This window comes from Oncorhynchus clarkii, chromosome 12, assembly GCF_045791955.1.
Source record: "Oncorhynchus clarkii lewisi isolate Uvic-CL-2024 chromosome 12, UVic_Ocla_1.0, whole genome shotgun sequence".
Classification (NCBI taxonomy): domain Eukaryota; kingdom Metazoa; phylum Chordata; class Actinopteri; order Salmoniformes; family Salmonidae; genus Oncorhynchus; species Oncorhynchus clarkii.
Window position 1 is genome coordinate 89466983 of NC_092158.1, and position 122500 is coordinate 89589482.

Sequence of the window (122500 nt, forward strand, 5' to 3'; positions counted from 1 at the left end):
ATCAGCAGCCAGACCCAGGACCAGCCCATCAGCAGCCAGGACCAGCCCATCAGCAGCCAGCCCCAGGACCAGCCCATCAGCAGCCAGCCCCAGGACCAGCCCATCAGCAGCCAGCCCCAGGACCAGCCCATCAGCAGCCAGGACCAGCCCATCAGCAGCCAGCCCCAGGACCAGCCCAACAGCAGCCAGCCCCAGGACCAGCCCATCAGCAGCCAGGACCAGCCCAACAGCAGCCAGGATCAGCCCTATCAGCAGCCAGCAGCCAGGACCAGCCCATCAGCAGCCAGGACCAGCCCATCAGCAGCCAGGACCAGCCCAATCAGCAGCCAGCCCCAGGACCAGCCCAATCAACAGCCGGCCCCAGGACCAGCCCAATCAGCAGCCAGGACCAGCCCATCAGCAGCCAGGACCAGCCCATCAACAGCCAGCCCCTGGACCAGCCCAATCAGCAGCCAGACCCAGGACCAGCCCATCAGCAGCCAGGACCAGCCCATCAGGAGCCAGCCCCAGGACCAGCCCATCAGCAGCCAGCCCCAGGACCAGCCCATCAGCAGCCAGCCCCAGGACCAGCCCAATCAGCAGCCAGGACCAGCCCATCAGCAGCCAGGACCAGCCCATCAGCAGCCAGCCCCAGGACCAGCCCATCAGCAGCCAGCCCCAGGACCAGCCCATCAGCAGCCAGCCCCAGGACCAGCCCAATCAGCAGCCAGGACCAGCCCATCAGCAGCCAGGACCAGCCCATCAGCAGCCAGGAACAGCCCATCAGCAGCCAGCCCCAGGACCAGCCCAATCAGTTGCCAGCCCCAGAACCAGTCCATCAGCAGCCAGGACCAGCCCATCAGGAGCCAGAACCAGTCCATCAGCAGCCAGGACCAGCCCATCAGCAGCCAGGACCAGCCCATCAGCAGCAAGCGCCAGGACCAGCCTATCAGCAGCCAGGACTAGCCCATCAGCAGCCATGACCAGCCCATCAGCAGCCAGGACTAGCCCATCAGCAGCCAGGACCAGCCCAATCAGCAGCCAGGACCAGCCCAATCAGCAGCCAGGACCAGCCCAATCAGCAGCCAGGACCAGCCCAATCAGCAGCCAGGACCAACCCAATCAGCAGCCAGGACCAGCCCATCAGCAGCCAGGACCAGCCCATCAGCAGCCAGCCCCAGGACCAGCCCATCAGCAGCCAGCAGCCAGGACCAGCCCAATCAACAGCCAGGACTAGCCCATCAGCAGCCAGCAGCCAGGACCAGCCCATCAACAGCCAGGACCAGCCCATCAGCAGCCAGGACCAGCCCATCAACAGCCAGGACCAGCCCATCAGCAGCCAGGACCAGCCCATCAGCAGCCAGGACCAGCCAATCAGCAGCCAGGACCAGCCCATCAGCAGCCAGCCCCAGGACCAGCCCAATCAACAGCCAGCCCCAGGACCAGCCCAATCAGCAGCCAGGACCAGCCCATCAGCAGCCAGGACCAACCCATAAGCAGCCAGCACCAGGACTAGCCCATCAGCAGCCAGGACCAGCCCAATCAGCAGCCAGGACTAGCCCATCAGCAGCCAGCAGCCAGGCCCAGCCCATCAGCAGCCAGGACCAGCCCATCAACAGCCAGCCCCAGGACCAGCCCAATCAGCAGCCAGGACCAGCCCAATCAGCAGCCAGCCCCAGGACCAGCCCAATCAACAGCCAGCCCCAGGACCAGCCCAATCAGCAGCCAGGACCAGCCCAATCAGCAGCCAGGACCAGCCCAATCAGCAGCCAGGACCAACCCATCGGCAGCCAGGACCAGCCCATCAGCAGCCAGGACCAGCCCATCAGCAGCAAGCGCCAGGACCAGCCTATCAGCAGCCAGGACTAGCCCATCAGCAGCCAGGACTAGCCCATCAGCAGCCAGGACTAGCCCATCAGCAGCCAGGACCAGCCCATCAGCAGCAAGCGCCAGGACCAGCCCATCAGCAGCCAGGACCAGCCCATCAGCAGCCAGGACCAGCCCAATCAGCAGCCAGGACCAGCCCAATCAGCAGCCAGGACCAGCCCAATCAGCAGCCAGGACCAACCCAATCAGCAGCCAGGACCAGCCCATCAGCAGCCAGGACCAGCCCATCAGCAGCCAGCCCCATCAGCAGCCAGCCCCAGGACCAGCCCATCAGCAGCCAGGACCAGACCAATCAGCAGCCAGCCCCAGGACCAGCCCAATCAACAGCCAGCCCCAGGACCAGCCCAATCAGCAGCCAGGACCAGCCCATCAGCAACCAGGACCAGCCCATCAACAGCCAGCCCCTGGACCAGCCCAATCAGCAGCCAGACCCAGGACCAGCCCATCAGCAGCCAGGACCAGCCCATCAGCAGCCATTCCCAGGACCAGCCCATCAGCAGCCAGCCCCAGGACCAGCCCATCAGCAGCCAGCCCCAGGACCAGCCCATCAGCAGCCAGGACCAGCCCATCAGCAGCCAGGAACAGCCCATCAGCAGCCAGCCCCAGGACCAGCCCAATCAGTTGCCAGCCCCAGAACCAGTCCATCAGCAGCCAGGACAAGCCCATCAGGAGCCAGGACCAGCCCATCAGCAGCCAGGACCAGCCCATCAGTAGCCAGGACCAGCCCATCAGCAGCAAGCGCCAGGACAAGCCTATCAGCAGCCAGGACTAGCCCATCAGCAGCCATGACCAGCCCATCAGCAGCCAGGACTAGCCCATCAGCAGCCAGGACCAGCCCATCAGCAGCCAGGACCAGCCCATCAGCAGCAAGCACCAGGACCAGCCTATCAGCAGCCAGGACCAGCCCATCAGCAGCCAGGACCAGCCCAATCAGCAGCCAGGACCAGCCCAATCAGCAGCCAGGACCAGCCCAATCAGCAGCCAGGACCAACCCAATCAGCAGCCAGGACCAGCCCATCAGCAGCCAGGACCAGCCCATCAGCAGCCAGGACCAGCCCATCAGCAGCCAGCAGCCAGGACCAGCCCAATCAACAGCCAGGACTAGCCCATCAGCAGCCAGCAGCCAGGACCAGCCCATCAACAGCCAGGACCAGCCCATCAGCAGCCAGGACCAGCCCCATCAGCAGCCAGCAGCCAGGACCAGCCCATCAGCAGCCAGGACCAGCCAATCAGCAGCCAGCACCAGCCCATCAGCAGCCAGCCCCAGGACCAACCCATCAGCAGCCAGCACCAGGACTAGCCCATCAGCAGCCAGGACCAGCCCAACCAGCAGCCAGGACTAGCCCATCAGCAGCCAGCAGCCAGGACCAGCCCATCAGCAGCCAGGACCAGCCCATCAACAGCCAGCCCCAGGACCAGCCCAATCAGCAGCCAGCCCCAGGACCAGCCCATCAGCAGCCAGGACCAGCCCAATCAGCAGCCAGCCCCAGGACCAGCCCAATCAACAGCCAGCCCCAGGACCAGCCCAATCAGCAGCCAGGACCAGCCCATCAGCAGCCAGGACCAGCCCATCAACAGCCAGCCCCTGGACCAGCCCAATCAGCAGCCAGGACCAGCCCAATCAGCAGCCAGCCCCAGGACCAGCCCAATCAACAGCCAGCCCCAGGACCAGCCCAATCAGCAGCCAGGACCAGCCCATCAGCAGCCAGGACCAGCCCATCAACAGCCAGCCCCTGGACCAGCCCATCAGCAGCCAGGACCAGCCCATCAGCAGCCAGCCCCAGGACTAGCCCATCAGCAGCCAGGACCAGCCCATCAGCAGCCAGGATCAGCCCTATCAGCAGCCAGCAGCCAGGACCAGCCCATCAGCAGCCAGGACCAGCCCATCAGCAGCCAGGACCAGCCCAATCAGCAGCCAGACCCAGGACCAGCCCATCAGCAGCCAGGACCAGCCCATCAGCAGCCAGGACCAGCCCATCAGCAGCCAGCCCCAGGACCAGCCCATCAGCAGCCAGGACCAGCCCATCAGCAGCCAGGACCAGCCCATCAGCAGCCAGGATCAGCCCTATCAGCAGCCAGCAGCCAGGACCAGCCCATCAGCAGCCAGGACCAGCCCATCAGCAGCCAGGACCAGCCCAATCAGCAGCCAGCCCAGGGACCAGCCCAATCAACAGCCAGCCCCAGGACCAGCCCATCAGCAGCCAGGACCAGCCCATCAACAGCCAGCCCCAGGACCAGCCCAATCAGCAGCCAGCCCCAGGACCAGCCCATCAGCAGCCAGGACCAGCCCAATCAGCAGCCAGCCCCAGGACCAGCCCAATCAACAGCCAGCCCCAGGACCAGCCCAATCAGCAGCCAGGACCAGCCCATCAACAGCCAGCCCCTGGACCAGCCCAATCAGCAGCCAGACCCAGGACCAGCCCATCAGCAGCCAGGACCAGCCCATCAGCAGCCAGCCCCAGGACCAGCCCATCAGCAGCCAGCCCCAGGACCAGCCCATCAGCAGCCAGCCCCAGGACCAGCCCAGCCCATCAGCAGCCAGGACCAGCCCATCAGCCAGCCAGGACCAGCCCATCAGCAGCCAGCCCCAGGACCAGCCCATCAGCAGCCAGCCCCAGGGACCAGCCCAGCCCATCAGCAGCCAGGACCAGCCCATCAGCAGCCAGGACCAGCCCATCAGCAGCCAGCCCCAGAACCAGTCCATCAGTAGCCAGGACCAGCCCAATCAGCAGCCAGCCCCAGAACCAGTCCATCAGTAGCCAGGACCAGCACATCAGTAGCCAGGACCAGCCCATCAGCAGCCAGCCCCAGGACCAGCCCATCAGCAGCCAGGACCAGCCCATCAGCAGCCAGCCCCAGGACTAGCCCATCAGCCCCAGGACCAGCCCATCAGCAGCCAGCCCCAGGACCCGCCCATCAGCAGCCAGCCCCAGGACCAGCCCAATCAGCAGCCAGGACCAGCCCAATCAGCAGCCAGGACCAGCCCAATCAGCAGCCAGGACCAACCCAATCAGCAGCCAGGACCAGCCCATCAGCAGCCAGGACCAGCCCATCAGCAGCCAGGACCAGCCCATCAACAGCCAGCCCCAGGACCAGCCCAATCAGCAGCCAGCCCCAGGACCAGCCCATCAGCAGCCAGGACCAGCCCATACACAGCCAGCCCCAGGACCAGCCCAATCAACAGCCAGCCCCAGGACCAGCCCAATCAACAGCCAGTCCCAGGACCAGCCCAATCAGCAGCCAGCCCCAGGACCAGCCCATCAGCAGCCAGGACCAGCCCATCAGCAGCCAGCCCCAGGACCAGCCCATCAGCAGCCAGCCCCAGGACCAGCCCATCAGCAGCCAGCCCCAGGACCAGCCCAATCAGCAGCCAGGACCAGCCCATCAGCAGCCAGGACCAGCCCATCAGCAGCCAGGACCAGCCCAATCAGCAGCCAGCCCCAGGACCAGCCCAATCAGCAGCCAGGACCAGCCCATCAGCAGCCAGGACCAGCCCATCAACAGCCAGCCCCTGGACCAGCCCAATCAGCAGCCAGACCCAGGACCCGCCCATCAGCAGCCAGGACCAGCCCATCAGCAGCCAGCCCCAGGACCAGCCCATCAGCAGCCAGCCCCAGGACCAGCCCATCAGCAGCCAGCCCCAGGACCAGCCCAATCAGCAGCCAGGACCAGCCCATCAGCAGCCAGGACCAGCCCATCAGCAGCCAGCCCCAGGACCAGCCCAATCAGCAGCCAGCCCCAGAACCAGTCCATCAGTAGCCAGGACCAGCCCAATCAGCAGCCAGCCCCAGAACCAGACCATCAGTAGCCAGGACCAGCACATCAGTAGCCAGGACCAGCCCATCAGCAGCCAGGACCAGCCCATCAGCAGCCAGCCCCAGGACCAGCCCATCAGCAGCCAGCCCCAGGACCAGCCCATCAGCAGCCAGCCCCAGGACCAGCCCAATCAGCAGCCAGGACCAGCCCAATCAGCAGCCAGGACCAGCCCATCAGCAGCCAGGACCAGCCCATACACAGCCAGCCCCAGGACCAGCCCAATCAACAGCCAGCCCCAGGACCAGCCCAATCAACAGCCAGTCCCAGGACCAGCCCAATCAGCAGCCAGCCCCAGGACCAGCCCAATCAGCAGCCAGCCCCAGGACCAGCCCATCAGCAGCCAGGACCAGCCCATCAACAGCCAGCCCCAGGACCAGCCCAATCAACAGCCAGCCCCAGGACCAGCCCAATCAACAGCCAGCCCCAGGACCAGCCCATCAGCAGCCAGGACCAGCCCATCAGCAGCCAGCCCCAGGACCAGCCCATCAGCAGCCAGCCCCAGGACCAGCCCATCAGCAGCCAGCCCCAGGACCAGCCCATCAGCAGCCAGCCCCAGGACCAGCCCAATCAGCAGCCAGGACCAGCCCATCAGCAGCCAGCCCCAGGACCAGCCCATCAGCAGCCAGCCCCAGGACCAGCCCATCAGCAGCCAGCCCCAGGACCAGCCCAATCAGCAGCCAGGACCAGCCCAATCAGCAGCCAGGACCAGCCCAATCAGCAGCCAGGACCAACCCAATCAGCAGCCAGGACCAGCCCATCAGCAGCCAGGACCAGCCCATCAGCAGCCAGGACCAGCCCATCAACAGCCAGCCCCAGGACCAGCCCAATCAGCAGCCAGCCCCAGGACCAGCCCATCAGCAGCCAGGACCAGCCCATCAACAGCCAGCCCCAGGACCAGCCCAATCAACAGCCAGCCCCAGGACCAGCCCAATCAACAGCCAGTCCCAGGACCAGCCCAATCAGCAGCCAGCCCCAGGACCAGCCCATCAGCAGCCAGGACCAGCCCATCAGCAGCCAGCCCCAGGACCAGCCCATCAGCAGCCAGCCCCAGGACCAGCCCATCAGCAGCCAGCCCCAGGACCAGCCCAATCAGCAGCCAGGACCAGCCCATCAGCAGCCAGGACCAGCCCATCAGCAGCCAGGACCAGCCCAATCAGCAGCCAGCCCCAGGACCAGCCCAATCAGCAGCCAGGACCAGCCCATCAGCAGCCAGGACCAGCCCATCAACAGCCAGCCCCTGGAACAGCCCAATCAGCAGCCAGACCCAGGACCAGCCCATCAGCAGCCAGGACCAGCCCATCAGCAGCCAGGACCAGCCCATCAGCAGCCAGCCCCAGGACCAGCCCATCAGCAGCCAGGACCAGCCCATCAGCAGCCAGCCCCAGGACCAGCCCATCAGCAGCCAGCCCCAGGACCAGCCCAATCAGCAGCCAGGACCAGCCCATCAGCAGCCAGGACCAGCCCATCAGCAGCCAGCCCCAGGACCAGCCCAATCAGCAGCCAGCCCCAGAACCAGTCCATCAGTAGCCAGGACCAGCCCAATCAGCAGCCAACCCCAGAACCAGTCCATCAGTAGCCAGGACCAGCCCAATCAGCAGCCAGGACCAGCCCAATCAGCAGCCAGGACCAGCCCAATCAGCAGCCAGGACCAGCCCATCAGCAGCCAGGACCAGCCCATCAGCAGCCAGCCCCAGGACCAGTCCATCAGCAGCCAGGACCAGCCCATCAGCAGCCAGCCCCAGGACCAGCCCATCAGCAGCCAGCCCCAGGACCAGCCCAATCAGCAGCCAGGACCAGCCCATCAGCAGCCAGGACCAGCCCATCAGCAGCCAGCCCCAGGACCAGCCCAATCAGCAGCCAGCCCCAGAACCAGTCCATCAGTAGCCAGGACCAGCCCAATCAGCAGCCAGCCCCAGAACCAGTCCATCAGTAGCCAGGACCAGCCCAATCAGCAGCCAGGACCAGCCCAATCAGCAGCCAGGACCAGCCCAATCAGCAGCCAGGACCAGCCCAATCAGCAGCCAGGACCAGCCCATCAGCAGCCAGGACCAGCCCATCAACAGCCAGCCCCAGGACCAGCCCAATCAGCAGCCAGCCCCAGGACCAGCCCATCAGCAGCCAGGACCAGCCCATCAACAGCCAGCCCCAGGACCAGCCCAATCACCAGCCAGCCCCAGGACCAGCCCAATCAACAGCCAGTCCCAGGACCAGCCCAATCAGCAGCCAGCCCCAGGACCAGCCCATCAGCAGCCAGGACCAGCCCATCAGCAGCCAGCCCCAGGACCAGCCCATCAGCAGCCAGCCCCAGGACCAGCCCATCAGCAGCCAGCCCCAGGACCAGCCCAATCAGCAGCCAGGACCAGCCCATCAGCAGCCAGGACCAGCCCATTATCAGCCAGCCCCAGGACCAGCCCAATCAGCAGCCAGCCCCAGAACCAGCCCATCAGTAGCCAGGACCAGCACATCAGCAGCCAGCCCCAGGACCAGCCCATCAGCAGCCAGCCCCAGGACCAGCCCATCAGCAGCCAGGACCAGCCCATCAGCAGCCAGCCCCAGGACTAGCCCATCAGCCCCAGGACCAGCCCATCAGCAGCCAGCCCCAGGACCAGCACATCAGCAGCCAGGACTAGCCCATCAGCCCCAGGACCAGCCCATCAGCAGCCAGCCCCAGGACCAGCCCATCAGCAGCCAGGACCAGCCCATCAGCAGCCAGGACCAGGACCAGCCCAATCAGCAGCCAGGACCAGCCCATCAGCAGCCAGCCCCAGGACCAGCCCATCAGCAGCCAGGCCCAGGACCAGCCCAATCAGCAGCCAGCCCCAGAACCAGCCCATCAGTAGCCAGGACCAGCACATCAGCAGCCAGGACCAGCCCATCAGCAGCCAGCCCCAGGACCAGCCCATCAGCAGCCAGCCCCAGGACCAGCCCATCAGCGGCCAGGACCAGCGCATCAGCAGCCAGCCCCAGGACCAGCCCATCAGCAGCCAGGACCAGCCCATCAGCAGCCAGGACCAGGACCAGCCCAATCAGCAGCCAGGACCAGCCCATCAGCAGCCAGCCCCAGGACCAGCCCAATCAGCAGCCAGCCCCAGGACCAGCCCAATCAGCAGCCAGCCCCAGAACCAGCCCATCAGTAGCCAGGACCAGCACATCAGCAGCCAGGACCAGCCCATCAGCAGCCAGCCCCAGGACCAGCCCATCAGCAGCCAGCCCCAGGACCAGCCCATCAGCGTTCAGGACCAGCGCATCAGCAGCCAGCCCCAGGACTAGCCCATCAGCCCCAGGACCAGCCCATCAGCAGCCAGCCCCAGGACCTGCACATCAGCAGCCAGGACTAGCCCATCAGCAGCCAGGACCAGCCCATCAACAGCCAGCCCCAGGACCAGCCCAATCAACAGCCAGCCCCAGGACCAGCCCAATCAACAGCCAGTCCCAGGACCAGCCCAATCAGCAGCCAGCCCCAGGACCAGCCCATCAGCAGCCAGGACCAGCCCATCAGCAGCCAGCCCCAGGACCAGCCCATCAGCAGCCAGCCCCAGGACCAGCCCATCAGCAGCCAGCCCCAGGACCAGCCCAATCAGCAGCCAGGACCAGCCCATTATCAGCCAGCCCCAGGACCAGCCCAATCAGCAGCCAGCCCCAGAACCAGCCCATCAGTAGCCAGGACCAGCACATCAGCAGCCAGCCCCAGGACCAGCCCATCAGCAGCCAGCCCCAGGACCAGCCCATCAGCAGCCAGGACCAGCCCATCAGCAGCCAGCCCCAGGACTAGCCCATCAGCCCCAGGACCAGCCCATCAGCAGCCAGCCCCAGGACCAGCACATCAGCAGCCAGGACTAGCCCATCAGCCCCAGGACCAGCCCATCAGCAGCCAGCCCCAGGACCAGCCCATCAGCAGCCAGGACCATCCCATCAGCAGCCAGGACCAGGACCAGCCCAATCAGCAGCCAGGACCAGCCCATCAGCAGCCAGCCCCAGGACCAGCCCATCAGCAGCCAGCCCCAGGACCAGCCCAATCAGCAGCCAGCCCCAGAACCAGCCCATCAGTAGCCAGGACCAGCACATCAGCAGCCAGGACCAGCCCATCAGCAGCCAGCCCCAGGACCAGCCCATCAGCAGCCAGCCCCAGGACCAGCCCATCAGCGGCCAGGACCAGCGCATCAGCAGCCAGCCCCAGGACTAGCCCATCAGCCCCATGACCAGCCCATCAGCAGCCAGCCCCAGGACCAGCACATCAGCAGCCAGGACTAGCCCATCAGCCCCAAGACCAGCCCATCAGCAGCCAGCCCCAGGACCAGCCCATCAGCAGCCAGGACCAGCCCATCAGCAGCCAGGACCAGCCCATCAGCAGCCAGCCCCCAGGACTAGCCCATCAGCCCCAGGACCAGCCCATCAGCAGCCAGCCCCAGGACCAGCACATCAGCAGCCAGGACTAGCCCATCAGCCCCAAGACCAGCCCATCAGCAGCCAGCCCCAGGACCAGCCCATCAGCAGCCAGGACCAGCCCATCAGCAGCCAGGACCAGCCCATCAGCAGCCAGCCCCCAGGACTAGCCCATCAGCCCCAGGACCAGCCCATCAGCAGCCAGCCCCAGGACCAGCACATCAGCAGCCAGGACTAGCCCATCAGCCCCAGGACCAGCCCATCAGCAGCCAGCCCCAGGACCAGCCCATCAGCAGCCAGGACCAGCCCATCAGCAGCCAGGACCAGCCCATCAGCAGCCAGCCCCAGGACTAGCCCATCAGCCCCAGGACCAGCCCATCAGCAACCAGCCCCAGGACTAGCCCATCAGCCCCAGGACTAGCACATCAGCCCCAGGACTAGCCCATCAGCCCCAGGACCAGCCCATCAGCAACCAGCCCCAGGACTAGCCCATCAGCAGCCAGGACCAGCCCATCAGCAGCCAGGACCAGCCCATCAGCAGCCAGCCCCAGGACCAGCCCATCAGCAGCCAGGACCAGCCCATCAGCAGCCAGGACCAGCCCATCAGCAGCCAGCCCCCAGGACTAGCCCATCAGCCCCAGGACCAGCCCATCAGCAGCCAGCCCCAGGACCAGCACATCAGCAGCCAGGACTAGCCCATCAGCCCCAAGACCAGCCCATCAGCAGCCAGCCCCAGGACCAGCCCATCAGCAGCCAGGACCAGCCCATCAGCAGCCAGGACCAGCCCATCAGCAGCCAGCCCCCAGGACTAGCCCATCAGCCCCAGGACCAGCCCATCAGCAGCCAGCCCCAGGACCAGCACATCAGCAGCCAGGACTAGCCCATCAGCCCCAGGACCAGCCCATCAGCAGCCAGCCCCAGGACCAGCCCATCAGCAGCCAGGACCAGCCCATCAGCAGCCAGGACCAGCCCATCAGCAGCCAGCCCCAGGACTAGCCCATCAGCCCCAGGACCAGCCCATCAGCAACCAGCCCCAGGACTAGCCCATCAGCCCCAGGACTAGCACATCAGCCCCAGGACTAGCCCATCAGCCCCAGGACCAGCCCATCAGCAACCAGCCCCAGGACTAGCCCATCAGCAGCCAGGACCAGCCCATCAGCAGCCAGGACCAGCCCATCAGCAGCCAGCCCCAGGACCAGCCCATCAGCAGCCAGGACCAGCCCATCAGCAGCCAGGAACAGCCCATCAGCAGCCAGCCCCAGGACCAGCCCAATCAGTTGCCAGCCCCAGAACCAGTCCATCAGCAGCCAGGACCAGCCCATCAGGAGCCAGGACCAGCCCATCAGCAGCCAGGACCAGCCCATCAGCAGCCAGGACCAGCCCATCAGCAGCAAGCGCCAGGACCAGCCTATCAGCAGCCAGGACTAGCCCATCAGCAGCCATGACCAGCCCATCAGCAGCCAGGACTAGCCCATCAGCAGCCAGGACCAGCCCATCAGCAGCCAGGACCAGCCCAATCAGCAGCCAGGACCAGCCCAATCAGCAGCCAGGACCAGCCCATCAGCAGCAAGCGCCAGGACCAGCCTATCAGCAGCCAGGACCAGCCCATCAGCAGCCAGGACCAGCCCAATCAGCAGCCAGGACCAGCCCAATCAGCAGCCAGGACCAGCCCAATCAGCAGCCAGGACCAACCCAATCAGCAGCCAGGACCAGCCCATCAGCAGCCAGGACCAGCCCATCAGCAGCCAGCCCCAGGAACAGCCCATCAGCAGCCAGCAGCCAGGACCAGCCCAATCAACAGCCAGGACTAGCCCATCAGCAGCCAGCAGCCAGGACCAGCCCATCAACAGCCAGGACCAGCCCATCAGCAGCCTGGACCAGCCCCATCAGCAGCCAGCAGCCAGGACCAGCCCATCAGCAGCCAGGACCAGCCAATCAGCAGCCAGGACCAGCCCATCAGCAGCCAGCCCCAGGACCAGCCCAATCAACAGCCAGCCCCAGGACCAGCCCAATCAGCAGCCAGGACCAGCCCATCAGCAGCCAGGACCAACCCATCAGCAGCCAGCACCAGGACTAGCCCATCAGCAGCCAGGACCAGCCCAATCAGCAGCCAGGACTAGCCCATCAGCAGCCAGCAGCCAGGACCAGCCCATCAGCAGCCAGGACCAGCCCATCAACAGCCAGCCCCAGGACCAGCCCAATCAGCAGCCAGCCCCAGGACCAGCCCATCAGCAGCCAGGACCAGCCCAATCAGCAGCCAGCCCCAGGACCAGCCCAATCAACAGCCAGCCCCAGGACCAGCCCAATCAGCAGCCAGGACCAGCCCATCAGCAGCCAGGACCAGCCCATCAACAGCCAGCCCCTGGACCAGCCCAATCAGCAGCCAGGACCAGCCCAATCAGCAGCCAGCCCCAGGACCAGCCCAATCAACAGCCAGCCCCAGGACCAGCCCAATCAGCAGCCAGGACCAGCCCATCAGCAGCCAGGACCAGCCCATCAACAGCCAGCCCCTGGACCAGCCCATCAGCAGCCAGGACCAGCCCATCAGCAGCCAGCCCCAGGTCTAGCCCATCAGCAGCCAGGACCAGCCCAATCAGCAGCCAGGACTAGCCCATCAGCAGCCAACAGCCAGGACCAGCCCATCAGCAGCCAGGACCAGCCCATCAGCAGCCAGGATCAGCCCTATCAGCAGCCAGCAGCCAGGACCAGCCCATCAGCAGCCAGGACCAGCCCATCAGCAGCCAGGACCAGCCCAATCAGCAGCCAGCCCCAGGACCAGCCCATCAGCAGCCAGGACCAGCCCATCAGCAGCCAGCCCCAGGACTAGCCCATCAGCCCCAGGACCAGCCCATCAGCAGCCAGCCCCAGGACCAGCCCAACAGCAGCCAGCCCCACGACCAGCCCAATCAGCACCCAGGACCAGCCCAATCAGCAGCCAGGACCAGCCCAATCAGCAGCCAGGACCAACCCAATCAGCAGCCAGGACCAGCCCATCAGCAGCCAGGACCAGCCCATCAGCAGCCAGGACCAGCCCATCAACAGCCAGCCCCAGGACCAGCCCAATCAGGCAGCCAGCCCCAGGACCAGCCCATCAGCAGCCAGTACCAGCCCATCAACAGCCAGCCCCAGGACCAGCCCAATCAACAGCCAGCCCCAGGACCAGCCCAATCAACAGCCAGTCACAGGACCAGCCCAATCAGCAGCCAGCCCCAGCCAGCCCCAGGACCAGCCCATCAGCAGCCAGGACCAGCAGCCAGGACCAGCCCATCAGCAGCCAGACCCAGACCAGCCCCAGGACCAGCCCATCAGCAGCCAGCCCCAGGACCAGCCCATCAGCAGCCAGCCCCAGGACCAGCCCCAGCAGCCAGCCCCCAGCCCAATCAGTAGCCAGGACCACCCCATCAGCAGCCAGGACCAGCCCATCAGCAGCCAGGACCAGCCCATCAGCAGCCAGCCCCAGGACCAGCCCAATCAGCAGCCAGGACCAGCCCATCAGCAGCCAGGACCAGCCCATCAGCAGCCAGCCCCAGGACCAGCCCATCAGCAGCCAGCCCCAGGACCAGCCCATCAGCAGCCAGCCCCAGGACCAGCCCAATCAGTAGCCAGGACCAGCCCATCAGCAGCCAGGACCAGCCCATCAGCAGCCAGGACCAGCCCATCAGCAGCCAGCCCTAGGACCAGCTCAATCAGCAGCCAGCCCCAGAACCAGTCCATCAGTAGCCAGGACCAGCACATCAGTAGCCAGGACCAGCCCATCAGCAGCCAGGACCAGCCCATCAGCAGCCAGCCCCAGGACCAGCCCATCAGCAGCCAGGACCAGCCCATCAGCAGCCAGCCCCAGGACTAGCCCATCAGCCCCAGGACCAGCCCATCAGCAGCCAGCCCCAGGACCAGCCCATCAGCAGCCAGCCCCAGGACCAGCCCAATCAGCAGCCAGGACCAGCCCAATCAGCAGCCAGGACCAGCCCAATCAGCAGCCAGGACCAACCCAATCAGCAGCCAGGACCAGCCCATCAGCAGCCAGGACCAGCCCATCAGCAGCCAGGACCAGCCCATCAGCAGCCAGCCCCAGGACCAGCCCATCAGCAGCCAGCCCCAGGACCAGCCCAATCAGCAGCCAGGACCAGCCCATCAGCAGCCAGGACCAGCCCATCAGCAGCCAGGACCAGCCCAATCAGCAGCCAGCCCCAGGACCAGCCCAATCAGCAGCCAGGACCAGCCCATCAGCAGCCAGGACCAGCCCATCAACAGCCAGCCCCTGGACCAGCCCAATCAGCAGCCAGACCCAGGACCAGCCCATCAGCAGCCAGGACCAGCCCATCAGCAGCCAGCCCCAGGACCAGCCCATCAGCAGCCAGCCCCAGGACCAGCCCATCAGCAGCCAGCCCCAGGACCAGCCCATCAGCAGCCAGCCCCAGGACCAGCCCAATCAGCAGCCAGGACCAGCCCATCAGCAGTCAGGACCAGCCCATCAGCAGCCAGCCCCAGGACCAGCCCAATCAGCAGCCAGCCCCAGAACCAGTCCATCAGTAGCCAGGACCAGCCCAATCAGCAGCCAGCCCCAGAACCAGTCCATCAGTAGCCAGGACCAGCACATCAGTAGCCAGGACCAGCCCATCAGCAGCCAGGACCAGCCCATCAGCAGCCAGCCCCAGGACCAGCCCATCAGCAGCCAGCCCCAGGACCAGCCCATCAACAGCCAGCCCCAGGACCAGCCCAATCAGCAGCCAGCCCCAGGACCAGCCCATCAGCAGCCAGGACCAGCCCATCAACAGCCAGCCCCAGGACCAGCCCAATCAACAGCCAGCCCCAGGACCAGCCCAATCAACAGCCAGTCCCAGGACCAGCCCAATCAGCAGCCAGCCCCAGGACCAGCCCATCAGCAGCCAGGACCAGCCCATCAGCAGCCAGCCCCAGGACCAGCCCATCAGCAGCCAGCCCCAGGACCAGCCCATCAGCAGCCAGCCCCAGGACCAGCCCAATCAGCAGCCAGGACCAGCCCATCAGCAGCCAGGACCAGCCCATTATCAGCCAGCCCCAGGACCAGCCCAATCAGCAGCCAGCCCCAGAACCAGCCCATCAGTAGCCAGGACCAGCACATCAGCAGCCAGCCCCAGGACCAGCCCATCAGCAGCCAGCCCCAGGACCAGCCCATCAGCAGCCAGGACCAGCCCAGCAGCAGCCAGCCCCAGGACGAGCCCATCAGCCCCAGGACCAGCCCATCAGCAGCCAGCCCCAGGACCAGCACATCAGCAGCCAGGACTAGCCCATCAGCCCCAGGACCAGCCCATCAGCAGCCAGCCCCAGGACCAGCCCATCAGCAGCCAGGACCAGCCCATCAGCAGCCAGGACCAGGACCAGCCCAATCAGCAGCCAGGACCAGCCCATCAGCAGCCAGCCCCAGGACCAGCCCATCAGCAGCCAGCCCCAGGACCAGCCCAATCAGCCGCCAGCCCCAGAACCAGCCCATCAGGAGCCAGGACCAGCACATCAGCAGCCAGGACCAGCCCATCAGCAGCCAGCCCCAGGACCAGCCCATCAGCAGCCAGCCCCAGGACCAGCCCATCAGCAGCCAGCCCCAGGACCAGCACATCAGCAGCCAGGACCAGCCCATCAGCAGCCAGCCCCAGGACCAGCCCATCAGCGGCCAGGACCAGCCCATCAGCAGCCAGCCCCAGGACTAGCCCATCAGCCCCAGGACCAGCCCATCAGCAGCCAGCCCCAGGACCAGCACATCAGCAGCCAGGACTAGCCCATCAGCCCCAAGACCAGCCCATCAGCAGCCAGCCCCAGGACCAGCCCATCAGCAGCCAGGACCAGCCCATCAGCAGCCAGGACCAGCCCATCAGCAGCCAGCCCCCAGGACTAGCCCATCAGCCCCAGGACCAGCCCATCAGCAGCCAGCCCCAGGACCAGCACATCAGCAGCCAGGACTAGCCCATCAGCCCCAAGACCAGCCCATCAGCAGCCAGGACCAGCCCATCAGCAGCCAGGACCAGCCCATCAGCAGCCAGGACCAGCCCATCAGCAGCCAGCCCCCAGGACTAGCCCATCAGCCCCAGGACCAGCCCATCAGCAGCCAGGACCAGCCCATCAGCAGCCAGGACCAGCCCATCAGCAGCCAGCCCCAGGACTAGCCCATCAGCCCCAGGACCAGCCCATCAGCAACCAGCCCCAGGACTAGCCCATCAGCCCCAGGACTAGCCCATCAGCCCCAGGACTAGCCCATCAGCCCCAGGACCAGCCCATCAGCAACCAGCCCCAGGACTAGCCCATCAGCCCCTGGACTAGCCCATCGGCCCCAGGACCAGCTCATCAGCAGCCTGTAGGACATAGTCTTCTTTTGAATTGTTCATCCCAGACACCATCCAGAAAATCATTCTGAACTGCACTAATTTGAAGGGAAGGTGTGATTTTGGAGAGAGATGGAAGGAGATGGACCAAACTCATTTACATGCATACTTTGGGGTTCTTATCCTTGCTGGTGTTTTCATATCCAATGGGGAATCCACAGGATCCCTGTGGGATGCAGAAACTGGCAGAGAACTTTTCCGTGCAACAATGTCTCTGGAAAACTTCACATTATTTCCAGGATTATTCATCTCGATAACTGAGACACCAGACCAGCTTGGTGGCAGAGAGACAAGCTAGCTGCATCAGGACAGTGTGGGTCAAGTGGGTGGACCGCCTTCCCCTGTTTTACAACCCTGGGCCCAACGTTATTGTTGACAAGCAGCTTATGCCATTTAGGGGCCGCTTCCCCTTCAGGCAGTACATACTGTCTAAACCCTTCAAAATATGGAATCAAGGTCTGGGCTGCCTGTGATGCTGCTTCATCACGTGTGTGGAACTTGCAAGTGTATACAGGGAAGCCAGATGGAGGAGCCCCTGAGAAGAACCAATCAATGGATGTGGGTTGTCCTGGACGTGACACAGGGACTTTGTGGCCACAGCATCACATGCAATAACTTTTTTACTTCGCACAAGCTGGGACAGGAGCTCCTCAAGAGGAAGCTGACGATGGAAGGAACAGTACGAAAAAAAACAAGCCAGAGCTCCCACCTCAGCTGTTGAATACACGGAACAGGCCTATCAATTCCTCTAAGTTTGTGTTCACGGCCGACACGTCCCTAGTGTCATGTGCCAAAGAAAGGCAAAAAATGTGGTACTCATGAGTACGCTGCATAGGGATGGGAGAATCTGTGGCCAGGAACATCAAAAACCAGAAATCATAATGATTTACAATGCCACAACAGGAGGGTGGACAATTTAGACAAGCTGGTGACTGTCTGCAGCTGCGACAGAAGAACCCTACACTGACCTCTTGTGATATTCCTCAACATCTTGGACATCTCGGCATACAACGCATTTGTCATCTGGATGAACCCAGATTGGAACAGAGGGAATCTCCAGAGGAGACGGCTCTTTCTCGAGGAGCTGGGCAAGGCATTGGTAAGACCTCAAATCCAGAGGAGGCAACATGTCCCAAGGACCCCAGCTTCTGCAGCCATCATGAGGAGGATTCAGGAGGAGGATGCTGGTGCTCCATCTGTCAGACCCACAGAACCAACAACTCCAATACCAGAAGTAAGTGTGAGTGATGTTGTTGCAAGTGTGTGTGTCTGAATCTCCTACCTTGGCCTGCTGTAACTATATATGTGAGTGTGTGAGTGAGATGTTAGTAAAATTCCTGAACTAAGTGTTTTCATCATTCTAGATTGCAGCCGGTAGCAACAAGAAGAAGCACTGCGATGTGTGTGGACCCAAGAAGGACAGGAAGACACAGTACGCGTGCATCAAATGCAAGAAATACATTTGTAACACACACACAGTAAAACTCCAGTCCCTCAGGTGGTGTGTAGAAAGGCCTTAATTTGTGTCCAATGGGGCTCATTTATCATTTACATCAAATACTCAATCAAAGCAATAAACATCAATAGTGATGACAACCTTGTTTCAGTTATATTTTTTCAAGATAAACATGACATATTCCACCCATGTCTTGATTATAATAGATTTTTGTTTACAAAAATCCCATTTTATAAAAAAAAATGAATAGCATTTTTATTGATAAATGTGATCTGGCAGAGGTAAATGGCAAATATTAGCCATGTATGCTGTCTATATTGCTTGTAATTGATTCAAGTCAAGTATTAAGTATTTTTTACGTAAATTGTTATGGCTGTATTGTTTTAAACTGAATAATGTTGTGGATCCATCAGACCCACGAACATTGGGTGAAAAACATGAACACCACACAAGGGTTAATACCGGTGTAATGTGTGCTCTCTGTCTGGTTTTGGTCAGTACCCGTGTTTCAGCATTCGGTATGTTTTGCAGTTGACCAATGGCTTTCTTGGGTAGACCAGACAGGAGAGTATTACAGTAGTCAAGCCTGCTTGTAATAAAAGCATGGATGAGTCTCTCTGTATCAGCCTGAGATAGGAACATTGCCAAGGTGCGGCCGTTTCTAAGGTGGTAAAAAGCTATTTGGTTCCATTCCTAATGTGTAATCGAAATGGAGTTCAGAATCTAAAATGACACCTAGGTGTTCTACCTGCTGTTTTAAAGTCCAGATTCTCTCTGTGCGCTTTGGCTCCAATAATAAGTAGCTCTGTCTTCTCTTGATTTAGCCGGAGGAAGTTGTGAGCCATCCAAGTATTTAAATACTGTGTGTGTTGCTTTATCAATAAAGTAGCATAACAACGGTTGGCATGTGAAAACCGTAACAAATATTAACAGGCTACATACAGTGGGGCAAAAAAAGTATTTAGTCAGCTACCAATTGTGCAAGTTCTCCCACTTAAAAAGATGAGAGAGGCCTGTAATTTTCATCATAGGTACACTTCAACTATGACCGACAAAATGAGAAAATAAAAATCCAGAAAATCACATTGTAGGATTTTTTATGAATTTATTTGCAATAACATTCTAACGGCCATGGTGCGTTGTCAGACTGCAAAGGGACATGAAGTTGCGTGCATCAGGCCTTGTCATGGTAACCTTTGAATTCACTGCAATGTTATACTCAGGCCCCTGCGTATACCAACACCTTGTATAGTATATTTTAGAGAGTAACAGTTCAGCCAGCAGCCGAATGTGTGCGTAATGGCACGGTGTTTTATGTAGGCTACACTTCTAATGAAGTAATGTCATAGGCCTGTGTTTATAATCTTGTGAATATAGGTCACTGGAGAAGGATTGCCCTCAAGGGCTACTGCGCCCAAACCCCTGTCATGGACCTTACATAGCCACGGGGCAGGGGGTTCGGTATAGTCACGCCTGAGACAGTTATTTTACGTTCCATTAACAGGTCGAGCCTACGGAGAATATCAACACATTAACATCCCATGGCACTTATCGTAAGAGTAGGGGTGTTAACCCCGGTGTCCTGGCTAAATTCCCAATCTGACCCTCAAACCATCACGGTCACCTAGTAATCCCCAATTTACAATTGGCTCATTAATCCCCCTCCTCTCCCCTGTAACTATTCCCCAGGTCGTTGCTGTAAACGAGCGTCACGTTCTGACCTTAGTTCCTTTGTCTTGTCTTTGTTTTAGTATGGTCAGGGCTTGAGTTGGGGTGGGCAGTCTATGTTCCTTTTTCTATAATTTGGGATTCTGTGTTTGGCCTGGTATGGTTCTCAATCAGAGGTAGCTGTCAATCGTTGTCCCTGATTGAGAACCATACTTAGGTAGCCTGGTTTCACTTTTGAGTTGTGGGTGATTGTTTCCTGTGTCTGTGTGTTCCACACTGAACTGTTTCGGTTTGTTATTTTTGTATTTTGTCGTGTTCAGTTTACCACGCTACGTATTGGTCCTCCTCTTCTCCTTCATACGACGACCGTTACAATGAGAACGTGTTCTCAGTCAACTGTCCTGGTAAAATAACGGATAAATTAAAAAAATTATGATTAAATTAATTAATAACTGTGATTCAAAAAAATAGTAATTATATAGGTGATTAACAAAATATGCACATGACAGTGACACGGTTTCACATGACATGACACGGTTTCTCGTAGTTATTTATCACAGTAAATTTTGATAACTGGGTTTACTTTTATGCTGTTGAGGGGAGTTTCTTCCTCTGCAGTGCCTTAAAAACACAAACCTAAACTTCTTCTTCAGACTGGCTTTATGTTCCTCTTTAACTCTCTGTAGGAGTTCTGTAAGGACAGAGTCAGAATAAAACAGCTTCGTTATTAGAGCATAAAATGAAGAAGAAGTCTTATCCACCTTTCACTCATACGGTTGAGACTGTCTACTAATAAACCACTATAAGGTCTAGTGAGGTGCTGTGGGGTTTTCATGAGACTGTCTACTAATAAACCACTATAAGGTCTAGTGAGGTGCTGTGGGGTTTTCATGAGACTGCCCACTAATAAGCCACTAACTCTAACCTTAATTGTAACCCCAACCCTAACCCCTAAGTTTAAAATAGCCTTTGTCCTCTAAGGGAAGGGACGAGGGAAATGTCCCCACGATGGAGAATTGTACTTGTTTTATTGATTTTAGGTACCCACAAAAATAGGAGAAAACACACACACACACACACACACACACACACACACCTAAAGGTATATTTTCGGCCTGGTAATTATTCAGCGTGAAATACTAAGGAAAAACTATGACAAAAAGAGAAGAGGAAGTTCCATCAGTGTCTGTCTACATGTATTTTCTAGTGACGGTGAGAAAGAGCTCTGGCTGGACTCCTGTTTCAACATGGTAAGAATCTCTGTTACTGGACTCCTGTTTCAACATGGTAAGAGTCTCTGTTACTGGACTCCTGTTTAACATGGTAAGAGTCTCTGTTACTGGACTCCTGTTTAACATGGTAAGAGTCTCTGTTACTAGACTCCTGTTTAACATGGTAAGAGTCTCTGTTACTGGACTCCTGTTCAACATGGTAAGAGTCTCTGTTACTGGACTCCTGTTTAACATGGTAAGAATCTCTGTTACTGGACTCCTGTTTCAACATGGTAAGAGTCTGTTATTGTTACTATGTTACTATGTTACTATGTTAGTGTTACTGTAATTTAATTTAATATGTTTTCATTAATTGAATTCCCTTAATCTATTTTATGAGAATTTGTAAGATTCTTGTTTGCATAAAATAGACGGAGACCAGTCTTATCAATAAAATATAAAAGTCTTTATTCTCGGAGCGCGTTACCACGAGCAACAGTTTATATACAATAACATGACGTCATTTCATTGCTTCTAAAATGAATCTCCTCCTCCAGACCGAGACAAAGGGAACTTTAAAGGTTTATTCTGAGTTCATTCTGACCAACTAGCACATACACAGGACACACAACACAACTGAAATAACTTTTGACCCCTCAACATTATCGATCACCACTTAGCTGACAGTTCTAATTAACAGAAAACCTAGGAATGCACTCACTGTCTTATCTAAAACACACCAGAGCTCAGTTTTGTCGGTTCAACCATAGGTTAACTATCTTATCTGCTTACTTAATCCACAACTCATTCCTTTCTGCCTAGTTGGAATGGTGTTCATTAACTTTAATTACTCCTTGTCCGTGTCACACAATCCCTTCTTATGAACTCATATTGTTAATCAGATATAATAAAACAGAGTATAAGTTTACTTAGTTACAGTTCCATTTAAAATGATTTGTTCAGTCATTTAGTCATAATATTCCTAACACTAGACCCCTGTTTAACATGGTAAGAGACTCTGTTACTAGACTCCTGTTTAACATGGTAAGAGTCTCTGTTACTGGACTCCTGTTTAACATGGTAAGAGTCTCTGTTACTGGACTCCTGTTTAACATGGTAAGAGTCTCTGTTACTGGACTCCTGTTTAACATGGTAAGAGTCTCTGTTACTGGACTCCTGTTTAACATGGTAAGAGTCTCTGTTACTGGACTCCTGTTTCAACATGGTAAGAGTCTCTGTTACTGGACTCCTGTTTCAACATGGTAAGAGTCTCTGTTACTGGACACCTGTTTCAACATGGTAAGAGTCTCTGTTACTGGACTCCTGTTTCAACATGGTAAGAGTCTCTGTTACTGGACTCCTGTTTAACATGGTAAGAGTCTCTGTTACTGGACTCCTGTTTAACATGGTAAGAGTCTCTGTTACTGGACTCCTGTTTAACATGGTAAGAGTCTATGTTACTGGACTCCTGTTTAACATGGTAAGAGTCTCTGTTACTGGGCTCCTGTTTAACATGGTAAGAGTCTCTGTTACTGGACTCCTGTTTAACATGGTAAGAGTCTCTGTTACTGGACTCCTGTTTAACATGGTAAGAGTCTCTGTTACTGGACTCCTGTTTAACATGGTAAGAGTGTCTGTTACTGGACTCCTGTTTCAACATGGTAAGAGTCTCTGTTACTGGACTCCTGTTTAACATGGTAAGAGTCTCTGTTACTGGACTTCGGTTTAACATGGTAAGAGTCTCTGTTACTGGACTCCTGTTTAACATGGTAAGAGTCTCTGTTACTGGACTCCTGTTTAACATGGTAAGAGTCTCTGTTACTGGACTCCTGTTTAACATGGTAAGAGTCTCTGTTACTGGACTCCTGTTTAACATGGTAAGAGTCTCCGTTACTAGACTCCTGTTTAACATGGTAAGAGTCTCTGTTACTGGACTCCTGTTTAACATGGTAAGAGTCTCTGTTACTGGACTCCTGTTTAACATGGTAAGAGTCTCTGTTACTGGACTCCTGTTTAACATGGTAAGAGTCTCTGTTACTGGACTCCTGTTTCAACATGGTAAGAGTCTCTGTTACTGGACTCCTGTTTAACATGGTAAGAGTCTCTGTTACTGGACTTCTGTTTAACATGGTAAGAATACTTCTATATTATTTTTTTATTTGTTCAAGTTCAACTAGTTCATTGGTAGGTACTAAAATAAATACATACATTGGAAGGATTTGGTTAGAGATCTCACACAGTAGTATAAATACACACACAGTAGTATAAATACACACACAGTAGTATAAATACACACACAGTAGTATAAATACACACACAGTAGGAGGATCTGAATCACCATGAAGGGTATTTGATAGTCCCTTGTGGTGGTCTGGATGTGAAGACTCCACTATCGAGAAAAATATAGCTGTAGTATTAGAATAGAATGATTTGTTAAAACCAGGTTTAATTAGCCATTTAGTATTATGTATGTTGTACTTCTGAACAGGTGTCCCTCTTATCAGGCCTTGTGTGTCATCTCATACTTTTCATATCATAGTATTTATTCTCTTATTATTTTGCATTGAGTATACTGTACATTAAGTATGTTCTGTCATGATGTTGACTGGTTAGTATACTGTACATGAGGTATGTTCTGTCATGATGTTGACTGGTTAGTATACTGTGCATGAGGTATGTTCTGTCATGATGTTGACTGGTTAGTATACTGTACATGAAGTATGTTCTGTCATGATGATGTTGACTGGTTAGTATACTGTACATGAAGTATGTTCTGTCATGATGTTGACTGGTTAGTATACTGTACATAAAGAATGTTCTGTCATGATGTTGACTGGTTAGTATACTGTACATGAAGTATGTTCTGTCATGATGTTGACTGGTTAGTATACTGTACATGAAGTATGTTCTGTCATGATGTTGACTGGTTAGTATACTGTACATGAGGTATGTTCTGTCATGATGTTGACTGGTTAGTATACTGTACATGAAGTATGTTCTGTCATGATGATGATGTTGACTGGTTAGTATACTGTACATGAAGTATGTTCTGTCATGATGATGATGTTGACTGGTTAGTATACTGTACATGAAGTATGTTCTGTCATGATGTTGACTGGTTAGTATACTGTACATGAAGTATGTTCTGTCATGATGTTGACTGGTTAGTATACTGTACATGAAGTATGTTCTGTCATGATGTTGACTGGTTAGTATACTGTACATGAAGTATGTTCTGTCATGATGTTGACTGGTTAGTATACTGTACATGAAGTATGTTCTGTCATGATGTTGACTGGTTAGTATACTGTACATGAAGTATGTTCTGTCATGATGCTGACTGGTTAGTATACTGTACATGAAGTATGTTCTTTCATGATGTTGACTGGTTAGTATACTGTACATAAAGAATGTTCTGTCATGATGTTGACTGGTTAGTATACTGTACATGAAGTATGTTCTGTCATGATGTTGACTGGTTAGTATACTGTACATGAAGTATGTTCTGTCATGATGATGTTGACTGGTTAGTATACTGTACATGAAGTATGTTCTGTCATGATGATGTTGACTGGTTAGTATACTGTACATAAAGAATGTTCTGTCATGATGTTGACTGGTTAGTATACTGTACATGAAGTATGTTCTGTCATGATGATGTTGACTGGTTAGTATACTGTACATGAAGTATGTTCTGTCATGATGTTGACTGGTTAGTATACTGTACATGAAGTATGTTCTGTCATGATGATGTTGACTGGTTAGTATACTGTACATGAAGTATGTTCTGTCATGATGTTGACTGGTTAGTATACTGTACATGAAGTATGTTCTGTCATGATGATGATGATGTTGACTGGTTAGTATACTGTACATGAAGTATGTTCTGTCATGATGTTGACTGGTTAGTATACTGTACATGTAGTATGTTCTGTCATGATGATGATGTTGACTGGTTAGTATACTGTACATGAAGTATGTTCTGTCATGATGTTGACTGGTTAGTATACTGTACATGTAGTATGTTCTGTCATGATGATGATGTTGACTGGTTAGTATACTGTACATGAAGTATGTTCTGTCATGATGTTGACTGGTTAGTATACTGTACATGGAGCATGTTCTGTCATGATGATGATGATGTTGACTGGTTAGTATACTGTACATGTAGTATGTTCTGTCATGATGTTGACTGGTTAGTATACTGTACATGAAGTATGTTCTGTCATGATGTTGACTGGTTAGTATACTGTACATGTAGTATGTTCTGTCATGATGTTGACTGGTTAGTATACTGTACATGGAGCATGTTCTGTCATGATGATGATGATGTTGACTGGTTAGTATACTGTACATGAAGTATGTTCTGTCATGATGCTGACTGGTTAGTATACTGTACATGAAGTATGTTCTGTCATGATGCTGACTGGTTAGTATACTGTACATGAAGTATGTTCTGTCATGATGATGTTGACTGGTTAGTATACTGTACATGAAGTATGTTCTGTCATGATGCTGACTGGTTAGTATACTGTACATGAAGTATGTTCTGTCATGATGTTGACTGGTTAGTATACTGTACATGAAGTATGTTCTGTCATGATGTTGACTGGTTAGTATACTGTACATGAAGTATGTTCTGTAATGATGATGATGTTGACTGGTTAGTATACTGTACATGAAGTATGTTCTGTCATGAAGTTGACTGGTTAGTATACTGTACATGAAGTATGTTCTGTCATGATGATGATGTTGACTGGTTAGTATACTGTACATGAAGTATGTTCTGTCATGATGATGATGTTGACTGGTTAGTATACTGTACATGAAGTATGTTCTGTCATGATGTTGACTGGTTAGTATACTGTACATGAAGTATGTTCTGTCATGATGATGATGTTGACTGGTTAGTATACTGTACATGAAGTATGTTCTGTAATGATGATGATAATGATGATGCTTTTGTATCCTCTTCTTCGTCATCTTGTTTCTCTGCAGGGTGCTGGATCTCTCCAACCTGGTAACCTGGTTACCTGGTATTCCAACCTGGTAATCATCCTGCTCATGACTACAGGTAAACTGGATGAGATTAAATATTATTTTAGTTGTATTTGTTTGTTTACCTCCTGAAAAGGAATTATCTGGATTTATGACGTTGTTGAGCATATAGCAGTATACAGTCATACAGGGAAAATAGGGTGCGTAGTGTCCAGTTGACAACTAAACCTCACAGTACTTCTCTTTTGGTGTTTTTTTCTCTAACACTTGGAACTCTCCTAGAATAGATTTCAACAACACAAATGTACTTCTTACTTCTTGGAACTTCTCCTTTAGTTTGTCAGTAAAAAACACATTCACCACAAGAGGTTGACCTCTCATAGTATATAGAGTGTGACCATCTTCAGTATCAATTAATTAATGATGGAATTACGATTCAGCGTCTTGATGTGTGACCTATGTTTCAGGGTGTCTGGGTCAGGACAACGGGAGTGTGACTTACACCCCAAGGAGAGTCTGCTCCTTAGAGGGCTCTTCTGTGACCATGCCCTGCTCTTACACATTTCCCAAGGGTCACAAAGTCACAACAGCTTTCTGGTTCAAAGGTCAAGTGCCTGGTGCTGAGTCTCTGGATCTGAATTTGAACCCTGAGTACAAAGGCCGTGTGGAGTATCTAGGGGACAGTAACCAACTATGTACACTGAGAATCACAGACCTGAGAGAGAGCGATTCAGGAACCTACAGCTTCCTGTTTGGGACTGACGTCAATCCTGGGGGATGGATGGGGAATCCAGGAGTCAGGTTAAATGTCACAGGTAAGGCCACGGCATGAATTCATCCACATGAATATGGATAAAATCGTTGTCCGCCAATGTTCAACTCAGCAATTTTTGGACGAGTTGCATATGCACAAAGTCTTCACAAAGGCAGACAAAAGCCTGTACGTAGAAAAAGAAGGGAAGCGCTGCTAAGGTACACAGTAGTAGATGTTGGTAGACTGAAGGTGCTCTATGGTAAAAGGGGTGAATTGGACATCAAAAAGAAAGAAGGACCAAGGCCCTCTTCATATAAAACACAGTTTAAAAAGTCCAACGCGTTTCAGCTGCATGGACTTCGTCATGTACACTTTTTGGGGGAAAAAGCTGTTCAAAAGAGGACATTGTATTATCACTTCTTTGTCCCCCCCTGACGAAGGCCATGCAGCCGAAACGCGGAAGAGTTTGTCAACTCTGTTTCCATTGAACATGCCATACTAATAAAGGCATGTTAATTAATTAATTATATGAAGAGTGACTTGGTCCTCTATTCTTTTTGAAAAGCAGATGCATCTTTTAGACGGACAATCATCTCCTCTGTCCATCATCCGTCAGCGGATTACTCACATTGAAAAAAACATTGGCTTCATCTGTCATTTTAAGAAACAATAACATAGGAGAATCTTGTAGAAGCTTTGGGAGGAGAATGTATTATTCTTTATGTTACTGTCTGTTCTTTTCCTGGGTTTGACTTGATCTAATAAAGCTATTTTGTTTGAAATCAAATCAAAACTCAAATTAAAATGACCCCCACTCTACCCAGGGCTCCATGTTGATTTGACCCCTGACCTAGCTTTGGACGGCGAGTGGGCAGACCTTACCTGTGGCTCCTGCTTCTTGAGTGAAAATCCCACCTACACCTGGTACAGGGACAAACAGCCTTTGAACTACACCAACAAGGTCAAGGTTATGGCCAACTACCTGGAACTAGACCCGGTAGGCAGGGAAGATGCAGGCAGCTACTCCTGTGCGGTGAGCGGCAGAGAGGATTCCCCTGGTCCGGCAGTGATCCTTGTAGTGGGATGTAAGTAGTGTATAGAGAGGATATTAGAAATGTATGAATTTCATCTGTTTATGTCACTAGCAAATCATCTATTGGTTCTGAGAGTCAGCAACCCAAATATGGCTTTGTTTACTGACCTATATCTTAGCATTAGCTTGAAAAACAACGAAGGGGTATACTACAGCTAACTTTGATAAACAACCAGAAATAACCATTGATTTCCTGATTCATTAAGAAAGATGAACTTCTATCTGTGTTTTTGGTTGTTCAGTCAATTAGACCATGTCATTTTAAGCTTGTTTTCTATGAATAAAACATTATTTTAGAATATTTAGGCTGGCTAACTCATTGACCCTGCTTCGTAGTAACCCCCTCTGGAGTGGAAGGACCCCAGTCAGCATGTGCTAAATAACATGCCATAAACAGCTCAATGTCACCACAACATGAGCTGTGGGTGTTAATCTAGATGTCACAAACTGTCTTCATTTTCTCCTCCAGACTTCCCAAAGAACACCTCAGTGTCAGTCACAGTCAGTCCTTCTGGTGAAATAGTGGAGGGCAGATCAGTGACTCTGACCTGCAGCAGTGATGCCAACCCACCAGTGGACAAATACACCTGGTACAAGAAGAATGAAGAACGGACGGGGTTCTCAGAAAAAGGATCAGGGCAGAGTTACGTCATCCTTAAAATGAGCAATGAGGACAGCGGGCAGTACTTCTGTAAGGCTGAGAATCAATACGGACCACTTGACTCTGCACCTGTGCATCTCAGTGTAGCAGGTAAGACATCCATTTACTTAAGGCAGAATAGACCGGCCATACTGTAGGTCGGGCAAACGTCAGATGGGCTGGTTAATATTTCTCCTATTGGGCCATTCTACATGATAATGATTAATTGTCAGATATGCTGGTTTATATTTGGCCTAGTGGGCCGGTCTCAACTAGTCAACTTCTGTAGGTGGTCACCTTCCCCAGGGTTGTAGGATAAATGTTCTGATGTGAGTAGATGTGTCTTTATCTGGTAATTCATCCTCTCCCAGGTAAACCAGTGTTTCCCTGGGCTGGCGTTGTGGGGGTGGTGGCTGTGTTGGCAGCTGGAGCTCTGCTAGTCATCCTCTATGGCACATTGAAGAAGAGGTGAGTCCATTAAGATACCAGGGTTGGGGTCAATTCCACTTAAATTCCAGTCAATTCAGAAAGTAAACCAAAATCCAATTTCAAACGTTCCTAATTGAAAAGTATTGAAATTTCAGTTTACTTCCTGAAATGACTTGAATGGAATTGATCCCAATCCTGCCATTAGGATACCTATGTTTTAAAGACATAGCCTTTCATTGAACAGCTTATTGTGCTTCTAAGAGGCAAAGTATTTAGAATCCAGTTAAGAAATTATGGCATACAAAAAAATAAGTGTGTCTTTACTCTACAGTGTTATGGTCTGTTGTCCTGAGACTACTACATGACCTTTACTCTACAGTGTTATGGTCTGTTGTCCTGAGACTACTACATGACCTTTACTCTACAGTGTTATGGTCTGTTGTCCTGAGACTACTACATGATCTTTACTCTACAGTGTTATAGTCTGTTGTCCTGAGACTACTACATGACCTTTACTCTACAGTGTTATGGTCTGTTGTCCTGAGACTACTACATGACCTTTACTCTACAGTGTTATAGTCTGTTGTCCTGAGACTACTACATGACCTTTACTCTACAGTGTTATGGTCTGTTGTCCTGAGACTACTACATGACCTTTACTCTACAGTGTTATGGTCTGTTGTCCTGAGACTACTACATGACCTTTACTCTACAGTGTTATGGTCTGTTGTCCTGAGACTACTACATGACCTTTACTCTACAGTGTTATGGTCTGTTGTCCTGAGACTACTACATGACCTTTACTCTACAGTGTTATGGCCTGTTGTCCTGAGACTACTACATGACCTTTACTCTACAGTGTTATGGCCTGTTGTCCTGAGACTACTACATGACCTTTACTCTACAGTGTTATGGTCTGTTGTCCTGAGACTACTACATGACCTTTACTCTACAGTGTTATGGTCTGTTGTCCTGAGACTACTACATGACCTTTACTCTACAGTGTTATGGTCTGTTGTCCTGAGACTACTACATGACCTTTACTCTACAGTGTTATGGTCTGTTGTCCTGAGACTACTACATGACCTTTACTCTACAGTGTTATGGTCTGTTGTCCTGAGACTACAGCATTATGGTCTGTTGTCCTGAGACTACAGCATTATGGCCTGTTGTCCTGAGACTACTACATGACCTTTACTCTACAGTGTTATGGCCTGTTGTCCTGAGACTACTACATTACAGCGTTATGGCCTGTTGACCTGGGACTCCTACATGTCATCTGTCACTCTCTCCAGGAAAGCCCCAAGAGGAATGAACTTTATCGGGGAGGCACAGATGGTACCTTGCGGTAAACCGACACACAAGGCGCAGTCTGATGACACGTACATGACTCTGAATAAAAGGACAATGTCTCCTGAGTATGACACTCTGGCTGTAAGTTTCTCCCTTGAAAAGAACTTTGATGATTTACGGGTTAGTCACAATAATATTTCCTTTCTCCCGAAGTGTGCACATGTTCCCCAAGTTTAAAATGACATCTGGTTCGCTCTCTCCTTTCAGAATGTCAGAAACACTGTTGGCTGAAGAAGACCGTCTGGCTGAAGAAGACCCTATGCCTGCGACCTCAACATAAATAGGGTTAGAAGTGAACACCATATAACCGTTTGAAAATTATTAAAAAGGGTATAATTTTTAAATGATCAAATTTAGAGTTGTATATTTGTTTTTCTATAGGTACGCTTAAAGGTTTTTAGGCAAAATAACCCATTCAAAACGGAAAGCTAATTGAACGTGGGAATATGCCAGGGCTATTGTATAAATAGAACAAAAACGAACTAAACGTTTAAGAGATCTGAATTTTAGTTTCATCTACCCAACTCGTTCCTTTCTTTTTTCATGTGCACGTAGTAAGTACACCATCATACCTTTCAAAGGCACTAAGTCATTTGTTTAATTTGTATTTAATTCTAAGTCACAGCACTCTCTCTTGGTCCTCATTTTTGTAAGTCACCTTGCTTTAGCACATGCGCGTTTGATCAGTTTCTTTATGGAAATATTTAGTGAACTCCATGACAGTAGCTAAAGCAAAGGGATATAGCAGCACACAAGTAGACTACAAATGCATGCTGGGCCCAGCATCTACTGAGCGCAACTTGGGAGTGTTATTGAAGCGGGCAAGAAGGCAGACGCTCCAGATTTCGGGAATCTCGCTCCTTGCTCCGCTCAGATACTCCGTCTAGAGAAGCAGAGCCATTGTGCCACTAGAGGGCGGTCTCCCTCCATTTGATCCTGCTTACTGATATATTTTATTTAACCAGGAAGGGCTCATTGAGATTTGAAATATATAGTAAAGGCATAAATGTAGCTGATACTAGCTGATTGACAGAAAGGAGGGCCCATAAGTGTCTTTCTATTCAACTTGTTTCTACCAAAAACAAAGACACAAGTCCAAATAGCCAAAAGCCACTTTATTTATGAAACAACCTTAAAGTGACTAGACCAGGAGTATGAAGAAGTGGTACAACCCAGTAACTGGCGGTACAACTCAGTAACTGGCGGTATGCTGTCTAGTCTCTCAAAGTGGAATGTATTCTAGCAGTGTTGCTCAACTCCATCACAGGTCCCCCTAGGGCAGGGGGTACTCAACTCTTACCCTACGAGGTCCAGAGCCTGTTGGTTTCCTGTTCTACCTGAATTAGTTGCACCCACCTGGTGTCCCAGGTCTAAATCAGTCCCTGATTAGAGGGAAACAATGAAAAATTGCAGTAGAACCGGCTTCGAGGTCCAGAGTTGAGTTTGAGGACCCTAAGGGTTGCACATTTGTTAACATTAGTCCAGCACTACAGTAACACAACTGCTGCAACGATCAACAAGCTCTTGAGTAGTTGCGTCAAGTGTGTTAGTGCTGGACTATACAAATATGTGCAACAGGGGGGCGAGGGCATGAGACTACACTCCCGGAGAGTTGAGTAACACTATTAGAACTGGGCAATGTAACACTACCACAGACACCTATAGGTTACACTCAGTAACTACTGAATCTTTAGGGGGATTCTTCCTCTGCTCATCCTACTGGCAACAGCAGGGTCATTGTGGGTTCACCTCAGCCCACATATTACATCAGTCATTTGGGATGAGACTAGAAAGTGTCCAATGACCACATTTAGTATAATTCCAACCAATAAAACAGCATGTTTTCACTCAAAGTGTTGGTCTGACACCTTTCAGTGTGTAAATACCTGTTTTTGTCCTCCGATTCTCTTGTCTAACATTTCAGATACCTGTAGACTGAAGTAATTCAAATGTTGCAGATTGAAATACATGGTATAGAATGAACGCTGTTTCGATCTCCACAGAAGAGAATCACATTTTCTCTGACACGTTCTATTATTTCAACCTCTTGGGGAAAAGTCCCTGGCTTCAGCTATTAAGAATGTAAAGCTAGAGATATTAGCAAATTACACATTACTCATTTGCAAAGGCTGATTGAGTTTTGAGATCATTCAGCTCAAATTCCTGACCACTAAACCACCATGCACACTTAGCATGAAACTATTGGGCATGCACTAAGGAGTATGCTAGCATGGACATTGGAACACATCCAGAATTTGTATCTGAAATAATACCACACGACGAACATCAAAATGGAATCTGGCGATCAGAAGTCACAATAGACATGTTCATGTGCACAACTTTACCTTTAATGGACCTCAAGCTAGGACACTGAACAGCTAGCCTAAATAATTGGACATGATCCTATAGAAATGGCAACAGTATAAGGCCGTGTTCACACAGGCAGCCTAATTCTGATATTTTCCTCACTAACTGGTCTTTTGACCAATCAGATCAGCTCTTTTGCCAATAAAAAATCCCAATTGAGCTGCCCTTGTAAACGCTGCCTAATGACACAATAGTAAGTTGTGGCCTTCGACTCTGTGATTGGATTTTTTTTAAATACAGAAAGTGAGAGTGAGGCTAGTGAGGACCAAAATACCTTCTCTATTACAGCCCTGCTGAATCGTTTAAAAAACAATAACAGAGATAGCCACTTGTGTAAATACTGAAGAGAAAACTACCTTGGAATGCAAGAAAAGCCAGTGTAGGCTAGCTTCTTGCAATGCAGAACACGTTGGCAAAGACCAAAAATCAATTTTTTCCCCCTTAGGGTGAAAAAATAAACAAGATGATCATTTGGAACGTGTAGCTATGCGACTTGCACCATTAATTAATCAATTAATTACTCTTCAGATATTTACCACTAGGGGCAGTAAAGTGACGTTCATATTTAAACCAACCGAAGATGGCGGCTTTAAACCCAATCTATAAATCCCCTCTTCAACGCTACAACTTCTAGTTTCTTGTTACAATTGTCAGAAAACAACGTGCATAAACTGAAGTCACAATTCTAATGGAGCAGCCAATGAGAAGCAACAGGAAGTGAAGTTTCCGTTACTGCGGTAACGACACTAATGACAGAAAGTGGAACTTGATGCGTTCACCATTCCAGATCCCCTGTCAATACGAGAGGTAACGTCTCCCATGTGGTAAAGGAACTGCAGTGTGTTGGGGGGGGTTATGGGCTATGTGCAGTGTGGTGTTATAGAATGGTGCAACGTCTCTGAGTGCTCTTCTTGCTCTTCTTGTTGCTGCGGTTGGTTTCCTTATACCTCCTGATCTCTCTGACTAGAGAGTAGAACGCCTCCTCCACGCCCTGAAACAAAGACGCAAAAAGCAGAAACTTTACACTCAGATGAAGCGTGATGGAATGCAGCTTGGTCGCCTTCAGTAGACTCAACAGAGCAAACGAGTAGAATAGAAGAGTGCTACCTGAATGTATCCAATATCAAAGTTATCCCATTTGTGGCCTCAAATAGTGACATGACGGCTGTGTATAAATGTGTTATGTTACCCAATACCTTTAGTGAGTCTGTTGAGTTTATTCAAATGATACACACAACAGTTAAGACACAGAACAGTTAAGACACAGGAGTCTGTCAGGACAACACATCTCCTCTGACCCTCCCTGTTTAGGACCAAAACGCTCCTTAACAGCTTCTACCCCCAAGCCATAAAACTGCTGAACAATTAATCAACTGGCCACAGGACTACCTACATGTACAAATGACTTCTAACCTGTACACCCGCACACTGACTCGGTACCGGTACCCCCTTTATATAGCCTTGTTATTGTTATATTATAGTGTTACTTTGTATAAAAATTTTTTTTAACTTTAGTTTATTTGGTAAATATTTTCTTAGCTTTTCTTGAACTGCACTGTTGGTTAAAGGCTTGTAAGCAACATTTCACGGTAAGGTCTACACTTGTATTCGGCGCATGTGACAAATAACGTTTGTTTAGATTTGTCCAGTTTGAGGCCTAACAGGCCTGCTACAAGAAGTAGGAGAGCAAGGCGCTGCTCAGCGTCTGGTTCTATTTCAACATTCCCGCCTGTGAACACGTGATGAAGTGGATCACGTGCTGCTAAAAGTTCTGCTTCCAGTGTAGCTGGTCCATTCCTACTGCTCCCCCGTGTCGCTCCCCCGTGTCGTTCCCCTGGCTGGAAAACCCACCTGTCTGGTTTTGGCAGAGGTCTCCACGAAGGGCACACCATAGCCGCGGGCCAGCTCCTGAGCCTGCCTGCTCTCCACGCTCCGACTCCCCAGGTCACTCTTGTTCCCCACCAGCACCATAGGCACACTGTCACTGTCCTTCACCCTGTTGATCTGTTCTCTGAGGAGGAGAAAAAAGGACGGAGAAGTGGAAAGGAAGAATAGGACCAAGAGGTAGAGTCATGTGCCAAACAAATGGACATGACAAAAAACATTAAATATACTTCCAATTCCAAAGCCTCGTCTCCATTGTCAGTGACAACGCAGTTCCTCCATGTCCGCCCGGCCGGACGGGAACCCACATGGTTCAAATGATCACGTTGACTTCATGGACCGTCAGTCCTTGCATTCATAGAGCCATCTATACATTTGAGTGGCTACAGATATCCAGTCCCATCCCTCAGCTTTAACCTTTTGCGTGTAGGGGGCAGTATTTTAGTTTTTGGCTAAAAAAACATACCATTTGAAACGGCCTATTTCTCACCCCCAGAAACTAGAATCAGATTAGGATGGAACTCTAAAGTTTCCAAAACTGTAAAAATATTGTCTGTGAGTATAACAGAACTGATATTGCAGGCGAAAGCCTGAGGAAAATCCAATCAGGAAGTGCCTCTTATTTTGAAACCTCTCCGTTCCTATGCATGCCTATCCTCCATTTAAAGGGATATCAACCAGATTCCCCTTTCTATGGCTTCCCTAAGGTGTCAACAGTCTTTAGACATAGTTTCAGGCTTTTATTTTGAAAGATGAGCGTGAAGGATCACATTGCGTAAGTGGATAGGTGGGGGCTCCGAGTGAGTTTTGCGCAACTGAGTAAAGCCGCCATTGTTCCTCCCGCTGTTATTGAAAACCTACACACTCTGTTGATATATTATCAAATATATATTTTAAAAACAACATGAGGATTGATTATAAAAAACGTTTGACATGTTACTGTGGACATTATGGATACTATTTGGAATATACCTCTGCGTTGTCGTGACCGCTCTTTCCTGTGGATTTCTGAACATAACGCGACAAACAAACATCTGTATTTTGGGTATAAAAATAATCTTTATGGAACAAAAGGAACATTTGTTGTGTAACTGGGAGTCTCGTGTGAAAACATCCAAAGATCAAAGGTGAACTATTTTTTTGATTGCTTTTCTGATTTTCGTGACCAAGCTACTTAAAGCAAACCAAGTAGTGGGAACGCTGTTTTGCTGTTGTTCCACATTTAGAGTTGGGCCTTAATTGGGGCGTGATGCCTAACGGAGTCTGACAACAGGGAAAATAATGCATGCTAATGGAACATGATAATGACTCCACAGCGTTGTATTCAGTAGTCGCAAAACCTTTGGTCTGTGGCGGAACATTTTGCAACGGAAATAGTTTACTCCAAACGGAAAGCATTTTGCAACGGAAATAGTTTACTCCAAACGGAAACCATTTTGCAATGGAAACTAGAGTTTATATTGGACAAATTCAAGTAGGTCCCTCCCAGTTTCCTTCTGTTTGCTTCCTAGTGTAAACGGTTTCCGTTGCAAAACTTTTCACAAACAGGCCAAACGTTTCACTACGGTCTGCTAATAATGAATACACTCCAGGTGTCGGACAGCAGACACTGACGGACAGTCAGTCAGTACCTGTACAGGTGAACGTCCTCAAAGGACTTGATGTTGTTGATGGCGAACACACAAAGGAAGCCTTCGCCTGTCCTCATGTACTGGTCCCTCATGGCGCTGTACTCCTCCTGACCTGCTGTGTCCAGGATGTCCAGCAGACACGTCTCTCCGTCAATCACCACCTGCTTCCTGTACGAGTCCTAGATTGAACATAAAGCTTAAGAACAGGATTCTAATATCCTAGAACTCTTAGCATAAATTAGGAGGAATTCAAAACAATGGGACCAGCGATGCTATTAAGCAACACCGCTGGGAATCTGTTAATTTTCAGAAGCTTCCACATGGAATTATTAGGTTTTGCTAACCTGGGTATATTCAACCTAGTACAAGTCCTAAAATAGGGGTGTGTTCATTCGGCACCAAATGGAAGGAAACAAGCAGAAACAGGGAGGGACTACCTGGACTTGTCCAATGAGAAAATGTTTATTTTTGTTTTCCATTGCAAAACTGTATTTTTTTCCTGTTGCTCTAATGCAGTGGGTCCCAACTCCTGTCCTGGAGAAACCCACATCTGAACACATTTTTGTAGCCCTGGACAAACAGACCTGATTCAACTCATTGAGGGCCTGATGACTAGTTAGAATCAGGTGTGCTTCACCGGGGCTACAATAAAAACATGTACTGTTGGGCGTACTCGAGGACTGGATTTGGGAACCGCTGCCCAAATGAACATTATCCAGAGACAACAGGTGCCAATTTCTAATAGACTCCTACCACCTACCCATAGGTACTGGTGTGAATCTGAATGGATTGGAAAGCATGATGGTAACAACGTTTGGAAAGTAATAACCCCTCCCCTTTGCCACCCTCATAGCTTACAGAACCACTCTGTAAATCATTCTAACCATTTAGCTAGCGGCAACACTTATCCTAATGATCAGGAGACTGTGGATAGATATTATAGAATAGAATCTACATAGACTCCATATAGTGGGTTGCTACTTTTGAAGCAGACGATTTCAATCGAATTAACTTACTATTAAATGGCAACTCCACAACTTTCTAACCTCCTATTCATTATTTCCATCACCAAACCAGTGTCCATATATGTGGAAACGGCTCATTTCTACATAAAAAAAAAATAATCATTTTTAAATGACATCAAAAGTAAAGACAAAAAATGATTTTCAAACACTGACATTCACGTTGATGTGGGGAGCAAGAAATAGCATCCTTTGGCTAGAAACTCATTGCAGTTTTTGAAAATCACAGTTTCTCTTACTTTTAATTCTACCCTGTGATGTCACAGAAGCATTTTAGAGGAACCCTTCTTAAAATTTTTAACTACAGATCATAACAATGTGCCATTTTCATATATGTAGACACTGGTTTGGTGCTGGAGATATAAGGGGAAAAGTGGCGGAGTTGCCCTTTAATAAGAGTCACACAGAGACAAACACCTGCAACTCACCTCGATGGTGGGGTCATATTCATCCACAAAGTGATTCTGGATGAGCTGGATAGTTAAGGCACTCTTCCCAACACCTCCAGCACCCACCACAACAAGCTTATACTCAGTCATGCCTAGAGAGAGCGGGAGAAAGAGAAACACGTGTTTCCATTAAAGCTTCACATAGAAATGTGTGTTATAGATCTGTCCTTCTCATTGAAAGCAAGTCTACGTGGTAGATCTGTTCTATGTAAGCTATTACTATGCGTCCCGTTCTTATGTTTTGTTTCTGCTTCTTTTGGTTTCTTACACCAGCTTCAAAACAGCTGAAAATACAATATTTTTTGTAATAGAAAATACAATACTTTTGTTTATGGAAAATATATTTCACAGCGGTTTAGACGGTACAATGGTTCTCTACACAATGACTGCTTGTTTTGTCACATTCACTGAAATTGGGGAAACTATTTAGAATTTTAGCAACCAGGAAGTGGCAGAGTGATTCCTGCATATTGCATCTTTAATAGCACACATGGAACAGATGTACCACTTAGACTAAATGAGAATGACAGACCTATAACTCCCATTTCTATATATATTGTTGGGTCGCCCAAAAAGTTACATAATGTAGCTTTTAATGTTGAATCCATGTACATTTATTAATTACTATTATTATTATTATTTTTTAACTAGGCAAGTCAGTTAAGAACGAATTCTTATTTTCAATGACGGCCTAGGAACAGTGGGTTAACTGATTTAAGTACTAGCTGTTTTCTTACTTGTAAATAAGTTCAGAAATGTCTGTGTGTGTAATTGTGTGTGTGCATGTCAGATTTACACCTGACTGTATGGTTCATTGTAGAGACCTTAACCCAATGACCTCAAAGAGACTTGGACCTCCTGCCGTAATGATTCATGTGTTGGGCTTTACAGTAGCTGGACCCAGATTTGAGTCCTGGTCGGTGCTACCCCCTCAATTGGCTACACTGGTGTCAGATGTGGGATGGCACCCGTGAGGCCATCTGAGAGGGGTGTACACCAGAGGAACTTGTTATAGAGAAGCGTGGGTCACACTCTCCTGAAGGAACGTGGTAATGTAGAGACCTTAACCAAACCTCAGCAAGAGATTCTGACCTCTTTGCATAATGGATAAGGTGTTGACTTGACAGTCTCTAGATCAAGGTTTGTGTCCCAGTCAGGGCTAGTCCCCGAATTCATAACTCATTTCTAAACCAAATGAGTCCAACATTTTAGGCAAATTATATACTTTCTGTTCAAGTGTGATGAGGTGTTCGTCTTTCTGTCTAATTAGGTAGATTCTAGACAATATTTCTGTACACTTGGGGGACCCCTTTTGAGTGAAGAGCATCCCCCAAAGGCAAACGCTCTGTATACTATTTCAATTGAAAACAATGCATTAGTAAGACAAAGGCACGAGGAAACCTGTGGTGTCTACAGTACAGCCAACAACAAGTTCACATAATATGCTTTTTTCAGTGATTTGGAATAGCCTACGGCCCGGAGTATTGTCTGAACATTGCAGGATATCAATCTTTATTCGCGGTCATTACAAAAATATGCTGGTATCTACCATGCAAAGAGGCCGGCTCTAATTTGACCCAGATTTGTATGGGGGCTAACGTTAGCTAGCATAGCATAACTAACAGACTGCGGTATATGACACACTAGGCAGAATACAATCACTGCATTTCTGCGATAATAATGTAGGCCTATTGCATGAGGAAATTGACAAAAAACAGAGCGCTTACCTTAATTTGGTTGGTCTTTTTTTACCAAACAAAAATGCAGCGTTTGAATGACAAAATGAGATTAGTGCTACATAGCCTGAAACAATTTCCTGATTGAAGCCAGCTAAGAACAAATATATGCTTTTAGAAACTGCAATTTTTGCCGCAATTGAGCCACAAATATGATAAATCACTGTTGGCAATGAACGGGAAATATAGGCTGAATATAACCCGATTTAATTTAAAGGTAAGAATTAGTAGTAGGGGAGTAAATCTCTCTAGACTCCATTGTGGTTGAAAAGGGGTAAGGCTTTCACGGCAAACGCAATCAATGGTATTGATTTAACAGCCAATACCATTGTGGTGAAATAGACAGACAGTAGAGTAACCTAACCAGAATGGGGCTTTCGTTCTACTTCCGGTTATACCCGCCTTCAAATCAGAAACTGACCAATCAGGAACCGACTGAAAGCCTCATTGGTCGTGTCCGAAAAAATAAATCGCATGCTCTCAACGCCTTGATAGTCCCGCCTTTGTACGAAGATTAACCAATCAAAGACATTGCTGCATGGAGGTTTGGAAAGAGCGCACTCGAGTCTGATTGGCTCGATTATTTGGGTTGTTGAGTGTGCGGAGATAATTTGACCACTAGATGGAATCACTGTACTAGCGGCTAACCAACCGAAAGGCTGTAAAAAGAGCTAACCGCTCCCGACCAAAGTATACAATATTTAGATGTCTGTGAAAAACAGACACACAGTCAAGATCGCTTTGTTCATTGCAGGCGATTGACACGTTTCAAGCACAAGGTTGATGGCCCAATTTTATGGGGTTTCCTTAAAAAACGATATTCAAACTGACAAATTGGTTGAGGATAATATTGGGAAATAAAACTTAATGGAATACCTTAATCTCTATTGGGTTTGCTGTAAGTATCGAACTGCATTCGTTAAAGAGAGGATTGGTGCTGTAAAGGTCAGTAGTGGAACCCTGACAGTGATGGATCAAACTGTGTTACAGCTCACTAAGGATTTAGGGAAGCGCGCACACACACACACACACACACACACACACACACACACACACACACCAGTCTCTCCCCCTCACCTCCCTGCCATAACCTAGGCTATAGCCAATCCCCTGCATCCTGCCCCATTTCTCTCTTCTCTCTCTCTCTCTCTCTCTCTCTCTCTCTCTCTCTCTCTCTCTCTCTCCTACTGAGTGCATCTGCTCTTCTCACTAATCTTTGCCTAAAATCACAGAGATAATCCAGCATCCATCTGTCATGGAGGAGAGAGAGAGAGAGAGAGAGAGAGAGAGAGAGAGAGAGAGAGAGAGAGAGAGAGAGAGAGAGAGAGAGAGAGAGAGAACATTGGGAATATGAATGTGAATATTATGTAAAAAGTTACACATTCCTTGTGCTCTTACAATACCAATCGCTGTATTTACTAAAATGTACCAGTGCTATACGACTACTGTAACCAATATGCTATTGTAAACTTAGAAAGGGATAAAACCAGAACTATGGATCGATTGTAAACAGTAATAGAAAGGGATAAAACCAGAACTATGGATCGATTGTAAACAGTAATAACGATGAGACCATGTTATATATATGTATATATGCTATATGACTAATAACGATGGTTATATATATGTATATATGCTATATGACTAATAACGATGGTTATATATATGTATATATGCTATATGACTAATAACGATGGTTATATATATGTATATATGCTATATGACTAATAACGATGGTTATATATATGTATATATGCTATATGACTAATAACGATGGTTATATATATGTATATATGCTATATGACTAATAACGATGGTTATATATATGTATATATGCTATATGACTAATAACGATGGTTATATATATGTATATATGCTATATGACTAATAACGATGAGACCATGTTATATATATGTATATATGCTATATGACTAATAACAATGGTTATATATATGTATATATGCTATATGACTAATAACAATGGTTATATATATATATGTATATATATGCTATATGACTAATAACGATGAGACCATGTTATATATATGTATATATGCTATATGACTAATAACGATGGTTATATATATGTATATATGCTATATGACTAATAACGATGAGACCATTTTATATACACCTTTTATTTTACACATATACATATTTCATACATGTCATATTTGTTGTGTGTTTTTGTATGTATATGTCTGTATGTGTTTTCACATGTTGTATCCCCACAGGTACGTTTCAACAAGACGGAGGAGAACATGGAAACAGGAAAGTAAGAATCCAAGAGACAAAAGAAATCAACAGAAAAACAACAACAACACAACTAGAGTAACAAGTCCAGGATTGGTTGCTCAAATGTTCTGTTCAGGACACGTGAAGCATACAGTCCCCCTTAGCCTCGCACACATACACTGTATAGTATGTCAGAACACACACACCTGAAGATACAGTTCATATTGCTAAAGACCAGTACTAGACACACATTGCACGCTGTGGTGCAATGGCAACCGCACATGTTTTCCATCACTGCACAAAAGGTTAACACACAATTCACCAACAGTCAGTCATTCACTAACAGGCCGACAAGTTTCATCAAATGAAATAATAAAGCAGCGTGTGTTCACACATTAACATCCTAAGTCATCATTACTTCTCTTGTCACACGTGGACACATGGACACGTTGTGTGGTGCATTCACTGCACCCATGAAACCATCATTACAGCATGCTCACCGCACAATGTTCCAGCACCTGCACCCGACACACACACACACACACACACACACACACACACACACACACACACACACACACACACACACACACACACACACACACACACACACACACACACACACACACACACACACACACACACACACACACACACACACACACACACACACACACACACACACACACACACACACACACTTCGGGAGAATACTGTCTAATACATAGAAACGTATATAGAAAGGAACAGTAGCCTACATACAGTAAATATTGACTTCTACATATAAGTGCATTCAGTGATTTTGGCAAAATGCCTAAAATACTGAGAGGGTAATATGACAATAATGACAGAATTCTGGAGCACCATTTAACTGCTCTCTGACAGGATTCAGTGGAGTAACCCATGGCCCTTTCTCATGGATATAATGCCCACTTTGCCGATGCTCGAAACATTGGACTGCTGTGTGCAACATAGGCCAGTAGCAACTGAAAATAAGCATTGGGCCGAGTCGCAGTCATCCATACCACCCATGCTTATAAACAACAAGCTTTTCAAAAACGAGACACTTACATTTGATTTCCAGAGATACTCACAAAGCCGACAGACAGCTCATGGAGAATTATTCGTTTGAAAGTAAATTACATGTAAATTAAACTCAACTGATGAGTGAGCAACAGTGATCCAATTAGAGTTTCAGGTTCAACAGGCAAAATGTTCATGCACACACGCACGCACGCACGCACACACACACACACACACACACACACACACACACACACACACACACACACACACACACACACACACACACACACACACACACACACACACACACACACACACACACACACACACACACACACACACACACACACACACACACACACACACTTATTCAAATGCATACAATTCATATAATGTCCCACATGTGTAAATGTACGTATATACAAAAACACACCTATGACAATTTGCTAACCCTCTATCTTCCCTCACTACATGTCATTTTCCAAAACATCTGCCCTTTCTTATTTCACCTCTCTCTCTCTTCCCTATCTCCCCTCTCTTCCCTATCTCCCCTCTCTTCCCCATCTCCCCTATCTCCCCTCTCTTCCCTATCTCCCCTCTCTTCCCTATCTCCCCTCTCTTCAGACTTGAGAAAGGGACAGTATACTTAACATGGACTTAAGTCAGCCTTTTTAGACTAAGGTCCACGTTTAGTCAACTTATCTCAAGTCTGAATAGGGCATTATGTGAGCTCCCTCTCTCCCTCCCCTCCGTAGAGTTACTGGTTGTATCCCGGAGGTTGAACATATTCCTCCGTCTTCTCCCAGTCCTGGACCCACCCTGCCCCCCCTCCAGCACCCCCTCCTCCGTTGGGGCCCGCTGTTGGCTGGCTCATGGCTCCGTACTGCCCCCCTCCGCCAGTGCGGTACATCTCTTCCGTCTCATTGGCCAGTTCGTCCTCGTCGATGATGCCACACTTCTCATCGCTGGTGTCCTCCTGGTCCGCCCACGGCTGCTTCTCCCCTGACGCAAAGATTCCTGGGAAAGAGCCAGGAGGATAATTCAGAATCAGGTTTGGGTCACATTAGATTCACACCTCGGTCTATTCATAAGGCACCAATTGGAAGAAAACTGATGGAAACAGAAAGGGACTAACTGAGCTTGTCCAATTAGAAAGGTTAGCAAAACCTTTTGCTACGATGTGATTAATACTTTATGTGGCAAAGTGAATTCAAATAAGTAATCACATTCTCAATTGTGATTGAATTCACGCAATTAGTTTCAAACATGATTTTTTAATTTAATTCATTCTGAATTTCCTTTAGGGTTCACACATGATTGATTTGGTGAAGGATTTATATCAGTCATTCATCTTGGATTCAAATAAGATTTCGGCAGAACTCAAGTTGCATTCATTCGTATATTGGTGATTTACATGAGCCACAGTCGATTAATTTGTGGTTCACACTAAATTGGCACTGGATTCCCAGTATTTTACACATCATTTAATTGCGATTCACATAGGAGTCATGTGATTTAGAAACCCCTCACACGTGGTTTGTTGATGAAATTAACCATTTGTATACAATTCACAAAGACTCCCTGAACTATAGGTTCATTGAAGGACTGACTGGAGCTTCACACAGGAACCAACACATAAACACATACCATAGAAAATCACTCCACCATAGTGAACAACTGAAGCAATGAGGAAGACACCCTGCCAATCTTCACGTGTCTGAGAGAGAGAGAGAGAAGAGGTTTTAAGATCGGGAATTATGGAAATAGAAACATGTTAGAACCATCATGTTGACAAATTCTGGACAGCTGAATAGTTTACAAGCAGTTTATGATTAGACCTAATGCCTTGTCCTGGAGTAAAAACCATTCTCATTAAATCATGTCCATTGAAATTTCATTTCAGTCTTTTTCTGCTGTCTTGCCGACAACTCATGGAATTGTCTTGACAATGACAATGAAGTAGGTAAAGCACAGACCGATCTGGGACCTGCCTACATGTTAGTCCAGGACTAGGCTTAATCTGTGTCTGGGAAACTGCTCCTACATGTAACTGGCTAAATGTAATGCCAGTTTGATTGAACAGAGCTCTGTGTGTCTTAATTCACCTCCATGTAACTGGCTAAATGTAATGCCAGTTTGATTGAACAGAGCTCTGTGTGTCTTGGTAATTCACCTCCATGTAACTGGCTAAATGTAATGCCAGTTCGATTGAACAGAGCGCTGTGTGTCTTAATTCCCCTCCATGTAACTGGCTAAATGTAATGCCAGTTTGATTGAACAGAGCTCTGTGTGTCTTAATTCCCCTCCATGTAACTGGCTAAATGTAATGCCAGTTTGATTGAACAGAGCTCTGTGTGTCTTGGTAATTCACCTCCATGTAACTGGCTAAATGTAATGCCAGTTTGATTGAACAGAGCTCTGTGTGTCTTGGTAATTCACCTCCATGTAACTGGCTAAATGTAATGCCAGTTTGATTGAACAGAGCTCTGTGTGTCTTAATTCACCTCCATGTAACTGGCTAAATGTAATGCCAGTTTGATTGAACAGAGCTCTGTGTGTCTTAATTCACCTCCATGTAACTGGCTAAATGTAATGCCAGTTCGATTGAACAGAGCTCTGTGTGTCTTAATTCACCTCCATGTAACTGGCTAAATGTAATGCCAGTTTGATTGAACAGAGCTCTGTGTGTCTTAATTCACCTCCATGTAACTGGCTAAATGTAATGCCAGTTTGATTGAACAGAGCTCTGTGTGTCTTAATTCCCCTCCATGTAACTGGCTAAATGTAATGCCAGTTTGATTGAACAGAGCTCTGTGTGTCTTGGTAATTCACCTCCATGTAACTGGCTAAATGTAATGCCAGTTCGATTGAACAGAGCTCTGTGTGTCTTAATTCACCTCCATGTAACTGGCTAAATGTAATGCCAGTTCGATTGAACAGAGCTCTGTGTGTCTTGGTAATTCACCTCCATGTAACTGGCTAAATGTAATGCCAGTTTGACCTCCATGTAACTGGCTAAATGAGCTCTGTGTGTCTTAATTCACCTCCATGTAACTGGCTAAATGTAATGCCAGTTTGATCCATGTAACTGGCTAAATGTAAGAGCTCTGTGTGTCTTTAATTCACCTCCATGTAACTGGCTAAATGTAATGCCAGCTCTGTGTGTCTTAATTCACCTCCATGTAACTGGCTAAATGTAATTGAACAGAGCTCTGTGTGTCTTAATTCACCTCCATGTAACTGGCTAAATGTAATGCCAGTCTTGGTAATTCACCTCCATGTAACTGGCTAAATGTAATGCCAGTTTGATTGAACAGAGCTCTGTGTGTCTTGGTAATTCACCTCCATGTAACTGGCTAAATGTAATGCCAGTTTGATTGAACAGAGCTCTGTGTGTCTTAATTCACCTCCATGTAACTGGCTAAATGTAATGCCAGTTTGATTGAACAGAGCTCTGTGTGTCTTGGTAATTCCCCTCCATGTAACTGTTAAAATGTAATGCCAGTTTGATTGAACAGAGCTCTGTGTGTCTTGGTAATTCACCTCCATGTAACTGGCTAAATGTAATGCCAGTTCGATTGAACAGAGCGCTGTGTGTCTTGGTACCTTGTGTTTGGTCATGGCGCCCACTATAAGAGGGCACACCATTCCCGACAAGGTGCCCACTCCGTTGGAAATGCCCATCAAAATGCTGGCATAGCGGGGGGCAATATCCAAGTGATTCACGTTGAAACCTGAAGAGAGAGGGAGGGATGGGGGGACAGGAGAAATGCAGAGAAATATGTTGGTTTGGAACCCAGAACCAAATCTCCCGCTATGTAGCAGCCTGTCTGGAGAGACTCACCATCTGACCATGCTACAAACAACTGAAGTATGAGGCTTTCCTTATCACCAGTAGGCTGCCTAATCTAATCTAACCACAACCTTACCCAAACCCTAACTACAACATTACCTTAACCACACCATTACCATAACCACAACCTTATCCTAACCTTATCCTAACCCTAACCACAACCTTATCCTAACCCTAACCACAACCTTACCCAAACCCTAACTACAACATTACCTTAACCACAACGTTCCCATAACCACAACATTACCATAACCACAACCTTATCCTAACCCTAACCACAACACTACCTTAACCACAACATTACCATAACCACAACCTTATCCTAACCTTAACTACAACATTACCATAACCACAACCTTATCCCGACCCTAACCACAACATTACCATAACCACAACCTTATCCTAACCCTAACCACAACATTACCATAACCACAACCTTACCTTAACCCTAACCACAACATTATCATAACCACAACCTTATCTTAACCATAACCACAACCTTATCTTAACCCTAACCACAACATTATCCTAACCCTAACCACAACATTACCATAACCACAACCTTATCCTAACCCTAACCACAACACTACCATAACCACAACCTTATCCTAACCCTAAAATAAGACTAAAAACCTCATAAGAATCTGATTATATGGCCCATTTTTTCCATAGCATGACCATTTCAACAAAAATCCTTTCAATGTCTAAAAAGGAAAGAACAGTCCTTAGGTTTGGTATTGTCTTCCTGACTGTTGTTACTCAGACTGTTACAGTTGTATTATCTTCCTGACTGTTGTTACTTAAACCTAACTGACAGTTTGGTATTATCTTCCTGACTGTTGTTACTCAGTAAACCTAACAGACAGTTTGGTATTGTCTTCCTGACTGTTGTTACTCAGTAAACTGACAGTTTGGTCTTCCTGACTGTTGTTACTCAGTAAACCTAACAGACAGTTTGGTATTGTCTTCCTGACTGTTGTTACTCAGTAAACCTAACAGACAGTTTGGTATTGTCTTCCTGACTGTTGTTACTCAGTAAACCTAACAGACAGTTTGGTATTGTCTTCCTGACTGTTGTTACTCAGTAAACCTAACAGACAGTTTGGTATTATCTTCCTGACTGTTGTTACTCATTAAACCTAACTGACAGTTTGGTATTATCTTCCTGACTGTTGTTACTCAGTAAACCTAACTGACAGTTTGGTATTGTCTTCTGTTGTTACTCAGTAAACCTGACTGTTGTTACTCAGTAAACCTAACTGACAGTTTGGTATTATCTTCCTGACTGTTGTTACTCAGTAAACCTAACAGACAGTTTGGTATTATCTTCCTGACTGTTGTTACTCAGTAAACCTAACTGACAGTTTGGTATTATCTTCCTGACTGTTGTTACTCAGTAAACCTAACAGACAGTTTGGTATTGTCTTCCTGACTGTTGTTACTCAGTAAACCTAACTGACAGTTTGGTATTATCTTCCTGACTGTTGTTACTCATTAAACCTAACTGACAGTTTGGTATTATCTTCCTGACTGTTGTTACTCAGTAAACCTAACAGACAGTTTGGTATTATCTTCATGACTGTTGTTACTCAGTAAACCTAACAGACAGTTTGGTATTGTCTTCCTGACTGTTGTTACTCAGTAAACCTAACAGACAGTTTGGTATTATCTTCCTGACTGTTGTTACTCAGTAAACCTAACAGACAGTTTGGTATTATCTTCCTGACTGTTGTTACTCATTAAACCTAACTGACAGTTTGGTATTGTCTTCCTGACTGTTGTTACTCAGTAAACCTAAATGACAGTTTGGTATTATCTTCCTGACTGTTGTTACTCAGTAAACCTAACAGACAGTTTGGTATTATCTTCCTGACTGTTGTTACTCAGTAAACCTAACTGACAGTTTGGTATTGTCTTCCTGACTGTTGTTACTCAGTAAACCTAACAGACAGTTTGGTATTATCTTCCTGACTGTTGTTACTCATTAAACCTAACTGACAGTTTGGTATTGTCTTCCTGACTGTTGTTACTCAGTAAACCTAAATGACAGTTTGGTATTATCTTCCTGACTGTTGTTACTCAGTAAACCTAACTGACAGTTTGGTATTGTCTTCATGACTGTTGTTACTCAGTAAACCTAACAGACAGTTTGGTATTATCTCCCTGACTGTTGTTATTCAGTAAACCTAACAGACAGTTTGGTATTATCTTCCTGACTGTTGTTACTCAGTAAACCTAACTGACAGTTTGGTATTATCTTCCTGACTGTTGTTACTCAGTAAACCTAACAGACAGTTTGGTATTATCTTCATGACTGTTGTTACTCAGTAAACCTAACAGACAGTTTGGTATTATCTTCCTGACTGTTGTTACTCAGTAAACCTAACTGACAGTTTGGTATTATCTTCATGACTGTTGTTACTCGGTAAACCTAACAGACAGTTTGGTATTGTCTTCCTGACTGTTGTTACTCATTAAACCTAACTGACAGTTTGGTATTATCTTCCTGACTGTTGTTACTCAGTAAACCTAACAGACAGTTTGGTATTATCTTCCTGACTGTTGTTACTCATTAAACCTAACAGACAGTTTGGTATTGTCTTCCTGACTGTTGTTACTCATTAAACCTAACTGACAGTTTGGTATTGTCTTCCTGACTGTTGTTACTCAGTAAACCTAACAGACAGTTTGGTATTATCTTCATGACTGTTGTTACTCAGTAAACCTAACAGACAGTTTGGTATTATCTTCATGACTGTTGTTACTCATTAAACCTAACAGACAGTTTGGTATTGTCTTCATGACTGTTGTTACTCATTAAACCTAACTGACAGTTTGGTATTGTCTTCCTGACTGTTGTTACTCAGTAAACCTAACTGACAGTTTGGTATTATCTTCCTGACTGTTGTTACTCAGTAAACCTAACTGACAGTTTGGTATTATCTTCATGACTGTTGTTACTCAGTAAACCTAACAGACAGTTTGGTATTATCTTCATGACTGTTGTTACTCAGTAAACCTAACAGACAGTTTGGTATTATCTTCCTGACTGTTGTTACTCAGTAAACCTAACTGACAGTTTGGTATTATCTTCCCGGCTGTTGTTACTCAGTAAACCTAACTGACAGTTTGGTATTATCTTCCTGACTGTTGTTACTCAGTAAACCTAACAGACAGTTTGGTATTGTCTTCCTGACTGTTGTTACTCGGTAAACCTAACAGACAGTTTGGCATTATCTTCCTGACTGTTGTTACTCAGTAAACCTAACTGACAGTTTGGTATTATCTTCCTGACTGTTGTTACTCATTAAACCTAACTGACAGTTTGGTATTATCTTCCTGACTGTTGTTACTCAGTAAACCTAACTGACAGTTTGGTATTATCTTCCTGACTGTTGTTACTCAGTAAACCTAACTGACAGTTTGGTATTATCTTCATGACTGTTGTTACTCAGTAAACCTAACAGACAGTTTGGTATTATCTTCCTGACTGTTGTTACTCAGTAAACCTAACTGACAGTTTGGTATTATCTTCCTGACTGTTGTTACTCAGTAAACCTAACAGACAGTTTGGTATTATCTTCCTGACTGTTGTTACTCATTAAACCTAACAGACAGTTTGGTATTATCTTCCTGACTGTTGTTACTCTGTAAACCTAACAGACAGTTTGGTATTATCTTCATGACTGTTGTTACTCAGTAAACCTAACAGACAGTTTGGTATTATCTTCATGACTGTTGTTACTCAGTAAACCTAACAGACAGTTTGGTATTGTCTTCCTGACTGTTGTTACTCAGTAAACCTAACAGACAGTTTGGTATTATCTTCCTGACTGTTGTTACTCAGTAAACCTAACAGACAGTTTGGTATTATCTTCCTGACTGTTGTTACTCATTAAACCTAACTGACAGTTTGGTATTGTCTTCCTGACTGTTGTTACTCAGTAAACCTAAATGACAGTTTGGTATTATCTTCCTGACTGTTGTTACTCAGTAAACCTAACAGACAGTTTGGTATTATCTTCCTGACTGTTGTTACTCAGTAAACCTAACTGACAGTTTGGTATTGTCTTCCTGACTGTTGTTACTCAGTAAACCTAACAGACAGTTTGGTATTATCTTCCTGACTGTTGTTACTCATTAAACCTAACTGACAGTTTGGTATTGTCTTCCTGACTGTTGTTACTCAGTAAACCTAAATGACAGTTTGGTATTATCTTCCTGACTGTTGTTACTCAGTAAACCTAACTGACAGTTTGGTATTGTCTTCATGACTGTTGTTACTCAGTAAACCTAACAGACAGTTTGGTATTATCTCCCTGACTGTTGTTATTCAGTAAACCTAACAGACAGTTTGGTATTATCTTCCTGACTGTTGTTACTCAGTAAACCTAACTGACAGTTTGGTATTATCTTCCTGACTGTTGTTACTCAGTAAACCTAACAGACAGTTTGGTATTATCTTCATGACTGTTGTTACTCAGTAAACCTAACAGACAGTTTGGTATTATCTTCCTGACTGTTGTTACTCAGTAAACCTAACTGACAGTTTGGTATTATCTTCATGACTGTTGTTACTCGGTAAACCTAACAGACAGTTTGGTATTGTCTTCCTGACTGTTGTTACTCATTAAACCTAACTGACAGTTTGGTATTATCTTCCTGACTGTTGTTACTCAGTAAACCTAACAGACAGTTTGGTATTATCTTCCTGACTGTTGTTACTCATTAAACCTAACAGACAGTTTGGTATTGTCTTCCTGACTGTTGTTACTCATTAAACCTAACTGACAGTTTGGTATTGTCTTCCTGACTGTTGTTACTCAGTAAACCTAACAGACAGTTTGGTATTATCTTCATGACTGTTGTTACTCAGTAAACCTAACAGACAGTTTGGTATTATCTTCATGACTGTTGTTACTCATTAAACCTAACAGACAGTTTGGTATTGTCTTCATGACTGTTGTTACTCATTAAACCTAACTGACAGTTTGGTATTGTCTTCCTGACTGTTGTTACTCAGTAAACCTAACTGACAGTTTGGTATTATCTTCCTGACTGTTGTTACTCAGTAAACCTAACTGACAGTTTGGTATTATCTTCATGACTGTTGTTACTCAGTAAACCTAACAGACAGTTTGGTATTATCTTCATGACTGTTGTTACTCAGTAAACCTAACAGACAGTTTGGTATTATCTTCCTGACTGTTGTTACTCAGTAAACCTAACTGACAGTTTGGTATTATCTTCCCGGCTGTTGTTACTCAGTAAACCTAACTGACAGTTTGGTATTATCTTCCTGACTGTTGTTACTCAGTAAACCTAACAGACAGTTTGGTATTGTCTTCCTGACTGTTGTTACTCGGTAAACCTAACAGACAGTTTGGCATTATCTTCCTGACTGTTGTTACTCAGTAAACCTAACTGACAGTTTGGTATTATCTTCCTGACTGTTGTTACTCATTAAACCTAACTGACAGTTTGGTATTATCTTCCTGACTGTTGTTACTCAGTAAACCTAACTGACAGTTTGGTATTATCTTCCTGACTGTTGTTACTCTGTAAACCTAACAGACAGTTTGGTATTATCTTCATGACTGTTGTTACTCAGTAAACCTAACTGACAGTTTGGTATTATCTTCATGACTGTTGTTACTCAGTAAACCTAACAGACAGTTTGGTATTATCTTCCTGACTGTTGTTACTCATTAAACCTAACAGACAGTTTGGTATTATCTTCCTGACTGTTGTTACTCGGTAAACCTAACAGACAGTTTGGTATTATCTTCATGACTGTTGTTACTCAGTAAACCTAACTGACAGTTTGGTATTATCTTCATGACTGTTGTTACTCAGTAAACCTAACTGACAGTTTGGTATTATCTTCATGACTGTTGTTACTCAGTAAACCTAACAGACAGTTTGGTATTATCTTCCTGACTGTTGTTACTCAGTAAACCTAACAGACAGTTTGGTATTATCTTCCTGACTGTTGTTACTCAGTAAACCTAACAGACAGTTTGGTATTATCTTCCTGACTGTTGTTACTCGGTAAACCTAACTGACAGTTTGGTATTGTCTTCATGACTGTTGTTACTCAGTAAACCTAACTGACAGTTTGGTATTATCTTCCTGACTGTTGTTACTCGGTAAACCTACATGTATTGAATTACGAGTGGGACATTTCACTTCCATTTATCCAGCGAGTGGTGCAACTGAGCATCGTCTCTCAGACCTACAATTTGACAGAAGAATACCCTCACTGATTGGTTGTTGTCTTTCTCCAAAGTGAATTGACAAATCAGATTACAGAGTCAGAGGCGGGAGATGACACCCATACCTTTGCATCACAAAGCATTCATCACTGAGGATTCTACCAATGCTCATGCACAGACAGTGGACACGTTCCAGGCTGACTACACTTCAGACACATGATCTCACAATGCCTGGATAGGTGTTTAATAGCTAGCCACATACATACGTCATCAACAGAACATCCTTGACAGTTCAAAACAAATAGATAATTAATAATTCATGGATTGGATTTATATAGTGCTTTTCTACCAACTGAGGTCCTCAAAGCGTTTTACATAGTAAGGAGGAAACTCACCTCATCCCCCACCAATGTGGAGCACCCACTTGGGTGATGCACGGGCACCATTTTTGTGCCAGAACGCTCATCACACAACAACTGAATATGAATTTAAATATGGTTTCTCACAGCTCTGTAGCGATGTAGTGACGGTCCTAAAGTCGGTTTGTTTGTGGGAGAGAAAATCTTTCACGTTCTTACCTGAGATGGCAAATCCGCTGAAGCCCACAGCGATGACTAAAAAGGAGATGGCCATGACCTTGGTGTGAGAGTATCCCACCACCAGCAAGAAGGTGGCCTCCATCCCAAACCCTGGTGATAAAACAGGAATCACAACTAAACACACTACAATCACCACTAACAACAAACACGAAAGATCACAATATGGAAAGGACCCTTTGACTCTAATGTTGGTCCTGGTATTAGGGGTGGGTGGGGGTGTTGATCACCATTTAGTTTTGCACTCTGTGACAAACAGGTTGTGGGCAGAGACATACATTTAGAGAGCTGGGATAACTTTTAGAATTTTTCGCCCAACAAAATGTACATATTGCAACTTTATCATTAATGTCTTGTCTTAGTCGTGTTTGTTGAGTGGATCGTTTTAATTTGCCCCTTCTGTCATGCCCATGCCCTGTGCCAGTGACGTGGTGATGATGATGATCCTGTGTGGCTCAATTGGTAAGAGCAGAGCGCTAGCAATGCCAAGGTCATGGGTTCAATTCCCACAGGAATCGTGTATATACAGATACTATAATGTTTGCCCTCACTGAACTGTAAAGTCATTTTGGATTAAAGCATCTACCATTTGGCACATATTATATCCTTTCTGTTTTATATAACAATTATAGAACGTTCTGCATTCCTTCTGTTTATATAACAATTATAGAACGTTCTGCATTCCTTCTGTTTATATAACAATTAGAGAACGTTCTGCATTCCTTCTGTTTATATAACAATTAGAGAATGTTCTGCATTCCTTCTGTTTATATAACAATTAGAGAACGTTCTGCATTCCTGCTGTTTATATAACAATTAGAGAACGTTCTGCATTCCTTCTGTTTATATAACAATTAGAGAACGTTCTGCATTCCTTCTGTTTATTTAACAATTAGAGAACGTTCTGCATTCCTTCTGTTTATATAACAATTATAGAACGTTCTGCATTCCTTCTGTTTATATAACAATTATAGAACGTTCTGCATTCCTTCTGTTTTATATAACAATTATAGAACGTTCTGCATTCCTTCTGTTTTATATAACAATTATAGAACGTTCTGCATTCCTTCTGTTTTATATAACAATTATAGAACGTTCTGCATTCCTTCTGTTTATATAACAATTAGAGAACGTTCTGCATTCCTTCTGTTTATATAACAATTATAGAACGTTCTGCATTCCTTCTGTTTTATATGACAATTATAGAATGTTCTGCATTCCTTCTGTTTATATAACAATTAGAGAACGTTCTGCATTCCTTCTGTTTTATATGACAATTATAGAACGTTCTGCATTCCTTCTGTTTTATATGACAATTATAGAATGTTCTGCATTCCTTCTGTTTATATAACAATTATAGAACGTTCTGCATTCCTTCTGTTTATATAACAATTATAGAACGTTCTGCATTCCTTCTGTTTATATAACAATTAGAGAACGTTCTGCATTCCTTCTGTTTATATAACAATTAGAGAACGTTCTGCATTCCTTCTGTTTATATAACAATTATAGAACGTTCTGCATTCCTTCTGTTTTATATGACAATTATAGAATGTTCTGCATTCCTTCTGTTTATATAACAATTAGAGAACGTTCTGCATTCCTTCTGTTTATATAACAATTAGAGAACGTTCTGCATTCCTTCTGTTTATATAACAATTATAGAATGTTCTGCATTCCTTCTGTTTATATAACAATTATAGAATGTTCTGCATTCCTTCTGTTTATATAACAATTATAGAACGTTCTGCATTCCTTCTGTTTATATAACAATTATAGAACGTTCTGCATTCCTTCTGTTTATATAACAATTAGAGAACGTTCTGCATTCCTTTTGTTTATATAACAATTAGAGAACGTTCTGCATTCCTTCTGTTTATATAACAATTAGAGAACGTTCTGCATTCCTTCTGTTTATATAACAATTATAGAACGTTCTGCATTCCTTCTGTTTTATATAACAATTAGAGAACGTTCTGCATTCCTTCTGTTTATATAACAATTATAGAACGTTCTGCATTCCTTCTGTTTTATATGACAATTATAGAATGTTCTGCATTCCTTCTGTTTATATAACAATTATAGAACGTTCTGCATTCCTTCTGTTTATATAACAATTATAGAACGTTCTGCATTCCTTCTGTTTATATAACAATTAGAGAACGTTCTGCATTCCTTCTGTTTATATAACAATTATAGAACGTTCTGCATTCTTTCTGTTTTATATGACAATTATAGAATGTTCTGCATTCCTTCTGTTTATATAACAATTAGAGAACGTTCTGCATTCCTTCTGTTTATATAACAATTAGAGAACGTTCTGCATTCCTTCTGTTTATATAACAATTATAGAATGTTCTGCATTCCTTCTGTTTATATAACAATTATAGAATGTTCTGCATTCCTTCTGTTTATATAACAATTATAGAACGTTCTGCATTCCTTCTGTTTATATAACAATTATAGAACGTTCTGCATTCCTTCTGTTTATATAACAATTAGAGAACGTTCTGCATTCCTTCTGTTTTATATAACAATTATAGAACGTTCTGCATTCCTTCTGTTTTATATAACAATTATAGAACGTTCTGCATTCCTTCTGTTTATATAACAATTAGAGAATGTTCTGCATTCCTTCTGTTTATATAACAATTCTAGAATGTTCTGCATTCCTTCTGTTTATATAACAATTATAGAACGTTCTGCATTCCTTCTGTTTATATAACAATTATAGAACGTTCTGCATTCCTTCTGTTTATATAACAATTAGAGAACGTTCTGCATTCCTTTTGTTTATATAACAATTAGAGAACGTTCTGCATTCCTTCTGTTTATATAACAATTAGAGAACGTTCTGCATTCCTTCTGTTTATATAACAATTAGAGAACGTTCTGCATTCCTTCTGTTTATATAACAATTAGAGAACGTTCTGCATTCCTTCTGTTTATATAACAATTAGAGAACGTTCTGCATTCCTTCTGTTTATATAACAATTATAGAACGTTCTGCATTCCTTCTGTTTTATATAACAATTATAGAACGTTCTGCATTCCTTCTGTTTTATATAACAATTATAGAACGTTCTGCATTCCTTCTGTTTATATAACAATTAGAGAACGTTCTGCATTCCTTCTGTTTATATAACAATTATAGAACGTTCTGCATTCCTTCTGTTTTATATAACAATTAGAGAACGTTCTGCATTCCTTCTGTTTATATAACAATTAGAGAACGTTCTGCATTCCTTCTGTTTATATAACAATTAGAGAACGTTCTGCATTCCTTCTGTTTATATAACAATTATAGAACGTTCTGCATTCCTTCTGTTTTATATGACAATTATAGAATGTTCTGCATTCCTTCTGTTTATATAACAATTAGAGAACGTTCTGCATTCCTTCTGTTTATATAACAATTAGAGAACGTTCTGCATTCCTTCTGTTTATATAACAATTAGAGAACGTTCTGCATTCCTTCTGTTTATATAACAATTAGAGAACGTTCTGCATTCCTTCTGTTTATATAACAATTATAGAACGTTCTGCATTCCTTCTGTTTATATAACAATTAGAGAACGTTCTGCATTCCTTCTGTTTATATAACAATTAGAGAACGTTCTGCATTCCTTTTTATTGGTTCGATGGTTTTGTTCTTCCCCTCTCTGACACAAATAGGTTGTGTTGGGACGTTGAGCTAACGTTGAGCTAACGTAGTTCTGGCACTGAGAGTTACCTATCTCCTGTTCTGTTCTGTGAGACTGCTCTCATTAGCAGAGGGGCCAGTGATGCGTACACAGCATGCTTGTGTTAGCGCAGTCCCAGCTGTAGAATCATCAGTTTGATCCCGGCTAGCACACCACTACCACTAGCTCACAGCAGCAGAACATGTCTGTGTGCTGCCACCGTCATACACTGTGCTCTCTCAGGCACTTTAATACTGCTGTTACACACATGATGCCCTCATGAACAAGCTGCCGCCACAGTCACACACTTTATTTTACACTCACAATCACACATCTTCGTCATCAGCTGTTTGGGCCTTCCCTCTCTCTCTCTCTCTCTCTCTCTCTCTCTCTCTCTCTCTCTCTCTCTCTCTCTCTCTCGCTCTCTCTCTCTCTCTCTCCCTCTCTCTCTCTCTGTCCCTCTCTCTCTCCATCCCTCCGTCCCTCTGTCCCTCTCTCTCTCTCTCTCTCTCTCTCTCTGTCCCTCTCTCTCTCTCTGTCCCTCTCTCTCTCTCTCTCTCTCTCTCTCGCTCTGTCCCTCTCTCTCTCTCTGTCCCTCACTCTCTCTGTCCCCCTCTCTCTCTCTCTCTCCTCCCTTATAACTACAGGATTTTCATTTGAGCCAGTTTGCTACAGCATGAAACTAATCCAACAGCAACAGGAAATGTGAATTATTATGTGGATTAGAATTCATGGACAGTTTTTGAAAGGTTGAATCTGAAATTACACTACAAGTTTGAAATGAAGTGTATTGCATAAAAGTTATCCTGCAACACGACCCACCCCTCTCTGCCTCAGTCTCTCCCTCCCCCTGCTCAGCTAAAAACCTCTCTATTTGTCCTCCCTCCCACTCCACTTTATCCATCCTCCTCTCTCTCTCCACCCACTTTCTCCCCTACTTTTCAATTCAATTCAAGGGCTTTATTGGCATGGGAGACATATGTTAACATTGCCAAAGAAAGTGAAGTAGATAATAAACCAAAGTGAAACAAACTATAAAAAACAACAGTAAACATTAAACTCACATTACACTTGTTCTAAACATTACACTTGTTCTTCACTGGTTGCCCTTTTCTTGTGGCAACAGGTGACAAATCTTGCTGCTGTGATGCACACTGTGGTATTTCACACAGTAGATATGGGAGTTAATAAAAAATTGTGTTTGTTTTCGAATCCAAGTTTCCCTTAAGTACAGATCTAGGATCAACTTCCCCTCCCCCAATCCTAACTTGAACCATTAGTGAGGGAAATGCAAAACTGACCCCATATCTGTGTCTATATAGGGGAAAGTTCACTGTGGAGTGGGCTCTCACCTCCACAGTTCATGAGCTTCCTGACGTTGGTGGTGGTCATGATGTTGTGTGTTCGAAGGTAGTCGGCCAGCTGTCCCCCGATGGGCACAATGATGGTCATCACCAGATGTGGCAAGGCCGACACCATCCCCACCTGACAGAGAGAGAGAGAATTCACAAAATGGAACAAACACCAAATTAAGACTCTGCATGCAGACTTCTGCAAAAACATCCTCTGTGTACAACTTAAAACATCAAACAATGCATGCAGAACAGAATGAGGACGATACCCCCTAATTATCAAAATCCAGAAAATAGTTAAAATAGTTAAATTCCACCTAAAACGAAGCAATTCCCCAACCTTCTATAACAAAGCCATCACAAACATAAACAGACCCCACAGATCCCCAGGACAGCAACACAATTAGACCAAACCGAATCATTGAGAAAACAAAAAGATAATTACACATTGGAAAGAATTTCCCAAAAAACAGAGCAAACTGGAATGCTATTTGTCCCTAAACAGAGAGAACACAGTGGCAGAATACCTGACCACTGTGACTGACATACATTTTGACTATGTACTGTACAGACTCAGTGAGCATAGCCTTGCTATTGAGAAAGGCTCCCGTAGGCAGACATGACTCTCAAGAGAAAACAGGCGATGTGATCACTGCCCACAAAATGAGGTGGAAACTGAGCTGCACTTCCTAACCTCTTGCCAAATGTATGACCATATTAGATACACATATTTCCCTCAGATCACAATGACCCACAAAGAATTCCAAAACAAACCCAATTTTTCTATACTCCCATATCTACTGGGTGAAATACCACAGTGTGTCATAGCAGCAAGATTTGTGACATTTTGCCACAAGAAAAGGTCAACCAGTGAAGAACAAACACCACAACCCATATTTATTTATGTTTATATTTATGTTTATTTATTTTTCACATCAATATAACACTGTATATAGCCATAATATGACATTTGAAATGTGTCTATTCCTTTGAAACGTGTCAGTGTAATGTTTAATGTTAATTTTTGATTGTTTATTTCACTTTAGTTTATTATCTATTTCACTTGCTTTGTAAATGTAAACATATGTTTCCCATGCCCATGCCTGTTTTCTTCACAAATACAAAAAATGTGAAACTATGGTGGGCCAAATTTAACCCGTAGACCACCAGTTGTTTTTCTCTGGGCTAGGGGTTAGAGGCCAGGGGATAGGGGCTAGGTTAGGGGACAGGGGCTAGGCTAGGGGATAGGGGCTAGGCTAGGGGATAGGGGCTAGGCTAGGGGCTAGGGATAGGGGATAGGCTAGGGGATAGGCTAGGGGCTAGGGGATAGGGGCTAGGCTAGGGGATAGAGGCTAGGGGATAGGGGCTAGGCTAGGGGATAGGGGATAGAGGCTAGGGGATAGGGGCTAGGCTAGGGGATAGGGGCTAGGGTAGGGGATAGAGGTTAGGGGATAGGGGCTAGGCTAGGGGATAGGGGCTATGGGATAGAGGCTAGGGGATAAGGGCTATGGGATAGAGGCTAGGGGCTAGGGGATAGGGGCTAGGCTAGGGGATAGGGGATAGAGGCTAGGGGCTAGGGGGATAGAGGCTAGGGGATAGGGGATAGGTAATAGGGGATAGGGGTTAATTCATAATTAAAACTCTGTCTCACCTTGCTGATCTCAAAGCCAAACACTTCCTCAAAGTAGGCCGGCTGGCTGATGAGAAGCAGGTAGAAAGTCCAGCTCCTGCAGAAGTTGGCTACGATAATGGCGTACACCGGCATGGACGTGAAGAATGCTCTCCATGGGGTTTTGAATTTCTGCAACAAGGAGGAATTAGAGATGGTTGTGCTCACAGTCCTCACCAGCCCTCACACAGCAAAAAAAGTGAAATTATAGAGGGATGTGGTGTGTGTGTGTGTGTGTGTGTGTGTGTGTGTGTGTGTGTGTGTGCGTGCGTGCGTGCGTTTGTGTGTGTGTGTGTGTGTGTGTGTGTGTGTGTGTGTGTGTGTGTGTGTGTGTGTGTGTGTGTGTGTGTGTGTGTGTGTGTGTGTGTGTGTGTGAGACAGTGCAGTTTGTTTGAAATAAAATGTTTCATGCGTCTTGGTGCTTACCTGTAGAGGATTGGCAAAACCTGCTGACTCTCCGATGGCTTCCTCAATGTACTTCCTCTCCTCAGGGGTGATAGTGGGGTGGGCTGCCGGGCTTTCATACGACACCAGGATCCAGAAGAGATACCATGCTATCCCAAAACTGCCTGGGAGAGGGAGGGAGAGGGAGAGAGAGGAGGAGAGAGGTAAAGGGGGAGAGAGAGGATGACAGAGGTAGAGAGATAAAGAGGAGAGAGAGGAGAGAGGTAGAGAGATAAAGAGGAGAAGGAGGAGAGAGGTAGAGAGGTAAAGAGGAGAAGGAGGAGAGAGGTAGAGGGGTAAAGTGGGGAGAAAGAGGAGGAGAGAGGAGGAGAGAGGTAGAGAGGTAAAGAGGAGAGAGAGGAGGGGAGAGGTAGAGAGGTAAAGGGGGAGAGAGAAAGGAGGAGAGAGGTAGAGAGGTAAAGAGGAGAGAGAAAGGAGGAGAGAGGTAGAGAGGTAGAGAGGTAAAGAGGAGAGAGAAAGGAGGAGAGAGATAGAGAGGTAAAGTGGAGAGAGAGAGGAGGAGAGAGGTAGAGAGATCAAGAGGAGAGAGAGGAGAGAGGTAGAGGTAAAGAGGAGAAGGAGGAGAGAGGTAGAGAGGTAAAGAGGAGAAGGAGGAGAGAGGTAGAGAGGTAAAGAGGAGAAGGAGGAGAGAGGTAGAGAGGTAAAGAGGAGAAGGAGGAGAGAGGTAGAGAGGTAAAGAGGAGAAGGAGGAGAGAGGTAGAGAGGTAAAGAGGAGAAGGAGGAGAGAGGTAGAGAGGTAAAGAGGAGAAGGAGGAGAGAGGTAGAGGGGTAAAGTGGGGAGAAAGAGGAGGAGAGAGGAGGAGAGAGGTAGAGAGGTAAAGAGGAGAGAGAGGAGGGGAGAGGTAGAGAGGTAAAGGGGGAGAGAGAAAGGAGGAGAGAGGTAGAGAGGTAAAGAGGAGAGAGAAAGGAGGAGAGAGGTAGAGAGGTAGAGAGGTAAAGAGGAGAGAGAAAGGAGGAGAGAGATAGAGAGGTAAAGTGGAGAGAGAGAGGAGGAGAGAGGTAGAGAGGTAAAGGGGGAGAGAGGGAAGGAGAGAGGTAGAGAGGTAAAGAGGAGAGAGAGGAGGGGAGAGGTAGAGAGGAAAAGGGGGAGAGGAGGAGAGAGGTAGAGAGGTAAGAGGGAGAGAGAGGAGGAGAGCGGTAGAGAGGTAAAGAGGGGAGAGAAGGGTAGGAAAAGAGAGGTAGAGGGGTAAAGGGGAGAGAGAGGAGGAGAGAGGTAGAGTTAAAGAGGCGCGAGAGAGGAGAGAGGTCAAATGGAGAGAGAGAGCAGAGAGAGAGGAGGAGAGTGGAAGAGAGGTAAAGAGGGGAGAGAAGGGTAGGAAATGAGAAGGGTGGAGTAGGGAGAAAGGTAGGGTAGGGAGAATGGTCTCTACAGTACACTACAGTGATGACACGTTTGCAATAACATAAATTGTGTCAGTTTGGATGTCATTGTCATAGAAAAAATACCCAGCAAGCCCCATGTCTCTACCGCTCTCCTCCTATGAACTGGTGCTATACCGCTAGCTCCCCAAAGGAGGCTAGCACTGGCTAACTGAGTAGTCAGCATACCACTTTCAATAGTCTGGGCTACCAAAACTGGGTCATGGGCAGTAGGCAGCTGAGCAGGGGCCACCCACTGTAAAAAAAAATGTATTTTACCTTTATTTAACTAGGCAAGTCAGTTAAGAACAGCCTAGGAACAGAACGCCAGATTTGAACTTGCAACCTTCCGGTTACTAGTCCAACGCTCTAACCACTAGGCTAAGCTTGCTGGGGTTTATCTTAGGGGACCTGTATGGTGATGAGACAGTTAAACTCGGTACTGCCCGGTTGGTTTTACTCACCATAGACGTAGAAGACTGAAGGCCACCCTACATACTGAACCAAGACCCCAGCAAGAGGCATGGCCACCACAGCTCCCGCATAGGAACCTGTGACACAAAGAAAGAGCAAGACACAGAAATATGGTACATTGATGTTTCTATTGTTGTTGTGTAATGCCTCCGTCAGGCCAGATCTGAACACCTCAGCACCCACAATCAAAGTCAGTAGCAATAGCTAGCTAGCTCACGCAATATTTGGTTCTGGGTTTCGAGATTAGCTAGCAAGCTAATGAACTAACCTAGCCAACTAACGAACTAATGAACTAACTAGCTAACCTAGCCAACTAACGTTGGAGGTTAACAATTAACTTACAGTAAGAACAGTTAATTAGCTCTTTGCTAGAAAAGATTACGCTGCCTCCTAAACTGATAAGGTGGCTTCACTAATGTTTACACATTGACAAGTCCTGTTCATTGTCAATGCCTATGAAAAGTAACAGCACAGGAGGTTGGTGGCACCTTAATTGGGGAGGATGGGCTCGTGGTAATGGCTGGAGCGGAATCGGTGGAATGGTATCAAATACATCAAACATATGATTTCCATGGTTTCCATGTGTTTGATGCCATTCCATTCCCTCCGTTCCAGACATTTTTATGAGCCGTCCTCCCCTCAATAGCCTTCACTGATTCACAGCATTATACTTATAACCCGTTACATACTGTATGTGGACAGGGACAAACAGAAATGGGCCTCCACTGATTCACAGCATTACAGTTATAACCCGTTACATACTGTATGCGGACAGGGACAAACAGAAATGTTTCTAACAGAAAACATTTAAAAAGCATAACCATGGTAGCAGTTGAAAGAGAAGACATTTAAAAAGCATAACCATGGTAGCAGTTGAAAGAGAAGACATTTAAAAAGCATAACCATGGTAGCAGTTGAAAGGGAAGACATTTAAAAAGCATAACCATGGTAGCAGTGGAAAGAGAAGACATTTAAAAAGCATAACCATGGTAGCAGTGGAAAGAGAAGACATTTAAAAAGCATAACCATGGTAGCAGTGGAAAGAGAAGACATTTAAAAAGCATAACCATGGTAGCAGTGGAAAGAGAAGACATTTAAAAAGCATAACCATGGTAGCAGTGGAAAGAGAAGACATTTAAAAAGCATAACCATGGTAGCAGTGGAAAGAGAAGACATTTAAAAAGCATAACCATGGTAGCAGTGGAAAGAGGAGACATTTAAAAAGCATAACCATGGTAGCAGTTGAAAGAGAAGACATTTAAAAAGCATAACCATGGTAGCAGTTGAAAGGGAAGACATTTAAAAAGCATAACCATGGTAGCAGTTGAAAGAGAAGACATTTAAAAAGCATAACCATGGTAGCAGTTGAAAGAGAAGACATTTAAAAAGCATAACCATGGTAGCAGTTGAAAGGGAAGACATTTAAAAAGCATAACCATGGTAGCAGTTGAAAGAGAAGACATTTAAAAAGCATAACCATGGTAGCAGTTGAAAGGGAAAACATTTAAAAAGCATAACCATGGTAGCAGTTGAAAGAGAAGACATTTAAAAAGCATAACCATGGTAGCAGTTGAAAGAGAAGACATTTAAAAAGCATAACCATGGTAGCAGTGGAAAGAGAAGACATTTAAAAAGCATAACCATGGTAGCAGTTGAAAGAGAAGACATGTAAAAAGCATAACCATGGTAGCAGTTGAAAGAGAAGACATTTAAAAAGCATAACCATGGTAGCAGTTGAAAGAGAAGACATTTAAAAAGCATAACCATGGTAGCAGTTGAAAGAGAAGACATTTAAAAAGCATAACCATGGTAGCAGTTGAAAGAGAAGACATTTAAAAAGCATAACCATGGTAGCAGTTGAAAGAGAAGACATTTAAAAAGCATAACCATGGTAGCAGTGGAAAGAGAAGACATTTAAAAAGCATAACCATGGTAGCAGTTGAAAGGGAAAACAGAACAAAGGTGAGGATACAATCAAAGCAAATACATGACTGTTGATATTTACATTTACTGGACTTTTCACAGCATTTGTCAATAATAGAATCTGGAAATATGCTGGATACATTCAGTGACATAATAAGAATATTCATGCAACATTTGGGCTAGGTGAAACATTTTATTTGGAACAAAGCCCTGTATTTGCATATGTGAACTGATTGCCCCGCATCTATCTTCAGAGCTTGTGCTGCTAGGTGACCTAAACTGGGACATGCTTAACACCCCAGCCCTCCTACAATCTAAGCTTGATGCCCTCAATCTCACACAAATTATCAATGAACCTACCAGGTACCACCACAAAGCCGTAAACACGGGCACCCTCATAGATATCATCCTAACCATCTTGCCCTCTAAATTCACCTCTGCTGTTTTCAACCAAGATCTCAGCGATCACTGCCTCATTGCCTGCATCCGTAATGGGTCAGTGGTCAAACGACCTCCACTCATCACTGTCAAACGCTCCCTGAAACACTTCAGCGAGCAGGCCTTTCTAATCGACCTGGCCTGGGTATCCTGGGGGGATATTGACCTCATCCCGTCAGTAGAGGATTTTTAAATGCCTTCCTCACCATCTTAAATAAGCATGCCCCATACAAGAAATTTAGAACCAGGAACAGATATAGCCCTTGGTTCTCTCCAGACCTGACTGCCCTTAACCAACACAATAACACCCTGTGGCGTTCTGCATTAGCATCAAACAGCCCCCGTGATATGCAACTTTTCAGTGAAGTTAGAAACCAATATACACAGGCAGTTAGAAAAGCCAAGGCTAGCTTTTTCAAGCAGAAATTTGCTTTCTGCAACACAAACTCAAAAAAGTTCTGGGACACTGTAAAGTCCATGGAGAATAAGAACACCTCCTCCAAGCTGCCCACTGCACTGAGGATAGGAAACTGTCACCACCAATAAATCCACTATAATTGAGAATTTCAATAAGCATTTTTCTACGGCTAGCCATGCATTCCACCTGGCTACCCCTACCCCGGTCAACAGCAATGCACCCCCCACAGCAACCTGCCCAAGCCTTACCCATTTCTCCTTCTCCCAAATCCAGTCAGCTGATGTTCTGAAAGAGCTGCAAAATCTGGATCCCTACAAATCAGCCAGGCTAGACAATCTGGACCCTTTCTTTCTAAAAATGATCTGCCGAAATTGTTGCAACCCCTATTACTAGCCTGTTCAATCTCTCTTTCGTGTCGTCTGAGATTCCCAAAGATTGGAAAGCAGCTGCGGTCATCCCCCTCTTCAAAGGGGACACACACTCTTGACCCAAACTGCTACAGACCTATATCTATCCTACCCTGCCTTTCTAAGTCTTCGAAAGCCAAGTCAACAAACAGATCACCGACCATTTCGAATCCCACCGCACCTTCTCCGCTATGCAATCTGGTTTCAGAGCTGGTCATGGGTGCACCTCAGCCACGCTCAATATCCTAAACGATATCTTAACCGCCATCGATAAGAAACAATACTGTGCAGCCGTATTCATTGACCTGGCCAAGGCTTTCGACTCTGTCAATCACCACATCCTCATCGGCAGACTCGATAGCCTTGGTCTCTCAAATGATTGCCTCGGCTGTTTCACCAACTACTTCTCTGATAGAGTTCAGTGTGTCAAATCGGAGGGCCTGTTGTCTGGGCCTCTGCCAGTCTCTATGGGGGTGCCACAGGGTTCAATTCTCGGGCCAACTCTCATCTCTGTATACATCAATGATGTCACTCTTGCTGCTGGTGATTCTCTGATTCACCTCTACGCAGGTGACACTGTTCTGTATACTTCTGGCCCTTCGTTGGACACTGTGTTAACAACCCTCCAGACGAGCTTCAATGCCATTCAGCTCTCCTTCACTGGCCTCCAACTGCTCTTAAATACAAGTAAAACTAAATGCATGCTCTTCAACCGATCGCTGCCTGCACCTGCCCGCCCGTCCAGCATCACTACTCTGGACGGTTCTGACTTAGAATATGTGGACAACTACAAATACCTAGGTGTCTGGTTAGACTGTAAACTCTCCTTCCAGACTCACATCAAACATCTCCAATCCAAAGTTAAATCTAGAATTGGCTTCCTATTTTGCAACAAAGCATCCTTCACTCATGCTGCCAAACATACCCTCGTAAAACTGACCATCCTACCGATCCTCGACTTCGGCGATGTAATTTACAATATAGCCTCCAATACCCTACTTAATAAATTGGATGCAGTCTATCACAGTGCCATCCATTGTCACCAAAGCCCCATATACTACCCACCACTGCGACCTGTACGCTCTCGTTGGCTGGCCTTCGCTTCATACTCGTCGCCAAACCCACTGGCTCCAGGTCATCTACAAGACCCTGCTAGGTAAAGTCCCCCCTTATCTCAGCGCACTGGTCACCTTAGCAGAACACACCTGTAGCACACGCTCCAGCAGGTATATCTCTCTGGTCCCCCCAAAAACAATTCATCCTTTGGCCGCCTCTCCTTCCAGTTCTCTGCTGCCAATGACTGGAACGAACTACAAAAATCTCTGAAACTGGAAACACTTATCTCCCTCACTAGCTTTAAGCACCAACTGTCAGAGCAGCTCACAGATTACTGCACCTACCTCTTTCCCTACTGTATTTATTTATTTATTTTGCTCCCACCCCATTATTTCTATTTCTACTTTGCACATTCTTTCACTGCAAATCTACCATTCCAGTGTTTTACTTGATATATTGTATTTACTTCGCCACCATGGCCTTTTTTGCCTTTACCTCCCTCATCTCACCTCATTTGCTCACATTGTATATAGACTTATTTTTCTACTGTATTATTGACTGTATGTTTGTTTTACTCCATGTGTAACTCTGTGTTGTTGTATGTGTCAAACTGCTTTGCTTTATCTTGGCCAGGTCGCAATTGTAAATGAGAACTTGTTCTCAATTTGCCTATCTGGTTAAATAAAGGTGAAATAAATAAATAAAAATCCCCACCATCACACAATTAATCCCCACCATCACACAATGTTATGCAATCCAACAACAGTCCACTACAATCCAACAACGGTCCACTACAATCCAACAACGATCCATTACAATCCAACAACGGTCCACTACAATCCAACAACGATCCATTACAATCCAACAACGATCCATTACAATCCAACAACGATCCATTACAATCCAACAACGATCCATTACAATCCAACAACGATCCACTACAATCCAACAACGATCCATTACAATCCAACAACGGTCCACTACAATCCAACAACGATCCACTACAATCCAACAACGATCCACTACAATCCAACAACGATCCATTACAATCCAACAACGATCCATTACAATCCAACAACGATCCATTACAATCCAACAACGGTCCACTACAATCCAACAACGATCCACTACAATCCAACAACGATCCATTACAATCCAACAACGATCCATTACAATCCAACAACGGTCCACTACAATCCAACAACGATCCATTACAATCCAACAACGATCCATTACAATCCAACAACGATCCATTACAATCCAACAACGATCCATTACAATCCAACAACGATCCATTACAATCCAACAACGGTCCACTACAATCCAACAACGATCCATTACAATCCAACAACGATCCATTACAATCCAACAACGATCCACTACAATCCAACAACGGTCCACTACAATCCAACAACAGTCCATTACAAATCTCCATCTGGTTTAGGTAAAATCATCAATTGAAAGTGCCTCAAATTTAAGCTCTTATCAGTGACCAAATCTGCCATTTTGATCTCATACCTGGACCCTGGAGTGTAAAGGGCTACATACACTTCCTGCAGCAGAGAATGCATCAATGGAGGCTGTTGAGGGGAGGACGGCTCATAATAATGGCTGGAATGGAGCGAATGGAATGGCATGTATTTGATACCATTCCATCCATTCCACTCCAGCCATTACCACGAACCCATCCTCCCCAATTAAGGTGCCACCAACCTCCTGTGGAATGCATGCATACAGTATGTAGGAAGACAATGTGCTGCACTAGATTTATTTGGGATGTTACCAATAGGAACTTTACTATAATGTTGAGGTTGTTTATAAGCACATCTTAGCTACCCTCTTGACAAGAACATCAAGTAACATCACAAATGGTTGGATCCAGTAATGTGTAGAGTAGTCCTTATTATCCCCGGGGGAAATGCATTCATTCATTGTGTGGTTTAAGAGAGAGAAAAGGGGAGGGAGAGCGTGAGAGGATGTTTAAATCCATTTATTTTAGTATCTTACCACAGAATGCTGTTGTGGCCAGTCGACTTCTCTCTAGAGGCGGGGCCCATTTGGCCCAGATCCCATGGCATGCTGGGTAAGATACGCCCTATAGGGAGGTAATGAAGTGATGCACACAGTAAATATCCGCACACAGTAAATATCCAAACATAATATTCAACGCACGCACGCACGCACGCGCGCGCACGCACGCGCGCGCGCGCACGCACACACACACACACACACACACACACACACACACACACACACACACACACACACACACACACACACACACACACACACACACACACACACAGAGAGAGACAGATGCACTCTAAGTACCTCGACGAGGCCTTGGCATATCCTGACTAGTATGACACAGCTGTAGTGTGTACGAGCAGCAGATGGAATCAGCATGTTGAGAGTGGATGTGGCCACTATGGCGAAGCCAAACACGCTGAAACACACCAAGACAGAAACAGTCAGAGACAAACACAACCAGCCTTCATTTCAACCACTGAGAGCTATAGAGACCAGCCTTCATTTCAACCACTGAGAGCTATAGAGACCAGCCTTCATTTCAACCACTGAGAGCTATAGAGACCAGTCTTCATTTCAACCACTGAGAGCGATAGAGACCATGGTTCATTAGGGGTCAGTTTAATTTTCAATTTAGTTTAATTCAGGAAGTAATTATTGGCAAATATTTTCTATGAAGATAAAATATTTAAATTCTATAAAGATTTAAATTCATGAGCTGGTTTTCATTTCATTTGACTGATATCAACATGTAATTAACCCCAATCCTGAGAGAAATGTCTTTGGTGTTATTCATGAGACTGTCCCAACCTTTGTAGCAGTTCAAAATGTCTGATGGAAACCCTTGACTATAAGGGCTCCGTCTATACATTAGTAAAAATGAATACATCACTTTTTGATTGAGGCAACATCCGAAGCCATAGTTTAGTAGCCAATGTATACTGTTCTCTTAGTTTTTGTACCGCTTATAAATGTGTTAGTTAAGCCAACTGAGTGGCCTTGTGGTAGGACTGTCCACCCTGAGATTGGAAGGTAGGGGGTTCAATCCCCGGCCAAGTCATACCAAAGGCTGTATGAATGGGACCCATTCATGGGACCCATTGGCTCTCTGCATTAAGGAGATAGATGGAGAATAATGTCCTGTCCAGGGGATGTACTTGTTCATCAAGCTGCTACAGAAACAGGAGATAACAGACTCCTGTTATGATGAGGCTACTACTTATGGATAAGTCATATTGGACCCCTTCATGTTATCATAACAGTACTGTTATTAGATGTTGTTTGGGGACAAAGGAGAAAGTGGGAAATATAATGTATACTTTAGTCAAATATAATGTATACTTTTGTCAAAATAATGTATACTTTAGTCAAATATAATGTAAACTTTAGTCAAATATAATGTATACTCTAGTAAAATATAATGTATACTTTAGTCAAATATAACGTATACCTTAGTCAAAATAGTGTATACTTTAGTCAAATATAATGTATACTCTAGTAAAATTGAATGTATATTTTAGTAAATATAATGTATACTTCAGTAAAATATAATGTATACTCTAGTAAAATAGAATGTATACTTTAGTCAAATATAATGTTTACTCTAGTAAAATATAATGTATATTTTTGTAAATATAATGTATACTTTAGTCAAATGAATCCTAGTAGTAAAAAAGTTGACCTCCGACACGTTTGAGGAAAGGTATTGACATACAATAAGGAAATCAGTCAATCAATAGAGGAATAATAAACCCAAAGCATGCTAAAACGTACATACTTGTTAGCTTAGTATTTTTGACATATGAGACCTCCAGGAATCTGTGTGACGATGTATCCTAAAATGCACTTACTTGTTAGCTTTATATTTTTGACATATAAAACCTCCGGGAATCTGTGTGACGATGTATCCCCAGAAGAAGGACCCGTGGATCATCCCCACGGTCTCTGGATCCCAGCTGAACTGTGCTGCCTGGGGGGAGAGAAAGAGGAGGAGTGACCATGGTTGTGCTCATAAGACACCAAACGGAAGAAAACCATCTGGGAGCAAGGGACTACCTGGATTTGTACAATAAGAAACGCTCATTTAGATTTTCAGTTGCAGAACATTTTTGAAGCATTTTTTCGTTGCGTGTCCTAATGAACACAACCCATGACTACGGATGTGTAGCGGAGTGGGTTCGTTAAATAATGCTTGAGTGATGAGAAACCTTGCCTGAGACCTGAAGACTTGTGTTAGCTTCCCAAGCACCTTGATAAAGGCTACACTTCAAAAGGTGCTGATTGTGATTATAAATAAGTATTTTCAAGTCAAAGTACATTGTCCATTGACAGTATTCTTCTTCCTCTGCACAAAAATAAAGCTTGGACACACTCCAACCTCAGCGAGGTCGGAAACAACCGGAAGTATGCGGTTTTCATTGATACAGTATCTTCAACCTAGCTTGCTTTTCCCCTGAAAAATGGATGTGTGGACCCCGCTCAGGTATTTATTTTACACCTGCTACGTTAGGTTACACACACTATGAGTCTCCAAGCCCAAAGTTACAACCTTTGTTGTGGCCTGTAGCCAGCCCTCCCCCTGACCTGACCCCCTGACCCCAACCCTCCTCTTCCCACAACACTAGCTAGCAAGGTTATTTGCTACCATTCAGACAGCGAAGAAAGAAGGGAAAAGCCATCTTCAAGAAAATGGTTCTTTGGGAAGAAAGAGTGCCACATAGAACCATCGGTCACTTCAAAGAGCCTCCCCTTTTCAGACATTTACATTTGAGTCGTTAGCGCAGACAGTCATAGTAAGTAAATGTTTTCCTCATTAAAGCAGACAGTCATTGTAAATGTTTTCCTCATTAAAGCAGACAGTCATTGTAAGTAAATGTTTTCCTCATTAAAGCAGACACTCATAGTAAATGTTTTCCTCATTAAAGCAGACAGTCATAGTAAGTAAATGTTTTCCTCATTAAAGTAGACAGTCATTGTAAGTAAATGTTTTCCTCATTAAACAGACAGTCATAGTAAATGTTTTCCTCATTAAAGCAGCCAGTCATAGTAAGTAAATGCTTTCCTCATTAAAGCAGACAGTCATAGTAAATGTTTTCCTCATTAAAGAAGACACTCATAGTAAGTAAATGTTTTCCTCATTAAAGCAGACAGTCATAGTAAGTCAATGTTTTCCTCATTAAAGCAGACAGTCATAGTAAATGTTTTCCTCATTAAACAGAAAGTCATAGTAAATGTTTTCCTCATTAAACAGACAGTCATAGTAAATGTTTTCCTCATTAAAGCAGACAGTCATAGTAAATGTTTTCCTCATTAAAGCAGACAGTCATAGTAAGTAAATGTTTTCCTCATTAAAGTAGACAGTCATAGTAAGTAAATGTTTTCCTCATTAAAGCAGACAGTCATAGTAAATGTTTTCCTCATTAAAGCAGACACTCATAGTAAGTAAATGTTTTCCTCATTAAAGCAGACAGTCATAGTAAATGTTTTCCTCATTAAAGCAGACAGTCATAGTAAGTAAATGTTTTCCTCATTAAACAGACAGTCATAGTAAATGTTTTCCTCATTAAACAGACAGTCATAGTAAATGTTTTCCTCATTAAAGCAGACAGTCATAGTAAATGTTTTCCTCATTAAAGCAGACAGTCATAGTAAATGTTTTCCTCGTTAAAGCAGACAGTCATAGTAAATGTTTTCCTCATTAAAGCAGACAGTCATAGTAAGTAAATGTTTTCCTCATTAAAGCAGCCAGTCATAGTAAGTAAATGTTTTCCTCATTAAAGCAGACACTCATAGTAAATGTTTTCCTCATTAAAGCAGACAGTCATAGTAAGTAAATGTTTTCCTCATTAAAGTAGACAGTCATAGTAAATGTTTTCCTCATTAAAGCAGACAGTCATAGTAAATGTTTTCCTCATTAAAGCAGACAATCATAGTAAGTAAATGTTTTCCTCATTAAAGCAGACAGTCATAGTAAGTAAATGCTTTCCTCATTAAAGCAGACAGTCATAGTAAATGTTTTCCTCATTAAACAGAAAGTCATAGTAAATGTTTTCCTCATTAAACAGACAGTCATAGTAAATGTTTTCCTCATTAAAGCAGACAGTCATAGTAAGTAAATGTTTTCCTCATTAAAGCAGACAGTCATAGTAAGTAAATGTTTTCCTCATTAAAGCAGATAGTCATAGTAAATGTTTTCCTCATTAAACAGACAGTCATAGTAAGTAAATGTTTTCCTCATTAAAGCAGACAGTCATAGTAAGTAAATGTTTTCCTCATTAAAGCAGATAGTCATAGTAAATGTTTTCCTCATTAAAGCAGACAGTCATAGTAAATGTTTTCCTCATTAAACAGACAGTCATAGTAAGTAAATGTTTTCCTCATTAAAGCAGACAGTCATAGTAAATGTTTTCCTCATTAAAGCAGCCAGTCATAGTAAGTAAATGTTTTCCTCATTAAAGCAGACAGTCATAGTAAATGTTTTCCTCATAAAAGCAGACAGTCATAGTAAGTAAATGTTTTCCTCATTAAAGCAGACAGTCATAGTAAATGTTTTCCTCATTAAAGCAGAGAGTCATAGTAAGTAAATGTTTTCCTCATTAAAGCAGACAGTCATAGTAAGTAAATGTTTTCCTCATTAAAGCAGACAGTCATAGTAAGTAAATGTTTTCCTCATTAAAGCAGACAGTCATAGTAAGTAAATGTTTTCCTCATTAAAGCAGACAGTCATAGTAAGTAAATGTTTTCCTCATTAAAGCAGACAGTCATTGTAAGTAAATGTTTTCCTCATTAAAGCAGACACTCATAGTAAATGTTTTCCTCATTAAAGCAGACAGTCATAGTAAGTAAATGTTTTCCTCATTAAAGTAGACAGTCATAGTAAATGTTTTCCTCATTAAAGCAGCCAGTCATAGTAAGTAAATGCTTTCCTCATTAAAGCAGACAGTCATAGTAAATGTTTTCCTCATTAAAGCAGACACTCATAGTAAGTAAATGTTTTCCTCATTAAAGCAGACAGTCATAGTAAGTAAATGTTTTCCTCATTAAAGCAGACAGTCATAGTAAATGTTTTCCTCATTAAACAGAAAGTCATAGTAAATGTTTTCCTCATTAAACAGACAGTCATAGTAAATGTTTTCCTCATTAAAGCAGACAGTCATAGTAAATGTTTTCCTCATTAAAGCAGACAGTCATAGTAAGTAAATGTTTTCCTCATTAAAGCAGACAGTCATAGTAAGTAAATGTTTTCCTCATTAAAGCAGACAGTCATAGTAAGTAAATGTTTTCCTCATTAAAGCAGACAGTCATAGTAAATGTTTTCCTCATTAAAGCAGACAGTCATAGTAAGTAAATGTTTTCCTCATTAAAGCAGACAGTCATAGTAAGTAAATGTTTTCCTCATTAAAGCAGACACTCATAGTAAATGTTTTCCTCATTAAAGCAGACACTCATAGTAAGTAAATGCTTTCCTCATTAAAGCAGACAGTCATAGTAAATGTTTTCCTCATTAAAGCAGACACTCATAGTAAGTAAATGTTTTCCTCATTAAAGCAGACAGTCATAGTAAGTAAATGTTTTCCTCATTAAAGCAGACAGTCATAGTAAATGTTTTCCTCATTAAACAGAAAGTCATAGTAAATGTTTTCCTCATTAAACAGACAGTCATAGTAAATGTTTTCCTCATTAAAGCAGACAGTCATAGTAAATGTTTTCCTCATTAAAGCAGACAGTCATAGTAAGTAAATGTTTTCCTCATTAAAGCAGACAGTCATAGTAAGTAAATGTTTTCCTCATTAAAGCAGACAGTCATAGTAAGTAAATGTTTTCCTCATTAAAGCAGACAGTCATAGTAAATGTTTTCCTCATTAAAGCAGACAGTCATAGTAAGTAAATGTTTTCCTCATTAAAGCAGACAGTCATAGTAAGTAAATGTTTTCCTCATTAAAGCAGACACTCATAGTAAATGTTTTCCTCATTAAAGCAGACACTCATAGTAAGTAAATGTTTTCCTCATTAAAGCAGACAGTCATAGTAAATGTTTTCCTCATTAAAGCAGACAGTCATAGTAAGTAAATGGTTTCCTCATTAAACAGACAGTCATAGTAAATGTTTTCCTCATTAAACAGACAGTCATAGTAAATGTTTTCCTCATTAAAGCAGACAGTCATAGTAAATGTTTTCCTCATTAAAGCAGACAGTCATAGTAAATGTTTTCCTCATTAAAGCAGACAGTCATAGTAAATGTTTTCCTCATTAAAGCAGACAGTCATAGTAAGTAAATGTTTTCCTCATTAAAGCAGACAGTCATAGTAAGTAAATGTTTTCCTCATTAAAGCAGACACTCATAGTAAATGTTTTCCTCATTAAAGCAGACAGTCATAGTAAGTAAATGTTTTCCTCATTAAAGCAGACACTCATAGTAAATGTTTTCCTCATTAAAGCAGACAGTCATAGTAAGTAAATGTTTTTCTCATTAAAGCAGACAGTCATAGTAAGTAAATGTTTTCCTCATTAAAGCAGACAGTCATAGTAAATGTTTTCCTCATTAAAGCAGACACTCATAGTAAGTAAATGTTTTCCTCATTAAAGCAGACAGTCATAGTAAGTAAATGTTTTCCTCATTAAAGCAGACAGTCATAGTAAGTAAATGTTTTCCTCATTAAAGCAGACAGTCATAGTAAATGTTTTCCTCATTAAACAGAAAGTCATAGTAAATGTTTTCCTCATTAAAGCAGACAGTCATAGTAAATGTTTTCCTCATTAATCAGACAGTCATAGTAAATGTTTTCCTCATTAAAGCAGACAGTCATAGACATAAATGTTTTCCTCATTAAACAGACAGTCATAGTAAATGTTTTCCTCATTAAACAGACAGTCATAGACATAAATGTTTTCCTCATTAAACAGACAGCCATAGTAAATGTTTTCCTCATTAAAGCAGACAGTCATAGTAAGTAAATGTTTTCCTCATTAAAGTAGACAGTCATAGTAAGTAAATGTTTTCCTCATTAAGCAGACAGTCATAGTAAATGTTTTCCTCATTAAACAGACACTCATAGTAAATGTTTTCCTCATTAAAGCAGACAGTCATAGTAAATGTTTTCCTCATTAAAGCAGCCATCAGCAAAGTCAGCACTACAGTCTTAGACAAAAAAGTTCCACAAGGGTTCTTCGGCTGTCCTATAAAGGAGAGCCCTTTTTGGTTCCATGTAAGACCGTTTCGGTTCCAGGTAGAACCTTTTTCCAAAAGAGGTCTACCTGGAACCAAAAATAATCATTTTCCAAATGGGTTTTTACTTGGAACCAAAAGTGTTCTACCTGGAACCGAAAAGGATTCTTTAAAGGGTTCTCCTATGGGGACAGCCGAATAACCTTTTTAGGTTCTAGATAGCACCTTTTTAGTTCTAGAAGTGTAGGAAGAAAATAGAAGTGCGAGTGTAAGTGCCAGAACAGTGTGCCTCACCACCAGGACCTCCTTGTTACCCTTCCAGACGGTGTGGTCGTTGACCATGCTGACGATGGCCACGCCCAGGTTGCAGCGGATGCCGAAGGAGATGCAGAAGCCCAGGCCTGAGAGGATGGCGATGATGTAACGACGGGGAAGGCCGAAGCAGGTGCAGTCCACCACGGGCATCTCCTTCTCCTCCACAAGCTCTGGGCGGCCCTCGGCCGAAAGCTCGATGGTCTCCCCATTGGGCTGACGCTTTTCTAGGATTCTGGTGAAGAGCAGAGGGAGAGAGAGGGACAAAGTTAGTAGCAATAGTAATAATTACACATGGTATGTAGCGCTCTTCAAGCACCCAAAGTGGCTTTACAATTCTATAAAAGAAAAAGAAGAAAGTGAAATGTAGTGGGAATTGAACCCTGTGGTGCTCAGTTGGAAGAAGGAGCATTGTGTTAACAACGGCAAGGGTTCAATTCCCATATCATTTATTATTATTATTTCTTATTTAACTTTATTTAACCAGGCAAGTCAGTTAAGAACAAATTCTTATTTACAATGACGGCCTAGGAACGGTGGGTTAACTGCCTGTTCAGGGGCAGAATGACAGATTTTGACCCCATCGGCTCAGGGATTCGATCTAGCAACCTTACGGTTACTGGCCCAACGCTCTGACCACTAGAGGTAAAACCACCTGTTGCCCTGAATCACATAGTATACTTCACACGTGTGTACTGTGTGTATGTACTCGCTGTGTGTACTCAGCTGTACTGTATGTCTCCTTGGGTGAAGGCGTCTGTTAGTGTCATGTAGTGTCAGTAAGCAGGGAGAATGTGGACCTAACCAATGCAACAGCCAAGTCAAATTTCCATTGATGTGTCGAAAGGACACCTTTTTGTAAACCAACGTGTTTGTAATGTCGACAAGGTCAAGGTCATCTACATGTTTACCAGGGTTGGGCTTAATTCCCTTTTCAGTTCAGTCATATCATGAATTTCAGTTTGAAGCTAGAGATGACAACACAACCATTTTTTGAAGGGCCTGGGAGGTCGTAAGCCCCACCCCCCCAGCCGTGGTATAACATGAACATCACTGATACTGTGGATAGCATGACTGCCTCACAGCCAGAAGGTTGTAGGTCCGAGTCCCGGGTGGGCTACCCCCCCCCTCCCTGAATTCAGTACTGTGTATTGGCAATCCATACAGACTGCGTTAACATGACCCTAGCCATGTGTACACATGGTTAAGATATCAAGCAAACATTTCACATAGATTGTCTTTCCACAGTTTTATAGGGGTTTCATGATCAAAAAGCCTGTCTCTCCCAAGTTTACACAAAACACACACACACACACACACACACACACACACACGCATATGTTAAGTATGTTAAGGTCATCTCTGAATCAGCAACTCCCCCTGTGTAGGAGCATCTGTTGTTTGCCTGGTCCCTAGGTGGGTGGGTACCAGCTATGGCACATTCCCCCAGTGTTCAGTCCTTCACAGTAGCCTATACCTGCTGCTGCTCTGGCACTGACCACTCTGTCACACACACACACACACACACACACACACACACACACACACACACACACACACACACACACACAATCACAGTATATATGCAATGGCTAATTTCACCTATAGCTAGCATGGCAAAGAAAGAGAGAGAGAGACCGAGAGGGGTAGAGAGAGAGACAGAGAGGGACAGAGACATAATTAGAGAGAGAGAATGAGAGAGGGGTAGAGAGAGAGACCGAGAGGGGTAGAGAGAGAGACAGAGAGGGACAGAGACATAATTAGAGAGAGAGAATGAGAGAAGGGTAGAGAGAGAGACAGAGAGGCGCAGAGACAGAATTAGAGAGAGAGAATGAGAGAGGGGTAGAGAGAGAGACCGAGAGGGGTAGAGCGAAAGACAGAGAGGGCAGAGACAGAATTAGAGAGACAGAATGACAGAGGGGTAGAGAGATACAGAATGAGAGAGGGGTAGAGAGATACAGAATGAGAGAGGGGTAGAGAGATACAGAATGAGAGAGGGGTAGAGAGATACAGAGAGTGAGAGATGGAGAGAGAGGGGCAGAGAGATACAGAATGAGAGAGGGGTAGAGAGAGACAGAGAGGGACAGAGACAGAATTAGAGATGTTTTGTGTGTGTGTATAGGTGTGTGTGTGTGTGTATATATATAGGTGTGTGTAGGTGTGCGTGTGTATCAGTGTTTTAGTGTGTGCTTGCATGTGCATGTGTGTGTGTGTGTTTGTACAGGGTCACACAGGAGCTCACAGGTTGTCTGGTTTCCATGGAGGTTCCAGTTACTCAGTGAGGTCGACAAAAACAGCCGGAATCAATGCTAGGAGTCATTGTGTTCCAAAGAGTTGATTCATTGTGAATCAGTCCGGACTAAATAAAATAGAATGTCTAAATAGAAAGACTCATCCTTTATTCAAATCAAGTGATTTAGAGATTCCTGGAGATGATTCTTGCCTCACTCTATTCTCCTCTTCCATTATTTTTCTCCCACAAGTATGAACACACACACACTGAACACACACTGGACAAACACACAGACACACACTGAACACACACACAGACACACAATAAGCATTTCACTGTAAGGTAGACCTGCTGTATTCAGCGCATGTTACAAATACAATTTGATTTGAATTAACACAAATACACAATACACACAAGCAAGTCCAACTCTTAGATTGATTAAATATTAATAGATTTTGGGGGAGATGAATTATTGAGTTATACCCCTTCTAATATTCTCTCTCTCTCTCTCTCTCTCTCTCTCTCTCTCTCTCTCTATATATATATATATATATATCTCTCTCTCTCTCTCTTTCTGTCTCTCTCTCTCTCTCTCTCTCTCTCTCTCTCTATCTATCTCTCTCTCTCTCGTTGTCAGTCAGCCAGCCAGTCAGTCAGTCAGTCAGTCAGTCAGTTTCTTTCAAATTTTGTGCACGAATTTGTTTAAATCCCTGTTTGTGAGCATTTCTCCCTTTGCCAAGATAATCCATCCACCTGACAGGTGTGGCATATCAAGAAGCTAATTAAACAGCATTATCATTACACAGGTGCATGCTGATTGCATGAATGTCCACCAGAGCTGTTGCCAGAGAATTTAATATTCATTCCTCCACCATAAGAAACCTCCAATGTAGTTTTAGAGAAATTGGCAGTACATGTATATGCATTTAATTCAATTGACTGATGTCCTCATATGAACTGTAACTCAATAAAATGGTTGAAATTGATGTATGTTGCGTGTATATTTTTGTTCAGTATATCTCTCTATATGTATGTTGGTCAATGCTCTTATGTTGCAGCTTGTACCTCCCCCTTTCAACAAAGCAGATTTGTTGTAATCCCTTCAAACGCTGAAAACACGCAATCAGTAAGACGCAAACCAAGAACAGCATAGAAGATAGAGAGAAAACTTGGTTCTAGATTGAAATGTACATAATATTTATTTAGCGAAGTAGTATACAGTGTATTGTTATAGTGACTAATACAATGTATAGATAGAGGGATAAAAAACAGTTTATTTGGATGTAAATGGGATTAAATGTTATTCCCTCCCTCCCTCCCTCCCTCCCTCCCTCCCTCCCTCCCTCCCTCCCTCCCTCCCTCCCTCACTCCCTCCCTCTATCCTATCCCCTGCTACTGTACCTCTTCCGGTGTATTCTCCCTCCCTCCTCACTCGCTCTCTCCCTTTTTCCATCTCTCATGCGCTGTTCAAGTGATCCAAATCTCTCCTCCCACTCCCTCTTAATCTGTCACAACATTCAGATTAGGATTACCCAAAAATATTTACTTCCGGAAACGAATTTGGAGGAATAAACGATGGCATCAAGCGCAACACATACTACGCTAGTGGGTCATCCTCTATTCCTCATTCTATCTCTCCATCCTCTATTCCTCATTCTACCTCTCCATCCTCTATTCCTCATTCTACCTCTCCCTCCTCTAGTCCTCATTCTACCTCTCCCTCCTCTAGTCCTCATTCTACCTCTCCATCCTCTAGTCCTCATTCTACCACTCCATCCTCTATTCCTCATTCTACCTCTCCATCCTCTATTCCTCATTCTACCACCATCCTCTATTCCTCATTCTACCACTCCATCCTCTATTCCTCATTCTACCACTCCATCCTCTATTCCTCATTCTACCTCTCCATCCCACTCTCATTCTACCTCTCCACCCTCTTCCTCATTCTACCACTCCATCCTCTATTCCTCATTCTACCTCTCCATCCTCTATTCCTCATTCTACCACTCCATCCTCTATTCCTCATTCTACCTCTCCATCCTCTAGTCCTCATTCTACCTCTCCACCCTCTAGTCCTCATTCTACCTCTCCATCCTCTAGTCCTCATTCTACCTATCCACCCTCTAGTCCTCATTCTACCTCTCCATCCTCTATTCCTCATTCTACCTCTCCATCCTCTAGTCCTCATTCTACCTCTCCATCCTCTATTCCTCATTCTACCACTCCATCCTCTAGTCCTCATTCTATCTCTCCATCCTCTAGTCCTCATTCTACCACTCCATCCTCTATTCCTCATTCTACCTCTCCATCCTCTAATCCTCATTCTACCTCTCCATCCTCTAGTCCTCATTCTACCTCTCCATCCTCTAGTCCTTATTCTATCTCTCCATCCTCTAGTCCTCATTCTACCTTTCCATCCTCTAGTCCTCATTCTACCACTCCATCCTCTAGTCCTCATTCTATCTCTCCATCCTCTAGTCCTCATTCTATCTTTCCATCCTCCAGTCCTCATTCTACCACTCCATCCTCTAGTCCTCATTCTACCTCTCCATCCCCTAGTCCTCATTCTACCTCTCCATCCTCCATCCTCTAGTCCTCATTCTACCACTCCATCCTCTAGTCCTCATTCTACCTCTCCATCCTCTAGTCCTCATTCTACCACTCCATCCTCTAGTCCTCATTCTACCTCTCCATCCTCTAGTCGTCATTCTATCTCTCCACCCTCTAGTCCTCATTCTACCACTCCATCCTCTAGTCCTCATTCTACCACTCCATCCTCTAGTCCTCATTCTACCCCTCCATCCTCTAGTCCTCATTCTACCTTTCCATCCTCTAGTCCTCATTCCACCTCTCCATCCTCTAGTCCACATTGTATCTCTCTATCCTCTAGTCCTCATTGTATCTCTCCATCCTCTAGTACTCATTCTACCTCTCCATCTTCTAGTCCTCATTCTACCTCTCCATCCTCTAGTCCTCATTCTATCTCTCCATCCTCTAGTCCTCATTTTACCTTTCCATCCTCTAGTCCTCATTCTACCACTCCATCCTCTAGTCCTCATTCTCTCTCCATCCTCTAGTCCTCATTCTATCTTTCCATCCTCCAGTCCTCATTCTACCACTCCATCCTCTAGTCCTCATTCTACCTCTCCATCCTCTAGTCCTCATTCTACCTCTCCATCCTTTAGTCCTCATTCTACCTCTCCATCCTCTAGTCCTCATTCTATCTCTCCATCCTCTAGTCCTCATTCTACCTTTCCATCCTCTAGTCCTCATTCTACCACTCCATCCTCTAGTCCTCATTCTACCTCTCCATCCTCTAGTCCTCATTCTATCTTTCCATCCTCCAGTCCTCATTCTACCACTCCATCCTCTAGTCCTCATTCTACCTCTCCATCCTCTAGTCCTCATTCTACCTCTCCATCCTCTAGTCCTCATTCTACCTCTCCATCCTCTAGTCCTCATTCTACCTCTCCACCCTCTAGTCCTCATTCTATCTCTCCATCCTCTAGTCCTCATTCTACCTCTCCATCCTCTAGTCCTCATTCTACCTCTCCATCCTCTAGTCTTTACTTTTCTCTGACTGTCTTTATTCTTTTGTGGAACACCATTTCTCTCTCTCTCTCTCTCTCTCTCTAACTCTCTGTCTCTCTCTCGCTCACTCTCTAACTCTCTCTTCCACTCTCTCCCTCTAACTCTAACACACTCAACCCATCTGCTCCAACATGTCTTTCCCTAACTCCACCCTTTCTTTTATATCTCTCTTTTTTGGATGGACATACAGTATTCTTTACTGACCATCTCTTGGTTTTAGCAACAAGTCACATTTGGGGAATTGCACTGATTATTAAATTGAGTTAATGAGAAGGATGACTGGTACACAAAGCACTGATGTATGCTAGGATTGTTTAGCATACTTACCTACTTATGTGCACTACACAGTATTTCAAATATCAAAATAGAATAAACTAGTCAGACTTCTTTCCTTCAATATGCATATTTAATTGAGATGACACAGTTTCTTTGTCTAAAGTAAGCAATTTGGATGTGGTGGCCAGCCCATAATATGTTGTTTATTTATAATATTAAGTCCTTTTGGATTTCCCTTTACACATTTGGGATTTTAGCACCTCTACCAATCTGCTGAATAATGCTATCCATGGTATCCATCCACCCAATACAAATGGAGGAGATGAGATGGTGACTAAACACCAGAGTGCTACCAGCCACATAACAGCTGAGCTGAGTGGTGTGGATGTTGCAGGAGGGCCTTCATTAACCATCATCCTTTGTATTGAGACCCAACGAGACAGATTGCAGCCCGGCACCAGCACATATGCTACCTGCTAACGAGACTAGCCCACAGGGTTAATTAACGTTAATTACACTTCTATTCACTCAAAGGGCTGCTCTTTCCCCCACGGTGTGTGGTCTCTGGTCCAGGGCTTCGGCAGTACTCTAGTGGGACGTCCTCTACAGTATTGTGCAGTCTCTTTAACCTAAGAGCACTATCAAGGTGGCTAAATTCACTGGAAATGTTAATTTAATATATTCTGGAAATTAACTTTTCAATTTATTACATTTAAAACGTAATTCAATAAGTATATGAACACGTTCAATGAATGGATAGAATTTCCATCCATCTCCTGAATGGACTAAATCAAAATGGAACATCGTGATCACTGTATCAATGTGACTCAGAGTAACTGAAAGGAAGTTTGTGAAAAGGAAAGTTTTCTTAAGCCCAGAAATTCTCTCCCTGTTTCAGTCCATTTTCTTCCGTTTGGTCCCTAGTGAGCACAGCCGATGCCAATTACGCTGTAACTAAAAGGTCTGTCCCTCTTCTGCTGCCATAACCTCTGTGACGATGTATCAATGTCTCTTTAACACTGTAAAATTCTCTGTTTCTGGTTGGTAGCTAGTCATGGACCAGGTATGAGACCACAAGATATGTAACCCTCTGGCATGTTACAAGCATCCAGCACCATCATCATCATCATCATCATCATCATCATCACCACCACCATCATCATCCTCATAATCACCGCCATCATCATCATCATCATCATCAACATCACCACCATCATCAACATCATCATCATCAACATCACCACCACCACCACCACCACCATCATCATCATCATCACCACCATCATCAACATCAACATCACCATCATCAACATCATCACCATCACCACCACCACCATCACCATCATCATCACCACCACCACCATCAAAATCATCAACATCCACATCACCATCATCACCATCACCACCACCACCACCACCATCACCATCATCACCACCACCATCACCATCATCAACATCACCATCATCAACATCATCACCACCACCACCATCACCATCATCATCATCACCACCACCACCACCATCATCATCATCATCATCATCATCATAATCACCACCATCATCACTACCATCATCATCATCATCAACATCACAATCATCATCATCATCACCAACACCACCACCATCATCACCATCATCATCACCATCACCATCATCATCACCATCAACATCATCATCACCATCAACATCACCATCATCACCATCATCAACACTCCACCATCATCATCACCATCCCCATCACCATCATCATCACTCCACCATCATCATCACCACCACCACAATCTTCAACATCACCATCACCATCACCACCATCATCATCATCATCACCACCATCATCATCATCACCAACATCACCATCACCATCACAATCATCATATTCACCACCATCGTCATCATCACCATCATCACCACCACCATCATAATGATCACCATCATCACCATCATCATCATCATCATCACTACCACCATCATCATCCCCATCATCATCATCCCCACCATCATCATTACCATCATCATCATCCCCATCATCATCATCACCATCTTTCTGTGTCCTCATTTGAAGCTCAACCACTTCATTTCCCGGTCAGCTGATACAGTTCATATAGTGTGTTCTGATTGGTCTCAGCTGCCAGCAGTTAAGAGGTAGGAAACACACACACACATAATGAAGAGGTAGGAAACGAGACATGAGGCATGAGTCAGATGACCCTAGGCACTGTATTAATGATGTCAGGAAGAAGGAATCCAGTGTAACACATGGGGATGTGTGAAATTCACTCCTTAGCCTGAAAGATCCCCACCTGCTACCGAATAGCTGGATAAGACACTTCAGGAGGGCGGTCAGGTGTGTTTGCGAGGCAGAGATTCTGGGTTAGAGCCTTGGTATGAGCCAAATCAGGAGGGCGGTCAGGTGTGTTTGCGAGGCAGAGATTCTGGGTTAGAGCCGTGGTATGAGCCAAATCAGGAGGCCGGTCAGGTGTGTTTACGGGGCAGAGATTCTGGGTCAGAGCCGTGGTATGAGCCAAATCAGGAGGGCGGTCAGGTGTGTTTACGAGGCAGAGATTCTGGGTCAGAGCCTTGGTATGAGCCAAATCAGGAGGGCGGTCAGGTGTGTTTGCGAGGCAGAGATTCTGGGTTAGAGCTGTGGTATGAGCCAAATCAGCAGGGCGGTCAGGTGTGTTTGCGAGACAGAGATTCTGGGTTAGAGCCTTGGTATGAGCCAAATCAGGAGGGCGGTCAGGTGTGTTTGCGAGGCAGAGATTCTGAGTTAGAGCCTTGGTATGAGCCAAATCAGCAGGGCGGTCAGGTGTGTTTGCGAGGCAGAGGTTCTGGGTTAGAGCCTTGGTATGAGCCAAATCAGGAGGGCGGTCAGGTGTGTTTGCGAGGCAGAGATTCTGGGTTAGAGCTGTGGTATGAGCCAAATCAGCAGGGCGGTCAGGTGTGTTTGCGAGGCAGAGATTCTGAGTTAGAGCCTTGGTATGAGCCAAATCAGCAGGGCGGTCAGGTGTGTTTGCGAGGCAGAGATTCTGGGTTAGAGCCGTGGTATGAGCCAAATCAGCAGGGCGGTCAGGTGTGTTTGCGAGGCAGAAATTCTGGGTTAGAGCCTTGGTATGAGCCAAATCAGCAGGGCGGTCAGGTGTGTTTGCGAGGCAGAGATTCTGGGTTAGAGCCGTGGTATGAGCCAAATCAGCAGGGCGGTCAGGTGTGTTTGCGAGGCAGAGATTCTGGGTTAGAGCCGTGGTATGAGCCAAATCAGCAGGGCGGTCAGGTGTGTTTGCGAGGCAGAGGTTCTGGGTTAGAGCCTTGGTATGAGCCAAATCAGGAGGGCGGTCAGGTGTGTTTGCGAGGCAGAGATTCTGGGTTAGAGCTGTGGTATGAGCCAAATCAGCAGGGCGGTCAGGTGTGTTTGCGAGGCAGAGATTCTGAGTTAGAGCCTTGGTATGAGCCAAATCAGCAGGGCGGTCAGGTGTGTTTGCGAGGCAGAGGTTCTGGGTTAGAGCCTTGGTATGAGCCAAATCAGGAGGGCGGTCAGGTGTGTTTGCGAGGCAGAGATTCTGGGTTAGAGCTGTGGTATGAGCCAAATCAGCAGTGCGGTCAGGTGTGTTTGCGAGGCAGAGGTTCTGGGTTAGAGCCGTGGTATGAGCCAAATCAGCAGGGCGGTCAGGTGTGTTTGCGAGGCAGAGGTTCTGGGTTAGAGCCTTGGTATGAGCCAAATCAGCAGTGCGGTCAGGTGTGTTTGCGAGGCAGAGGTTCTGGGTTAGAGCCTTGGTATGAGCCAAATCAGCAGGGCGGTCAGGTGTGTTTGCGAGGCAGAGATTCTGGGTTAGAGCCTTGGTATGAGCCAAATCAGGAGGGCGGTCAGGTGTGTTTGCGAGGCAGAGATTCTGGGTTAGAGCCGTGGTATGAGCCAAATCAGGAGGAAGCGGTACTAAGCGAACAGAGTGATGTCTGTTACACTAGAAATCATTTGATGTTTACCGGTACCTCTGCATTCCCAAAATGTTAGTAGGGACATTCTGAGAAGGTTTAAAATGTCAACGTCTCTAAAAGTTGTCTGAATTATTAACTGGGGTTCCCAGGGATGCTCCCCAATGAGATCATGTTTTCTCTGTGAACATTCAGTTAACTGGACAAAAAAACATTCTAGAAATGTCAAAAACAAACAGAAATGAGATGTGGTCATGCTAACGTTAGTTGTACACCAAATTGGGACTCCATTGGAAAGTGACCTAATGTTCGCTGTTTGCCGAGAAGAGGTTCCTGGGCCATTCAGAGACAGGTCAGACAGTACTAGGCCGACAGCCTGGAGCAAACCAGGTAGAAATACTGTACTCTGAATGTTGGGAGAACTTGTGGTTGGTGTAGCGATCCTGGCCTGCAACGTGGGTGCTTTAGGAACAGTTCCATTGGCTCCATCGTTCCATTGTGTCTGATAGGAAACACTTTTCTTTGATTTCTTCTGTCCGTTTTTTTAACGGTGCCCTTTTATAAACCCAATACAACACGTTGACAGTCGAGGAATACCATTATCATTACATTGAGAGCAACAACAGATAACTCAGGTCCTCTTTCCATTGCTGTTCCAGTCAAACGTCAAATAGCAACCTTGGTTTATTCAACGGGTACGTTTCAGCCTTGACTGTGTGTGCGGCGTGAAGCACTGCACTACCCATAATGCAATGAGAGCGTAGCATGGTAATACGTTTCACATTTATCAACAGAAGGCTAAAGTGAATCAGACGTGGCCTTAAGCTGACAGTATCTGCTGTTGACTTGCAGATAAGATAACACATGCACATATGTCCTGTACATGTACAGGCAGTCCCTCTGGTGGCACTATGGAATCCATATCTACATGTACAGGCAGTCCCTCTGGTGGCACTATGGAATCCATATCTACATGTACAGCCAGTCCCAGCTAGTCCCTCTGGTGGCACTATGGAATCCATATCTACATGTACAGCCAGTCCCAGCTAGTCCCTCTGGTGGCACTATGGAATCCATATCTACATGTACAGGCAGTCCCTCTGGTGGCACTATGGAATCCATATCTACATGTACAGCCAGTCCCAGCTAGTCCCTCTGGTGGCACTATGGAATCCATATCTACATGTACAGCCAGTCCCAGCTAGTCCCTCTGATGGCACTATGGAATCCATATCTACATGTACAGGCAGTCCCTCTGGTGGCACTATGGAATCCATATCTACATGTACAGGCAGTCCCTCTGGTGGCACTATGGAATCCATATCTACATGTACAGGCAGTCCCTCTGGTGGCACTATGGAATCCATATCTACATGTACAGCCAGTCCCAGCTAGTCCCTCTGGTGGCACTATGGAATCCATATCTACATGTACAGCTAGTCCCTCTGGTGGCACTATGGAATCCATATCTACATGTACAGGCAGTCCCTCTGGTGGCACTATGGAATCCATATCTACATGTACAGCCAGTCCCAGCTAGTCCCTCTGGTGGCACTATGGAATCCATATCTACATGTACAGCCAGTCCCAGCTAGTCCCTCTGGTGGCACTATGGAATCCATATCTACATGTACAGGCAGTCCCTCTGGTGGCACTATGGAATCCATATCTACATGTACAGGCAGTCCCTCTGGTGGCACTATGGAATCCATATCTACATGTACAGGCAGTCCCTCTGGTGGCACTATGGAATCCATATCTACATGTACAGCCAGTCCCAGCTAGTCCCTCTGGTGGCACTATGGAATCCATATCTACATGTACAGCTAGTCCCTCTGGTGGCACTATGGAATCCATATCTACATGTACAGCCAGTCCCTCTGGTGGCACTATGGAATCCATATCTACATGTACAGCCAGTCCCTCTGGTGACACTATGGAATCCATATCTACATGTACAACCAGTCCCAGCTAGTCCCTCTGGTGACACTATGGAATCCATATCTACATGTACAGCCAGTCCCTATGGTGGCACTATGGAATCCATATCTACATGTACAGCCAGTCCCAGCCAGTCCCTCTGGTGGCACTATGGAATCCATATCTACATGTACAGCCAGTCCCTCTGGTGGCACTATGGAATCCCTATCTACATGTACAGCTAGTCCCTCTGGTGGCACTATGGAATCCATATCTACATTTACAGGCAGTCCCTCTAGTGACACTATGGAATCCATATCTACATGTACAGCCAGTCCCTCTGGTGGCACTATGGAATCCATATCTACATGTACAGCCAGTCCCTCTGGTGGCACTATGGAATCCATATCTACATGTACAGCCAGTCCCTCTGGTGACACTATGGAATCCATATCTACATGTACAACCAGTCCCAGCTAGTCCCTCTGGTGACACTATGGAATCCATATCTACATGTACAGCCAGTCCCAGCTAGTCTCTCTGGTGGCACTATGGAATCCATATCTACATGTACAGCCAGTCCCTCTGGTGACACTATGGAATCCGTATCTACATGTACAGCCAGTCCCAGCTAGTCCCTCTGGTGACACTATGGAATCCATATCTACATGTACAGCCAGTCTCTCTGGTGGCACTATGGAATCCATATCTACATGTACAGCCAGTCCCAGCTAGTCCCTCTGGTGACACTATGGAATCCATATCTACATGTACAGCCAGTCCCAGCTAGTCCCTCTGGTGACACTATGGAATCCATATCTACATGTACAGCCAGTCCCTCTGGTGACACTATGGAATCCATATCTACATGTACAGCCAGTCCCAGCTAGTCCCTCTGGTGACACTATGGAATCCATATCTACATGTACAGCCAGTCTCTCTGGTGGCACTATGGAATCCATATCTACATGTACAGCCAGTCCCAGCTAGTCCCTCTGGTGACACTATGGAATCCATATCTACATGTACAGCCAGTCCCAGCTAGTCCCTCTGGTGGCACTATGGAATCCATGGCACTCTGTGATAATGTTAGTAATGACGAGGCATGCGTTATCATCTTTCTAACAATAAACAGAGTTCCATACTGAGAGGAACCTCTAAAGGTTCTAATGACTGGATATAGACTCTGATTTACAGTGAAGTACTGTAACAGAGGACTGTTCTACAGTTAGAAACAGTAGGATACTGTTAAATATTGTCCGTGTCCGAAATCTGTCTTGCCTACTACTTAATAAAACTACACACTGTGTCCTCATCTTACTACATGCCATTTAGAACGTACTATTTAGTACTAACGTACTATAACAATGTATGCAGTAAGCAACAAATATTATACTGAGAATATGTCATGTAATCATTATACCTACATGTACATATTACCTCAATTACCTGGACTAGCCCATGCCCCCACACATTGACTCTGTAGTGGTACCCCCTGTATATAGCTTCGTTACTGTTATTTTATTGTTGCTCTTCAATTATTTGTTATTTTTCTATTTTCTTCTTGTATTTATATTTTGTCACTTCTGTTTATTTAGTAAATACTTTCTTAACTCTTATTTTTCTTAAAACTGCATTGTTGGTTAAGGGCTTGTAAGCAAGCATTTCACTGTTGAATTCGGCGAATGTGACAAATAACATTTGATTTGATTTGATTTGTAAATTGCGTTGTTTCCCGCCGTCCGTTCATATTGATACAGCCCGTCTTCTTATCTGATTAGCGGCTGTTGTCAAACACAGCGTGGGTCTGAAGAGACGATGCTTTTCCTCAGTAGCATGCATCCAATTCCTACTAGACGGAAAGCCGAAAAGACTATGACATCCTGGCATTTAAAGTATACTCAGTTCTCAAAATGTCACATGTTATAAAATTAATATTTTCGCATAGCCAATCAGCCTACTATTTAGAATTCAACTGCGGGTATTGGGACACGGCCAGTGTCTCAGTGATGCTCTGTGTAGAGCTGTGGATATGGACTGGATGATCATTTAAAATGATGTAGTAGGTTGTAATCTAACATTGATCCATCCATCTACCCATCCATTCAGCCATCTAACATTGATCCATCCATCTACCCATCCATTCAGCCATCTAACATTGATCCATCCATCTACCCATCCATTCAGCCATCTAACATTGATCCATCCATCTACCCATCCACTCAGCCATCTAACATTGATCCATCCATCTACCTATCCATTCAGCCATCTAACATTGATCCATCCATCTACCTATCCATTCAGCCATCTAACATTGATCCATCCATCTATCCATCCATCCAGCCATCTAACATGGATCCATCCATCGATGCATCTACCCATCTGTCCATCTGTCCATCAATCCAGCCATCTAACATGGATCCATCCATCGATGCATCTACCCATCTGTCCATCTGTCCATCCATCCAGCCATCTAACATGGATCCATCCATCGATGCATCTACCCATCTGTCCATCTGTCCATCAATCCAGCCATCTAACATGGATCCATCCATCGATGCATCTACCCATCTACCCATCTGTCCATCAATCCATCCATCCAGCCATCTAACATGGATCCATCCATCTGTCCATCTATCCATCTATCCATCAATCCATCCATCTAACATTGATCCATCCATCGATGCATCTACCCATCTGTCCATCAATCCATCCATTCAGCCATCTAACATTGATCCATCCATCGATCCATCTACCCATCTGTCCATCTATCTATCAATCCATCCATTCAGCCATCTAACATTGATTGTGAGCACAATCTACTCCACAACGTTGACTTAGGAGTTTCTGTAGCAGTTCTATAATCTATAACAGGTTATAAAGGTGCTGTGAAGGTTATAACATACACACTACCTCACTGCCAGACAGAACAGCCTGGCTGGGCCTCCATGTGTGTTATAACATATAGACTGGCTGGGCCTCCATGTGTGTTATAACATATATACTGGCTGGGCCTCCATGTGTGTTATAACATATAGACTGTCTGGGCCTCCATGTCTGTTATAACATATAGACTGGCTGGGCCTCCATGTGTGTTATAACATATAGACTGGCTGGGCCTCCATGTGTGTTATAACAGATAGAACAGACTGTCTGGGCCTCCTTGTGTGTTATAACATATATACTGGCTGGGCCTCCATGTGTGTTATAACAGATAGACTGGCTGGGCCTCCATGTGTGTTATAACAGATAGAACAGACTGGCTGGGCCTCCATGTGTGTTATAACATATAGACTGGCTGGGCCTCCATGTGTGTTATAACATATAGACTGGCTGGGCCTCCATGTGTGTTATAACAGATAGACTGGCTGGGCCTCCATGTGTGTTATAACAGATAGAACAGACTGGCTTGGCAAATGAGCTGATGACAACTCTTTTGTTACCTTTTATATTAAATTCTCAAATTCACAGAGCGTTCCTGATAATCCCCTCATAAGAGGATGAGAGACAGACAGAGAGAAATAGAGGGAGCAAGAGAGAGAGAGAGAGAGAGAGAGAGAGAGAGAGAGAGAGGAGAGAGTAAAATGTTACGTCATCTCAGACGCCCTAGTGATCACTTGTCCATATATAATGATATTTCTGAGGTCCCTCCCTCCTCTTGCTGTCCCTCCCTCCTCTTGCTGCCCTCTTGCTGTCCCTCCCTCCTCTTGCTGTCCCTCCCTCCACTTGCTGTCCCTCCTCTTGCTGTCCCTTCATCCGATTGCTTTCCCTCTACCCTCTTGCTGTCCCTCTACCCTCTTACTGTCCATCTACCCTCTTACTGTCCCTCCCTCCTCTTGCTGTCCCTCCTCCTCTTGCTGCCCTCTTGCTGTCCCTCCTCCTCTTGCTGTCCCTCTTGCTGTCCCTCCATTCAATTGCTTTCCCTCTACCCTCTTACTGTCCCTCCCTCCTCTTGCTGTCCCTCCCTCCTCTTGCTGTCCCTCCATCCTCTTGCTGTCCCTCTACCCTCTTACTGTCCCTCCCTCCTCTTGCTGTCCCTCCCTCCTCTTGCTGTCCCTCCATCCTCTTGCTGTCCCTCTACCCTCTTACTGTCCCTCCCTCCTCTTGCTGTCCCTCCATCCTCTTGCTGTCCCTCTACCCTCTTACTGTCCCTCCCTCCTCTTGCTGTCCCTCCATCCTCTTGCTGTCCCTCTACCCTCTTACTGTCCCTCCCTCCTCTTGCTGTCCCTCCCTCCTCTTGCTGTCCCTCCCTCCTCTTGCTGTCCCTCTACCCTCTTACTGTCCCTCCCTCCTCTTACTGTCCCTCCATCCTCTTGCTGTCCCTCTACCCTCTTACTGTCCCTCCCTCCTCTTGCTGTCCCTCCCTCCTCTTGCTGTCCCTCTACCCTCTTACTGTCCCTCCCTCCTCTTGCTGTCCCTCCCTCCTCTTGCTTTCCCTCCATTTTCTTTGTTTACAAGCATTGGAGTAAAACAAGCTTAAATGTGGGGTTCTGATGGGGCACAACAGTTAAACTAAGCTCATGAGGCATTTCAAAGTTAGATTATTCAAGAATTAATGGGTATAAATCATTAATTTATAAGTCCAAAAATGGATGTAGCAACTAAGGATTCCAGCTTTAAAGTTCAACTAAATGAATAATCTGGTTGAATGGAAGAGATGACTTGTTGGATGTCGTTGGTGAAGTGACGGTTGGGGGCTTCAGAACAGAGCCCTTGTCTACTATCCATACCTCCCAAATGACACACTATTCCCTACATAGTGCACTACTTCTGACCAGAGCCCTGTAGGGAATAGGATGCCATTTGGGACTCAGAGAGCGTTTGAAGGTCAGTGGGTGGAAACCTTCATTAAGTCCAGTGGTTTATTTGAAACCTAGTGAAAGTTGAAGGTGGACATATTGAACATTGGGCGCTGTCTGATGAGATTGATTAAAATCCTCTTCAAATCTCCCTCTTGACGCTCTAAATGATTGCTGCTATTGCCATTTGAATTAAGATAACAGTGATGGCTTCCCTTATCCCCCCTCCACCTCTCTCTTTCTCTCTCACCCTGCCCTCCTCTCTAGTGAACAGATTGTGTCTCTATGGGACGATGTTACCTAGGGAGTCATACTCCCCCCTCCTGTCACACGATCTCCGTCATAGACACACACACAAACACGCACGCACACACACACATTGCATGACCTTTATACACCCCAGAAACAAAATTACACCCAGACATTGTGAAACAACTTAGTACAAACTCGCTCATGCACACACACACACACACACACACACACACACACACACACACACACACACACACACACACACACACACACACACACACACACACACACACACACACACACACACACACACACACACACACACACACACACACACACAAACCTACAGCATGCAGTTGTACAGGACTGCTCTTGAAGAGATATGAGTTATTACTACTCACACTGCAAACTGCATGGCAATTCACAGAACTTAGAAAGACAGCATCCATGTGACATACTGTAAAACAGCATCCATGTGACATACTGTAAAACAGCATCCATGTGACATACTGTAAAACCAGGAAGTCACTATCAATACATATTAAAACGCCACCAACTATTTTTTGATTATATGTTGTTACACAAATATATATATATATATTTTTGTTTTTGTTTACTATGTTTATTTATTTATTTGACCTTTATTAAACTAGGTAAGTCAGTTAAGAACAAATGCTTATTTTCAATGATGACCTAGCAACAGTCAACTGCCTTGTTCAGGGGCAGAACGACAGATTTTTTTACCTTGTCAGCTGGGGGATTCGATCTTGCAACCTTTCGGTTACAAGTCCAACTCTCTAACCACTAGGCTACCTGTCTCTCTAACCACTAGGCTACCTGTCTCTCTAACCACTAGGCTACCTGTCTCTCTAACCACTAGGCTACCTGTCTCTCTAACCACTAGGCTACCTGTCTCTCTAACCACTAGGCTACCTGTCTCTCTAACCACTAGGCTACCTGTCGCTACCTGTCTCTCTAACCACTAGGCTACCTGTCTCTCTAACTACTAGGCTACCTGTCGCTACCTGTCTCTCTAACCACTAGGCTACCTGCTGCCCATGTATGTACTGTATGTACTGTTTTTTAAATATATTTGTAGTGTTTTAATGTTTATGAAAGGTGCTTTACAGATGTAGAACTATAGTAGTACTGTCTTGACATTGCAGTAAAGCGTCGTCGGTGTGGAAAGTTACATTTCCCTCCCCATGCCTGTGGTAGCATTTCCCTCCCCATGCCTGTGGTAGCATTTCCCTCCCCATGCCTGTGGTAGCATTTCCCTCCCCATGCCTGTGGTAGCATTTCCCTCCCCATGCCTGTGGTAGCATTTCCCTCCCCATGACTGTGGTAGCATTTCCCTCCCCATGACTGTGGTAGCATTTCCCTCCCCATGCCTGTGGTAGAATTTCCCTCCCCATGCCTGTGGTAGCATTTCCCTCCCCATGCCTGCGGTAGCATTTCCCTCCCCATGCCTGCGGTAGCATTTCCCTCCCCATGCCTGTGGTAGCATTTCCCTCCCCATGACTGTGGTAGCATTTCCCTCCCCATGCCTGTGGTAGCATTTCCCTCCCCATGCCTGTGGTAGCATTTCCCTCCCCATGCCTGTGGTAGCATTTCCCTCCCCATGACTGTGGTAGCATTTCCCTCCCCATGACTGTGGTAGCATTTCCTTCTTAACCATGAATTCCATCAATATGAGGGTTTAAAATTACATGAATTCCATCAATATGAGGGTTTAAAATTACATGAATTCCATCAATATGAGGGTTTAAAATTACATGAATTCCATCAATATGAGGGTTTAAAATGACATGAATTCCATCAATATGAGGGTTTAAAATGACATGAATTCCATCAATATGAGGTTTTAAAATGACATGAATTCCATCAATATGAGGGTTTAAAATGACAGAGCAGCTGGCACTACATATCTTAACCATGAATTCCATCAATTTGACAATGATAGCACTTTATGGCTCTGCCAAAATGTCACCCTGCATGTCGGGGTCTGTTACAGGCTGTACTAATTGGGTGTATGACCCCCCCCCCCCCCCCCTAACTTGAGAGACCTCCGCTGTGATAGTCAATAGATTGAGAGAGCACGGCTGTGATAGCCAATAGGTTGAGAATGCTCCGCTGTGATAGCCTATAGGTTGAGATAGCTCTGTTGTGATGACCATTATCTAATAAGCTAGATTCCAAAGATCAGTTGGTAGAGCATGGTCCTCTGTAGTTCAGTTAGTAGAGCATGGTCCTCTGTAGTTCAGTTAGTAGAGCATGGTCCTCTGTAGATCAGTTGGTAGAGCATGGTCCTCTGTAGTTCAGTTAGTAGAGCATGGTCCTCTGTAGTTAAGTTGGTAGAGCATGGTCCTCTGTAGACCAGTTGATAGAGCATGGTCCTCTGTAGATCAGTTGGTAGAGCATGGTCCTCTGTAGACCAGTTGGTAGAGCATGGTCCTCTGTAGATCAGTTGGTAGAGCATGGTCCTCTGTAGTTCAGTTGGTAGAGCATGGTCCTCTGTAGTTCAGTTGGTAGAGCATGGTCCTCTGTAGTTCAGTTAGTAGAGCATGGTCCTCTGTAGTTCAGTTGGTAGAGCATGGTCCTCTGTAGTTCAGTTAGTAGAGCATGGTCCTCTGTAGTTCAGTTAGTAGAGCATGGTCCTCTGTAGTTCAGTTAGTAGAGCATGGTCCTCTGTAGATCAGTTAGTAGAGCATGGTCCTCTGTAGACCAGTTGGTAGAGCATGGTCCTCTGTAGTTCAGTTAGTAGAGCATGGTCCTCTGTTGCTCAGTTAGTAGAGCATGGTCCTCTGTAGACCAGTTGGTAGAGCATGGTCCTCTGTAGTTCAGTTGGTAGAGCATGGTCCTCTGTAGTTCAGTTAGTAGAGCATGGTCCTCTGTTGCTCAGTTAGTAGAGCATGGTCCTCTGTAGATCAGTTGGTAGAGCATGGTCCTCTGTAGTTCAGTTGGTAGAGCATGGTCCTTTGTAGTTCAGTTGGTAGAGCATGGTCCTCTGTAGTTCAGTTGGTAGAGCATGGTCCTCTGTAGTTCAGTTGGTAGAGCATGGTCCTCTGTAGTTCAGTTAGTAGAGCATGGTCCTCTGTAGTTCAGTTGGTAGAGCATGGTCCTCTGTAGTTCAGTTGGTAGAGCATGGTCCTCTGTAATTCAGTTAGTAGAGCATGGTCCTCTGTAGACCAGTTGGTAGAAGAGCATGGTCCTCTGTAGACCAGTTGGTAGAGCATGGTCCTCTGTAGTTCAGTTAGTAGAGCATGGTCCTCTGTAGTTCAGTTGGTAGAGCATGGTCCTCTGTAGTTCAGTTAGTAGAGCATGGTCCTCTGTAGACCAGTTGGTAGAGCATGGTCCTCTGTAGTTCAGTTAGTAGAGCATGGTCCTCTGTAGACCAGTTAGTAGAGCATGGTCCTCATTAGATCAGTTGGCATGGTGGTTGCAACACCAGGATTGTGGGTTTGATTCCCAGGACCACCCAGACATTAAATATATGCACACATGACTGTAACTCGCTTTGGATAAAAGCCTCTGCTAAATATGATTACTTATTGACGGATGACAAGGGAATGACTGCAGGGAAGAGGTGAAGGTAGAGAAGAGAAGAGAGGAGAGGAGAGGGTGTTGGGGCTCTGCACCTTAGAGAGGAGAGGAGAAGGTGTTGGGGCTGCTCTGTACCTTAGAGAGGAGAGGAGAGGGTGTTGGGGCTGCTCTGTACCTTATAGAGGAGAGGAGAAGGTGTTGGGGCTGCTCTGTACCTTAGAGAGGAGAGGAGAGGGTGTTGGGGCTCTGTACCTTAGAGAGGAGAAGAGAAAGTGTTGGGGCTGCTCTGTACCTTAGAGAGGAGAGGAGAGGGTGTTGGGGCTCTGTACCTTATAGAGGAGAGGAGAAGGTGTTGGGGCTCTGTACCTTAGAGAGGAGAGGAGAGGAGAGGGTGTTGGGGCTGCTCTGTACCTTATAGAGAAGAGGAGAGGAGAGGGTGTTGGGGCTGCTCTGTACCTTATAGAGAAGAGGAGAGGAGAGGGTGTTGGTACCTTATAGAGGAGAGGAGAAGGTGTTGGGGCTCTGTACCTTAGAGAGGAGAAGAGAAGGTGTTGGGGCTGCTCTGTACCTTAGAGGGGAGAGGAGAGGAGAGGGTGTTGGGGCTCTGTACCTTAGAGAGGAGAGGAGAGGGTGTTGGGGCTGCTCTGTACCTTATAGAGGAGAGGAGAAGGTGTTGGGGCTGCTCTGTACCTTAGAGAGGAGAGGAGAGGGTGTTGGGGCTGCTCTGTACCTTATAGAGGAGAGGAGAAGGTGTTGGGGCTGCTCTGTACCTTATAGAGGAGAGGAGAGGGTGTTGGGGCTCTGTACCTTAGAGAGGAGAGGAGAAGGTGTTGGGGCTCTGTACCTTAGAGAGGAGAGGAGAGGAGAGGGTGTTGGGGCTCTGTACCTTAGAGAGGAGAGGAGAAGGTGTTGGGGCTGCTCTGTACCTTAGAGAGGAGAGGAGAGGGTGTTGGGGCTCTGTACCTTCGAGAGGAGAGGAGAGGGTGTTGGGGCTGCTCTGTACCTTCGAGAGGAGAGGAGAGGGTGTTGGGGCTCTGTACCTTAGAGAGGAGAGGAGGTGTTGGGGCTCTGTACCTTAGAGAGGAGAGGAGAAGGTGTTGGGGCTCTGTACCTTAGAGAGGAGAGGAGAAGGTGTTGGGGCTCTGTACCTTCGAGAGGAGAGGAGAAGGTGTTGGGGCTGCTCTGTACCTTATAGAGGAGAGGAGAGGGTGTTGGGGCTCTGTACCTTCGAGAGGAGAGGAGAAGGTGTTGGGGCTCTGTACCTTATAGAGGAGAGGAGAGGAGAGGGTGTTGGGGCTGCTCTGTACCTTAGAGAGGAGAGGAGAAGGTGTTGGGGCTGCTCTGTACCTTAGAGAGGAGAGGAGAGGGTGTTGGGGCTGCTCTGTACCTTAGAGAGGAGAGGAGAAGGTGTTGGGGCTGCTCTGTACCTTAGAGAGGAGAGGAGAGGGTGTTGGGGCTCTGTACCTTAGAGAGGAGAAGAGAAGGTGTTGGGGCTGCTCTGTACCTTACACTACCATAGTATTTGCCTACCTAGTTTAATATAGAAACAAGAGACGCATTCCGATGGAGAAAAACTCTAAATAATAGATGAACTACTGGCAGCATTCACAGGGAGGGATCACGGTTCTGTCGGTGAGGTAGACCACTCACACAGTATACACGCTCACATACGCACACACAAACACACACACACACACACACACATACTTCCTATTGTTTGAATATAGAGTACCAATCAAAAGTTTGGAGACACGTAGTCAGGGTTTTTCTTATTTATTTTCTACGTTGTAGAATAATAGTGAATACATCAAAACAAATACACATATGGAATCAAGTAGTAATCAGAAAAGTGTTAAACATATCAAAATACATTTTATATTTGAGATTCTTCAAAGTAACCACCCGTTGCCTTGACGACAGCTTTGCACACTCTTGGCATTCTCTCAACCAGCTTCACCTGGAATGCTTTTCCAACAGGCTTGAAGTAGTTCCCATATACGCTGAGCACTTGTTCGCTGCTTTTCCTTCACTGGAGGACAGGTAGCCTAGTGGTTAGAGTGTTGGGCCAGTAACCGAAAGGTTGCTAGATTGAATCCCTGAGCTGACAAGGTAAAAATCTGTCATTCTGCCCCTGAACAAGGCAGTTAACCCACTGTTCCTAGACTGTCATTTTAAATAAGAATTTGTTCTTATCTGACTTGCCAAAGTAAAATAAAAAATAAAAACTCTGCAGTTCAACTCATCCCAAACCATCTTAATTGGGTTGAGATCAAATGATTGTGGAGGTCAGATCATCTGATGCAGCACTCCATCACTCTCCTTCTTGGTCAAATTGGCCTTACTTAACTGCACATCAGATTGAATTGCTGCAAAGAAACCACAACTAAAGGACACCAATAATAAGAAGAGACTTGCTTGGGTCAAGAAACACGAGTAATGGATATTAGACCGGTGGGAATCTGTCCTTTGGTCTGATGAGTCTAAATGTAAGATTTTTGGTTCCAATCGCCGTGTCTTTGTGAGACGCAGAGTAGGTGAATGGATGATCTCCACAAGTGTGGTTCCCACCGTGAAGCATGGTGGAGGATGTGTGATGGTGTGGATGTGCTTTGCTGGTGACAATGTTGGTGATTTATTTAGAATTCAAGGCACAGGAGGTGTGTTGGGTCATTGTCCTGTTGAGAAACAAATTATAGTCCCACTAAGCTCAAACCATATGGGATGGCGTATTGCTGTAGAATACGGTGGTAGCCATGCTGGTTAAGTGTGCTTTGAATTCTAAATAAATCACCAACAGTGTCACCAGCAAAGCACATCCACACCATCACACATCCTCCTCCATCCTTCATGGTGGGAACCACACATGTGGAGATCATCCGTTCACCTACTCTGCGTCTCACAAAGACACAGCGGTTGGAACCAAAAATCTTACATTTAGACTCATCAGACCAAAGGACAGATTTCCACCGGACTAATATCCATTACTCGTGTTTCTTGACCCAAGCAAGTCTCTTCTTATTATTGGTGTCCTTTAGTTGTGGTTTCTTTGCAGCAATTCAATCTGATGTGAAGTTAAGTCTAATTAACTTATCCTCTGCAGTAGAGGTGACTATGGGTCTTCCTTTCCTGTGGCGGTCCTCATGACAGCCAGTTTCATCATTGCGCTTTATGATTTTTGCGACTGCACTTGAAGAAACTTTCAAAGTTCTTGAAATGTTCCGTATTGACTGACCTTCAAGTCTTAAAGTAATGATGGACTGTAGTTGCTCTTTGCTTATTCAAGCTGTTCTTGCCATAACATGGACTTGGTCTTTTATCAAATAGGGACATATTCTGTATAACACCCCTACATTTTCACAACACAACTGATTGGCTCAAACACATTAAGAAGGAACAGAATTCCACAAATTCACTTTTAACAAGGCACACCTGTTAATTGAAATCCATTCCAGGTGACTACCTCATGAAGCTGGTTGAGAGAATGCCAAGAGTGTGCAATGATGTCATATAGGCAACGGCTGGCTACTTTGAAGAATCTCATCTAAAATATATTTTTATTTGTTTAGCACTTTTTTGGTTACTACATGATTCCATGTGTGTTATTTCATAGTTTTAATGTCTTCACTATTATTCTACAAGAAACACCCAAGTATAAGTAGCTGTGTCCAAACTTTTGACTGGTACTGTAGGCCTACCATATACGTGAATACACCAATAATTTACAAAATATGGATTAGTTCAACCCTTTGATTAGGATACACTACAGTCATATAGCTAGTTCCTCTGAGCCCTCAGTCTGATACACTACAGTCATATAGCTAGTTCCTCTGAGCCCTCAGTCTGATACACTACAGTCATATAGCTAGTTCCTCTGAGCCCTCAGTCTGATACACTACAGTCATATAGCTAGTTCCTCTGGGCCCTCAGTCTGATACACTACAGTCATATAGCTAGTTCCTCTGGGCCCTCAGTCTGATACACTACAGTCATATAGCTAGTTCCTGATACACTGAGCCCTCAGTCTGATACACTACAGTCATATAGCTAGTTCCTCTGGGCATTCAGTCTGATACACTACAGTCATATAGCTAGTTCCTCTGAGGGTGAGCCCTCACAGTCATGCAAGAAGTGTAGTGTGAAGGTGATTTCCCCCTTTTAGCCTACTATGTAAAGCGCTTTCAGTACCTCCTTTAGCCTACTACCTCAGTTGGTAGAAAGAATTGGTAGAAAGGCCCTATATAAATAAATCAAATCCAATCACATACAGTATTTCAAAGCAAATAGCATTGGACACCAGCACGCACGTGCCTCACGAGAGCCAGGGGGAAAAAAGCGATTTGACTCGCGTGCCCTTACACTCTTAATCCGGGGCCCCGGATGAGATGATGGAGTAGGCTGGTCTGTGAATGAGGATGGGGTGAGAGGAGGGGGGCGAGAGGAAGTGACAGTGGGCTGGGCTTGGAGTGGGAATGTGGGAGGGGTAGAGTTAGGGGATTTGCGTGGACCGACAGCTGGGCGGAGAAACGGGCTATTTCAGGATGGGGATTTATATGTTTGGTTGCTACCTCAAACCCCGGGAGAGCTCGAGTGTGCTGCCCTATCAATGACTATAATCTCTCATTTTTTGTCACCTACACAGACGATCAATTGATCACTTTTTAATATTCTATTTTAAACTGTATATGGTAATTTATTATGTAGATTATCGACCGGTTTAAATGAACATGAAATTGTGTTTTCTCACAGGTTTTTCCTTCCGTAACGCTGCATTTGTTTAGGCCATGCTGTTGTAAACATATATAAAACATGCAAACGATATTAATAATGGGCTAATAATAATAAAATAAAGAAAACGTGAGATTTCTGAAATCTTCAAAACGTTTGGAGTTATGCTTCGATTCAGGGTTTCGACAGGAGGCTGCAGGAGCTTTAAAATGCGATTTTTTTCGACACCTATTTTATAGCCTTTAGTTTAGCAGTGACTCCTGCCTGAGTGTCCAGTCGACCTACGGAGAATCCGTCTGACAAAATAACTGTAGGCCTAGTCGACCCACGGAAGTTTGTCTGGCTGGAGCACCGCGATACATTTAATTATCCAATAAATGCAACCAATCAATTAATACACCTGGCAAAAGTTATTGGAAAGACCTCTATTGATTTGACAATATTTCCAATTTTAATCACAGCCTAAATATCCCAATGAGTTAATTCCAAGCTAAAATTATGGACATTTAGTCTAATGTGATGAAATGTTCATGTTGAAAGATGATTTTGTGCAAACACATCTTCTATACATCTGGTCATCATAACAATGACTGGGGCTTTTTATTTTATTGTAGGCCTATTTGAACGCCATATGGCTTTTTTTATGAATACATTTCAAAGTTACTAAATAAAAATAGATTGGAAACATTATTTATTAAACCAGTGGATGCACGTGACCACTGCACTTGCATAGCGAAAGATAGGCCTATAATCCGCACCTGTAGTTGCAGGGGAAGTTTCAAATCCTTTTCCAACTATGTACATGTTCAGAGCCATTGTAACGAACCGTCAGGTTGAATGTAAACCACTTGATTGAACACGCGACAATTAGGATGGCGATGGGTATTGTATGTATGTCTTTCTGAGTGTCCTGTCTGTCTGTCGATGTTTCGGTCTGTCATCGGCACCGGGGACCATACATGTTACATGAGGCTAATCTGATTCTCTCTATTCCTTTCCACCTGGACAACCTTCTCAATCGGCCAGTGCGCGTCAATTACGCACGAAAACATTATGTAATCACACCTCTCCGAGCAACACAGGTCCCAGATACCGCACGCACTCTCTGCTGAAACCAAGAGTGGCACATCTCACCTGAACGCCAAAACCGAAACAATCTAGGTAGCCTACAATCGAAGGGTTGGGGGCAATTCGAATTTAATTTAAAGCAGTTCATTTAGGAAGTGAATTTTAAAAAATGGTACTTCTGAAATAAATAGGTACTTTCCAGTTTATTGAGAAGTCACTGAAAATGTATGCCCTTTTCAAATAATTGAATTGGAATTTCAGTTGAATTCCTGAATTGACTGCATTCAGTTCGAATTGACCCAAACCCTGCTACAATCAATTTACATCAATACATTTCGACTGTTATACAGCCTATCCGAATCGAATTTCATAAAATACACGCTCTCAATTTGTTTGAGTTGTTCTAGTTTTCTAGTGATAATGTCCACCCCGTCTCTGGATGCACACCAGATGTTGCCATTTTGCTGTGCCCCTGAGCGCACACTGTCCAAACGAGTCCAGGTGCGCCTAGCATACAGTGCGCGCCACTGAGATCCAGGTATCGACCGTGGCGCTACATTGTCTGAAAGTGCCACTTCTTTTTAGTCACTTTCACAAACAGTTGCCCTTTTGGGCTTTGAATATCACCAATAAAAGTTATATTACCGCAGCATATAGAAAAAGCTATTTTCAACAAACGGTTTACATAAAAATAAGGCAAGCCATAAGCAATTGTTAAGAAGTTAAGGAGGTACCTGTGTATCTTTCCCAGATTCTTGGCTGCAACCGCCTTAAACCTGTCTGGTCGGATCTCCATCTTCGCGACTCCCCGATCCAGCCGGTGTGCTATCCCGCGCGCACTCCAGCTCTAAGCGCAGTCCCTCTCTTCTCTCTCTCTCTCTCTCTCTCTCTCTTACACACTCCACCAGTCCATCCCTACCACTTCTTGCGCTCCTATACACAACAGAAATTGCTTGTCATAAAATGTATATTTCTAAATACAATAGCCAACATTTAGATGTAGCCTAGTCTAGCCTATAGGCAGGCATATCTTTATTATTGCGCCCATTCGGAAGTGACTTTTCTTTCACAGGATAGTATAGCCTACACTTCCCTCTCGAAACAACATTGATAGTGCTCTCATCCACCAGGCCTATGTATAATTTGGAGTAGCCTAGACCTAGTCTCTGCATATATTAAAGCCAAGGCTGCCATTTTAAATTATTTTAATCAATTGACATGATAAAAGTAATAAACATAGTTTGTCGTCATGTGATTAAAAAACACGATACTAAAACTTTTCTGTCATCCACTTATTTTTGACACGCACTGCCTCGTGACCAGTCTCTCCACTCATGCTGCCATCTAGCGGCCACTTACTTTCACATTAGATGGCGACAGTGGTTAAAAGTTTCCGCCCCCTTTCCCCCTCAATTTTCGCCTAAAATGACATACCCAAATCTAACTGCCTGTATTTTAGGACCTGAATCAAGGATATGCATATTCTTGATACCATTTTAAAGGAAACACTTTGACGTTTGTGGAAATGTAGAATGAATGTAGGAGAATATAACACATTAGATCTGGTAAAAGATAATACAAAGAAAAAACAACCTTTTTTTGTACCATCTTTGAAATGGAAGAGAAAGGCCATAATGTATTATTCCAGCTCAGGCGCAATTTAGATTGTTGCCATTAGATGGCAGCAGTGTATGTGCAAAGTTTTAGACTGATCCAATGAACCATAGCAAGTCAGTTCAAAATGTTTTATCAAGACTGCCCAAATGTGCCTAATATGTTTATTAATAACTTTTCAAGTTCATAACTGTGCACTCTCCTCAAACAACATCATGGTATTCTTTCCCTGTAATAGCTACTGTAATGGAACAGTACAGCTAAGCTTTCTGCCAATATCAGATATGTCTATGCCCTGGGAAATGTTCTTGTTCATTACAACATCATGCTAATCACATTACCGCACATTAGCTCAACCGCCCTGAGGGTGGGACACCGATCTGTAGAGATGTAAGACGCAATTATCTCTCCTTCCTCCCAAAGTTTGCACTTGTTAACTTCCCCTTCACTTATTTGAAGGAAATCACTGGTAAAATAAATTTGGTATAAACCCCCTCTAGCCTAAATGCCTCCACCAATCCAATGCTTTTAGATGTGTGGGAAGTAGCCTAGTGAAGGAGAGTAGACCTACACTTCAGGAGAAAGGAGGAGTTATGGTGAAGTGAACTAGGAGGGGCCAGGGGTAGGCTGCCCAATAGGACCACAGATAGCAGCAGTTTAAAGGAAGTTCCACAGGTTTTCGGTTGGACCTTTTTTTAGCTTCAGCCTATCCACACCTCATGTAGCCTATCTTTGTTTGGACTTTTAAATATATGATATTTCCGTTTCTCACAAAACGGAAAATTAAGTATCTATATTATATTCTAATCTCTTGTTCTATTCTAAAGCCGATTGCCTCTTTAAAATCCAATACACTGTAAAACTCCATCATAACCTCGGAGGCTGCTCACCCACTGGACCACTGCTTCAGAATAGAACACAGTAAAATATAATAGATATTTATTCTACCTATGTCAACCCCCTTTATCTACCTATCTCAATACCCTTTCAATCCCCTTTTAACATATCTCAAGGCCATGATCAGTTATGCAGATCCTTATTGGAAATGTGTTAGCGCTGGGATAGAACAAAAGCCTGCTTACCCAGTAGTTCCCCATCACCGGACTTGGAGAGCCCTGACCTAGGAGGAATAGAAGCCAAAGACAAACACGGAACAGGAAATCACCTGTTCAAAAGGATACTTTATTTGGTATATAACAGTACAATCCTATTATTAGACAACAACACATACATACTTGAGGTAAGACATCTTTCAAAACAACTCATATATACATATATATATTCAGACAGACACACACACACACACGCTCAGTTTTACACTGACATAGATTCAGTCAGAGGCATACATTCACACATACATAATCACATTTCCTAGGGAGCTAACAAGGCCAAGGTGGTGTCCATGCAAACCCATCCTCAACATGGATCAAGCTAAGCTGAAATTGCAGCATAATAGCTCAAGCTTTTTCATAATATACAGTAAAACACTGCATGCAAACCTCTTTGGCGTTGGTAAGATTGTGCTGTAATGAACTCACACACAAAAACAAACACAAAGCTGCCTTGATTGTCTGGAGTGCGGAGTCTCTATGACAATGTGGCCTCTCACTGTCTCAACAGGGTAGTGTTTACTATGCACCAAACAGAAGAAAACTGACTGAAACAGGGACAGATACCTGAACAATAAGAAACAATTGTTTTTAGTTGCAAAACATTTTGCTATGCTGTGCCATAATCACTACAACCCAGCGTTCCTGCAGTTCATCTATCTCAGGGCGTGTCCTTGACTCTCAGGCCTTAGTGAACCCAGGACTGTGTATCTGTCTTTCAGTCTCCCTCACTTTTTGTCATCCATTCCCCTGGAGCATGAATGGGCAACTCCAGTCCCCTGGGTCAGGGATGGGCAACTCCATTCCCCTGGAGCATGAATGGGCAACTCCATTCCCCTGGAGCATGAATGGGCAACTCCAGTCCCCTGGAGCAGGGATGGGCAACTCCATTCCCCTGGAGCAGGGATGGGCAACTCCATTCCCCTGGAGCATGAATGGGCAACTCCATTCCCCTGGAGCAGGGATGGGCAACTCCATTCCCCTGGAGCATGAATGGGCAACTCCATTCCCCTGGAGCAGGGATGGGCAAATCCATTCCCCTGGAGCAGGGATGGGCAACTCCATTCCCCTGGAGCAGGGATGGGCAACTCCATTCCCCTGGAGCAGGGATGGGCAACTCCATTCCCATGGAGCAGGGATGGGCAACTCGATTCCCCTGGAGCAGGGATGGGCAACTCATAGTCCCCTGGAGCAGGGATGGGCAACTCCATTCCCCTGGAGCAGGGATGGGCAACTTCATTCCCCTGGAGCAGGGATTGGCAACTCCATTCCCCTGGAGCAGGGATGGGCAACTCATAGTCCCCTGGAGCAGGGATGGGCAACTCTATTCCCCTGGAGCAGGGATGGGCAACTCCATTCCCCTGGAGCAGGGATGGGCAACTCCATTCCCCTGGAGCAGGGATGGGCAACCCCATTCCCCTGGAGCAGGGATGGGCAACTCCATTCCCCTGGAGCAGGGATGGGCAACTCCATTCCCCTGAAGCAGGGATGGGCAACTCCATTCCCATGGAGCAGGGATGGGCAACTCCATTCCCCTGGAGCAGGGATGGGCAACTCCATTCCCCTGAAGCAGGGATGGGCAACTCCATTCCCATGGAGCAGGGATGGGCAACTCCATTCCCATGGAGCAGGGATGGGCAACTCCATTCCCATGGAGCAGGGATGGGCAACTCCATTCCCATGGAGCAGGGATGGGCAACTCCATTCCCCTGGAGTAGGGATGGGCAACTCATAGTCCCCTGGAGCAGGGATGGACAACTCCAGTCCCCTGGAGCAGGAATGGGCAACTCTATTCCCCTGGAGCAGAGATGGGCAACTCCAGTCCCCTGGAGCAGAGATGGGCAACTCCAGTCCCCTGGAGCAGAGATGGGCAACTCCAGTCCCCTGGAGCAGGGATGGGCAACTCCAGTCCCCTGGAGCAGAGATGGGCAACTCCAGTCCCCTGGAGCAGGGATGGGCAACTCCAGTCCCCTGGAGCAGAGATGGGCAACTCCAGTCCCCTGGAGCAGGGATGGGCAACTCCAGTCCCCTGGAGCAGAGATGGGCAACTCCAGTCCCCTGGAGCAGAGATGGGCAACTCCAGTCCCCTGGAGCAGGGATGGGCAACTCCAGTCCCCTGGAGCAGAGATGGGCAACTCCAGTCCCCTGGAGCAGGGATGGGCAACTCCAGTCCCCTGGAGCAGAGATGGGCAACTCCAGTCCCCTGGAGCAGGGATGGGCAACTCCAGTCCCCTGGAGCAGAGATGGGCAACTCCAGTCCCCTGGAGCAGAGATGGGCAACTCCAGTCCCCTGGAGCAGAGATGGGCAACTCCAGTCCCCTGGAGCAGAGATGGGCAACTCCAGTCCCCTGGAGCAGGGATGGGCAACTCCAGTCCCCTGGAGCAGGGATGGGCAACTCCAGTCCCCTGGGGCCAGAATGGTGTCACACTTTGACCCACACCTAGCAAACACGGCTGATTAAACTAATTACATTCTGAACTGAAGATCATGATATTGGAGTCAGGTGTTTTAGCTGGGGATGGGGAAAAAGTGTGACACCAATCAGGCGCTGGAGGACTGGAGTTGCCCATCCCTGACCTGGAGTGTGTTTGACTGCGGGACTACAAGTGTACCAATCCTTCTAGTACAGTAAGGTTTCTGGCCACACTTGACACCATAGGCTTTGCCTTGTTAAACCATATTAACAACCAATGAAATAAGCTGTGTAATTACCATGTAATAACAGGGTCGTAAACAAGTTTTGGAAATGTCACTACTTTTAGATTCCCTTTTTCATATGAATTACAATTTGTATTTTTTTCAAATACTAATTTCAAACACGATTTAAATGGAAAAGCAGTGGAAGTGGACTGTAACTGGGTACATGTCTGGTATTAAATCATTCAATTTGTTATTTCATTACAGTTACTAATAAGGCCTAAGTTACGCTGTGATGCCATGATGATGTTTGTACAATCATTGTGAAGTCTACATCCCAGTTCTAACTGTGGAGGATTCTGTTCTCTCTGCAGTCTCCGTTGCAGCTACTAGCTTTGCTTTGATGGTTATAGCTGTGCAGAGCACTCAGAACTCCCAGTTTATATCTAATGACATGAATGGGCAGAGCTGGGTGGTAAACTCACCAGGCAGGATCAATGAGTTAGCCAGTTGACCAGGGTAAACTCAACACTGAGAAATACAGTAACAGTTGACCTGGATAAACTCAACACTGAGAAATACAGTAACAGTTGACCTGGGTAAACTCAACACTGAGAAATACAGTAACAGTTGACCTGGATAAACTCAACACTGAGAAATACAGTAACAGTTGACCTGGATAAACTCAACACTGAGAAATACAGTAAGAGTTGATTGTCTTGATCAAGGGTGCATAAACTCAGGCCCTCGACATCCACAGTCCTGCTAGGTTAGTGTTTCTCCCTGGTACTTATGATCAACTAATGATTGGCTGACGTGTGCACACACCTCGTTTCCCAGCGACAAATCAATCACTGGTAACAAGGCAAGGATGAAAAAACAGTTATTTTCACACTACGGAGTCGATCTGAGCCAAGCTGAACTGGCCTGCAAAGGACAAGGTAGTAAGAATGGTTAGATGGTTAGGATCAGAACGACAGTGTGACTAGGTTAAAGGAGTAGAACCAGAACAGTATGGTTAGGATCAGAACGGCAGTGTGATTAGGTTAAAGGAGTAGGATCAGAACGACAGTGTGACTAGGTTAAAGGAGTAGAACCAGAACTGTATGGTTAGGATCAGAACGGCAGTGTGATTAGGTTAAAGGAGTAGAACCAGAACAGTATGGTTAGGATCAGAACGACAGTGTGACTAGGTTAAAGGAGTAGAACCAGAACAGTATGGTTAGGATCAGAACGACAGTGTGACTAGGTTAAAGGAGTAGAACCAGACCAGTATGGTTAGGATCAGAACGGCAGTGTGATTAGGTTAAAGGACTAGTCTGCTTTGAGGACTGAGACTTTGCACCATGGTCTCAAGATCATAAGGGAGGTAAAGTTGCAGCTCATTGAAAGTAAGCAATTCCTGTTTCAAACATACATATACACTATGTACAAAATATATTATTAGATACTTAGCTCACTGGTTCTGCCTGGTGACCAGCCCCCTGATGGGGCCTCCCTAGCTCACTGGTTCTGCCTGGTGACCAGCCCCCTGGTGGGGCCTCCCTAGCTCACTGGTTCTGCCTGGTGACCAGCCCCCTGGTGGGGCCTCCCTAGCTCACTGGTACTGCCTGGTGACCAGCCCCCTGGTGGGGCCTCCCTAGCTCACTGGTTCTGCCTGGTGACCAGCCCCCTGATGGGGCCTCCCTAGCTCACTGGTTCTGCCTGGTGACCAGCCCCCTGATGGGGCCTCCCTAGCTCACTGGTTCTGCCTGGTGACCTGCCCCCTGGTGGGGCCTCCCTAGCTCACTGGTTCTGCCTGGTGACCTGCCCCCTGGTGGGGCCTCCCTAGCTCACTGGTTCTGCCTGGTGACCTGCCCCCTGATGGGGCCTCTCTAGCTCACTGGTTCTGCCTGGTGACCTGCCCCCTGATGGGGCCTCCCTAGCTCACTGGTTCTGCCCGGTGACCTGCCCCCTGATGGGGCCTCCCTAGCTCACTGGTTCTGCCTGGTGACCTGCCCCCTGATGGGGCCTCTCTAGCTCACTGGCTCTGCCCGGTGACCTGCCCCCTGATGGGGCCTCTCTAGCTCACTGGCTCTGCCCGGTGACCTGCCCCCTGATGGGGCCTCTCTAGCTCACTGGTTCTGCCTGGTGACCTGCCCCCTGATGGGGCCTCTCTAGCTCACTGGCACTGCCCGGTGACCTGCCCCCTGATGGGGCCTCTCTAGCTCACTGGTTCTGCCCGGTGACCTGATGCCTCCCTAGCTCACTGGTTCTGCCTGGTGACCAGCCCCCTGGTGGGGCCTCCCTAGCTCACTGGTTCTGCCTGGTGACCAGCCCCCTGGTGGGGCCTCCCTAGCTCACTGGTTCTGCCTGGTGACCTGCCCCCTGATGCCTCCCTAGCTCACTAGTTCTGCCTGGTGACCAGCCCCCTGGTGGGGCCTCCCTAGCTCACTGGTTCTGCCTGGTGACCTGCCCCCTGATGGGGCCTCTCTAGCTCACTGGTTCTGAATGGTGACCAGCCCCCTGGTGGGGCCTCCCTAGCTCACTGGTTCTGCCTGGTGACCTGCCCCCTGGTGGGGCCTCTGACAGACAGACAGACACGTTGGGTCAGAGGCAACAATAGGCATCAGGAGATGATGTGAATGTTAAGTTCCCTTTCAGTCCGTTCACTACTATTAACACTACTAACACACAGCTATGTGGATTGTGCTGTTCCTCACTACCATCACATACTACAGGCCAGTAAAACCCCAGACACAAGGCATGTTCTTTTCTAAACATCCTTTGGAAGTTACTTTTGCAGGATCGTTGTTTATGGGCGGTTACTGGTCATACCGAGTACCACTGCACAACTTCCCCAATCTTTGCCCCAAATTCAGCTCCTTACTTTCTTGAACTAAGTTTAGCACCCTAATAAAAAAAACTGCATATCAGAATATATCAAATATATATTTTGTGGCTCTCTGGATCAGAGCCTCTACTTGTCTTACAAGAGTATTACTACGCAATATACAAGCTGGACTTTAAAGTCCTTCGCTTCCCTCAATACTCCTCACCTTCAGAAGTGTCTTTGGAGCAGAATCAAGTCAAACTACAAGAAACCCAAGAATACAAGTCATACTTATAATTGACCTGTGAGCAGCTAGTTGAAACTGTCATCACAGTTCAAGGAACAGGATCCTGGGTGTGTTAATACAGCACTTGAACCATAAGGCACTTCCTACAGTACTTATCAGTATAATGATAGGTCACCTATAATAAGGCACTTCGAACAGTACTTATCAGTATAATGATAGGTCACCTATAATAAGTCACCTATAATAAGGCACTTCTTACAGTACTTATCGGTATAATGATAGGTCACCTATAATAAGCCACTTCTTACAGTACTTATCAGTATAATGATAGGTCACCTATAATAAGGCACTTCTTACAGTACTTAGCAGTATAATGATAGGTCACCTATATATAATAAGGCACTTCTTACAGTACTTATCAGTATAATGATAGGTCACCTATAATAAGGCATACAGTACTTACTAATGATAGGATAAGGCACTTCTTACAGTACTTTCAGTATAATGATAGGTCACCTATAATAGGTCACTTATAATAGGTTTTGTATATAGCAATTTAAAAAAGTCAGTTAACAACAAATTCGTATTTACAATGACAGCCTACCAGGGAAAGGTGGGTTAACTGCCTTGTTCAGGGGCAGAACAACAGATTTTTACCTTGTCAGCTCAGGGATTCCATCCAGCAACCTTTCAGTTCCCGGCCCAACACCTAGGCTATCTGCCACCCCTGGTCACTTATAATAGGTCCCTTATGATAGTTCAATTATGATGTTACTTATGATAGGTGACTTATTCAATTCAATTATGATACGTGACTTATGATAGGTCACTTATGATAGTTCAATTATAATAGGTCAATTATGATAGGTCGTAGGTCAATTATGATAGGTCAATTATAATAGGTCCCTTATGATAGGTGACTTATGATAGGTGACTTATGATAGGTGACTTATGATAGGTCACTGATAGGTCACTGATAGGTCACTGATAGGTGTGCGTTGGCACTAAGGATACAGGTTATTACATTGTGCTAATGTTAGGTTTCTTTGGTAATATGGATGATATGGACATACATTGTAATACATTACTAAGATTGCCTATCAATTAAAAGTCTGGGGATATAAGTGGAGTCCTTTCCACTATTTCAGTCAAGAGACGCTCTCTCTCTCTAAAGTGGGGCTCTCTTTCCCGCGGCCACTCTCCTCTCTTCGTCCCTCGATTCTCAAACCCTCTCTCACATCGTATCCTCTTCCTCCTCCTCCACGTCTTCCTGTTGTGGGAGGAGTCTGTAGTGGTCGAGGCCCAGTGGTAGGAAGCTAGCCCTGGGTCGGCCATCATCCTCCACCGAAGGGGTATGCTGGGAGTTGGAGTCCAGGGCGTCGCTGGAGTTGCACTTGGTGTACCTCTCTCTGTCTATCTCCTGGCCCGCGAGCTCCCCCTCGGGGCCCATGCCACGGTTCTTCAGCCAGGAGTGGAAGTAGCCAACAGGGACAGGCAGGGTGGCAGCCAGGATCAGCATGGCCAACATGGCCAGGGCCCAGCCTGGGTACTCCAGAGTTGTCTCCGATGCCTGGAGAGGAAGACATACATTCTAAGGGTTCCAAAAGGGTTCTTCGGCAGTCCCCATAGGAGAACCCTTTCTGGTTCCAGGTAGAACCCTTTTTGGTTCCAGGTAGAACTCTTTAAGGTTCCATGTAGAACCCTCTGTGTTAAGGGTTCTACATGGAACTCAAAAGGGGTCTTCTAGAGGCAAAAGAAACGCACACCTATTTTGGCGAGGTGCTGGCCAGCGGAGTAGAACACTTGAACAATTTATAATAATGAATAACCAAATAACCAACATTTCGACAGACAAGCTGTCTTCATCAGGGTATAATAATACACACTGCAGGGTGACATGATCTTTTTCAAGGAGAGTCTCGCAAAAAGAAACATTCTTGCGTTCTAACTACCCGCTATTCAAAGTGCTCTGAACAAATTAACGGAATCGTTCACAAACATTGGCACATTCTAAGATCCGATGATAGTATCGGTAATGTGTTTTCGGACCTTCCCTTGATCGTATTCTCACTGGGCAGAAATCTCAGAGACCAATTGGTAAACTCTGATTTACCCACACCAAGATATCCCTGCAGAACATCTATTTGCGCCCCTACTGGATGGAATCTACAAGTGTAACGTCTGTGCTCAATGTAATGGCACTTATAAATGTTGATCCTTCAAACACCCCCAAACAGGGAAACAGATCCCAATCAAAGGTGTTATTACGTGCTCCACTAAGGCAGTTATTTGTCTTATAACTTGTCCTTGTGGTAAAAAGTAAGTGGGTAAAACAAAACGCAAATTAAAAGTATGTATCTCAGAGCATCGTAGCACCATTAGGTACAAAAACTCGACTTACCCAGTTTACAGCACACTTTTTGGAAGCAAACCACTCGATTCCGTCCTTACGTTATATCGGCATCGAACCCTAGGAGAGGGGGTGGTCTCGACAATTTATTGTTAAAAAAAAAAGGCTTTAATTTAAAGACCCTTGTTCCCTTCGGTCTCAACGTAGACTGTGATCTGAAGCCATTCTTGTGATTATTGTGATTTTGCTGTTGTAAATGTTTGTAGGCTTATGTAGCCAGATTGCTTCTATGATCGTATGCTATCCATTCATGTTTTTGGTATGTTATTTTTATATCTGAGAATTAACCAATGATATCAGGCCACACCCAGCTATGATTACAGACACCTGTGTGTGTCCTTTGACACTATATAAACTAGTCACCCTGCAGTGTTTGTCATCACACCCTGATGAACACAGCTTGTCTGTCCAAACGTTGGTTTTTAGGTTATTCAATTATTGCATCTGAGCTCCTACAGTGTGCGGCCCTCAAAAGGGTTCTCCAATGGGACAGTCAAATAACCCTTTTAGGTTCTAGATAGCACCTTGTATAGGGGGATGAGAGCGAAAGAGAGAGAAAAGAAAGAGAGAAAATAAATAAAGAAAGAGGGAGGGAGGGATAAGAAGAGAGTGAAAAAAGAACATGAGTGTAATCAAGCAATTGAGAGAAAAATGTACTTCAAGGAAGTTAGGGAGGAAGTTAGGAAGGTCAAAAGGAAGGAAGGAAAGGAAGCCCTCCATCTAGCCAGCCAGGAACAGGGACCAGGGCCATTGTAGGGGTATCTCACCGTGGTGTGGTTCCAGGCTGTGTAGGTCGGTCGTTTGAAGACCATTCGCAGTAGACTTGCCGCCAGCAGGCCCACCATAGCAAACAGACACACGTACTTCCACAGGTACTTATACAGCACCGGGGGGCGCCATTTCAGCATGATCTCAATGTCATCCAAGAAGCTAGGAAGGAGAGGAGATGATAGAGGTGTCCTCATCACAGATGCTGAATCTCAAACCAACCCCATATAGCCTCTAGCCCGCTAGACTCTTGTGGAGATGTTAGAGGATTAGATAGCTGTCCACAATATGGCAACAATTCCACTCAGCCTATCAGAGGCTTGGTTGTACTTCAGATATCTCTGAACCTGATTTAGCTTTGAGACATTTTGCAGATGTCTTCAATACTATTGCAGATAATCATGTTCCCTTCAGAAAATGAAGGGTTAAAAGTCAATCGAATGCCTGGAACACTCCAGAGGATGCAGAAGTCATTCATAAAACAGTTGATGTTTGGGTCAAGGCCAGGGACACATGATTAGGCCTGGACTGGTAAGTTTTTAAGCAACTGAGGAATCATTGTCTAAGACAAATCAGAAAGGCTAAATCTGATCACTATGTAAGTTGTCCTTGATTAAGGCTGAACTCTGATGCCCGTTCATGGTTTCATGATTATCTTAGTGACAGAACTCAGGCCATCAAAATTGATGGGGTTAAGTCTGAATGTCTTGAAGTACATAAAGGTGTACCCCAGGGGTTATTTTGGGACATATTCTCTTCACTATTTATATAAACACCATTGGTCAATCTGTAAAAAAAAATTCAACTTCATCTATATGCGGATGATAAGAATTTGTTCTTAACTGACTTGCCTAGTTAAATAAAGGTAAAAAAATGTTTCTTCTTTTTAATTATGTATGCTAATGCCCCAACCGTTAATCTGTCTGTGTTAAAACTACAGTAAGATTTTATAGCTATTCTGGAATACCTTGCTGATTTAAAACTTGTGCTTAATATGGGCAAAACGAAATACATGTTGTTAACAAACTCTCGTAAGAATTTTTAAGATTAACTATATGTTCACTCATTAGATCGAACGTGCTCCCCCATATGACAGATTACTGCACCTGTACATAGCCCACCTATAATTTAGCCCAAACAACTACCTCTTTCCCTACTGTATTTATTTATTTTATTTATTTATTTTGCTCCTTTGCACCCCATTATTTCTACTTTGCACCCCATTATCTCTACTTTGCACATTCTTCCACTGCAAATCTACCATTCCAGTGTTTTACTTGCTATATTGTATTTACTTCTCCACCATGGCCTTTTTTGCCTTTACCTCCCTTATCTCACCTCATTTGCTCACATCGTATATAGACTTGTTTATACTGTATTATTGACTGTATGTTTGTTTTACTCCATGTGCAACTCTGTGTCGTTGTATGTGTCGAACTGCTTTGCTTTATCTTGGCCAGGTCGCAGTTGTAAATGAGAACTTGTTCTCAACTAGCCTACCTGGTTAAATAAAGGTGTTCTCAACCTGCCTACCTGGTTAAATAAAGGTGTTCTCAACCTGCCTACCTGGTTAAATAAAGGTGTTCTCAACCTGCCTACCTGGTTAAATAAAGGTGTTCTCAACTAGCCTACCTGGTTAAATAAAGGTGTTCTCAACCTGCCTACCTGGTTAAATAAAGGTGTTCTCAACCTGCCTACCTGGTTAAATAAAGGTGTTCTCAACTAGCCACCTGGTTAAATAAAGGTGTTCTCAACCTGATGAATTTGATTTTATATTCTTGAAGCCCAATTCAAAAACCGTATTGGACATGATCCAGAAAGTAGACAGGATCGTACCGTATTACGGAGGGACACAGGATCGTACCGTATTACGGAGGGACACAGGATCGTACCGTATTACGAAGGGACACATGATCGTACCGTATTACGGAGGGACACAGGATCGTACCGTATAACGGAGGGACACAGGATCGTACCGTATTACGGAGGGACACAGGATCGTACCGTATTACGGAGGGACACAGGATCGTACCGTATTACGGAGGGACACAGGATCGTACCGTATAACGGAGGGACACAGGATCGTACCGTATTACGGAGGGACACAGGATCGTACCGTATTACGGAGGGACATCACAATGTGACGTATTGGACATGATCCAGAAAGTAGGCAGGATCGTACCGTAAGAAAGGAGTACTGTACATCACTGGTATTATACTATTACACTGGTATTATACTGTACATCACTGGTATTATACTATTACACTGGTATTATACTATTACACTGGTATTATACTATTACACTGGTATTATACTATTACACTGGTATTATACTATTACACTGGTATTATACTGTACATCACTGGTATTATACTATTACATTGGTATTATACTATTACATTGGTATTATACTATTACACTGGTATTATACTATTACACTGGTATTATACTATTACATTGGTATTATACTATTACATTGGTATTATACTATTACACTGGTATTATACTATTACACTGGTATTATACTATTACACTGGTATTGTACTGGTATTATACTATTACATTGGTATTATACTATTACATTGGTATTGTACTGGTATTATACTATTACACTGGTATTATACTATTACATTGGTATTATACTGGTATTATACTATTACATTGGTATTATACTATTACATTGGTATTATGCTATTACATTGGTATTATGCTATTACATTGGTATTATACTATTACATTGGTATTACACTGGTATTATACTGGTATTATACTATTACATTGGTATTATACTATTACACTGGTATTATACTATTACATTGGTATTATACTATTACACTGGTATTATACTATTACACTGGTATTATACTATTACACTGGTATTATACTATTACACTGGTATTATACTATTACACTGGTATTATACTATTACATTGGTATTATACTATTACACTGGTATTATACTGGTATTATACATTGGTATTATACTAATTACACTTCTATTATACTATTACACTATTACACTGATACTATTACACTGGTATTATACTATTACATTGGTATTATACTATTACACTGGTATTCTACTATTACATTGGTATTATACTATTACATTGGTATTGGTAAACCTGTTTGGACATCTTACCGGTCAGCTCCGTACACCCAGGCCACAGCGAATGTCTCAAAGACCACCACGATGATCAGGGGTAGGGTGGCAGAGTAGTCATCGAACATTGTCACAAAGTAGTTCCCTGAGCGCTGGGTAAACAAAAGTCCGATCACAAAGCCCAGGGCACAGCTGCACACTGAACCATAATGACAAAGAACACAGCTATTTAGTGACACACTGAATCATAATGACAAAGAACACAGCTATTTAGTGACACACTGAATCATAATGACAAAGAACACAGCTATTTAGTGACACACTGAACCATAATGACAAAGAACACAGCTATTTAGTGACACACTGAATCATAATGACAAAGAACACAGCTATTTAGTGACTCACTGAACCATAATGACATAGAACACAGCTATTTAGTGACTCACTGAACCATAATGACAAAGAACACAGATATTTAGTGACTCACTGAACCATAATGACAAAGAACACAGCTATTTAGTGACTCACTGAACCATAATGACAAAGAACACAGCTATTTAGTGACACACTGAACCATAATGACAAAGAACACAGCTATTTAGTGACTCACTGAACCATAATGACAAAGAACACAGCTATTTAGTGACACACTGAACCATAATGACAAAGAACACAGCTATTTAGTGACTGACAGACAGACAAAGAGCACAACTACAAACTAAAACTTGTTATATTTTTGGGTGTTTGAGTTTGTAGTTGTGCTCTTTGTCGGTCTTTGAAACATTTAGTTGAGTGTGTGTGCGCACGTGTGTGTACGTGGGTGCATTTGTGTATTGGGTCATTGGTGTGTGTGAATGTGTCTGTATTACCTGTGAGCATGGTCCGGTGGCGTCCCAGCAGGCTGAAGTTGTCCATGAGGGGGGTGAGGATCCCCTGCATGGTGCCGAACATGGTGCTCATGCCCAGGTTGAGCAGCATGAGGAAGAAGAGCGTGGACCAGAAGGGGCTGGCAGGGAACTGGGCCATGGCCTCTGTGAAGGCAATGAACGCCAGGCCCGTCCCTTCCACACCCTGGGGGTTAGAGAGAGAGGGACAAGAGGGACAAACACTTTCATTTATGTGGAGTATGTTGATATTTGTAACTTGTATTCTATGTGGAATATGATGATATTTGTAAACTGTATTCTATGTGGAGTATGTTGATATTTGTAACTTGTATTCTATGTGGAATATGATGATATTTGTAACTTGTATTCTATGTGGAGTATGTTGATATTTGTAGTTGTGACCTACCTATTCTATGTGGAGTATGTTGATATTTGTAACTTGTATTCTATGTGGAGTATGTTGATATTTGTAACTTGTATTCTATGTGGAATATGATGATATTTGTAACTTGTATTCTATGTGGAATATGATGATATTTGTAACTTGTATTCTATGTGGAATATGATGATATTTGTAAACTGTATTCTATGTGGAGTATGTTGATATTTGTAACTTGTATTCTATGTGGAATATGATGATATTTGTAACTTGTATTCTATGTGGAATATGATGATATTTGTAAACTGTATTCTATGTGGAATATGTTGATATTTGTAACTTGTATTCTACGTGGAATATGTTGATATTTGTAACTTGTATTCTATGTGGAACATGATGATATTTGTAACTTGTATTCTATGTGGAATATGTTGATATTTGTAAACTGTATTCTATGTGGAATATGTTGATATTTGTAACTTGTATTCTATGTGGAATATGTTGATATTTGTAACTTGTATTCTATGTGGAATATGATGATATTTGTAACTTGTATTCTACGTGGAATATGATGATATTTGTAACTTGTATTCTATGTGGAGTATGATGATATTTGTAACTTGTATTCTACGTGGAGTATGATGATATTTGTAACTTGTATTCTATGTGGAATATGATGATATTTGTAACTTGTATTCTATGTGGAATATGATGATATTTGTAACTTGTATTCTATGTGGAGTATGATTATATTTGTAACTTGTATTCTATGTGGAATATGATGATATTTGTAACTTGTATTCTATGTGGAATATGATGATATTTGTAACTTGTATTCTATGTGGAGTATGATGATATTTGTAACTTGTATTGTATGTGGAGTATGATGATATTTGTAACTTGTATTCTATGTGGAGTATGATGATATTTGTAACTTGTATTCTATGTGGAATATGATGATATTTGTAACTTGTATTCTATGTGGAGTATGATGATATTTGTAACTTGTATTCTATGTGGAATATGATGATATTTGTAACTTGTATTCTATGTGGAGTATGATGATATTTGTAACTTGTATTCTATGTGGAGTATGATGATATTTGTAACCTGTATTCTACGTGGAATATGATGATATTTGTAACTTGTATTCTATGTGGAATATGTTGATATTTGTAACTTGTATTCTATGTGGAGTATGTTGATATTTGTAACCTGTATTCTATGTGGAGTATGTTGATATTTGTAACTTGTATTCTATGTGGAATATGATGATATTTGTAACTTGTATTCTATGTGGAATATGTTGATATTTGTAACTTGTATTCTATGTAGAGTATGTTGATATTTGTAACCTGTATTCTATGTGGAGTATGTTGATATTTGTAACTTGTATTCTATGTGGAATATGATGATATTTGTAACTTGTATTCTATGTGGAATATGTTGATATTTGTAACTTGTATTCTATGTGGAGTATGTTGATATTTGTAACCTGTAGTCTATGTGGAGTATGTTGATATTTGTAACTTGTATTCTATGTGGAATATGATGATATTTGTAACTTGTATTCTATGTGGAATATGTTGATATTTGTAACTTGTATTCTATGTGGAGTATGTTGATATTTGTAACTTGTATTCTATGTGGAATATGATGATATTTGTAACTTGTATTCTACATGGAATATGATGATATTTGTAACTTGTATTCTATGTGGAGTATGATGATATTTGTAACTTGTATTCTACGTGGAGTATGATGATATTTGTAACTTGTATTCTATGTGGAATATGATGATATTTGTAACTTGTATTCTATGTGGAATATGATGATATTTGTAACTTGTATTCTATGTGGAGTATGATGATATTTGTAACTTGTATTCTATGTGGAATATGATGATATTTGTAACTTGTATTCTATGTGGAATATGATGATATTTGTAACTTGTATTCTATGTGGAGTATGATGATATTTGTAACTTGTATTCTATGTGGAGTATGATGATATTTGTAACTTGTATTCTATGTGGAGTATGATGATATTTGTAACTTGTATTCTATGTGGAATATGATGATATTTGTAACTTGTATTCTATGTGGAGTATGATGATATTTGTAACTTGTATTCTATGTGGAATATGATGATATTTGTAACTTGTATTCTATGTGGAGTATGATGATATTTGTAACTTGTATTCTATGTGGAGTATGATGATATTTGTAACCTGTATTCTACGTGGAATATGATGATATTTGTAACTTGTATTCTATGTGGAATATGTTGATATTTGTAACTTGTATTCTATGTGGAGTATGTTGATATTTGTAACCTGTATTCTATGTGGAGTATGTTGATATTTGTAACTTGTATTCTATGTGGAATATGATGATATTTGTAACTTGTATTCTATGTGGAATATGTTGATATTTGTAACTTGTATTCTATGTGGAGTATGTTGATATTTGTAACCTGTATTCTATGTGGAGTATGTTGATATTTGTAACTTGTATTCTATGTGGAATATGATGATATTTGTAACTTGTATTCTATGTGGAATATGTTGATATTTGTAACTTGTATTCTATGTGGAGTATGTTGATATTTGTAACCTGTATTCTATGTGGAGTATGTTGATATTTGTAACTTGTATTCTATGTGGAATATGATGATATTTGTAACTTGTATTCTATGTGGAGTATGTTGATATTTGTAACTTGTATTCTATGTGGAGTATGTTGATATTTGCAACCTGCCTTTCTCAACAACGTATTGAAATTAAGAGGGTTTGAGCGACATATGGGTTAGAGAGGGGTTAGATATGAGTTAGAGAGGGGTTAGAGAATTTGTTAGACATGGGTTAGAGAGGGGTTAGATATGAGTTAGCGATGGGTTAGAGAGGGGTAGGATATGGGTTAGAGAGAGGTTAGATATGGGTTAGAGAGGGGGGGTTAAAAACGTAATAGAGAAAGGGAGAGAACGAGGGAGGGAGGGGGGAGAGAATGAGGGAGGGAGAGAACGGTGGGAACGAGGGAGGGAACGAAGGAGAGAACGAGGGAGGGAGGGAACGGGGGGAACGAGGGAGGGAACGAAGGAGAGAACGAGGGAGGGAGGGAACGGGGGGAACGAGGGAGGGAACGAAGGAGAGAACGAAGGAGGGAGAGAACACGGGAGGGAGGGAGAGAATGAGTGAGGGGGGGCAAGGTGTTAACAGGAGGTTGTAAGGGGTGAAGAAAGAGAGGGAATACAAGGTAGGGGAAACAGTTAGAGCCAGGTAAAGACAGTTAGAGCCAGGTAAAGACAGTTAGAGCCAGGTAAAGACAGTTAGAGCCAGGTAAAGACAGTTAGAGCCAGGTAAAGACAGTTAGAGCCAGGTAAAGACAGTTAGAGCCAGGTAAAGACAGTTAGAGCCAGGTAAAGACAGCTCCTTATTAATAACTTTGTGCCTACATTACAAAGGACTCCTTTCTCCATTATTTCTGAAAATAGGATTTGAACCACAAGCCCCCTAAAACCTAATCTAACCCTCACCTTGCTCATCTCCTCATCCAGGTCACAGTCGGTGATGTTTGTCCCCACCTGGGAGCCGTAGTGATGGTACCACTCTCTGTAGTCAGGTATGGTGACGGAGGCAGGATCAGACATGTTGAACCACGGCCACCAGTGATGGTTGCTTCCATGTGTGGCCATGTCATTTAACAGGCCCAGATTTCTGAAGGATGGGAGGTGACGTAGTCGGAGCTTAGAATTATAAGGTTCCTTCTGTAAAAAGTTGATTCTGAGATAATTGGCTTTAAAGTTACCAAACCTTATTGTTTTGAATGGAGTGAGCAATTTCTATCTCATATCCTTATTCACTTAACAACATGAATTGGTGGGTATTTAGAGTACTATATAGGTAGAGAACATTGAACAGAACAAGAAAATGTCCAGAACTCAATTTGGGCAAAATTGCAGATAGAACATGATAATTCCAAGCTCTCAATATCGCAATTCCCTTCAGGTACATTGCTAATACTTTATTTGAAGGTATGCTTACACTCTTAGAAAAAAAGGTTCTGAAAAGGTTAGTCAGATGGACCCATAGGAGAACCATTTTGGTTCCAGGTAGAACCCTTTTTTTGGTCCCAGGTAGAACCCTTTTTGGTTCCATGTAGAAACTGGAACCAAAAGGGTTCTACCTGCAACCAAAAATAGTTCTTCAAATGGTTCTCCTATGTGGACAGTTGAAGAACCCTTTAAGGTTCTAGATAGCACCTTTCTTTCTAAAAGAGTACATATAGACATGTCTTGGATATGTTTCCATAATATTGACATAAAGGGATAGTTCATCCGAAGTAACAAAATGACATTTCTCACTCACTCACTCACTCACTCACTCACTCACTCACTCACTCACTCACTCACTCACT

General features: G+C 45.0%; 4 protein-coding genes across 8 annotated transcripts in view; 1 reads left to right on the top strand and 3 right to left on the bottom strand.

Moving 5' to 3' along the window:
- Nucleotides 1-22797: 22797 nt before the first annotated feature.
- Nucleotides 22798-32301, top strand: LOC139422589 (sialoadhesin-like). Its single transcript, XM_071173732.1, has 8 exons — nucleotides 22798-22811; nucleotides 25752-25827; nucleotides 26219-26566; nucleotides 27360-27594; nucleotides 28036-28349; nucleotides 28610-28706; nucleotides 29963-30101; nucleotides 30228-32301. The coding sequence occupies exons 1-8, from the start codon at nucleotides 22809-22811 to the stop codon at nucleotides 30249-30251; spliced, it is 1236 nt and encodes a 411-aa protein (XP_071029833.1). The 5' UTR covers nucleotides 22798-22808; the 3' UTR covers nucleotides 30252-32301.
- Nucleotides 32302-32346: 45 nt separating this feature from the next.
- On the bottom strand, nucleotides 32347-39397 carry LOC139421634 (GTPase KRas-like). Its single transcript, XM_071172702.1, has 5 exons — nucleotides 39101-39397; nucleotides 37353-37465; nucleotides 35903-36081; nucleotides 34239-34398; nucleotides 32347-33378 (listed from the first exon to the last, which is right to left on the bottom strand). The coding sequence occupies exons 2-5, from the start codon at nucleotides 37461-37463 to the stop codon at nucleotides 33265-33267; spliced, it is 564 nt and encodes a 187-aa protein (XP_071028803.1). The 5' UTR covers nucleotides 37464-37465; nucleotides 39101-39397; the 3' UTR covers nucleotides 32347-33264.
- Nucleotides 39398-42699: 3302 nt separating this feature from the next.
- Nucleotides 42700-102944, bottom strand: LOC139421614 (vesicular glutamate transporter 1-like). Its single transcript, XM_071172673.1, has 13 exons — nucleotides 102852-102944; nucleotides 75766-76018; nucleotides 70157-70275; nucleotides 68610-68724; nucleotides 68286-68373; nucleotides 62027-62113; nucleotides 60165-60307; nucleotides 59721-59870; nucleotides 58070-58202; nucleotides 53017-53127; nucleotides 45977-46104; nucleotides 44018-44087; nucleotides 42700-43387 (listed from the first exon to the last, which is right to left on the bottom strand). Exons 1-13 carry the CDS (start codon nucleotides 102911-102913, stop codon nucleotides 43128-43130), a joined length of 1719 nt encoding a protein of 572 aa, XP_071028774.1. The 5' UTR covers nucleotides 102914-102944; the 3' UTR covers nucleotides 42700-43127.
- Nucleotides 102945-109204: 6260 nt separating this feature from the next.
- LOC139421612 (sodium-dependent neutral amino acid transporter B(0)AT2-like) overlaps nucleotides 109205-122500 on the bottom strand; it is a 33076-nt gene continuing 19780 nt past the window's right edge. Inside the window, exons 8-14 of one of the 5 annotated variants that reach the window (XR_011635658.1) lie at nucleotides 121620-121800; nucleotides 117689-117890; nucleotides 116859-117018; nucleotides 113715-113877; nucleotides 110024-112107; nucleotides 109708-109838; nucleotides 109377-109432 (exon numbers count right to left, since the gene is read on the bottom strand). Coding sequence is in view for 1 of the 5 variants with exons in the window: in XM_071172670.1 (XP_071028771.1) it covers nucleotides 111772-112107; nucleotides 113715-113877; nucleotides 116859-117018; nucleotides 117689-117890; nucleotides 121620-121800 (1042 nt within the window). In the remaining 4 variants the exon portion in view is untranslated. Of the gene's footprint in view, nucleotides 109238-109376; nucleotides 109433-109648; nucleotides 109668-109707; nucleotides 112108-113714; nucleotides 113878-116858; nucleotides 117019-117688; nucleotides 117891-121619; nucleotides 121801-122500 lie in introns of those variants that run through there. The other 4 variants (XR_011635660.1, XR_011635661.1, XR_011635659.1 and 1 more) reach the window with 4 other exon arrangements.

Coding starts and splice junctions, on each gene's coding strand:
- LOC139421614 (XM_071172673.1), bottom strand. CDS start 102,913: ATGGAGATCCGACCAGACAGGTTTAAGGCGGTTGCAGCCAAGAATCTG. Junction 68,725..70,156: donor CAAAAATATAAAGCTAACAA/GTAAGTGCATTT, acceptor GGTGTGTTTCAG/CGTGTTTGGCTTCGCCATAG. Junction 43,388..44,017: donor TGGTGGAGTGATTTTCTATG/GTATGTGTTTAT, acceptor GCTCTTTCCCAG/GAATCTTTGCGTCAGGGGAG.
- LOC139421634 (XM_071172702.1), bottom strand. CDS start 37,463: ATGACTGAGTATAAGCTTGTTGTGGTGGGTGCTGGAGGTGTTGGGAAG. Junction 36,082..37,352: donor AATATGACCCCACCATCGAG/GTGAGTTGCAGG, acceptor TGTTCAATCTAG/GACTCGTACAGGAAGCAGGT. Junction 34,399..35,902: donor GAGGACGTTCACCTGTACAG/GTACTGACTGAC, acceptor TCTCCTCCTCAG/AGAACAGATCAACAGGGTGA.
- LOC139422589 (XM_071173732.1), top strand. Junction 27,595..28,035: donor ATCCTTGTAGTGGGATGTAA/GTAGTGTATAGA, acceptor GTGTTAATCTAG/ATGTCACAAACTGTCTTCAT. Junction 28,707..29,962: donor TATGGCACATTGAAGAAGAG/GTGAGTCCATTA, acceptor CACTCTCTCCAG/GAAAGCCCCAAGAGGAATGA.